Here is a 144,179-nt window from a genome sequence, read left to right as displayed (position 1 = left end):
GATGCAGTCCCTCATTACTTCTCCAGTATAGGTGCAGGCCCTCATTACTTCTCCAGTACAGGTGCAGGCCCTCATTACTTCTCCAGTACAGATACAGGCCCGCATTACTTTTCCAGTACAGATGCAGGCCCTCATTACTTCTCCAGTATAGGTGCAGGCCCTCATTACTTCTCCAGTACAGGTACAGGCCCTCATTACTTCTCCAGTACAGATGCAGGCCCTCATTACTTCTCCAGTACAGGTGCAGGCCCTCAATACTTCTCCAGTACAGATGCAGGCCCTCATTACTTCTCCAGTACAGATGCAGGCCCTCGTTACTTCTCCAGTACAGATACAGGCCCTCATTACTTCTCCAGTACACATAAGGCCCTCATTACTTCTCCAGTACAGATGCAGGCCCTCATCACTTCTCCAGTACAGGTGCAGGCCCTCATTACTTCTCCAGTACAGATGCAGGCCCTCATTACTTCTCCAGTACAGGTGCAGGCCCTCATTTCTTCTCCAGTACAGATGCAGGCCCTCATTACTTCTCCAGTACAGATACAGGCCCTCATTACTTCTCCAGTACACATAAGGCCCTCATCACTTCTCCTGTACAGATGCAGGCCCTCCTTACTTCTCCAGTACAGGTGCAGGCCCTCATTACTTCTCCAGTACACATAAGGCCCTCATCACTTCTCCTGTACAGGTGCAGGCCCTCCTTACTTCTCCAGTACAGATGCAGTCCCTCATTACTTCTCCTGTACATATCCAGCATATCCAGGCCCTCATTACTCCTCCAGTACAGATCCAGGCCCTCATTACTTCTCCAGTACAGATGCAGGCCCTCATTACTTCTCCAGTGCAGGTGCAGGCCCTCATTACTTCTCCAGTACAGATGCAGGCCCTCATTACTTCTCCAGTACAGATGCAGGCCCTCGTTACTTCTCCAGTACAGATACAGGCCCTCATTACTTCTCCAGTACAGATGCAGGCCCTCATCACTTCTCCAGTACAGGTGCAGGCCCTCATTACTTCTCCAGTACAGATGCAGGCCCTCATTACTTCTCCAGTACAGGTGCAGGCCCTCATTACTTCTCCAGTACAGATGCAGGCCCTCATTACTTCTCCAGTACAGATACAGGCCCTCATTACTTCTCCAGTACACATAAGGCCCTCATCACTTCTCCTGTACAGATGCAGGCCCTCCTTACTTCTCCAGTACAGGTGCAGGCCCTCATTACTTCTCCAGTACACATAAGGCCCTCATCACTTCTCCTGTACAGGTGCAGGCCCTCCTTACTTCTCCAGTACAGATGCAGTCCCTCATTACTTCTCCTGTACATATCCAGGCCCTCATTACTCCTCCAGTACAGATCCAGGCCCTCATTACTTCTCCAGTACAGATGCAGGCCCTCATTACTTCTCCAGTACACATAAGGCCCTCATCACGTCTGTACAGATGCAGGCCCTCATTACTTCTCCAGTACAGATGCAGTCCCTCATTACTTCTCCAGTACAGATGCAGGCCCTCATTACTTCTCCAGTACAGATGCAGGTCTCATTATTTCTCCAGTACAGATACAGACCCTCATTACTTCTCCAGTACAGATGCAGGCCCTCATTACTCCTCCAGTACAGATACAGACCCTCATAACTTCTCCAGTACAGATGCAGGCCCTCATTACTTCTCAGATACAGGCCCTCCTTACTTCTTCAGTACAGGTGCAGGCCCTCATTACTTCTCCAGTACAGATGCAGTCCCTCATTACTTCTCCAGTACAGATGCAGGCCCTCCTTACTTCTCCAGTACAGATGCAGTCCCTCATTACTTCTCCAGTACAGATGCAGGCCCTCATTACTTCTCAGATACAGGCCCTCCTTACTTCTCCAGTACAGGTGCAGGCCCTCATTACTTCTCCAGTACAGATGCAGTCCCTCATTACTTCTCCAGTACAGATGCAGGCCCTCCTTACTTCTCCAGTACAGATGCAGTCCCTCATTACTTCTCCAGTACAGATCCAGGCCCTCATTACTTCTCCAGTACAGATGCAGTCCCTCATTACTTCTCCAGTACAGATACAGGCCCTCATTACTTCTCCAGTACACATAAGGCCCTCATCACTTCTGTACAGATGCAGGCCCTCATTACTTCTCAGAAACAGGCCCTCCTTACTTCTCCAGTACAGGTGCAGGCCCTCATTACTTCTCCAGTACAGATGCAGGCCCTGCTTACTTCTCCAGTACAGATGCAGGCCCTCCTTACTTCTCCAGTACAGATGCAGGCCCTGCTTACTTCTCCAGTACAGATGCAGGCCCTCCTTACTTCTCAGATACAGGCCCTCATTACTTCTCCAGTACAGATGCAGTCCCTCATTACTTCTCCAGTACAGATCCAGGCCCTCATTACTTCTCCAGTACAGATACAGGCCCTCATTACTTCTCCAGTACACATAAGGCCCTCATCACTTCTGTACAGATGCAGGCCCTCATTACTTCTCCAGTACAGATACAGTCCCTCATTACTTCTCCTGTACATATCCAGGCCCCCATTACTCCTCCAGTACAGATCCAGGCCCTCATTACTTCTCCAGTACAGATGCAGGCCCTCATTACTTCTCCAGTACAGGTACAGGCCCTCATTACTTCTCCAGTACAGATGCAGGCCCTCCTTACTTCTCCAGTACAGATGCAGGCCCTGCTTACTTCTCCAGTACAGATGCAGTCCCTCATTACTTCTCCAGTACAGATCCAGGCCCTCATTACTTCTCAGATACAGGCCCTCCTTACTTCTCCAGTACAGATACAGGCCCGCATTACTTTTCCAGTACAGATGCAGGCCCTCATTACTTCTCAGATACAGGCCCTCCTTACTTCTCCAGTACAGATGCAGGCCCTCATTACTTTTCCAGTACAGATACAGACCCTCATTACTTATCCAGTGCAGATGCAGGCCCTCATTACTTCTCCAGTACAGATACAGACCCTCATTACTTATCCAGTACAGATACAGGCCCTCATTACTTCTCAGATACAGGCCCTCCTTACTTCTCCAGTACAGATACAGACCCTCATTACTTTTCCAGTACAGATACAGGCCCTCATTACATCTACAGTACAGATACAGGCCCTCCTTACTTCTCCAGTACATGTGCAGGCCCTCATTACTTATCCAGTACAGATACAGGCCCTCATTACTTCTACAGTACAGATACAGGCCCTCCTTACTCCTCCAGTACAGATCCAGGCCCTCATTACTTCTCCAGTACAGATACAGACCCTCATTACTTCTCCAGTACAGATACAGGCCCTCATTACTTCTACAGTACAGATACAGACCCTCATTACTTATCCAGTACAGGTGCAGGCCCTCATTACTTCTCCAGTACAGATGCAGGCCCTCATTACTTCTCCAGTACATGTGCAGGCCCTCATCACTTCTGTACAGATGCAGGCCCTCATTACTTCTCCAGTACAGATACAGTCCCTCATTACTTCTCCAGTACAGATGCAGGCCCTCATTACTTATCCAGTACAGATCCAGACTCTCATTACTTCTCAGATACAGGCCCTCATTACTTATCCAGTACAGATACAGACCCTCATTACTTCTCCAGTACAGATACAGGCCCTCATTACTTCTACAGTACAGATACAGACCCTCATTACTTATCCAGTACAGATACAGGCCCTCATTACTTCTCAGATACAGGCCCTCCTTACTTCTCCAGTACAGATACATGCCCTCATTACTTCTCCAGTACATGTGCAGGCCCTCATTACTTCTCCAGTACAAATACAGGCCCTCATTACTTCTCCAGTACAGATGCAGGCCCTCATTACTTCTCCAGTACAGATACAGACCCTCATTACTCCTCCAGTACAGATGCAGGCCCTCATTACTTCTCCAGTACAGAACAGACCCTCATTACTTCTCCAGTACAGATGCAGGCCCTCATTACTTCTCCAGTACAGATACAGACCCTCGTTACTTCTCCAGTACAGATGCAGGCCCTCATTACTTCTCCAGTACAGATGCAGTCCCTCATTACTTCTCCTGTACATATCCAGGCCCTCATTACTCCTCCAGTACAGATCCAGGCCCTCATTACTTCTCCAGTACAGATGCAGGCCCTCCTTACTTCTCCAGTACAGATGCAGGCCCTGTTTACTTCTCCAGTACAGATGCAGGCCCTCCTTACTTCTCCAGTACAGATGCAGGCCCTTCTTACTTCTCCAGTACAGATGCAGGCCCTCCTTACTTCTCCAGTACAGATGCAGGCCCTCCTTACTTCTCCAGTACAGGTGCAGGCCCTCATTACTTCTCCAGTACAGATACAGGCCCGCATTACTTTTCCAGTACAGATGCAGGCCCTCATTACTTCTCCTGTACATATCCATGCCCTCATTATTTCTCCAGTACAGGTGCAGGCCCTCATTACTTCTCCAGTATAGGTGCAGGCCCTCATTACTTCTCCAGTACAGGTGCAGGCCCTCATTACTTCTCCAGTACAGATACAGGCCCGCATTACTTTTCCAGTACATATCCAGGCCCTCATTATTTCTCCAGTACAGGTGCAGGCCCTCATTACTTCTCCAGTACAGATGCAGGCCCTCATTACTTCTCCAGTATAGGTGCAGGCCCTCATTACTTCTCCAGTACAGGTGCAGGCCCTCATTACTTCTCCAGTACAGATACAGGCCCTCATTACTTCTCCAGTACAGGTACAGGCCCTCATTACTTCTCCAGTACAGGTGCAGGCCCTCATTACTTCTCCAGTACAGATGCAGTCCCTCATTACTTCTCCAGTATAGGTGCAGGCCCTCATTACTTCTCCAGTACAGGTGCAGGCCCTCATTACTTCTCCAGTACAGATACAGGCCCGCATTTCTTTTCCAGTACAGATGCAGGCCCTCATTACTTCTCCAGTATAGGTGCAGGCCCTCATTACTTCTCCAGTACAGGTACAGGCCCTCATTACTTCTCCAGTACAGATACATGCCCTCATTACTTCTCCAGTACAGGTGCAGGCCCTCATTACTTCTCCAGTACAGATGCAGGCCCTCATTACTTCTCCAGTACAGATGCAGGCCCTCGTTACTTCTCCAGTACAGACACACGCCCTCATTACTTCTCCAGTACACATAAGGCCCTCATTACGTCTCCAGTACAGATGCAGGCCCTCATCACTTCTCCAGTACAGGTGCAGGCCCTCATTACTTCTCCAGTACAGATGCAGGCCCTCATTACTTCTCCAGTACAGGTGCAGGCCCTCATTACTTCTCCAGTATAGATGCAGGCCCTCATTACTTCTCCAGTACAGATACAGGCCCTCATTACTTCTCCAGTACACATAAGGCCCTCATCACTTCTCCTGTACAGATGCAGGCCCTCCTTACTTCTCCAGTACAGGTGCAGGCCCTCATTACTTCTCCAGTACACATAAGGCCCTCATCACTTCTCCTGTACAGGTGCAGGCCCTCCTTACTTCTCCAGTACAGATGCAGTCCCTCATTACTTCTCCTGTACATATCCAGGCCCTCATTACTCCTCCAGTACAGATCCAGGCCCTCATTACTTCTCCAGTACAGATGCAGGCCATCATTACTTCTCCAGTACACATAAGGCCCTCAGCACTTCTGTACAGATGCAGGCCCTCATTACTTCTCCAGTACAGATACAGTCCCTCATTACTTCTCCAGTACAGATGCAGGCCCTCATTACTTCTCCAGTACAGATGCAGGCCCTCATTATTTCTCCAGTACAGATACAGACCCTCATTACTTCTCCAGTACAGATGCAGGCCCTCATTACTCCTCCAGTACAGATACAGACCCTCATTACTTCTCCAGTACAGATGCAGGCCCTCATTACTTCTCAGATACAGGCCCTCCTTACTTCTCCAGTACAGGTGCAGGCCCTCATTACTTCTCCAGTACAGATGCAGTCCCTCATTACTTCTCCAGTACAGATGCAGGCCCTCCTTACTTCTCCAGTACAGATGCAGTCCCTCATTACTTCTCCAGTACAGATGCAGGCCCTCATTACTTCTCAGATACAGGCCCTCCTTACTTCTCCAGTACAGGTGCAGGCCCTCATTACTTCTCCAGTACAGATGCAGTCCCTCATTACTTCTCCAGTACAGATGCAGGCCCTCCTTACTTCTCCAGTACAGATGCAGTCCCTCCTTACTTCTCCAGTACAGGTGCAGGCCCTCATTACTTCTCCAGTACAGATGCAGTCCCTCATTACTTCTCCAGTACAGATGCAGGCCCTCCTTACTTCTCCAGTACAGATGCAGTCCCTCATTACTTCTCCAGTACAGATCCAGGCCCTCATTACTTCTCCAGTACAGATGCAGTCCCTCATTACTTCTCCAGTACAGATACAGGCCCTCATTACTTCTCCAGTACACATACGGCCCTCATCACTTCTGTACAGATGCAGGCCCTCATTACTTCTCAGATACAGGCCCTCCTTACTTCTACAGTACAGGTGCAGTCCCTCATTACTTCTCCAGTACAGATACAGGCCCTCATTACTTCTCCAGTACACATACGGCCCTCATCACTTCTGTACAGATACAGGCCCTCATTACTTCTCAGATACAGGCCCTCCTTACTTCTCCAGTACAGATACAGACCCTCATTACTTCTCCAGTACAGATACAGGCCCTCATTACTTCTCCAGTACAGATCCAGGCCCTCATTACTTCTCCAGTACAGATGCAGTCCCTCATTACTTCTCCAGTACAGATCCAGGCCCTCATTACTTCTCCAGTACAGATGCAGTCCCTCATTACTTCTCCAGTACAGATCCAGGCCCTCATTACTTCTCCAGTACAGATGCAGGCCCTCATTACTTCTCCAGTACACATAAGGCCCTCATCACTTCTGTACAGATGCAGGCCCTGCTTACTCCTCCAGTACAGATCCAGGCCCTCATTACTTCTCCAGTACAGATGCAGTCGCTCATTACTTCTCCAGTACATGTGCAGGCCCTCATTACTTCTCCAGTACAGGTACAGGCCCTCATTACTTCTCCAGTATAGGTGCAGGCCCTCATTACTTATCCAGTACAGATACAGGCCCTCATTACTTCTCCAGTACAGATGCAGTCCCTCATTACTTCTCCAGTACAGATCCAGGCCCTCATTACTTCTCCAGTACAGATGCAGGCCCTCATTACTTCTCCAGTACACATAAGGCCCTCATCACTTCTGTACAGATGCAGGCCCTGCTTACTTCTCCAGTACAGATACAGTCCTTCATTACTCCTCCAGTACAGATCCAGGCCCTCATTATTTCTCCAGTACAGATACAGACCCTCATTACTTCTCCAGTACAGATGCAGGCCCTCATTACTCCTCCAGTACAGATACAGACCCTCATTACTTCTCCAGTACAGATGCAGGCCCTCATTACTTCTCAGATACAGGCCCTCCTTACTTCTCCAGTACAGGTGCAGGCCCTCATTACTTCTCCAGTACAGATGCAGTCCCTCATTACTTCTCCAGTACAGATGCAGGCCCTCCTTACTTCTCCAGTACAGATGCAGTCCCTCATTACTTCTCCAGTACAGATGCAGGCCCTCATTACTTCTCAGATACAGGCCCTCCTTACTTCTCCAGTACAGGTGCAGGCCCTCATTACTTCTCCAGTACAGATGCAGTCCCTCATTACTTCTCCAGTACAGATGCAGGCCCTCCTTACTTCTCCAGTACAGATGCAGTCCCTCCTTACTTCTCCAGTACAGGTGCAGGCCCTCATTACTTCTCCAGTACAGATGCAGTCCCTCATTACTTCTCCAGTACAGATGCAGGCCCTCCTTACTTCTCCAGTACAGATGCAGTCCCTCATTACTTCTCCAGTACAGATCCAGGCCCTCATTACTTCTCCAGTACAGATGCAGTCCCTCATTACTTCTCCAGTACAGATACAGGCCCTCATTACTTCTCCAGTACACATACGGCCCTCATCACTTCTGTACAGATGCAGGCCCTCATTACTTCTCAGATACAGGCCCTCCTTACTTCTACAGTACAGGTGCAGTCCCTCATTACTTCTCCAGTACAGATACAGGCCCTCATTACTTCTCCAGTACACATACGGCCCTCATCACTTCTGTACAGATACAGGCCCTCATTACTTCTCAGATACAGGCCCTCCTTACTTCTCCAGTACAGATACAGACCCTCATTACTTCTCCAGTACAGATACAGGCCCTCATTACTTCTCCAGTACAGATCCAGGCCCTCATTACTTCTCCAGTACAGATGCAGTCCCTCATTACTTCTCCAGTACAGATCCAGGCCCTCATTACTTCTCCAGTACAGATGCAGTCCCTCATTACTTCTCCAGTACAGATCCAGGCCCTCATTACTTCTCCAGTACAGATGCAGGCCCTCATTACTTCTCCAGTACACATAAGGCCCTCATCACTTCTGTACAGATGCAGGCCCTGCTTACTCCTCCAGTACAGATCCAGGCCCTCATTACTTCTCCAGTACAGATGCAGTCGCTCATTACTTCTCCAGTACATGTGCAGGCCCTCATTACTTCTCCAGTACAGGTACAGGCCCTCATTACTTCTCCAGTATAGGTGCAGGCCCTCATTACTTATCCAGTACAGATACAGGCCCTCATTACTTCTCCAGTACAGATGCAGTCCCTCATTACTTCTCCAGTACAGATCCAGACCCTCATTACTTCTCCAGTACAGATGCAGGCCCTCATTACTTCTCCAGTACACATAAGGCCCTCATCACTTCTGTACAGATGCAGGCCCTGCTTACTTCTCCAGTACAGATACAGTCCTTCATTACTCCTCCAGTACAGATCCAGGCCCTCATTACTTCTCCAGTACAGATGCAGTCCCTCATTACTTATCCAGTACAGGTGCAGGCCCTCATTACTTCGCCAGTATAGGTGCAGGCCCTCATTACTTCTCCAGTATAGGTGCAGGCCCTCATTACTTCTCAGATACAGGCCCTCATTACTTCTCCTGTACAGATACAGGCCCTCATTACTTCTCCAGTACAGGTGCAGGCCCTCATTACTTCTCCAGTACAGATACAGTCCCTCATTACTTCTCCAGTACAGGTGCAGGCCCTCATTACTTCTCCAGTACAGATGCAGGCCCTCATTACTTATCCAGTACAGATACAGGCCCTCATTACTTCTCCAGTACAGATGCAGGCCCTCATTACTTCTCCAGTACAGATGCAGGCCCTCGTTACTTCTCCAGTACAGATACACGCCCTCATTACTTCTCCAGTACACATAAGGCCCTAATTACTTCTCCAGTACAGATGCAGGCCCTCATCACTTCTCCAGTACAGGTGCAGGCCCTCATTACTTCTCCAGTACAGATGCAGGCCCTCATTACTTCTCCAGTACAGGTGCAGGCCCTCATTACTTCTCCAGTATAGATGCAGGCCCTCATTACTTCTCCAGTACAGATACAGGCCCTCATTACTTCTCCAGTACACATAAGGCCCTCATCACTTCTCCTGTACAGATGCAGGCCCTCCTTACTTCTCCAGTACAGGTGCAGGCCCTCATTACTTCTCCAGTACACATAAGGCCCTCATCACTTCTCCTGTACAGGTGCAGGCCCTCCTTACTTCTCCAGTACAGATGCAGTCCCTCATTACTTCTCCTGTACATATCCAGGCCCTCATTACTCCTCCAGTACAGATCCAGGCCCTCATTACTTCTCCAGTACAGATGCAGGCCCTCATTACTTCTCCAGTACACATAAGGCCCTCAGCACTTCTGTGCAGATGCAGGCCCTCATTACTCCTCCAGTACAGATACAGTCCCTCATTACTTCTTCAGTACAGATGCAGGCCCTCATTACTTCTCCAGTACAGATGCAGGCCCTCATTATTTCTCCAGTACAGATACAGACCCTCATTACTTCTCCAGTACAGATGCAGGCCCTCATTACTCCTCCAGTACAGATACAGACCCTCATTACTTCTCCAGTACAGATGCAGGCCCTCATTACTTCTCAGATACAGGCCCTCCTTACTTCTCCAGTACAGGTGCAGGCCCTCATTACTTCTCCAGTACAGATGCAGTCCCTCATTACTTCTCCAGTACAGATGCAGGCCCTCCTTACTTCTCCAGTACAGATGCAGTCCCTCATTACTTCTCCAGTACAGATGCAGGCCCTCATTACTTCTCAGATACAGGCCCTCCTTACTTCTCCAGTACAGGTGCAGGCCCTCATTACTTCTCCAGTACAGATGCAGTCCCTCATTACTTCTCCAGTACAGATGCAGGCCCTCCTTACTTCTCCAGTACAGATGCAGTCCCTCCTTACTTCTCCAGTACAGGTGCAGGCCCTCATTACTTCTCCAGTACAGATGCAGTCCCTCATTACTTCTCCAGTACAGATGCAGGCCCTCCTTACTTCTCCAGTACAGATGCAGTCCCTCATTACTTCTCCAGTACAGATCCAGGCCCTCATTACTTCTCCAGTACAGATGCAGTCCCTCATTACTTCTCCAGTACAGATACAGGCCCTCATTACTTCTCCAGTACACATACGGCCCTCATCACTTCTGTACAGATGCAGGCCCTCATTACTTCTCAGATACAGGCCCTCCTTACTTCTACAGTACAGGTGCAGTCCCTCATTACTTCTCCAGTACAGATACAGGCCCTCATTACTTCTCCAGTACACATACGGCCCTCATCACTTCTGTACAGATACAGGCCCTCATTACTTCTCAGATACAGGCCCTCCTTACTTCTCCAGTACAGATACAGACCCTCATTACTTCTCCAGTACAGATACAGGCCCTCATTACTTCTCCAGTACAGATCCAGGCCCTCATTACTTCTCCAGTACAGATGCAGTCCCTCATTACTTCTCCAGTACAGATCCAGGCCCTCATTACTTCTCCAGTACAGATGCAGTCCCTCATTACTTCTCCAGTACAGATCCAGGCCCTCATTACTTCTCCAGTACAGATGCAGGCCCTCATTACTTCTCCAGTACACATAAGGCCCTCATCACTTCTGTACAGATGCAGGCCCTGCTTACTCCTCCAGTACAGATCCAGGCCCTCATTACTTCTCCAGTACAGATGCAGTCGCTCATTACTTCTCCAGTACATGTGCAGGCCCTCATTACTTCTCCAGTACAGGTACAGGCCCTCATTACTTCTCCAGTATAGGTGCAGGCCCTCATTACTTATCCAGTACAGATACAGGCCCTCATTACTTCTCCAGTACAGATGCAGTCCCTCATTACTTCTCCAGTACAGATCCAGGCCCTCATTACTTCTCCAGTACAGATGCAGGCCCTCATTACTTCTCCAGTACACATAAGGCCCTCATCACTTCTGTACAGATGCAGGCCCTGCTTACTTCTCCAGTACAGATACAGTCCTTCATTACTCCTCCAGTACAGATCCAGGCCCTCATTACTTCTCCAGTACAGATGCAGTCCCTCATTACTTATCCAGTACAGGTGCAGGCCCTCATTACTTCTCCAGTATAGGTGCAGGCCCTCATTACTTCTCCAGTATAGGTGCAGGCCCTCATTACTTCTCAGATACAGGCCCTCATTACTTCTCCTGTACAGATACAGGCCCTCATTACTTCTCCAGTACAGGTGCAGGCCCTCATTACTTCTCCAGTACAGATACAGTCCCTCATTACTTCTCCAGTACAGGTGCAGGCCCTCATTACTTCTCCAGTACAGATGCAGGCCCTCGTTACTTATCCAGTACAGATACAGGCCCTCATTACTTCTCCAGTACAGATGCAGGCCCTCATTACTTCTCAGATACAGGCCCTCATTACTTCTCCTGTACAGATACAGGCCCTCATTACTTCTCCAGTACAGATGCAGGCCCTCATTACTTCTCAGATACAGGCCCTCATTACTTCTCCTGTACAGATACAGGCCCTCATTACTTCTCCAGTACAGGTACAGGCCCTCATTACTTCTCCAGTACAGGTGCAGGCCCTCATTACTTCTCCAGTACAGATGCAGTCCCTCATTACTTCTCCAGTATAGGTGCAGGCCCTCATTACTTCTCCAGTACAGATGCAGGCCCTCATTACTTCTCCAGTACAGGTGCGGGCCCTCATTACTTTTCCAGTATAGGTGCAGGCCCTCATTACTTCTCCAGTACATATACAGGCCCTCATTACTTCTCCAGTACAGGTGCAGGCCCTCATTACTTCTCCAGTACAGATGCAGGCCCTCATTACTTCTCCAGTACAGGTGCAGGCCCTCATTACTTCTCCAGTACAGGTGCAGGCCCTCATCACCTCTCCAGTACAGATACAGGCCCTCATTACTTCTCAGATACAGGCCCTCATTACTTCTCCTGTACAGATACAGGCCCTCATTACTTCTCCAGTACAGATGCAGGCCCTCATTACTTCTCCAGTACAGGTGCAGGCCCTCATCACTTCTCCAGTACAGATCCAGGCCCTCATTACTTCTCCAGTACAGATGCAGGCCCTCATTACTTCTCCAGTACACATAAGGCCCTCATCACTTCTGTACAGACGCAGGCCCTGCTTACTTCTCCAGTACAGATACAGTCCCTCATTACTCCTCCAGTACAGATCCAGGCCCTCATTACTTCTCCAGTACAGATGCAGTCCCTCATTACTTCTCCAGTACAGGCGCAGGCCCTCATTACTTCTCCAGTATAGGTGCAGGCCCTCATTACTTCTCCAGTATAGGTGCAGGCCCTCATTACTTATCCAGTACAGGTGCAGGCCCTCATTACTTCTCCAGTATAGGTGCAGGCCCTCATTACTTCTCCAGTATAGGTGCAGGCCCTCATTACTTATCCAGTACAGATACAGGCCCTCATTACTTCTCAGATACAGGCCCTCATTACTTCTCCTGTACAGATACAGGCCCTCATTACTTCTCCAGTACAGGTGCAGGCCCTCATTACTTCTCCAGTACAGATACAGTCCCTCATTACTTCTCCAGTACAGATGCAGGCCCTCATTACTTATCCAGTACAGATACAGGCCCTCATTACTTCTCCTGTACAGATACAGGCCCTCATTACTTCTCCAGTACAGATGCAGGCCCTCATTACTTCTCAGATACAGGCCCTCATTACTTCTCCTGTACAGATACAGGCCCTCATTACTTCTCCAGTACAGGTGCAGGCCCTCATTACTTCTCCAGTACAGGTGCAGGCCCTCATTACTTCTCCAGTACAGATGCAGGCCCTCATTACTTATCCAGTACAGATACAGGCCCTCATTACTTCTCCAGTACAGATGCAGGCCCTCATTACTTCTCAGATACAGGCCCTCATTACTTCTCCTGTACAGATACAGGCCCTCATTACTTCTCCAGTACAGGTGCAGGCCCTCATTACTTCTCCAGTACAGATACAGTCCCTCATTACTTCTCCAGTACAGATGCAGGCCCTCATTACTTATCCAGTACAGATACAGGCCCTCATTACTTCTCCAGTACAGATGCAGGCCCTCATTACTTCTCAGATACAGGCCCTCATTACTTCTCCTGTACAGATACAGGCCCTCATTACTTCTCCAGTACAGATGCAGGCCCTCAATACTTCTCAGATACAGGCCCTCATTACTTCTCCTGTACAGATACAGGCCCTCATTACTTCTCCAGTACAGGTACAGGCCCTCATTACTTCTCCAGTACAGGTGCAGGCCCTCATTACTTCTCCAGTACAGATGCAGGCCCTCATTACTTCTCCAGTACAGGTGCAGGCCCTCATTACTTCTCCAGTACAGGTGCAGGCCCTCATCACTTCTCCAGTACAGATACAGGCCCTCATTACTTCTCAGATACAGGCCCTCATTACTTCTCCTGTACAGATACAGGCCCTCATTACTTCTCCAGTACAGGTGCAGGCCCTCATTACTTCTCCAGTACAGGTGCAGGCCCTCATCACTTCTCCAGTACAGATACAGGCCCTCATTACTTCTCCTGTACAGATACAGGCCCTCATTACTTCTCCAGTACAGGTGCAGGCCCTCATCACTTCTCCAGTACAGATACAGGCCCTCATTACTTCTCCAGTACAGGTGCAGGCCCTCATCACTTCTCCAGTACAGATACAGGCCCTCATCACTTCTCCTGTACAGATACAGGCCCTCATTACTTCTCCAGTACAGGTGCAGGCCCTCATCACTTCTCCAGTACAGATACAGGCCCTCATTACTTCTCCAGTACAGGTGCAGGCCCTCATTACTTCTCCTGTACAGATACAGGCCCTCATTACTTCTCCAGTACAGGTGCAGGCCCTCATCACTTCTCCAGTACAGATACAGGCCCTCATTACTTCTCCAGTACAGGTGCAGGCCCTCATCACTTCTCCAGTACAGATACAGGCCCTCATTACTTCTCCTGTACAGATACAGGGCCTCATTTCTTCTCCAGTATAGGTACAGGCCCTCATTAATTCTCCAGTACAGATGCAGGCCCTCATTACTTCTCCTGTACAGATACAGGCCCTCATTACTTCTCCTTGCGGGGTCAGCAGGAGGCTGGTTTATGCCGAAGATCGAAGTGAGGGGGACTCTCACAAAGGGAAGTGAGGTCATTAGAACTTTGAATTAAGCTAAATGAATGAATCAATCCATCAATCAACCAATCAATCGGGGGTTTAAAGCGAGCAACGCACCTATGAGTATCTCAAGGCCCTGGGGGTTTAAGTGCAGCTCCGGATCAGCCAAAGAGCCAGGTCTTGAGGCTCTTCCTGAAGGTGTGTAGTGTAGGGGAACCTCTGTTGCTGACTGGGAGCTCTTTCTAGGCTTTAGCTCCGTCCTGGATACAATTTGGGGGGATCCATCAAACAGGGGCTGAGAAAAAGGGAGTCCCAAAACACAAAATCCCCAGGCATTTTCTATTCCCTTCTTTAGACAAGGCTACATCTAAATCTGCTGAAAGGAATTACACCAAATCTGTCAGGAAGCTAGATCTTGGTTCGCAGAATGTACTTTTTTGTGATTTGGTGTAAATCTGTTCCGTAGTATTTGAGGGTCAACAAAATATAGATATTTGAATGGTTGGGCTCGCGAGAGTCTCAGTGACTCTCACGGGAGTGCCAATTTAAAAATAGAGTGTTCTGATTGGCCCAAGGAGCTGTATTTTCCTTGGACCATCTCTCTCACATGGGAGTCAGACTCCTGTGGGAGTGAGTGCTCTGATTGGCTGCTGGCAACATGAGAACAATTTTTGCTGGCAGCTTTTGCAGGACATGTTGACTTAGCCCCCTGTCCGGAAGTTGTAAAAAGATAAAGATAAATGGGGGCATGGTAGGGATACCCTGACCCCCTAGGCCTCCTTGGGTCCAAAAAAGAAAACAAACTGGCAAAAAATAATGCAATCCCATAAAACTTGTGGGATCGCAAAACAACCCAAAATGGTGGCCGGGCTGCATCTATTTACATTATGCCCTGGGAAGCCCACCCCGGGGGCTGTGTTCATAAAGGGAAGGGGGCTGTGCCATCTCCCTCTCTAAGCTTCTTAAGGCCCCAGGATGCCTGCCCCCAGGGCCAACATGTTATAAAATAGGGATGGGGGCCACGTGCCCCCCTCCCAGAGCCTCAAAAGGCCCGAGGGAAACCACCCCCAATCCTGAAACTTTATTAAATGGGCAGAGTGGGCATGCAGCCTCGAGAAGCCCTGGGGAGAGTACCCTTGGGGCCAAAACTTTATAAAATGGGGAGGAGGGAAGCAAGACAGCCGACCAAAGAGACATGCGCACTTTAAGGTTTCCAGCCCATTGCTCCTCTCTGCTGCTTCCCGTCAGCAGTGGGCCGCCCCCGTCCTGAGACTCGGCTCGGGACAGTTGTTTGCATAGTCATTGAAAAATGAAATACTAATAATGTTTATTACCATTTTATGTTTCACGGAGTGATTTTAACTGGTGGGGTGCGGCTCCTCCGCCTTAGCTGAGGAGCCGCCCCTATAGTGTTCACCGAAGAGATTCAGCACACCACCTTAGAGCAGTAATCTCTTTTCAGCTGCTCTGTGTTTATATTTCCTGGTCTTTCCTCTTCCCCGAGGGTGGCAGGGCAGCACCCATTTTGCCCATGAATACCAGTTGCCCCATCTGTATTCAGACTCTTATTTTGCAAAACACAATAATCTCCTGGGATTGCTTTTTGCCTCTCACTAATACAGTTGTGCCATGTGACGCGATATTCTTGCACATTGATATAAGTTCTTGTATGTTTCCATAGATGAAGTGAATAAGCGTAGGCTCCGCCACCCCTGGGCTCATATTCCCCTGTCGCAGCGAGTCCGCTCAATGCCACAACAAAAGCATCAGCGCCATCTGCGAAACCTGGCACCTTGAACCTGGATTACCCATCTCAACCACAAGATCATCTTTCTTTCCAAACCTGATCTCAAATGTAATGACTGCTTCCTAATAGTATCATATTCTCCACCCTCTCCTCTTTCCATTTGTGGAAGGCATTTCAATGTCTGTAACCCTTCATCTACCCAATGGGTCTTCAGCATTATCAATCTGCGCTTCGGCTGAATGTGATTCCCACCGGATCCTTGTAGATCCATTTAACGCCTAGTCCTCCACAGTTCAGATGCTATTATTGGTTCACCAGGAGACGGCAGGGCAGAGAGCTGTGCAAGGTGAGCTTGTAACAAGATGGCGGTCAAACTGAAGTTTTATACTGTTTCATAGATAAAGCGGTGATTAAGTACAATCACAATAAACCCATTAATGCGTACTCTGTTTCGTACTGCACACCTGTACGCTTTTTGTTACCACAATGTGCTTGCATTAGCAGTGCAATTGTCATGACTTTTCTAACCACATTGTGCGATATTCAAACGTCTCAATTCCATGAAGGATGTTATGTCACAAAGACGTTCAAAGAATCAGCTTTGTTCCACTTATGGTGAAAGATCCAGACGAGAAATGTCTGTTATACCATCACACGTGTGAGAACATTAGAATGTTGGGGGCTCCATTGAAGAAGTGATGTCTGGAATTGGGTTGTATTGCAACATTTACATAGTGTTTACTATCACTATGTACAGCCCTGAAGCATTTGCCTACACGGGTAGCGCTGTGTAAGGTCTGTGGATGGAAGTGTGTTGTCTTTGTTTTGAACCCCTGTGAAAAGTGTTTCTGTGTTGCCCGTGTTGACCACCGAGGTGTGGTTATCGTGATATGGGACTCAGCGTTCATCAATATGATGGATGAAGAAGTGGGATAAATGTGTGCACAGTTTATGGTTTTCGTGGCTGGCAGCTTTGAGAAGGTCTTATGATGCATTCATGGTACTTTCTATGTTCATAGTGCACTTAGCTGGTTACTGCACTGGTTTGCCCATTCTGAGGTATTTTGTGTCAAGTTTATGGTCCTAAGCAGGCGTAGACTAAAGGGAGAAAGGGAGAGGCCTGCTAGGATGTATTTTGTGAATATCATCCTGTATCTGGTAGGAAATGTGGGAAGTCAGGAGGCGGTCGCTTGTAGCTAGTTGGGACCCGCAGTGGTGGACTACATTTAAGTTCTTCGTTGGCCAGCTGCATGTGGCAGATCTCACATTTCATGCCTGTTCAGTGGGTGACGGGTAGGGTGACCAACTGGCATTGGTGCAAATTCAGGACGGTGAGTGTAAAAATTCAGGACAAAGGGTCAAAATTCAGGACACAAATTCAGGACAGGAGGTCAAAATTCAGGACAAAACATCAGGACAATTGGATAAGTTTTACAGACACGTCAGAGGTCGCGCAATAGTATATAAGTAAGCCTAGCCATATCCAAACATATTCAACCATTTGCAAACCTATCCATCATGTATCCTTTCATCTATCCTTTCGCTCATCCATCCCTTCATCCAACCTTTATCCGTCCATCCACCCTTTCACCCTAGCCATCTGTACACTCATGCATCCACTCTTCTACCCATCCATCCATTCACTCATCCATCCCTCCATCCACCCTTTCACTCATCCATCCATTCACTCATCCATCCAGCCATTTACCCTTTCACCCATCCAGCCATCCTTTCACTTACTCATCCATCCAATCAGTCACTCATCCTCCCTCCCATCCACCCTTTCAGTCATCCATCTATCCTCCCTTTCTCTCTCCATCGACCCTTTCACTTAGCCATCCTTCCTTCCATCCATCCACCCACCCATCCATCTACTCATCCACTCATGAGTCCATCCATTGACCCTATCACTCATCCATCCTTTCTCTCATCCATTTATCCTTTCACTCCTTCACTCATCTATTCATCCTTTAGTCCATCTACCATCCCTTTCACTCACTCATCCATCCTTACATCCACCCTTTCACTCATCCATCCATCCATTCACCCTTGCACTTATCAATTCATCAATCCATCCATCTTTTCACTCATCCATCCACCCATCCACTCACTCATCCACCTTTTTACTCATCCATCCTTTCCCTCATCCATCCACCCTTTTACCCACCCAGCTATCCTTCCACCCACCATACATCCAGCTATTTACCCTTTCATCCCTCCATCCTTCCACCACTCACTCATCAATCCACCCATCCCACGCAGGGGGAGGGACAGGAGCCATCACTGGGGGGGGGAGGGGGGGGGGCAGGAGGGGTACCAGGATCCACCAGGGTGGGCACAGGGGTGGGCATGAGGTATTCTAGTATCATCTTGGTCTCTTCCAGGGTGGGGTAGGGCTCCTCACCCCCTCCTGAACAAGACAATGAGAAGTCAATCTTTCTTTCCAAAATGTTACTTTTGCCAGCCCCCACTGTGATGTACAGTACAAAGGTGATAATCCTAGAGAACTGATTTAACTGATTGTCCTCCTTACTTTGTTAATCAGTGTGGGTGCGATTGTGCCATTTCTTTATTTTATTACATTAAACACTTCATGTTCGAAGAATCGTGGTATGTTTACAATTTAGTGACAGTAATTAAGCTCTGTCCTGTGAAGAGAACCACGTGCTGCCTCGGTGTAATCCAGACCAGTTGTACGATGTTTGGGGCCCTGGGCAGAAAGGGAATGTCTCACACAAATTGCAGAGCCATGACACATTCAGGGCTGTTTGCATCTGAATAGATGCCCCCTGCTCCTGAAGCTGCAGCCCCCCCCCCCCCTCTCAGTCACCTTCGAGCACCTCTTAACAGCTCATCAAGGGCTGGAGGTGTGAGGGGTGGGGGCTGCAGCTTCAAGAGCAGGGGCATCTATTCAGATGCAAACAGCCCTGAATGCGTCATGTCACGTCATGAAGGGAGGAGAGTGGAAGCTGTGCCTGCTTTAGGGATGTGCGACCGTGCCCGGTTAAAATTACGGACAAATGGCGTCCGTTAAAGAATCTTTCACGGACAACGGACAGACGGCCGAAATTACGGACTGTCCGTGAAATTTACGGACGGTTGGTCACCCTAGTGACGGGTGGTGTAATGCCATGGCCTGGTACAGTACTGAGTCATTGACTTGACCCACAGCAGTTCTGTCTTATGTGAGTGTAAGAGCGTCAAGCACTGCAGCCTGTATGAACTACAAGTGACTGCCCAACCGCTGAGTGGTATACATCTTCGGCTCCTACATTCCAGTGTTTGTCTTCCTGTTGTTGCCCTTTAAATTAGAACTTATGACCATGATTGGGTGGAATATTTTAATGTATTTATTATATTGGCCCTTTTTCAGCCCATTCCAGGTGTTAAAGTCTCTGCTGCCTTTCGCTCAGGCATATAACTCGGGGAGAGGGCCCTCTGCGACAGGTATAGCATGAGGCAGCGGGCTATACTGCAACAATACGCATTTTGTAAACTTCCACATATACAACCCTTTGCACATTGAGACTGTCCTTCAGGAAATTGAGGGGCACTGTTCTATCAAAAAAGATTTCAGGACTCAGGTTCTGAGGTAAATCCTGCTGGAATACTCATGGCAGCTGCACAAAGAAAAGCAGACCTTCCCACCTACGTCTCAAGTCTCTGGTGCTCTGCCCGCTCTATAGGAACCTTTATATGAAGAAGGAAGGTACCTGTGCAGCACCTGCCCTGCGCTTCTGGAGGGGCGGTGGATCTGCTGCGGAGTTGTAGTATTTTGTACTCTAGCATAAGTTACTTCAGATCACCTGACCTGTGAGCCCTCTCTGACCTGGACAAAGCTATGCACAGTCTCCTGGTAGTCATGCACCTGCTACACCATGCAGCTTGTGAGTGTCCATATGGATGTATATCTTTATCCCTGATGAACATTTGCTATGCTCCTTCTGTTTCATCTTTGAAAGTTCACAAATTTCTTGGTTTCATTTCTTTCCTTGTGCAAAGTTTTTCTGCGCAATGTGACATAATTTTTACAGTATTGTGAGATATATGAGTTTCTCTGTAAAAAACACCCTTGCAAGATGGGGAATGTTTTCTCTGCATGTTTACCCTTTGTAAAATAATTGTTGCAAAAGTAATGATTTTCATGTAAATGTGAGATAATTTAAAGCTTTGCAACTTTGTCAAGGGAGAACGTTTTCCCTCGGACTTTGTGGGCGTTGAGAGAAAGTCTATCTATCTTCACCCAGCCCTGTGTACCAGGCAATGAATGGAAAGGAATCCACAGGTAAACAGATCAGCACAGAGTGGCCGTGGAACCCTGTGCTGGTCCACCTTGAGTGCTTTTAGCATCCTGCGCCTACTGCTGCTGTCACAATGTTGAGTCTGTACACGTGATCGGACCCATCTCACGCAGCAAGGATGGACCACGTACACACGATGAGAGTAATCTTGGCTTCATGAATCTCTTCATCACCAGATACTTTCCCTGGCTTCCTGTTCCCTCCTCACAGCACCCTGATGGTTCGCTGGTGGAGTGACTCAACGTTCCACCCAATATATCACTAACATTACAATCACAGGATCACATCCTGCGAGCTCTGACTTAGCTGCTGATCATCAACACGCCCGATTGCATACATGTTGGCTTACACAGAGGTGACCCCAGTGACAATGCTGGTCCAACAGCAATTTCAGGGGCACCCAACCGCCCCATTGTTAGCCTCATCGAGGGACCTCAACTGAGGTCCTCATATTTCATCACACAGTAGGGAGGGGGAAAGCAGAAGAGGGTAAAAATTTGCCAATCAACAACCACCTCTGGTGGATTATGGGCCACCACCCATTACTCCCTCTAAAGCAGACCCTGAGATTCTTCTTGTGTAACTTGGAAATCTGCGTGTTAATCGTAGCCTCAGTTCGTGACCAAATAGGACCTGGGTGTTAATCCCAGCTTCAGCACGTGACCAAATAGAACACTAGTATGTTTTTCAAATAGTGCTTTGTAACACAATTCTACTGCTTCTAAGCGCTGTGCATAACAGAGGTTAGCTGTGCCCAATTTAATATAAGCATGTAAAGATAAAATTCACATCCTGCTGACTAGTGCTTACAAACAGTAGTGTGCCGGCTTCCTCATTGGCTGATTGTGCATAAAAAAAAAATGTTTACATGATGCTGAGGGTGGCACCATGGTACAAAAGTGAAACAGTGGGGCCTTGCTGTACTCATGTTAAGACAAAGTGGCCATTTCTATACGATGGCAATCATCCAAACGAAGCTGTATAAATAATTTTTTTTGCAGAAATGATGTGTTACATGTGGGAAAATCACAAAATATTCCACCTGCACATCTGTTGCAACTAGTTTCATTTGACTCCAGGATGCCCACACAGCCAACTGGTGCTAGTTCTGCAGATCTGGCTTTGCATGAAGTCCTGGGTGGGTTTGCAAGGTAACTGCCCCTTTACCCCCTTTTGCTTGGGTTTGGCGCTATGTGGTGCAACGTGACTTGACGTTGCAGGTCCTGTCATCTTTTCAACACAAAATACATTTTTTGTGGGCAAATAGATTCACTTCTGTGAATCGTGTTGCACTAGTTTGCATCATGCGAGTGGCTGTGCAAACGCATAATAAATCTGAGCTTAGTGAGTAGGGCCGAGCTACCTGATAACGCACAGGTGGCAGGGGCGCGTTGTGGCTACAACGCCCCTAGAGGCGCTATCTCTGCACTTCCTGCCTTCCTCTGCCATGCCAGGCATCTGTTTTTCGCTTTCCCCATCCCTTTTTCTCATGTCTTTGAAGGGTCTTGAAGGCCACACTTGCATAACTTGTTTGTGTTTATGTGCTGTGTGTTTATTGTGTTATCTGTGTTTATAATGAATGTGTTGCAGATTATTACTCAGCCTACCTGTTGTACCAGTTTTTGAAACTGGAACTGTCTTGTTTCTTGAACCGTGGGTTCTGGGAGGGGCCAGTCCTCTGGGTATGGGTAACCTCCCAGTCTTTGCCTCCAGGCTCTGCCACTGGATTGCCATAGGGGTAAAAAGGGGAGATGGCAGTCAAAATTAGGATTTTTAAGAAGCATGGTTTTTAGAGAGAAGGGTCAGTGGTCAGCAATAAACCTTTCAACCATCATTTCAAGGTGGAAGGAATCCACAGTCTAACGATGTGCGGCGCTTCTATGCCAGATAGCGCCAAGTCCTCCGTTAATGGCCTCAAGCACTGCCTGGCCTCACCCAGACCTGGATGTGAAGTTCAACCCAACCAAGACAGAATTGCTGTTATTTGCCAAGAACAAGAAGCACAAATACCTACAACCCTGGCTCTACCATTTGAACCTTGATGGCCTCGAGCTGCAACTTTCATTGACTGCCAAGTCATTTGGATTCGCCCTGAACATGAATCTCACCCTCAAGAATTTTTTTTCCCAGCTCACTGGTAAAACCGTTTCTTCCTGAAAGCAAATTCAGAACTGCTGCCCAAGCCCTTGTACTCTTGCATCAGGATGGTGGTATGACCTACTCTCTGGCAACCCAGACTCCACACTGGCACCTCATAAGGGCATGCAACACACGGTAACATGTCTCACCCAGGGCTTGAAGACATCTGACCGTGTCACCCCCATGGTGATAGAACTCCATCGGCTTCCTTGCCGGCCCGCAGCATCTTCAAAACCAGCTGCAACATTTACAAAGCCATCAGAACCAGCACCCCCTTATCTTGCTGACAACCTCACCACCTCAGCCCACCTGCAGCCTGGACACCATCAGACTGCAGACCAAGAAGTGTAAAAAAGAAAAATCAAGGCAGCAGGGCTTTTCCGTCTATGCACCCAGGAGCGGGAACAACACCCCTGTATCCATCAGGACCACCACACCGTTGCTCCAGTTTAGGAAAGAGTTGAAGTCTCACCTCTAGAACACCACATCAGAATGAATGAACCATCCACAATCAGCTACCAATCTTAATACTTGTTGACTGATGAGTGCTCCGCTGCCTTTTTGGTAAGGCTTAGGCGGTACAAACACCATATACATTCACTGGAAATGTACTACTTCGCAAGCGTTGTGGATGTCCAAATAATTCTGTAGTCCAACTCGTTCCGTCCATTTCGTTGCCTCTTTTTGTCAATCTTTTAATATTTTGCCAAGTGGTTCTTTAATATGTATCTCCCACCGTTGACGTCTAGATTTAACAGTACCTTGTAAAGGTTTCCTTGTACCTAGGACCAGAAAGAGGATGCAATGTGAGATTCAACATCAATGCCAGACACACTCTCACGGAAGCGGAGCAGAACAGGATGAGCTGTGTGAACCAGCCTTCATAGGCGCAACAGAGGCAACAGAGGAATTGCTAACTTTTCCCACAAAAGATGTAGCGTGAGCAGCAATGTGAGAAGTAGTGCGAGCTTCCCTCAAACAAAGACCAGGTGAGTGTGAACAGCAGTGTGGGTGTAGCGTTTTCCTACTCAGGGGTCAGAACCCTGACCCAACCTCGTGCCATTTCTAGGGTTGTTTCCCGTTTTAGAGTGCAGAAGGGCTTCGGGAACTACAACTACCAGAAGGCCAATGGGCGAGCCAGAGAGAGGAACGGGCGGTCTTGTTATAAGCACCTCCTCCACAATGGGAAGTTGCTTGACAATCTTCAGCCCGAGTTGGAATGGCGGATGGTGTGTCCCCGCCGGATCCTAGCGAGAAGACAACAGCTGTGGTTCCCGTGTAAAGCCCGTTCCTTCTCATTTCTTCCAGTGAATTTACAGCCCTCCGGAGTGTGCTTGGTTGTTACCAGGTTTTCGGAGGAGTGCGGGACCGCCTCCTTCGTTCGAACAAACTTGTTAGTTCTATGCTAGTGAGCCGCGGTAACTTGAAACGCGCTGTGCGCGCTTACTCGTTACGCGACTCTTTAGGCAGGAATTGTTGTGTTCTGCGTCTGCTATACAAAAGACGCTTTACCTTCGGAATCCTAAGCCGCAGTTTTCAGTTGTGTTTTGGAATACGTGATATATTTCATTTGCCTCTCGAAAATGATTGCTGAGTACAAGAGACACGGCAGGGGCGGCCTTAGGCATGTGCAAGCTGTGTACCTGCACAGGGCCACCAAACCCCAGGGGCCACCATGCCAATATATATCCTTAATATAATAATCCTCTGAGGATGGATACATATTTGCGTGGTGGCCCCTGGCAGAGATTTGGTCGCCTCTGGCTCTGTTCCACTTCCAAACACCCTGACCCCCCCCCCTCTTTACTGGCCTCCGCGCTCCGCCCCGCCCGGACCCCCTCTTCCGGGTCCCCCTACCTACACTCCCTGCCCAGGGCCGCCATGAGCCTTGAGCCGCCCTTGGACACGGAGATCTCTGATAATTAGCTGCCTGAATTATCCTCACGCTAGGCAGCTCTCCTTCTAGCCGTGACATTGCTTCATGTTATATTGGATATTTTGAGTTGTTTTTCCTGAAGTGACGCTGTTCCTGCCATTCTGGTACCGCTCATGGTGTTGTGAGGTTAACGACACAAGTTGCTAGACACTGTTGTCTTTAGAGGAGCCTTGGTACTCTTTTCTCGTATTATTTCCTTTCAGTTACTACTGCATTGTTACATTCTGGTCACCTTGCTCTACATTTATGCCTACTACTCTGGGGAGAATTCTCTATACCCTGGAAAGTCATGGCATACATACTTATACTTTGGTTTCTAGCTGTATGTATTTCTGGTGAGTTCATAGGGATAATGTTATATGTTTGGTGACATCATCCATGAGTATACTTCAGTCCTGCTGTCTTGTCTTCCTGTCCTGCAGTGTGATACAAACCCTCCTGTTGCCGTGCAGCTTCTCAGACCAGACCTTGAAGGGACTACAGACAATACAGCTAGTTTATTATTTTATCCACTTCCCTTTTTCCCTTGGGCACAATACCCTGCAGAAGGATTGCCTTCCTCTGTAGAAGGTTGTGTTGGGGGGAATATCATCTGCCTTGTCTCTGCTGGCCACAAGAGAAAGGTTATTGGTGTTTATTTATTCTTGCGCTGCTGACAGTGGGCTTCCCTCAAAGAACAGGTGAGTGTGAGCATCAGTGTGAGATTCCCTCAAAGAACAGGTGAGTGTGAGCAGCAGTGTGAACTTCCCTCAGACAAAGAGCATGTGAGTCTGTGAGTGTGAGCATCAGTGTGAACTTCCCTCAAACAAAGAACAGGTGAGTGTGAGCAGCAGCGTGAACTTCCCTCAGACAAAGAGCATGTGAGTCTGTGAGTGTGAGCATCAGTGTGAACTTCCCTCAAACAAAGAACAGGTGAGTGTGAGCATCAGCGTGAACTTCCCTCAGACAAAGAGCATGTGAGTCTGTGAGTGTGAGCATCAGTGTGAGATTCCCTCAAACAAACAACAGGTGAGTGTGAGCATCAGTGTGAACTTCCCTCAAACAAAGAACAGGTAAGTGTGAGCAGCAGCGTGAACTTCCCTCAGACAAAGAGCATGTGAGTCTGTGAGTGTGAGCATCAGTGTGAACTTCCCTCAAACAAAGAACAGGTGAGTGTGAGCATCAGTGTGGGCTTCCCTCAAACAAAGAACAGGTGAGTGTGAGCAGCAGCATGAACTTCCCTTAAACAAAGAACAGGTGAGTGTGAGCATCAGTGTGAGCTTCCCTCAAAGAAAAGGTGAGTGTGGAATATCAGTGTGAACTTCCCTCAGACAAAGAGCATGTGAGTCTGTGAGTGTGAGCATCAGTGTGGGCTTCCCTCAAACAAAGAACAGGTGAGTGTGAGCAGCAGCATGAACTTCCCTCAAACAAAGAACAGGTGAGTGTGAGCATCAGTGTGAGCTTCCCTCAAAGAACAGGTGAGTGTGGAATATCAGTGTGAGATTCCCTCAAAAAAAGAACATGTGAGTGTGAGCAGCAGTGTGAGCTTTCCTCAAACAAAGAACAGGTGAGTGTGAGCATCAGCGTGAGTTTCCCTCAAACAGAGAACAGGTGAGTGTGAGCATCAGTGTGACTTTCCCTCAAACAGAGAACAGGTGAGTGTGAGCATCAGTGTGAGTTTCCCTCAAACAGAGAACAGGTGAGTGTGAGCAGCAGTATGGGCTTCCCTCAAAGAACAGGTGAGTGTGAGCAGCAGCATGAACTTCCCTCAAACAAAGAACAGGTTAGCGTGAGCAGCAGTGTGAGCTTCCCTCAAAGAACAGGTGAGTGTGAGCATCAGTGTGAGATTCCCTCAAACAAAGAAAATGTGAGTGTGAGCATCAGTGTGAGCTTCCCTCAAAGAAAGACCAGGTGAGTGTGAGCATCAGTGTGAGCTTCCCTCAAACAAAGAACAAGTGAGTGTGAGCAGCAGTGTGAGCTTTCCTCAAACAAAGAACAGGTGAATGTGAGCAGCAGTGTGAGCTTTCCTCAAACAAAGAACTGGTGAGTGTGAGCATCAGTGTGAGTTTCCCTCAAACAGAGAACAGGTGAGTGTGAGCAGCAGTGTGAGCTTTCCTCAAACAAAGAACAGGTGAATGTGAGCAGCAGTGTGAGCTTTCCTCAAACAAAGAACTGGTGAGTGTGAGCATCAGTGTGAGTTTCCCTCAAACAGAGAACAGGTGAGTGTGAGCAGCAGTGTGGGCTTCCCTCAAAGAACAGGTGAGTGTGAGCATCAGAGTGAGATTCCCTCAAAGAACAGGTGAGTGTGAGCAGCAGCATGTACTTCCCTCAAACAAAGAGCAGCTGAGTGTGAGCATCAGTGTGAGTTTCCCTCAAAGAACAGGTGAGTGTAGAAGCAGCGTGAACTTCCCCAGACAAAGAATAGGTGATTTGGAGCTTCCCTCAAACAAAGAACAGGTTCAGCAAAAACATCAGCAGAACAGGACTGTGCTAGTAACAGACCAGTATGGTGTGGCAGAAACAACAGCACGTCACCCACACAACTCACAACAAACAGATTAACCACAGCGCTGGACTCAAAAGGCACAGCACGGGCACAAGCAGTGCAAACTTTCCTCGTACAATGTAGGCGCTGTGGGGTCAAGTCACAAAAGCATTTACGCTTGTGGAAAGTAGTAATTCTGGAGAACTCTTTTACACACTTTTACATACTCTGTGAATTGGCATCGAAATGTACAACTCCCTTTTAGTAAAAGTGCAAAGAGGGCAAAGTCTTTTCTATTTGCATATATAGATCTATACCCTGAATATTCCGATTTTAGATGTTTTGAGGCCAATTCACAAAAGCGTGTAAGAGTTCATGAAGGAGCACTGCAGCATTACTACTTTTCATACTCCACAATGCCTTTGTGAATAGGGCCGTGTGTTCAGCAGCAATGCAAGCTCCCCACGCAGAACAGGCACAAGGCTGGGCGCAGGTGCACACGCCTCCCTCTCACAATACTGAGCTGCATTCACGGAAGCCTCACCCCCCTAACATTAAATAGTTATGGTCCATTCAGAAAATGACCCAACCTACTTTCAAAAAACGTGTGCAGGAAACTGCTGGGCAAGAGTCCCTCTCAAAACATACTAACGGGAAGCAACCAAGCAAGAGTCCCTCACAAAACATACTAAAGGGAAGCAACCGAGCAAGAGTCCCTCACAAAACATACTAAAGGGAAGCAACCGAGCAAGAGTCCCTCTCAAAACATACTAACGGGAAGCAACCGAGCAAGAGTCCCTCACAAAACATACTAAAGGGAAGCAACTAAGCATGGGCAAATTTTGCGAATCTCGCATTCGCGAATTTTGCGGATTTGCGAACTCGCAATCCGCAAAATCCGCGAATTCTCGCGAATTTGCGGATTTTTTTTTGTGTTTGCGCGGGTTTCTGACAGTTTGCGAGGGTTTTGTACACTTTCGCAAATTGCGAACTTACCTGTCGGGTCGCAAGTTTCGCGAACTTGTTGTTTCTACATGTCCAGCCTGTTTGGGACACTCTTCTTCATCACTGCCACTCTCTGTCACCACTGCCAATCTCTGACTACTCATGCCACCCTCTGGCACACCCATGCCACCCTCTGTTTCATCACAGCACCCTCTGGTTGTCCAGTCAGTGTACATTATTGTGGCAAAGCAAGCACACCTTCCCTGCCTCAAGTGACCTGGATTAATTTGGGGCTGATTAATGTGTCACAGAATATTTTTTTAGCTGGCACCTGCTTCCTTAGTGCTTCCTGATTAGTGATCTTTTGCACTTGCTAAGTGCTTTCATTGTTGCAAAATTAGTTACAACACCTGCCCTGCCCCAACTGACAATAATGAATTAGGGGCTGATTAATGGATTTGAACTTCCAGCCTGGCTCCTGCTTGTCTCCCTTAGCTGTAATTCAGGACCTTTGTGGCATATGTGTAACTATTCTGAGGTTCAGAGCAGGGTCACATAATAGTTGCAACTGGCAACTGATCTCTGGAGGGGCCCCTCAGGAAGCACTACAGGAAATGGCTACTAATGATGAGCCTGAACTTTTGAACCTGGTAAGTAGTTTCAGTTTTGCTAAGATCGTATTTCTGCAATTTTGCACTTATTCGCGGGGCGCGAAGTTGTACTGGGAAGCCGCGAACTCACGCGAACAGTGCGAGCAGTGCGAGCAAAATCCGCTGCTCGCGGATTTGCGGATTTTGCGGGAGATTCGCGAATCTCGCGGATTGCGAATTTACCGAAAATCCGCAAAATCCGCGAGCGAAACGGATTTTCCGCCCATGCTTAGAAGCAACCGAGCAAGAGTCCCTCACAAAACACACTAACGGGAAGCAACAGAGCAAGAGTCCCTCTCAAAACATACTAACGGGAAGCAACAGAGCAAGAGTCCCTCACAAAACATACTAACGGGAAGCAACAGAGCAAGAGTCCCTCACAAAACATACTAACGGGAAGCAACCAAGCAAGAGTCCCTCACAAAACATACTAAAGGGAAGCAGCGGGGCAAGAGTCCCTCTCAAAACATACTAACGGGAAGCAACAGAGCAAGAGTCCCTCACAAAACAAACTAACGGGAAGCAACAGAGCAAGAGTCCCTCTCAAAACATACTAACGGGAAGCAACCAAGCAAGAGTCCCTCACAAAACATACTAACGGGAAGCAGCAGAGCAACAGACCCTCTCAAAACATACTAACGGGAAGCAACCGAGCAAGAGTCCCTCACAAAACATACTAACGGGAAGCAACAGAGCAAGAGTCCCTCACACAACATGCTAATGGGAAGCAGCAGAGCAAGAGACCCTCTCAAAACATACTAACGGGAAGCAACCGAGCAAGAGTCCCTCACAAAACATACTAACGGGAAGCAACAGAGCAAGAGTCCCTCACACAACATACTAATGGGAAGCAGCAGAGCAAGAGACCCTCTCAAAACATACTAACCGGAAGCAGCAGGACAGGAGTCCCTCACAAAACATACTAACGGGAGCGCCGAGCAAGAGTCCCTCACAAAACATACTAACGGGAAACAGCGGGGCAAGAGTCCCTCTCAAAACATACTAAAGGGAAGCAACAGAGCAAGAGTACCTCACAAAAAAAACTAACGGGAAGCAACAGAGCAAAAGTCCCTCTCAAAACATACTAACGGGATGCAACAGAGCAAGAGTCCCTCTCAAAACATACTAACCGGAAGCAGCAGCGCAAGAGTCCTCACAAAACATACTAACGGGAAGCAACAGAGCAAGAGTCCCTCACAATACATATACTAGTGGGAAGTAGCAGGGAAAAAGTCCCTCACAAAACATACTAAAGGGAAGCGGCAGAGCAAGAGTCCCTCCATAAACACACGCTAGCAGGAGGCAGCAGGGCAAGAGTCCCTCACGAAACATACTAACGGGAAGCAGCAGGGCAAGAGTCCCATACAAAACACATGCTAGCAGAATGCAGCAGGGCAAGAGTCCCTCACAAAACACATACTAGTGGGAAGCAGCAGGGCAAGAGTCCCTCACAAAACATACTAAAGGGAAGCAGTAGAGCAAGAGTCCCTTACAAAACACATGCTAGCAGGAGGCAGCATGGCAAGAGTAAGCCTGGGCGTAGTTCGCGAAGTAGCGCTACACGTAGCTACGCGAAGTGCACTTCGCGAACTACGCGTAGCTCTACGTGAACTGCGTAATGCACTGATTGCGATGATTGCACAGTGCCAGATGCTTGTCCGCACTGTGCAATCATTGAAAACGGCATCTTGCACAGTGCGGGCTGTCTTTTACTGCTGCTCGAGTAGGTTTTTACTCAAGCAGCAGCTTTCTCAACGCAGAATGGTAGTTTATCATCGCCAGCGGTTGCGAGCATACGCGACCACTCGCAATGAGAAACCTGACCCCCCCCCGCGTTGAGAATCTCGCCAGGAGGTTTATTTCCACGCTCGCGATCGGCAACTTGATGTTGCTGATCGCGAACGAGGAAAAAGTCTCGCCGGGATGTCATTTTGCTGGCTCGCGGTCGCCAACTTGACGTTGAGGACCGCGAACAAGCAAAAAATGACCGCTGCACTATGCTACGCATGTTTGCACTGTTCTACGTGCAGTTCGTTTAGAGCGAAGTAGCGCAAACTTCGCAAACTATGCGAGCGTAGCGTAGTGCTTTGCTCAGGGTTAGGCAAGAGTCCCTCACGAAACATACTAACGGGAAGCAGCAGGGCAAGAATCCCTCACAAAACGCATGCTAGCAGGAGGCAGCAGGGCAAAACACTTGCTAACTGGAAGTAGCAGGGCAAGAGCCACTCACAAAACATATACTAGTGGGAAGTAGCAGGGCAAGAGCCACTCACAAAACACATACTAGCTGGAAGTAGCAGGGCAAGAGTCCCTCACAAAACACATACTAGTGGGAAGTAGCAGGGCAAGAGTCCCTCACAAAATATACTAAACAGAAGCAGCAGTGCAAGAGTCCCTCCCAAAACACATTCTAGTGGGAAGTAGCAGGGCAAGAGTCGCTCACAAAACAAATGGTAACTGGAAGCAGCAGGGCAAGAGTCCCTCACAAAGCTCATACTAGCGGGAAGTAGTAGGGCAAGAACCCCACACAAAACACATGCTAACCAGAAGCAGCAGGGCAAGAGTCCCTCACAAAACACATACTAACGGGATGCAGCAGGGCAGGAGTCCCTCACAAAGTGCATACTAGCGGGAAGTAGTAGGGCAAGAACCCCACACAAAACACATGCTAACCAGAAGCAGCAGGGCAAGAATTCCTCACAAAACACATACTAGCGGGAAGTAGCAGGGAGTGTCCCTCACAAAACACATTCTAACCGGAAGCAGCAGGACAGCAGTCCCTCACAAAATACGTACTAGCGGGAAGCAGCAGGGCAAGAGTCATCCACAAAACACATACTAGCTGGAAGTAGCAGGACAATAGTCCCTCATGAAACATACTAATGGGAAGCAGTAGGGTAATAGTCCCTTACAAAACATACTAACACGAAGCAACAAAGCAAGAGTCCCTCACAAAATACCTAAGAGTGGGAAGTAGCAGGGCAAGCACCCCTCACATAATATACTAAATCGAAGTAGCAGGGCAAGAGTCCCTCACAAAACACATACTACTGGGAAGTAGCAGGGCAAGAGTCCCTCACATAACACTTGCTAACTGGAAGCAGCAGGGCAAGAGTCCCTCACAAAGCACATACTAGCGGGAAGAAACAGGGCAAGAGTCCCTCACAAACTGTACTAATGGGAAGAAACAGAGCAAGAGTCCCTCACAAAACACATGCTAACAGGAAGCAGCAGGGCAAGAGCTCCTCACAAAACACATACTAGTGGGAAGTAGCAGGGCAAGAGTACCTCACAAAAGACATGCTAACCGGAAGCAGCAGGGCAAGAGTCCCTCACAAAATACATGCTAACCATAAGCAGCAGGGCAAGAGTCCCTCACACAACATATATTAATAGGAAGCAGTAGGGCAATAGTCCCTCACAAAATATACAAATGGGAAGCAACAAAGCAAGAGTTCCTTACAAAACATATGCTAGTGGGAAGTAGCAGGATAAGAGTCCCTCACAAAATATACTAAACGGAAGCAGCAGGGCAAGAGTCCCTCACAAAATATACTAAACGGAAGCAGCAGTGCAAGACTCCCTCACAAAATATACTAATGGGAGGAAAAAGAGCAAGAGTCCCTCAGAAACCATACTAACGGGAAGCAACAGACCAAGAGTCCCTCACAAAACATATTAATGGGAAGCAGCTGGAAAGAGTCCCTCACAAAACATACTAATGAGAAGTAGCAGGGTAAGAGTCCCTCACAAAACATACTAATGGGAAGCAACAGAGCACAAATATATACTAATAGGAACCAGCAGGGCAAGAGTCCCTCACAAAACACATACTAGTGGGAAGTAGCAGGTCAAGAGCCCCTCACAAAATATACTTAACAGAAGCAGCAGTGCAAGAGTCCCTCACAACAAATACTAAAGGGAAACAGCAGAGCAAGATTCCCTCACAAAACACATGCTAGTGGGAAGTAGCAGGGAAAGAGCCCCTGACAAAACACATGCTAGTGGGAAGCAGCAAGGCAAGAGTCCCTCACAAAACACATACTAGTGGGAAGCAGCAGGGCAAGAGTCCCTCAAAACACATACTAAAGGGAAACAACAGAGCAAGATTCCCTCACAAAACACATGCTAGTGGGAAGTAGCAGGGCAAGAGCCCCTCACAAAACACATGCTAGTGGGAAGCAGCATGGCAAGAGTCCCTCACAACACATACTAAAGGGAAACAGCAGAGCAAGATTCCCTCACAAAACACATGCTAGCAGGAGGCAGCAGGGCAAGAGTCCCTCACAATACACATGCTAGTGGGAAGCAGCAAGGCAAGAGTCCCTCACAAAACACATACAAGTGGTAAGTAGCAGGGCAGGAGTCCATCAGTTTATAACTTTATTCGAATGTTTAAAAAACATCATAAAAGTATACAATTTAAAACATTACATATACATAGTGCACAGGATACAGAAACAGAGATAACCTTGTCACATGTTGTGGGGATTGCTGCACATAAATTTACGGGAAAACCATGCTAAGTCTAGCTCTGATAGATTTCAGAATAAAAGTGGCAGTATAAAAACATATATCTGGGCTTGAAAGTGAAAAGAGAAGCCTCAAAGCGCTGTCAGTAGTATACATGGAATATTTAAGGAACATAGGCTTGAGGAAACAGATGCGTTGCGCTTTATACAAAGGACAGAGTAATAAAAAGTGCATTGTGCTTTGTTTAGAAGAGCCGTCACATGGACATGGGGTAACTGGGTGGGATTTCATAATCGGGAAAGCAACCAAGTTATGTACTATACCTAATCTTAGCCTTGAAAGAACAAACTGGTGGGACTGTCTGTGGATAACATTAAGGTACATAGGAATACCCCTGCTATCATCATTCAAGGACAGGTGGAAAATATGTGTGGAATATTCTCTAGTAGCATAATTTCGCACATCCGATTTCGCCCTAAGATAGACATTTTTTAGTTCCTGTTTGGCTAGAGTGTTCAGACTGGTAGGGTCATTACCTAGGTCCATGTCAAACAGGTCTTTAACAGTCGAAACTACATATTTTAACCATGGAATACTTAAAGCTTTATCCAAGAGTAAACAGTCTTTGATGATATCTTTGGTGAATGCTGTTTCCGTCTTGGTAAAAATGGATTTCCATACCAAAAGTGGCCTTAATCCGGTGAGGTCGGACAGGTAATCCAGATCTAGTTCCGAATGAGTTAGAACAGTAGATGCCGAGGTGGGGAGACAAAGCAGCCGTTTAATGAACTTGTTTTCTTCAATTTGCAGGGCCTTGGCATTGCAATGTCCCCATACCCCTGAGCCATACAATGCTATCGAAGTACATCTGTGCTTGTATATAGTCAGCATATCAACAATACGGCGGCTTCCTACTTTGGAGGCAAAGCGGAAGACGCCTAAGGATGCTTTCCCCATTCTGGCTTTGACATTTGTTTCCTCAGGGGCCCATGATCCTCTGTCGTTAAATGTAACTCCCAAATAGCAAAAATTAGTGACAGTTGCGATATGGTTTTCCTTAAAAGAAAAAGGTTTAAAAAGTTTCAGCTTTTTCCCACACACCATGACAAACGTTTTAGAGTTATTAATTTTGAGTTTCCTATTCAATATAAAATCATAGAACCCATCCATCAATTTTTGTAGGCCTATAGGGGTCCTGGATAGAAGAACTGTGTCATCGGCATAAAGTAATACCGGTATAGGGGTGCCTCCTACTCGGGGGGCATCAGCATGGATTTGCTTTAACTCTTGTTCCACCGAGTTAATGAAGAGTGAAAAAAGCAACGGGGCTAATACACAGCCCTGTCGGATGCCAGATCTTACTCTAATTTTCCGTGTGCACTCACCCTCAGGACCATAACGAATTTGGGCGGATAGGTTAGAATAAAGTGTGGCTAAGAAATAGATGATATCGGGGGGGGGCTCCCATACCCAGCAGAGTTGTCCATAACAAGGCATGGTCGACCAAATCAAATGCGCTTGAAAGATCTGCAAAGCACAAAAATAATGATCCTGGCTTGGCCTTGGTATACTTCCCTATTAAAAGGTTCAAGTTAATGCATTGTTCGATCGTACCAAGGCCCTTTCTAAAGCCATATTGGGATGGGGCAAGGATGTTATTATCTAGGGCCCAATCTTCCAAGCGTGCTAACAGGACCCTACTCAGGATTTTTAGTGAGGAATCCAAAAGGGAGATAGGGCGGTAGTTCTTAGCCTCTCCTCTATCCCCCTTTTTATAGATTGGGATAATAATGGATTCACCCCACGTAGAAGGGGTCCTGTTATCCATAGCAGCGTTAAAGGCTATGGTCAATAATGGGCTCCAGAGGGCTGGATCATATTTATATAGGTCGATTGGTACCCCGTCTGGGCCTGGGGCTTTTCCCCCTTTGCTATTCCTTATTGCCAAATCCACCTCATGGGTCGTTATTCTCGGGGATTCAGCTGGGGTAGTGCAGATGGTGTTAACATTAGCTAAGGACTCTCCAGTTGGATCGAAGATCCCTGAGAAGTGGGCCACCCATCCATCTTCACTAACTTGGGCAGTGAGAACAGGGAATTCCTCTTTTTGCAGGAATGGGCTATTGATGGTACTCCAAAATAGTTTACTGTCCCGGAGGGCTGCAGCTTTGCTCAGATCTTCCCAGGCTATTTCTCTAAGTTCTTGTTTCCTGATTTTGAGCTCATTTTTGTAATTGGCCCTCAGGGATTTAACCGCATCCCTGTCTCTCGGGGTAGTTGAAAGGGCGAGTTTGAGGGATTTTAGTGCCCTTGTACATGCTTGGTTGAACCAACCCTGTGTGGCCTGTCCGGTTTTAGCCTTCTTTGAGGTGAGTGTTTGCTTAATTATGATACCCAGCTTCTCAAAGTTATTTACAGATTGTTCTGGGGGGGCTTCCGTATCAAGGCAGCTAAGTATCATGTTTAGGCCAGCTTTCACCACCCTGCGATGTAGATTCTCTGCTTTTTCCCCACTCCACTTTATGCGAGTCCCGTTAGGTCTACATGGGGTAATGTCATCGACAACCCTACCAGAGAATACATCCCTATGGAGCTCACAATATAAGACCATGGTAAGTGCATTGTGGTCACTCAGGTCGTGATCTGAGATCTGGGGGACCGAACAATGAGGAGCTACCTGGTTGGAAATGATCAGGAAATCAATAATGGAAGTGGTGTTTCTCCCCGTGAAGGTGGGCGCCAGATTACCCTCATTGTCAGGGGCATGTTGGTGGATTGATATATCAATTTTTAACATCAGATTGTTAAGGGAAGTGCCATATGGAGAGTGTAAAAAGTGGAGTAAATTTTCCCCATTTTCCCCATCGTAACCACAAGTAGTTGAGTATGAGAGAGGGCAAGTTCTGATATTAAAATCTCCTCCCCAAACAATATCATAGGATACAGTTGTTTTGCAAAGAATGGAATCCAGAGCCGATTCGAGTTCGTCTACTACAGTGGTGCTGGAGGGGTCAAAGGTGTTATTATAATGGTTAATCAACAATAGATTTCGGTCCCTGCCTACCGATATTTCCAAAATTTGCGAATGGGACCCCACAATATGGCTTTTCCTTACACGTAAAGGTAGGTGTACAGAAAGTAAGATCAACAATCCCCCTTTGGCCCTCCCCATTGCAGATTCCACCGCATTACAGTTATAAGAAACATAACCATCAAAGGCAATATCTTCCACTGACCACGTTTCCTGCAGACATAAGATATCATAAACCGCAATGTGTTCCCTCCACCCCAGTGCTGGAACCTTTTGCCGCCACCCAGCAATGTTCCAGCTCATCAATGAGTAACCCTTAACCCTTTGGTCCATTACTGTATTAATGTGGATAGTTGAGACAGAGGGTGTAGTACGGGTCGTATCTAGGGGGATCAGGTCCGGTACTGTGGGGGTAGCTGGGGCAGGGGTAATGAGAGTGGTTTCAGAACATTGTATGGTAGGGGTTGTAATGGGTGAAATCTGGGCCAGATTAGTGGGGATAGCTTCGGTAGGGGTGGATAAATGGACCATGGATGGGGCATCAGGTTTAGCCGGAATGTTGATCGGCTTCAGAGAGCGAGAGACGGGGTGTAGTCAGTCTACTCCCTCTAGGCCATCTAGGCAACCAAAGCGGTTATAATCCATAAAGGGGTGGAATTGGGGTGCGTATTGAGGTTGTCTTGGTGGTCTAGCATCATATGCTCGTTGTCTGCCCCTCCGTTCCACAACGGACCAATCCCCTCTTCTATGCTGGTAGCGAATGTTGGTTGGTGGGAAAAAATAGGAAACGGGAAGGGTCTGGATCGTTGAATCAAATGATCTGTTGAAACCTGCACATATATGGGATACTGTGCGAGGGTCTCTAAAACTAACAGTTAAGCAGTCCCCATTGATGTTTTTAGGGGTCTTGCCTATCCAGGGAACCCTCCTTACCATAATAATTTCATTGTGCAGGTGGCCCGGGAGCGGTCTATTCCAGTTGAGCCATTTTATTACTTTGTTCTTCAAGGAGCTAAAGGTTTCTGATTCCCCTGTTTCTAGTGGTGGTACTCCGGCTAAGATGACAGTAAACCGGTTAGCCTCCGGTGGTAAATCGGGCCGTCTAGGTCTAGGGGTATTGAGTGCCTCACTTGGTGCTCCCCGAGTCCCCCCGGCCGTATGGTCTGATGGGTTAATTTGGCTTGGTTGTTGACTCGCCACATTGTCAGTTGTTAAATTATTGGGCTGAAATTGGATAAGGGGTGGTATACAGGTATTAGGTGGGGGGATATTAGGTTGATTCAAAACCGGATTGGGGGGAGCGGGAATCGCAGGGGTTATGGTAGTCGTGGGGATTTGTTGGTTCTGAAGGTTACCAAGGGTGGCTAAAATGGAGGCAGATGTTTTCTCTACATTTGATATTCTGGAGCAAAGCCTATCCAGTTTAGCCTCTAATGGGGATATGATTGATTTAAGTAGTGCCACGGCCCATTCCATGGATATTTCTCTATTCGGAAGTTGAGCATCACGGGGGGTAAAAGTGGTCTGGGGTGGTGGTACCTCCCGTACCTTAGCAGTTTTTGCAGCCCTTCCCGATTTAACTTCTTTTTTGTTGTACACTCTTTTCCGTTTCCTCACTGCACCCTCTCTTTCCCCACGGCTCTTAGACTCAGTAATACTCACATCAGGGTGGGATAAAATGGAAACATTATTGCTTACAGATACACAGTTAGGGTCAGCAACAATGTCGGTTGATATAACCGGGGTGGCTAAGTGGCTAGGGTCTTCTGTGGGCGGGGATATTGTATCCGCAATAGCAGACTGGTCGCTATCTCTAATGGGCGTTTTGGCGTTAGCAAGGGGTCCTATGGAAGATCGTTTAAGAGAAATGAGTTCAGTGGATAAACGCTTTTCCAATATGACTATCTCCTTGTCTATAATGTTATTAGCCCTTATAAGGAATTTCTCCATACCTCCGGCAGTTGACAGGCTGCCAGTTAGGGAGGATTTAATCCTATTGTCTCTGCCGGCCATGGTCCTTAGGGATAGAGACGCACACAGGTTAGAGGGGTGGCCCGGTCCGGTCACTCCGGGTCACGAACGGCCACAAACGGTCCCGCCCTTGTCCCGGGCTTCTCCCGCGCGCTCCCGCGCAGCGGGTATGTCCACTCCTCTTTATAGATGGCCTTAGGTTACTAAGGGGGCGGGGCCGGCAGGGAGAGGAGCCCAGCTGGAAACGGGCGCGCGGGGGACTCCTGGTCCGTGGAGTCCACCCGCTGTTTCCTCGCAGCCCTGCCGGTCACCAGCTGATTCCCCTTACAAGCAAACAACAGCCGCTGACACCGCGAAGCGGGACCCGCGCAGCGGGTCCGGCGAGCAGCAGCGGTTCAGCGGGCTGATTCAGGCGAGGTCCGTGGTGGTGAGTGGCGTGGTGTAGCTCCAAACAGTGAATCCGCCGAGGGAAGGTCAGAGAGCCTCTAAATGCTGGAATGGATGGAGGCGGGGCCGGCAGGGAGAGGAGCCCAGCTGGAAACGGGCGCGCGGGGACTCCTGGTCCGTGGAGTCCACCCGCTGTTTCCTCGCAGCCCTGCCGGTCACCAGCTGATTCCCCTTACAAGCAAACAACAGCCGCTGACACCGCGAAGCGGGACCCGCGCAGCGGGTCCGGCGAGCAGCAGCGGTTCAGCAGGCTGATTCAGGCGAGGTCCGTGGTGGTGAGTGGCGTGGTGTAGCTCCAAACAGGGAGTCCATCACAAAACACATGCCAACCGGAAGTAGCAGGGCAAGAGCCTCTCACAAAACACATACTAGTAGGAAGTAGCATGGTAAGAGTCCCTCATAAAACACATGCTAACAGGAAGCAGCAGGGCAAGAGTAACTCACAAAACACATGCTAACAGGAAGCAGCAGGGCAAGAGTACCTCACAAAACACATACTAGTGGGAAGTAGCAGGGCAAGAGTCCCTCACAAAACACATGCTAGCAGCAAGCAGCAGGGCAAGAGTCCCTCACAAAACACATTCTAGTGGGAAGTAGCAGAGCAAGAGTCGCTCACAAAACAAATGGTAACTGGAAGCAGCAGGGCAAGAGTCCCTCACAAAGCTCATACTAGCGGGAAGTAGCAGGGCAAGAGTCCCTCACAAAACACATGCTAACAGGAAGCAGCAGGGCAATAGTCCTTCACAGAACACATACCAGTGGTAAGTAGCAAGGCAAGAACCCCACACAAAACACATGCTAACCAGAAGCAGCAGGGCAAGAGTCCCTCACAAAACACATACTAACTGGATGCAGCAGGGCAGGAGTCCCTCCCAAAGTGCATACTAGCGGGAAGTAGCAGGGCAAGAATTCCTCACAAAACACATACTAGCGGGAAGTAGCAGGGAGTGTCCCTCACAAAACACATTCTAACCGGAAGCAGCAGGGCAGCAGTCCCTCACAAAATACGTACTAGCGGGAAGCAGCAGGGCAAAAGTCCCCCACAAAACACATACTAGCTGGAAGTAGCAGGACAAGAGTCCCTCACGAAACATACTAATGGGAAGCAGTAGGGTAATAGTCCCTTACAAAACATACTAACAGGAAGCAACAAAGCAAGAGTCCCTCACAAAACACCTACGAGTGGGAAGTAGCAGGGCAAGTACCCCTCACATAATATACTAAATCGAAGTAGCAGGGCAAGAGTCCCTCACAAAACACATACTACTGAGAAGTAGCAGGGCAAGAGTCCCTCACATAACACTTGCTAACAGGAAGCAGCAGGGCAAGAGCTCCTCACAAAACACATACTAGTGGGAAGTAGCAGGGCAAGAGTACCTCACAAAAGACATGCTAACCGGAAGCAGCAGGGCAAGAGTCCCTCACAAAACACATGCTAACCGTAGGCAGCAGGGCACGAGTACCTCACAAAACACATGCTAACAGGAAGCAGCAGGGCAAGAGTCACTCACAAAACACATACTAGTGGGAAGTAGCAGGGCAAGAGTACCTCACAAAAGACATGCTAACCGGAAGCAGCAGGGCAAGAGTCCCTCACAAAACACATACTAACCGGATGCAGCAGGGCAGGAGTCCCTCACAAAGTGCATACTAGCGGGAAGTAGCAGGGCAAGAATTCCTCACAAAACACATACCAGCGGGAAGTAGCACGGAGTGTCCCTCACAAAACACATTCTAACCGGAAGCAGCAGGGCAGCAGTCCCTCACAAAACACGTACTAGCGGGAAGCAGCAGGGCAATAGTCCCCCACAAAACACATACTAGCTGGAAGTAGCAGGACAAGAGTCCCTCACGAAACATACTAATGGGAAGCAGTAGGGTAATAGTCCCTCACAAAACATACTAACAGGAAGCAACAAAGCTAGAGTCCCTCACAAAACACCTACGAGTGGGAAGTAGCAGGGCAAGAACCCCTCACATAATATACTAAATCGAAGTAGCAGGGCAAGATTCCCTCACAAAACACATACTACTGGGAAGTAGCAGGGCAAGAGTCCCTCACATAACACTTGCTAACTGGAAGCAGCAGGGCAAGAGTCCCCCACAAAACACATACTAGCTGGAAGTAGCAGGACAAGAGTCCCTCACAAAACATACTAACAGGAAGCAAGAAAGCAAGAGTCCCTCACAAAACACCTACGAGTGGGAAGTAGCAGGGCAAGAACCCCTCACATAATATACTAAATCGAAGTAGCAGGGCAAGAGTCCCTCACAAAACACATACTACTGGGAAGTAGCAGGGCAAGAGTCCCTCACATAACACTTGCTACCTGGAAGCAGCAGGGCAAGAGTCCCTCACAAAGCACATACTAGTGGGAAGAAACAGGGCAAGAGTCCCTCACAAACTGTACTAATGGGAAGCAACAGAGCAAGAGTCCCTCCCAAAACACATGCTAACAGGAAGCAGCAGGGCAAGAGCTCCTCACAAAACACGTACTAGCGGGAAGTAGCAGGGCAAGAGTACCTCACAAAAGACATGCTAACCGGAAGCAGCAGGGCAAGAGTACCTCACAAAAGACATGCTAACCGGAAGCAGCAGGGCAAGAGTCCCTGACAAAACACATGCTAACCGTAAGCAGCAGGGCAAGAGTACCTCACAAAACACATGCTAACAGGAAGCAGCAGGGCAAGAGTACCTCACAAAACACATACTAGTGGTAGGTAGCAGGGCAAGAGTCCCTGACAAAACACATGCTAACCGTAAGCAGCAGGGCAAGAGTACCTCACAAAACACATGCTAACAGGAAGCAGCAGGGCAAGAGTCACCCACAAAACACATACTAGCGGAAAGTAGCAGGGCAAGAGTCCCTCACAAAACACATGCAAACAAGAAGCAGCAGGGCAAGAGCTCCTCACAAAACACATACTAGCGGGAAGTAGCAGGGCAAGAGTCCCTCACAAAACACATGCTAACAGGAAACAGCAGGGCAAGAGTCCCTCACAAAGCACATGCTAACCGGAAGCAGGAGGGCAAGAGTCCCTCACAAAACACATACTAGTAGTAAGTAGCAGGGCAAGAGTCCACCACAAAACACATACTAGTGGGAAGTAGCAGGGCAAGAGTCCCTCGCAAAACACTTGCTAACTGGAAGTAGCAGGGCAAGAGTCCCTCACAAAACACTTGCTAACTGGAAGTAGCAGGGCAAGAGCTCCTCACAAAACACATACTAGTGGTAAGTAGCAGGGCAAGAGTCCCTCACAGAACACATACTAGTGGTAAGTAGCAGGGCAACAGTCCACCATAAAACACATACTATTGGGAAGTAGCAGGACAAGAGTCCCTCACAAAACACATACTAGTGGGAAGTAGTAGGGCAAGAGTACCTCACAAAACTCATACTAGTGGTAAGTAGCAGGGCAAGAGTCCCTCACAAAACACATGCTAACCGGAAGCAGCAGGGCAAGAGTCTCTCACAAAACACATACTAGTGGTAAGTAGCAGGGCAAGAGTCCCTCACAAAACATACTAAAGGGAAGCAGCAGGGCAAGAGTCCCTCACAAAACACATACTAACAGGAAGGAGCAGGGCAAGAGTCCCTCACAAAACACATACTAACAGGAAGCAGCAGGGCAAGAGTCCCTCACAAAACATACTAAAGGGAAGCAGCAGGGCAAGAGTCCCTCACAAAACACATACTAACAGGAAGGAGCAGGGCAAGAGTCCCTCACAAAACACATACTAACAGGAAGCAGCAGGGCAAGAGTCCCTCACAGAACACATACTAACAGGAAGCAGCAGGGCAAGAGCCCATCACAAAACTCATACTAACAGGAAATAACAGGGCAAGAGTCCCTCACAAAACACATACTAGTGGGAAGTAGCAGGGCAAGATCCCCTCACAAAACACATGCTAACAGGAAGCAGCAGGGCAAGAGTCCCTCACAAAACACATACTAGTGGGAAGTAGCAGGGCAAGAGCTCCTCACAAAACACATGCTAACCGGAAGCAGCAGGGCAAGAGTCCCTCACAAAACACATACTAGTGGTAGGTAGCAGGGCAAGAGTCCCTCACAAAACACATGCTACCCAGAAGCAGCAGGGCAAGAGTCCCTCACAAATGACATACTGGTGGTAAGTAGCAGGGCATGAGCTCCTCACAAAACACATACTAGTGGGAAGTAGCAGGGCAAGAGTCCCTTACAAAACTGATACCAGGGGTAAGTAGCAGGGCAAGAGTCCCTCACAAAACACATGCTAGCCGGAAGCAGCAGGGCAAGAGCCCCTCACATAACACATGCTAACCGGAAGCAGCAGGGCAAGTGTCCCTCAGAAAAGACATACTAGTGGTAGGTAGCAGGGCAAGAGTCCCTCACAAAACACATGCTAACAGGAAGCAGCGGGGCAAGAGCTCCTCACAAAACACATGCTAACCGGAAGCAGCAGGAAAAGAGTCCCTCACAAAACACATACTAGTGGAAGGTAGCAGGGCAAGAGTCCCACACAAAACACATGCTACCCAGAAGCAGCAGGGCAAGAGTCCATCACAAAAGACATACTAGTGGTAAGTAGCAGGGCAAGAGTCCCTCATAAAGCACATGCTAACCGGAAGCAGGAGGGCAAGAGTCCCTCACAAAACACATACTAGTGGTAGGTAGCAGGGCAAGAGTCCCTCACAAAACACATGCTACCCAGAAGCAGCAGGGCAAGAGCCCCTCACAAAAGACATACTAGTGGGAAGTAGCAGGGCATGAGCTCCTCACAAAACACATACTAGTGGTAAGTAGCAGGGCAAGAGTCCCTCACAAAGCACATGCTAACCGGAAGCAGGAGGGCAAGAGTCCCTCACAAAACACATATTAGTGGTAGGTAGCAGGGCAAGAGTCCCTCACAAAACACATGCTACCAAGAAGCAGCAGGGCAAGAGTCCCTCACAAAACACATGCTAGCCGGAAGCAGCAGGGCAAGAGCTCCTCACAAAAGACATACTAGTGGGAAGTAGTAGGGCAAGAGTACCTCACAAAACTCATACTAGTGGTAAGTAGCAGGGCAAGAGTCCCTCACAAAACACATGCTAGCCGGAAGCAGCAGGGCAAGAGCCCCTCACAAAACACATACTAGTGGTAAGTAGCAGGGCAAGAGTCCCTCACAAAGCACATGCTAACCGGAAGCAGGAGGGCAAGAGTCCCTCACAAAACACATATTAGTGGTAGGTAGCAGGGCAAGAGTCCCTCACAAAACACATGCTACCCAGAAGCAGCAGGGCAAGAGCCCCTCACAAAAGACATACTAGTGGGAAGTAGCAGGGCATGAGCTCCTCACAAAACACATACTAGTGGTAAGTAGCAGGGTAAGAGTCCCTCACAAAGCACATGCTAACCGGAAGCAGGAGGGCAAGAGTCCCTCACAAAACACATACTAGTGGTAGGTAGCAGGGCAAGAGTCCCTCACAAAACACATACTAGTGGTAGGTAGCAGGGCAAGAGTCCCTCACAAAACACATGCTAGCCGGAAGCAGCAGGGCAAGAGCTCCTCACAAAAGACATACTAGTGGGAAGTAGTAGGGCAAGAGTACCTCACAAAACTCATACTAGTGGTAAGTAGCAGGGCAAGAGTCCCTCACAAAACACATGCTAGCCGGAAGCAGCAGGGCAAGAGCCCCTCACAAAACACATACTAGTGGTAGGTAGCAGGGCAAGAGTCCCTCACAAAGCACATGCTAGCCGGAAGCAGCAGGGCAAGAGTCCCTCACAAAACACATACTAGTGGTAGGTAGCAGGGCAAGAGTCCCTCACAAAACACATGCTAGCCGGAAGCAGCAGGGCAAGAGCTCCTCACAAAAGACATACTAGTGGGAAGTAGTAGGGCAAGAGTACCTCACAAAACTCATACTAGTGGTAAGTAGCAGGGCAAGAGTCCCTCACAAAACACATGCTAGCCGGAAGCAGCAGGGCAAGAGCCCCTCACAAAACACATACTAGTGGTAAGTAGCAGGGCAAGAGTCCCTCACAAAACACATGCTAGCCGGAAGCAGCAGGGCAAGAGCCCCTCACAAAACACATACTAGTGGTAAGTAGCAGGGCAAGAGTCCCTCACAAAGCACATGCTAACCGGAAGCAGCAGGGCAAGAGCCCCTCACAAAACACATACTAGTGGTAAGTAGCAGGGCAAGAGTCCCTCACAAAGCACATGCTAACCGGAAGCAGCAGGGCAAGAGTCCCTCACAAAAGACATACTAGTGGTAGGTAGCAGGGCAAGAGTCCCTCACACTACAGGGTTCGAAAAATCCTTTAATTTTAACCTAAAAAGTGTACTCGACCTAACTGAAATCCACTTGAACTCAGTGTCCGGAACCAGAGTGAACGTGACAAGTTAGCAAGATTTAAAGGCGTTTTTATTGCTCATTCACTTCATGAGTGATAAAGATGCCTTTAAATCTTGCTATCTTCTTGTCACATTTCCTCTGCTTTCAGAGACAGAGGCCAAAAGTCAGTCTTCCTACTCACCAGAAAAGGTGAGTAAGACCCAAGAATAGCTTGCTCTAATTGAATATGGCTCGCAAGTGGATTTTTCGAGCCCTGCACTAATTGAAAGAAATTCACACATTTATCGGGAAGATGGACACGAGTTCCTCACAAAAACACATGCACATACACACGCACATGCATACACACATACACACGCACATACGCACGCACATACATACACACACACATACACACGCACATACACACGCACATACATACACACATATACTTCTACTTGTCTGTGGGTGTGCAAACCATTCTATGAGGAAGCATCAGCAGTTCATCCAGTCTCACCGTCTAAACACCCAAACTGAACACCCACAATTCATTGAGGTCGAGGCGTCTACTTATTAAAGGATCACACCGTGTCACACCGGTGACAACTGATGTTTAACAAGCGAAACCAGTCCCTGCTCTGTGAGGGAAACCTGAGAGCCGCTTGCAAAGTCACTCTGGACTACAAGAAACATTGCAACTACATACCAGTGGCTGCCTGCGCGCTGTATGAGTAACATAACATAACACAACACAACACAACATATAAACTCGACTCCCGGACACGATTTTTCCCTGAATCTGCACGTATTTCGTGTTCTTATTTTGTTTTTTGTTCATTTGGGACCCCTTGTGGGGTCTCGCTTGGGGATGTTGTGCTTTCATACCTTGTTCCTTCCTTGATGATTTTGGTTTTTATCCTACCTGCCTCCCTGAATGCGTAAAGTGCTCTGATACTCGCAAGGGTCATGCTAGCGCTTTATGAATAAAAAATGAATGAATTAACCTAGCAAACGTAACGTAACAACGTAACATAATGTTATAACATAACCTAATATAATGTTATAACATAACATTACATGCCATGACATGACATAGTGCCTCGGCAGTGACCAGTGGAGGAGGGGTGCATGGGTGGATGGATGGGTAGATGGATGGATGAAGTGAAGAATGAGGTGCAGAAAGGACACAAGATAGGCGAGAGGTGTAAAGTGCCGAGAAAACGTAGGAGGGGAAGAAGAAGCACTGGAATAATGTGAGGAAAGAATTGGTAGGCAGGGAAGGGATATGAACAGGCAGAGAAAGACAGAAGGAAGCAAGGAGAAAATGGAGCGGAATGAAGGAAAAATAGGGGAGATATTGAAAAAAGGGAAAGATGCAGTAGAGAAGGAAAGAGGGCGAGAAATACAGAAAGAAGTCTGTTTGGGATAGAAAGAGGAAGAGATTGCGATAGGAGGATTGATAGATAACCTCAGGACATCATGCCTTTGCGGTTCCTGTCAAACAACTAAAAAAAGTGATTTGTAAAACGAAATGACAGGACTGTGACTGTTATGCACTGGCGACATAAAGTCTTCAAATCTTAAAATCATCTCACACTCTTCAACTCTAAAGATGTAGGCAGCAGGCTGCTGCTTTTTATGTAACACTACAGCCCACACAAGTGTTCAAGTCTTGCCTTTGAGAAAGCTGTGGATTAACCCAATTATAAGTTCAAGGGGCCTCATTTATGAGAAATGACGCATCGCTGCGTGAAAGCAGTGATGCGTCACTTCTCAGTGAGCACTCCTTGCGACATTCCTGATGCGTCATATTTAATGTATGACGCATTATGTCGCAAGGAGTTACAGATACTTCAGTATTTCTGACGTATCTGTAAGCGCAAAAGTGACGCATTGCTGGAGTGTGTCACAGAAGTGATGCAACTCCAGCAATGTGTTGTTTCACATGGGACAAGCCCCATGTGAAAGGGCCTGCGTCAGTCTTACGCCTGATGTGAGGCAGGCGCAAGATTTTGAAGCAACGGCGTCCTAGAAGTGACTCAGTGAAATCGCATAGATTTCATGGCGTCACTTCTACGAGGCTTTTTGCGGGGGAACGCCCCCCTCTGCATACATTATACCTGACGTAGGTATAATGTAGCGCAGGGGTTTACAAAGTGACGCATCTGCTTAGATGCGTCACTTTGTAAATAGTGCGCAACAGCAGGCATGTTTTACGCCGCCGATGCGTCACAAAAAGTGATGTATCGGAAGCGCAAAACTGACCCAAGGCCTCATAAATGACGCTCACGGTTCCCTCGCTGAGCCTGCAGAGAAGTGCCCACTGCCCCCTTGAAAGGCCCCATCTGGAAATGCCTTCCCTGCTGCAGCTGGTGAAGTGACTCAGTGGTGAAGAGATGTGTTAGTGAGATGCAGTCTGCCACAGGGCTCAAAGGTCACCCACGTCTGACATATCATTGACTTCCTCTTCCTGCCAGCTCGGTTAAAAGTCACACACTTGTTTCCTCTGATTTGGCTCACATGTCATGTGAAATGACTTCCTGTGATGTAGTAGGAGGCTGAACCCCAATAATTCAGTGAACCCCAATATTTTGTACTCCCCAAAATGTACCTCTGCCATTTTGGCTCCAGCACGGTTGATCTAGCGATTAGAGTCACCTCCCTCCACGCCATCAGGCCCCACAAATTAGCAGAGTAAATCAAAAAGCGACTGGGCCCACTCAGTAACTAATTTGTAGATCGATAAAAAGGTAAAAAGTTTTATTACAAAATCTCAAGTAGGCAATACTGGAAAATGCAGTAAATGCCATGAAGGAGTACATAGTCAGAAATCATGTAAATCCTTAAAAGCAGTAAAGACTCTCTAAAATCTAAAAGTCAAACTCATAAAAAGTACTGACAGTATTTTAAGAGAATAGAAAAATCCCTAAATCATTGGGCAGAGTTCTTGGAAGAAAATGAAAAGTCTCCTCCCTCGCCCCCCAAACCAGGGTTTTTATACACATTTTATGCATGGACAATGAGGAAAAACTGCAGATTCCGCATAGCATGGCTAGGAATAGAACATTTTGGACAAAGTGACCATGAAATGCTTTATAACAACCAATTTCTAAAGTAGTCAGGAATCTTTGAGGCAGCTGAGAATTTTTACGAAAATGTCACCACAAGATAATATAGAAACGCTCTGAATATTAACATGAAAAATTCATAATAAGTTAAACATTCGAAAATATGCCTTTATTTAATGAGCAAACATAAAAAATGTTGTTTATTTTCCGCAGAGAGCTTTCATTTCTATTGTTCTGCACGTCATAGACCACACTAGTCTCTTATTCTACTTTATCCCTTTAAGTAAATGAATGGTTTTAATAAAATAGTGATTTAACGTTATAAACGAACTCTAGGGTTTGACTTTTTGTGAAATGTGCTGCGTCCTGAAAAATATATTCCTTCTTTCCTCGCACCATATGACATCACTGTATTTAGATTGTATTCTTTGCACATATACATCATGGACAATCATATAAATAAAAAGAAAATGCTTGCTACAGCTTACATTTTGTGATCTAACCAGGATATACCAGAAATAAAATGTTTCATTTCATAGAGTAGGTCATTGTTATACGAAGCGCCTTGAGACCCTTCCGGGTGAGTGCGTGCTATACAAGTGTCACGATTGATTGATTGAAGGAACACCAGAGAGCTGACAGAGTAGGCTTGCAAAAGGTTCTCATGAAAACCTTCAAAGGATGTACCTTTTTGAAATACCTTGTAGCCATCTCTAACTTACTTCATGCTGACATGAACGTTTACCGTGGGAATCGAGGACGAAGATGACGGACCATCGAAAGATCTCCCACCATTGGACGCCGATGACACATTCATCTGTTTTTGCAGCATGCTTAGCTGCTTTCTAGATAGCACGTGTTCCTTGCTAGAGACTCTCAATTCTCATCTCGAGGCATTCAATGCATCCCTTTCCTGCCATGCCCCTTAGCACTTTGCTGTGCGCGCCCGCATTGCCATAGGCTACTGCTTACGGTGATTTCTTTGTTTTCCTTACGCTTTGTGAGGAGACTTTCTGGTTTTATGCTGATCAAAGCTACAGCTGTGATTCCGTCCTCTCACCTCTAAAAACGGTTGCTACTGCAATTGTCTGGAGAACTCGACTGAGTCTCCAGAACTTCCCTTTATGGGAAGTTCGATCTTGTCCTTGGTTATCTGACTTTGCTCCAAAATCTACTTGCTCTTTTCCAGAAGGAACGTTTTATCGGTTCTTGTTAGGATAGGATAGGTCCTCTAGTTTAGAATAGGGACTATACTCTGAATGAAACACTGTTTTTATTTCTCTACGCTTGTTCTAAGCAGTCTAATTTCATAATATTTCTGTAATTGATTTACCACTTATTTGAATAAAAAGAACAAAAAGAGCAACTGATCTACTAAAAAGGGAAAATAAAATGTAAAACTTCACCAAACCTCTTGTTATTAATGTAATTATTAATGTCTGTGCTGTGTAAAGCTCTATTCTAAAAGGGTGCAAAAATTCATTGACCTAAAAAAGTGCAGAATTCCAGGTTTTCTAAGTAAATTAAGGTGACATCATTTGTAGAAAATTTGCATAAGATGTCCACGCGCAGAGCTTCCATTTTGTTTCCGCAGCAGTCAGGAGATGTAAAATACAATACACAACATTCTGAAACAAAGACTATGATAGAGCGCCATGTTATTCTGAAATTTGTATGGGTGCATCATAATAACTGATAGTCAGCACCCGCATATTTAGAGGACTGTAATAACATGTAACCATTATGAATGTAGTACTAAAACCGCATATATGAAGGTGATTAGAAATGTACCATGTTGTTTACGTACACCAAAGTATAGTTCATCGGAAATGTGCTTTGAATGATGCAGTATGTATTAGTTACGTATAAAGTGATGCCTTAGGATTAAACGTGCACCGCAGTAAAGTTTGCACGTGTAGATTTGCTTATTTGTGTAGTGAAATGTAGTGCTTTAGATGACTATGAAAAATAATGCTCATAAGTTAATTTTATAATTGCATGTTTAAGTGTGTAAAGGTCTGATCGCATATACATTCATGAGAAGGCCCATTTGTGATTTCTTAGGTTAGCTGAATGCTGCAGGCCCAAAATGTATTTTCAAAGAAGAGAATTTTTTTAGGGATTAAGGCAAAGCGTTTGCACCACTATTTAAGTACTGTGGCTAGGTCCAAAGTGAAGGTGCTAGAACCAGGAATGTAATCCCTATACAAACCTAACAAGGAAAGTAAGGAAACCTTACTTCCTTGGCACACTAGACTTTGGAAAATGGACAGCACCCTTCAGAGTTAAATACACAATTTAAGATATAGAATATTTCAGCTTTAGTTAAAGCACATGCAACATTGTCATAACTGTTTTCCCAACAAATACATAGACAAGAGACTCTGTGTCTTCAGTTTTCTGTCCTTTATTCAGTTTTTCATTTTCTTTAAAAATCGCTGATAGCCAAATAGCCAACGCGTTTCGTCCGTGACCGGACTTCTTCAGGGCTGAATAGGGCGTATGACTTTCAGATTCATAAATGATGAATAATTAAATGTCCAATATTAGAATAGAGTTAATTAAGTAGTCCTTTTTCATTAAGGAATATAGCTGATTCAAAAGAGAAGTCATGAATAGATGTAACAACGGTTTATTCAGGCCAAGGTAAGCCCAGAGAATACTGCATCGACGAGCGTAGTGGAAAGGTCTTCTGTTCCTTTCAACCAGTAGACCTTTCCACTACGCTCGTCGATGCGGTGTGCAGCCACCTGGACACTGCGCCTTCATCAGCACAACCACTGGACAAACAGAGAATCCCCCACTCACCCGGTCTGCGGTGGAACTCCTCCTCTGGTGCCATCATCCTGAACGGCGGCTGGCTGCAGCGCGCTTCTGGGGCACTCCAGCTCCACTGTAGTTCTGCCAGCACGACACGGGGCTCTTTCATCAGTCATGGGAGCCCGCACTGCTATCTGCCGCTCTCCACCTGGGCCCCCTCCTGGGACCCGGAACCTGAGCTCCCACACTTCCTCTCTGGGGCCAGGGATCCCTCTTCACCATGGGAGCCCCGGAAGGGGACATGGGACAGGCGCTGCCTGCACTGGCTGTTTCTCTCCTCGGTGGCACTCTACTTCTTCGCCCGGTCCCCCTTCCTGGGACTGGGACTCCACGTGGAGCCTGCGAGACTCCGGGCAGCTTCTCCAGCGGGTGGGACTTCCCCTCCCTGCCCCGCCGGACGACTTTGACGCCCCGCACACAGGCACGCATCTGACGCCTGGCTTCCGGTTCGAACCAGGCTGCAGCGGTGACTTCTATTCATTATCCCTATTTTATCTCAGAGCTCACCTTGCCGCTAACCCACTCCGTTCTTTCTCTGAAGTCACTCCCTTCCTTCACCGTCTCTTTCTTACATTCTGCCCCCTTACCGATTCCGCTCTTTCTCACCCTTCGAAGACAGCCCCCCTTTTTATGCCTATTTCTTAGCCTAGCTTGGTTTCTCTTCTCTCGACCTCCCCCACCTCCGTCAGATTCCCATACACACTCGCTAAAATGCACCGAATCGGTTCTCAGCATATTCACCTGTCCCCTGAGATGCTCACTCCCCGCATCTCTCACTGGGACCAGTGCAAACTTAGCATCAGCATCACCCTATTTTCTAAAGAAGCATTGGCAATGCAACAGGTCTGACATTTACGTGAGTTTTAGCTATTGGCATTGTAAATGACAATTACTTTTATTTATGGTTTGGTTTTTAAAATGTAAATAAAAGGCATTATCATTTTCAATACCAATAGCTTAAACTCTTGTAAATGCGAAACCTATTGCATTGCAAATGCTTGTCTTAGTCAATTGTTGACAGTAGAATTTGTGTGCGTGCAAGGTCGATTTGCTCACAGGCTTTCTGTTGCAGGTACAAGGACACATGTCTTGTTAGGCAGAATCACGTTTTTGTTTAAGGAGTTAGGATGGTAGGGAAGGTGCCACGGGAGTACATCAGAATGTCGATATGATACTTTAAGTGGTGAAGGTGCCTGGAACTCAAGGACAACCCAACGGTTTTTGGATGAAGTTAGAGTTTCGATGGAAAATTACAGAAGAAGACCTGTCCGAAGGGATGTGCGAAGGACTTGCCCTACTGTTTTCGGATTTTATATTAGGGACAGTGCCTTGAGGGAGGAGAGGCAGAATAGGATTGGCAGAGAATAGGAGATGAGGAATAGAGGGGAACAAGAAGGAGCATCTTAGAACGAGCTCTGTAGCTTTGGCTACTTATTTATACAAAGTGAGTGTACTTCTTAGGAAGTCTTCACTGCTGAGACCTTTTCCTCTTGCCTGGGAACGAGGCTAAGTAATGATGTCACTTTAGTGTAGGGATAGATTAATAACCTTTCTTTCTTTCATTGGACTAATGCAGTCAACGCTTCATGTAGAGACTGTAATAGTTTGCCTGATGCTTTTAGAAATCACTTTAATCATTATTTTGAGTCAGATAAGACTCCAGCGTAGGATTAAGTTTGTATTAGTGTCCGTTTATTTTATTAACCTCTTTCTGAGGTGCTTTTATACTCAGTTCTTTTTGGCTTTGTAATAAAATTTCACAAACCAAAACTTTACTTTAGTTGTCAGTAGCTCCTTGAATTAAATTGATTTGGTTATTGATAAAATTGTGATTGGAAAAGTGTGTCTTACCTTTACACCTCTTAGCAGACAAAAAGATCAGGTGGATGGAGGATTCTTAGGGTTGGTAAGATAAAGACAAACTTTGTGGTACGAATCTGGCAGTAGCAACTAATACACTAGTGTGCTAGCAGCTGGCATCATAACTTCCAGCGGAAGTATCCATCAGAAAGATACATCAAGAAGACACTGGAAAGCTTCATTCACAATTCAAGATGTCAATAGAAAATAACCAATTGCATCTCAGGGCCTGATTCACAGATCTATGAGAATGCTTACTGCTGAGACTCCGCCCCTGGTGCCGAGACTCCTTCACGACTGCTGGGCCTCCGCCGCGAGTGCAGGGACTCTCGCACAAGTGTGGAGGCCCTTTGTGAATGAGCCCTCAGTGTCCTGTAAGCCACGAAAACTGGGGGGGGGGGGGAGAAGGCTCACAGAGGGACCCTGATTGGGAGGGGGAATGAGCAGGAGCAGAATGAGCTAAACACTAGAAGCGACATCGATTTTAATAACATGGTAGCTTCATGTAAATGTGGCATAACCAAACTATGTTAATGTTAACATTTCCCAACATTATAATCAAATTGTTTTATAAGCAACATCATTAATTCATTGGTAGCACATATATTATTCATAAAAATCAATAGTATAACTAATTATTTGTCAGGCAAAATAGCACATTTGAAACAAGCTTCAAGAATGTCACCATTTGGATACGCATCATTTGATGTCATTACTGATGATGTCATAGTTGTGTTCATTGATGGTTTTCAAAGCTGATAAATCCTACATCTTTTTTCGTAGCAGAAAAGCACACATTGCACCAGCAGTTCTTGGGACTAAATGAACTCCCTACCTTGCAGATGGAACATAGTGCAACAGTGGGGTGCCGACACTCTTAGTCAGGGAAGCCACTGGCTGAAGTGGGCAGACCCTGTGCTCCATGCTGTCTGTTCAGGTGGGTGGAAACAAAATGGGATTGACAGTACAGCAGACCAGTGGATGAAAACCAAGATTGTCTGATGCCTGGTTAGCAAGCTTGTTCCTCTTTCATTGTATAAAAATAGCTGCTGAGCCCCATCTAAATTACAGAAATGTACTATTTCAAAATTATTACTAAATGAACTGTACTAAAGCAGCCAATCACACAGAGTCCTAAAAAAAGGCTGAAAAATATGTAAAAGCCCTTAAGGATGGGAGAGCAATGGAGTACTGAGTTGGGAGAAGCAACGGGATAGGCAGGGGGTTAAAATAAAAGTAAAGCCAGGTGGAAGGAAGAGGGTAAACGCAGCACATAAGGGAACAAGAAACACAAAGTGCTCAGCATGCAGGGAAAGAAACAGATGAGAGAGAGCAGTACACAAAGAGAGAGCATGGAGGTCGATTCATAAAAATGCCTGGGGTAGGGGAAGTGACATCACATGCCATGTGACCCCCACCTGATATCACAGGAAGTGACATCACACACACGTTGATCTGGTTACATCAAAGGAAGTGACATCACCTGCTCTTTAACCCACCTGAAGACGCTACAGGAAGTGACATTGCAAAGAATTTGACCTGATGACATCAGAGGAAGTGACATCACATGACCTTTTGACCCCATGAAATCAAAGGAAGCTACATTGCATGAGCTTTGGCTGGTGCTGGTACAGGAAGAGATGCATCTAACTTGTGGTTAACTACATCACACACAAGGGCAGGAAAATCTCTACGGATACAAAAGCTATTTTAAAGATTTTACTGCTAAAATGTCAACCATACACAATAAAAAGAGTTAGGGCATTACATGGTACATTGCACATAACAGTGAGGAAACACAGAGCCTCTCACATACATGCATGGGATTTTTTAACAGCCATTTTGTTAATAAACAGTATACAAGAGAAGTTTTATTGCACTTGCCGACACCTCAAAAAGGCCTGTAGGAACACCAAATCCACAGTAGCCCACAACAACTTCAGAGTCACCACCAACGCCCACCACCAACTCATCAGAAAACCGAGGAAAAAAGCGATTGCAGTTAGAATCTCCACCCACGCACACAACAGCAAAGAAGTCTTCAACATCATCAAGGAGTTTGCCCAACCCACCAGCGAGTCCACCGACTTCCCTCCCTCAGCAGACCTCTGCGACAAACTCAGCACCTTTTTCCACCACAAAATCAAGAGCATCAACGACACCTTCGACAAAGACAACTAACACACAGAACCCTCACCAACCACCCCGACACCCTGAAGCCCGCCATCAACACCTGGACAGCCCTTACCACCGAAGACACACTGAAAACGATGAAGTTAATCCACTCAGGGGCCCCCACAGACCCCTGCCCTCACCACATTTTCAACAGAGCCGCCAACACCATCGCATCCATGCTCTGCCACACTTTTAACCGCTCCCTGGCAACTGCCTCGTGCCCTGACGACTAGAAACATGCTGAGATCAACCCCTCCTGAAGAAATCCTCGACGGACCCCACCGACCTCAAAAACTGCAGACCCATCTCCCTGCTCCCGTTCCCAGCGAAAGTCATCAAGAAAGCCATCAACAGCCAACTCAACATATTCATCGAAGAGCATAACATCCTTGACTCCTCCCAATCCGGCTTCAGCAAAAACCACAGTACAAAAACCGCCTCCTCGCTGCAACAGATGACATCCGTACCTTACTGGACAAAGGAGAAACAGCAGCCCTCATCCTCCTCGACCTCTCAGTAGTGTTCTACACAGTCTCTCACCACACCCTAATACGCAGACTCCACGGTGCAGGGATTCAAGACAAGGTCCGTGGCTGGAGCCGCTCCTTCCTTTCCGGCAGAACGCAATGGGGCAGACTCCCCCCTTTCCTCTCGGACCCTACAACTACCACCGGCGGAGTCCCCCAGGGGTCCTCCCTCAGCCCTACGCTCTTCAATGCCTACATGGCTGTGCTCGACCCCATCGTCAGAACCTACGGACTCAACATTGTGTCATACGCAGACGACACCCAACTCATCCCCTCCCTATCCAACGAACCCAACACCGCCAGACACAACTTTCGAGAAAGCATGGAAGCCGTCACCAATGGATGAAAAACAGCTGCCTACAACTAAACACCAACAAAACGGAAGTACTCATCATGGGCCCAAACCCCGACGCCTGGAACGACAACTGGTGGCCCCCCACCCTCGGAAGCCTGCCCTGCCCCACGGACCACGCACGCAACCTGGGAATCATCCTGGACTCAGAGCTCAAAATGGACCGCCAGATCAACTCTGTCTCATCTTCCTGCTTCTACACCCTCTGCCTCCTATGTAATACCTTCAAATGGATCCCCCTCGAACACAGAAAGACTAACACTCACGCCCTGGTCACCAGCAGGCTCAACTATGGCAACGCACTCTATGTCGGAATAAACTAAAACCTCACCGCAAGCTACAGAACATCCAGAACGCTGCTGCAAGACTGGTCCTAAACCTGCCAAGACACTGCCACATCTCCCAGCACCTGTGCACCCTACACTGGCTACCCATTGAAGCTAGAGTCACCTTCAAGATGGTAATCCATGCTCACAAGGCCCTCCACAACACCGGACCAGTGAACCTGAACAGCCGACTCAAATTCCACCCACCCCAAAAGACCCTACGATCAGCACAGCTCTCCTACTCTGTGGTCCCCCGCACCAGAAAGACCAGATCGGGAGGCCGCTCCTTCTCCTTTTGCGTGGCCAGAGCCTGGAACGACCTTCGGCTCCACCTCAGACAGACAACATCACTCCCAATCTTCGCGAGAAATTTCAAAATATGGCTCTCCGACAGACCCCCTCCTTGATGGACTGGAACCTGCGACCTTCCAATCCCCCAGCACCTTGAGTCCCTTACGGGCGAGTAGTCGTGCTTAACAAACACCTGATTGATTGATTGATTGATTGCATATATTATCTTCTGTATGTACACATTGTATAATATTGTATATACAATCATGCCCACTGCCAATAGTTAATATAGTATTTGTCTACTTTTTTGGTGTCCATGGGTGTCATTTCCTTATTTTGGGCACAACACGCGTGAAATCAATGGAGATACAAAGTAGTGTTGATTCTGAGCAGGGCCAAGTACTTTTTTTCAGGGCAGACACAAGTCAGTCCTTCAGTGGGATTGCTTATGTTTTGAAATGGAGGAAGAGCCAAGGGGTGATGGCTCCCTTGTATTCAGCTATGCTCTGGCTTTCAAACTGTGTTTATAAGAAAGCAATAACAAGTTACTGATATCAGCAAAAAAAAAATATATATGTTCATGGCCTACCCCTCACACTGACCCAACATTTCATGCCGGGCTCCTGTTGGTGGGAAGCAGGCCCGAGCCTGTTTTTCCCTTTGCATTTACACTAGAAGTCGTGTTAATCCCAATATAATGTCCGTGCCAACATGCAAAGATAACTTTCTTTAGTGCTCGGTGGGATTCTGTCTGTCCCTTCCCTAATTCGGGTACACCTGCCAAAATTAGTACGTAGGGAGTTGAAGCTGGGGGGAGATTTATACCTGGTGGGCAATAAATGTGATCACGTATTGGTTGCGTTTCTTCCAACACCGGACCTTGCTTACTTTGGGTTCCCCTGTTCGTTTAGACACTAATGGATATGTGTTCATTGTATTTGCTTGGTTTGAGGAAGACTTTGTTACACTTTTTTCACTATGCTTCCTAGCCTGTTGTGCACATTCTGGGGTTGCATTTATGTTTGGTGGAAGCGCTCTTTCATTCGAAATAAGACCACGTTTATCTACTGAGCGGCCATTGGTGGCCCGCTCACTTGTCCTATTATCAAACGTGGTATTGACCTTAACTATCTCTTTTGATTTTAGCCCTTCGTTCAAAAGTGCATTCAGCCCTTCCAGCCTTTCTAATATAGGTCTAAGCTCTTCATTCACAATGGCTCGCGTTTGGATCTGCAAATTTAACACCAACGCTGACACCCGCACAGGCTGATCCGTGGTACGACATGTAGAGTCCACTGCTATGCAACCCACCAATGGCTGATCTACATCTACAACGGGGCGCTGTGGTTTTTTTCTTTTAACTGGTGGCTTCGCTTTAGGTCTTGCTTTAGCTTTGGTGTTTCTATCTGGCTGGATTTGGGGGCTACAATTAGGAGATTCCATACTCATTGTATCTATATTTACCAGCGGATCATTAGATAACTCTATTGGTAGGGCTTCTGTTTCGCATCAGGGGCTCAAAGTTAGTGATTCAGATACTAGGTTTGGAGTAATCGATAAGCGCCTCTCAGTCCCTTCGATTTCTGAGGCCAATGCTCCAAGTGCTTTCTCCAACATCCTATCTATGGATGTGGGTTTAGCGCTCGGTTTGGGCGAAGCTGGGATTTGTTTCTTACTCACGCAGGCCCTTTTACCCATCTTTGACCCTTTTGAATAACAGAAAATAGAGTGGACTAAACACACCAATATAATGTAGAAAGAGGAGCTACACACAAAAGTTCCACGTGTCCTTAAGGGGCCCTTATAGCTGACAAAGCAACAGGTCATAGGGGCTTTCAATCAAAATAATAGATTCACAGGAAACAGTACCTTTTTGTCCGAAAACCCTCTGTGCAGATGTCATGGGGGTGGCCCAGCCCGGCCTCTTCAGGTCCCTGACGGCCACAGTCGGCCCGCCCTTTGCCCAGGCTTAGCCCGGCGCCCGCCCGCGCGCGTCCCGCGCTGCGTGGTGCGGTTGCCGGTTTAGTAGCGCCTCCGGAAGCAGGCTGGCGCGTCAGGAGTGCGCCGCCGATGTCAAGGGGGCTGCTGGGAGTTGTGGTCGTGGTTCCGCAATGGCCGTTCCCCTCACGGCGTGCGGAAGTTGGTCCTGAGTGAAGACTTGCCGTTGCCCTCACGGCGGGACACCAGGAGAGTGCTGGCCGTTCCCCTCACGCATCCGTGGTGAGTGGAAAAACAATTAGTGCAAAGATAACATTTGCTACATTTGCTCCATCATTAACCTATGATATTCAGCAGCCCTGCCTAATGGGTTCAAGGCATTGCCTGCCCGTTTTACTGCCTGTCAGAGGCCGACTCGCTGTGCTTGCGAGCTAAAGGTGAAACCCAAGTGGACATCCAGCAATCCCAGTGAATATCTGTAGTCTGTTATAATGCTGTTCTACTCTCAAAACTTTGCAGTAAACGGGCAGCAGACCAGCCTGTCAGTCTTATTTCTGTACCTTCTCTAGCCATATAGAGGCACTCTATACCAGGGCAAGACTGGGAACACTAACTGGCCCTGGCAATCTAGGGCAGATCTACAAGAAATGAACGCATAGATGCAGAAAGTAATTTTGCTACGCTGCGCTGCATTAGTTCCGAAGCACAGGGATGCAACATATTTACAACAACATGTCGCATCTCTGGGTTTCCCCCTGCACTGGCGCACAAACAGCTGCCACGTGCCAGCGCAGGCACCCACGCACCATGGTGTGAGGATGCCTGCGTCGTGGGGAGATTGTTTTGTGCAGGAAGGAGAACCTTTCTGCAAAAAACAATCGATTGAGGTGATTCCCTCTTCCAATGTGTGCTGTAGAATGCAGCAGGCATTAGAAGAGGAAACAAGCATTTACAATGCAACGGTCTCGCCTTTGCAAAAGTTAGAGCTATTGGCATTGTAAATGACAAACATTTTATTTATGTGTTGGTTTTGAAAACAGATAAATAAATGGCATTGTCATTTACAATGCCAATAGCTTCACTCACTGCCCTGCATGATCAACTGCAGAGCCAGTCCCTCATTGGAGATAGCATCCTTCACATACCACCCTGCAGGATAAACAGCAGAGCCAGCCCCTCCCCCTCCGACATAGCATCCTTCACACATCACCCTGCAGGATAAACAGCAGAGCCAGCCCCTCCTCCCCCTCGAGATGGCATCCTTCACACACTGCCCTGCAAGATGAACAGCAGATCCAACCCCTCCTCCCCTCAAGATAGCATCCTTCACACACCGCTCTGTGGAATGAACAGCAGAGTTGGCCCCTCCCAACCCCTGTGAGATAGATTGCATTCTTCACTCACTGCCCTGCATGATGAACTGCAGAGCCAGTCCCTCATCGGAGATAGCATCCTTCACACACCATCCTGCAGGATAAACAGCAGATCCAGCCACTGTATCGAGGAGCTCCAACCACCACACAGGTCAGGGGGGGTCACCAGGGCCAACGCATAGAAGACGGAAAAGCAGAACCCCCTGTTCTCCATTATCGTGGCTGTGCGAGGACTGCTCTCTGTCGAGGATCACAGAGGAGTGCGGGGCTAGCCGGGAAGAGGCGGCTAGCTAAACAAGCGCTCTGACACCTTCGGGTAAAGTGTGGGCTACATAAAAACGCATTAAATAAAAAAAAAATAAACAAGTCTCCAATTACAAAGGCAGACAAGCTGAGGCGGCAGCGGGGAATTTCTGGGTGAGGTAATGAGGTGGCTTGCATGCCCGAGGGCCAGCAGCAGCTTCAGACCACAGCTGAGCAGAGGGAGGGGGGGGAGAGCACGACGGAGGAGGGCAGAGGGAAGGGAGGGAGGGAGGCGAGTGGAGCCAAGCAGCTCCTGAAAGACACAGACAGCGGGAGGGGGGCAGGATACGACCACACGGGACTGGGAGACACGCAAAGACGTCAAACAAACAGGGAGACGACATGAGACGGGGCAGACGTACAAAGTGAAAAGAAAATTATAAACAAAATGCTGCTTACCTGGTCGCAAATACAAAGTACTTCCTGGCAACTTCAATCGCGGAGCCCACTCCTGCAAAAGACACTTCAAAAAAGACCAAAACATGCTGAGACAAAAAAAAAAATAACATCCGCCCACCGCCGGAATGACGTCACAAAGGGGTGGAGAGCGAAAAAAATCGCCGGAACGCCCACGAATCTGCTCCGGCAATGACGGACAGATCTCTCTTCCAATGGCTAGCCTCCATTTATGGAGCTAGCCAATGGAAGAGCAGGCGGGACAAAGCCCCCGTACTGTTCTAACATAAAATTTCGCCTGCGCGAACGCAGATGCGCAGCGGACGCCAGGCGAAACCTAAAAAAACTAGGAGGAATTATAACATTTCTCCTCGTTTCAGCTCGCTACGCCACCCCTAGGGTGGCGTAGCATTCTGACGCATTTCCAGATTTACAATTTCTCGTAAATCTGGAAATGCATCAGTGGACATGGGTGTTGCGTGGGAACACCCACAGCAACACCCATGTCACGCCCCTAACACGCAAAGTGTTGCTTGAACAGGGGTGATATTTACAAGCACAGGTTATGTCACGAAGGGTGACTTTACCTGTTCTTGTAAATATCACTTAGCAGGCTGCGCCACAATTTGATGCACCGGCGGCGTAAGGGGCTTGTAAATTTGCATCCTAGTCAGGCCAGCCCTGGAGGGGATTGGGAGGGGGGCAGGGTGTTGTGGTAAAATCGGCCCCCGGTAACAAAAATGGACCACCAGGGGTCCGAATCTGGCCCCCACCCTGCTGGCCAACCGGGGACATGCCGGTGCTCGCTATGGACAGTCCGGCCCTGCTAACTACCCGAACACCTGGGGGCTCTCTGCCCTAGACTTCGGGGGTCAACAGGGCCCTGCAGAAAAATACATCCTTGTTCTTTTCTCCTTTGGTACTTCTTTCTACCCTCTCAATGCAATGTCGCCAAATGTATGTAGTATAACCCATAAATAATGAGTATATATCTTCTTTAACCCGTTGCGTGCTTATGACTGAACCACGCCTTCATGCGGCACGGGTGGCATGTGCTCATGACGGCGTGGTTCCATCATGCGGCTGCCGCTCCGCCTTTTCTGGCATTAATTCCCCGCCTGTGCTGGCGAATGAATGAGCGGGCATGGCCACGACGGAACCACGCCGTCATGAGCACATGACGGCGTGGTTCCGTCATGAGCACCACAGCGCCGCGATCACCCCCTAACTCCTCACGCCGCGGCGAAATTTGCACCGTGGCGAAGGGGTTAATTTCAACCCCTCTGCAGCAGGACCACAGCAGCAGCTTCAGGTATAAGAATGCATAACGTTCCATGTCAACCCAGTTATACTTGGAAGCGAGACTTCTTGACTGCGACCTTATGCAGTCTACATAATAAATTCCTATCGCTATGGATCCTACAAGTGGCTTCTTACCTCAGCACACTGGGGAACTGCAAATTCTAAGTTGCATACGTGCAATTCAGAACATAAAATGGAAATAATACTCCAGGAACCCACACCCTGGGAAGGGCCAACATAGCAGAAATGGGTGCGTCAGCAGGGGGGGCGGGGCATGCGTTGCAGAGCCATAGGCAGTTCGACTCTGGCTTGGCAGTGCATGGGTGTTGTTTTGCAACCTCTGCCAACAAAGAAATTTACGAAAGTGAGATAGGAAAGCTGCTTAATTCTTGTATTATTCAGACACAGGTTGCAGTTTAATTTCGCCCGGGGACACCTGTTTCAAAGGTATGTGTATTGAGCAACTCTCAGTACAATACTTGTAAAATAGCTCCAATGGTTAATGCACTTGCTGCAGCAATTAATGTGTAACATCCGGTTGCAGGGTTGAATCGTCGTGAAATAGTTAAAAGGGTTGATGTGCCGGCTGCAGAACTTTGCTTGTAGCCTGCACATAGCAGGCATGCATCCTAGCAAGTTAGCTCAGTGGGCCAGTGCGGTTGCTGCAGAAATGTTTGTCCAGCTGCAGATGACAAGCTTCAGTCCTCGTAAAATAGCTTTGGGGGTTGTGCCCCGCTGCTAACAGTTACATGTGACCTGCAAGGCAAGGATTTGTTTTTTTCACATTCTAAATTCATTCGTTGCTTCTTTTATGATTTATAGACCTAGAACCACAGAGTTGGGTAGTAAACGACAGCTAATATCAAGTCTCAAAAGCAACTCCCTTTGTGTAGTTGGTTAAGGAAATGGTCTTTAGTAGAGTAATCAAGAAGGCTAAGACACCCACACATACAAATGCATGTACCTTATGTACAAACAGAGCAAACATAACCTTGCATGCACATAACTGTATAAAGTAAAGCTCTCCATATCTCGTATATCCTTTGTCAACTTGTCAAGAGACACGCGGTGTGTCCTCGGTGGCCGGCTGAGTCTGGAGACCAGGTGGGTCGCAGCCCCCAGCTCGGCTGCCTTTGACTTCTGAGACCCGTATCAAGTATATGTCATTAAATGAATGTGCTGATGGCCTTTGAAGTGAGTCGGTTAGAGCCAGGTGCTGGGAGGGGCAGCACAATGCCCCACGGTCGCCACATACCCCTGCCAGCTTCACGTGTGCCCACATGGCACAGCACGCATTCACCTGCACTGGGTAGATTTTTAATGGCTGTAATGGAGGCTGGATTTTAAATAATGTTTATTTTAGGTTGCAATATGATATGCATGAATTTGGTTTGAACCACTATGGTCGACATTAAGCATATGTATTACTTCTAAAAGCGCATGGAATGTGCGTGGGCGCTGTGTTTGTGTCTCGGCGGCGTCGGAGCGCTATGCTCTGCACACAGTCGCAGGGCCCGGGTTAGACTCTGGTTTGAGCAGGAGAACCGCTGCCGGAACCCGGAGCTCCCTTGAATAGCAGCATCTCTTGTTCTGACCCGTGTCCCTTCTGGTTCCTTCCTGATAGCATCTTCAGCGTCAACAGAGGGCGCCCTGCCAAGAACCCGGCCGCAGACTGTTGAGGAAACACGAAGCTGTCAACAAGGAAGGGCGCGAGAGGCCGCACTTCCTCGTCAGCACCGGGAGCTGCCCTTTAAATTAAAGGGGGGTCGGGGGAGGGGGGTCTACAGAGAGAGAAAAAGCCAAAAGTGAGACAGGAGTGCGCCACGAAGAGCAGGCATTATTTATTTATTTATTTATTTATGCATTTTTATATAGCGCGGACTTTACCCGAGGGCGTCAGAGCGCTTCACATTAGGAACAGAAATGAAACATAATGAGAAACATTACAAAAGAGCAGATTACAAAAGCATACGTTGCGTTACATAAGGTAATAATGACAATCGTGAGCAAACAAAATACTTGAGGTAATAAAAATTGTGAGCAACCAAAAATACATGAGGTAGTAAAGGTAATAGTGACAATTGTGAGCAAACAAAATACTTGAGGTAGTAAAAATTGTGAACAACAAAAAAATACATGAGGTAGTCAAAAGTGCACAAGAGGAAAAGTGACAAGTGTGCAGTTAAAAGAGAAAACCGAGTATAATTTGAGGTATAATACTGCAATAAGTGCTAGGCACAAGAACAGGCGTTACGTAGGCAAGGTGGCACTTGTGCAAGTATCAAAGGTAAAAACATGTGAGAGGTAGCAACCGTGTGTTATAAGGGCAAAGTGTTATGTGCACGTTACAAAAGGGCACCGAACACAAGTACATGGAGAATACTGCAAAAAGGCAGACACTCCCACCACAGGAAAACACTGGGAAGGCACTCCCATGGTCATGGAAAGTAGAAAATATCAGTAGTGGGAAGTCTTCCTCCGAATAGCAAGAGGACGTGCATTACTTTTGGAGGTGTCTCTGGAGGAGGAGAACTTTGAGGTCCCTTTTGAAGGCCTGGGAGGAGGCGGTGGTCCGGAGCTCAGGCGGAAACGAGTTCCAGATTCTCACTGCGTTGCCTGAAAAGGATTGGGCCATTGTTCTTTCCTTCTTGAAAGTGGGAGGTTCAAGCAGTAGATTCTCGGCATTGCGTGAAGGTCTAGAGCCTCCAGAGAGTTTCAGTTTATTCACCAGGTAGCGGGGAGAGGAGGAGTGCAGGGCTTTGTGGGTGATACAAGCGGTCTTGTAGATAGCTCTAGCCTCAAAGGGAAGCCAGCGGAGGGTGGATAACAACAGTGTGATGTGATCGCTTCTTTTGGCCCCATAGATGAAACGAGCTGCTGAATGGAAGACAGACTTAAGTGGGGACAGGTGAGATTTGGGGAGGCCAGTAAGAAGAGAATTGCAGTAGTCTAGTCTGGAGAGGACCAGCGATTGCACCAGGGTTATAAGGGGAGCTGAGTGGGTAAAGGAGGGGGCAGCAAATGAGTGGGGGAGGGGAGGAGGGGAGGAGGGAGGGGGCTGCCAGAGATAGAGGGGTGACAGAGAGAGAAAGAGAGAGAGAGAGAGAGAGAAGGGAGAAAGGGAGGAAGAGAGAGAGAGGAGGGCCAAAGGGAGGGAGAGAGAGAGGGAGAGAGAGAGAGATGAAGGAAAAAGGGAGGGAGAGAGAGGGAGAGAGAGAGAAAGAGAGGAGGGAGAAAGGGAGGGAGAGAGAGAGAGAGAGAGAGAGTGGAAGAGACAGCGAGAGAGAGAGAGAGAGACAGGAAGGAGAAAGGGAGGGAGAGAGAGAGAAAGAGAGGAGGGAGAAAGGGAGAGAGAGAGAGGGGAAGAAAGAGCGAGCGAGAGAGAGAGAGAGAGAGAGAGAGAGAGAGAGAGAGAGGGGAAACACTGGAGAGAGAAACAGTGAAAGAGGAAGGTGTCAACAAAGAAATAGTGAGTAAGGCGAAGAGGGAGAAGATACCAGAAATAAATTGAGTCAGGAAAATAGAGAGGTGAAAAGAGAGAGTGAAATGGGGACAGGAAAATATAGAACTGGCGAAAGAGGAGTAGAAAGAGACGGGGAAAGTGAGCAACTATCTGTGGATGTGTGAGAGGGAGAGAAGATAACGGAAAAATAAATGGCGAGGAGAGGAGACGATTTTATTTATTTTTATTTGAAAAGTTTTATATAGCGCTGGTTAGATCCGGAGGTATCAGAGCGCTTTACATGAGGACGAACATTGTTTCAGAGCATGGTTACCTGTTACATAGTTACAAGTTACACAGTTTCACAGCATAGTTACAAGTTGCTGGAGCCAATGGTTGATTCCACAGTAAAAGACACTGATTTTTCATACCCCACCCCAGAACTAATGCTCTCCCTCAGCCATGAGCTTCTGAGGCCAGGCCCTGCCTCGAGGGTAGTTGGTCACGCAATATGCTGGACATATAATTTGGGCTGGGCATGTCCTACGCGGTGTGTGGCCAATGCATGTTCTGCTTTAGGTCTCTTCTCTCTACAGTGAGGTGTCAGTCATGAAATGGATGATTATCAAATAGCCCAGGGGCATATTACCAAGGCAGGCAAAATTTAATTATCGCCGCTTTTGCGGCCGTTTTCGGCCGCAAAACAGCGATAATTTCATCTCCCTATTAGCAAGATGTCGCTAACATCAGTTAGCGACAGCTTTTAGGTGATAGCGAGCGGTTTGGGGCCCGCTTTGCATGTCAGCGATATTTATTGCTAATGACATGCAAAGTGGGCGTACCCAACCTTTTAGCGACTGAAAGCAGTCGCTAACATCGATACCGCCTATTATCAATGCAGGCGTAGCGATGGAAATATTCGTGCTACGCGTGAATATCTCCAAAACCTAACGCCTGCTCAGACCATGACTTCACCTGTATATCCAATGGGAGATGGATATTCAGGCTAAGACCATATTGGCGTTAATGCCTGAATATCGCTGGATTCCCAGCGATATTCACACATTTCGCCGCTATCGCCGGATATTTGATCGCATTGGAGATAAACGTTGCTAATAGCACTTATCTCTGCGATAAAATCCGGCGATGCGCGGCGATAAAAAAAAACGTCGCTAAGCTTATTTAGCGATAAATATCGCTAGTTGTTGATAATATGCCCCGTGGGTCCTCAGAACCTGTCACTAATCAATCACAGAACTAGTGAAAAGACTACTTTTAGAGCAGTGACTGCAGATTGAGTGCTGTGCAAAGACTTTAGATGCTGAGCAAGAATCTGGAGGTTTGGGACACGTACGTCCATTCGGTGTGCAATGATTATGTTGATGGCTCGGACAAACCAGAGTCTGGAAATCACCTGGACCGCAGAGTACTGGTTTTTAGGTCTTGGGACCTATAAGCTGCGCAAAGCGCAGCTTCCGGTCCGGAGAATTAATGTTTTTTAGTAGGGCTTCAGAACTTGCCTCCCTACTCTGTCTCTCCACCATTGTCTGGCTTCCTAAATGGAGGCCAGCCATTGGAGGAGAGAGCCGTCCCTCCAAAGAAGCCCCGTCTTTTTCGGATTTGGGGGCGTAAGTTTTGCTGTTCTTTAGACAGTGACGTCGTCCGTCACTCAGCACAGCAAAACACGCCCCCAAATCTGAAAAATGCCGTAAGCTTTGTGGCCGCCATTGTTGCCCAGCCGGCGCCGAGTAAGGTGATGCTGCCGCTTTCCACCCACACTAGAGCCGCTTCCTCTGCTCTGACGCGGACACGGGCAGTCAGGTAAGTTTTCTTTTTTTAAAATGTATTTTTTAACCCCCCCCCCCGCGCCAGTCCCATCCCCCCGCAAGTCCCGTCCCCCCGCGTGTCCCGTCCCCCTGCGCGAGCCTTGTCCCCCCTCCGAGTTGTAAGAAAAGTTCGCCCATTTAAGGCTTGTTCCCCTCGTCGCTCTGGTCTGTGCCCACCATCCCTAATATGTGTCCGGCATCTCTGTTCTGTGCCCCCCCCGCGGCGCTGGACGTCTCCGCAGTGGAGGGGTCGTGCAGCTCCACCGGCCTGCCGTGGCCCCCACTGCACGGGGCCCCAGGGCGTCACACCTGCCCAGGGCTGAGAGCGCGTGGACGGAGCCCAGAGCATCGCATCACTGCAGGGCTGGGACGAGTGCACTATTCTCAGGTGGTCACCACTGCACACGCGACCAAGGGGCTGCATTATTCCGACGTGATTGCTTGAACAAGGGAGCCGGGCAGTGGTGCCTGTCGCAGGTGGACACTCGTGCACCAGAGCCGCGGTGCTGCGCAGCTCTGGAGTAGGCAGCGCAGCACGGATTCACTGGTGAAATGCCCTTATGGTGAAACTAGTGTACGAGAGTCGGGGTGCTGCGCCGATCTACAGTGGACACTCGTGCACCGGTGCCAGGGTACTAAAATGCTCCGTGGTGGGCATTAGTGGGCGGAGCCACGTGCACTACTACTTTTGGGTGGACGCTAAAGCCACGAGTGAGGGGGCTGCACTGCTCTGGAGTTGACATTTGTGCACCGGGGTGCCGTACTGTTCTAGGGTGGATACTTGTGCACAGGAGCTAGAGTGATGGTTCTTGTGTGGTAGGAATTAGTGCACTGCATTACCTAACTTCAGTGCTCCGGACCAGGGTGCCGGACTGGTCGGGGGTAGATACGTGTGCACGGGGACCAGGGGGCTGACTGCTGTGCGGTGGGCATTATTGCACGGAGTCCAGGGCGCCAAACTGCTGTGGACACTAGTGCAAGTGAGGCAGTGTCCTGTACCACTTCGGGACGAGCACCGGTGAGAGGGGCCAGGGGGTTGCTCCGCTCTGTGGGAGCACTAGTGCACGGGAACCTAGGAGCTGCACCATCCTGGTGGAACACTCGTGAACAGAAGACGGAGGTGTCAGTCTTCCATCGGCTCTGCAAGGATGAAGGTCCAGGGAGTGTGTCTAACCCTCCTCGCCCTTCCTCTCATCGTTAAGGCGTCTGGAGGAGGTGTGTCCATAGGGGACATGTTGGGGTGTCTCAGTCTTTGCAGGGTGCATTCTCCCCCCTCCATCCCTTCAGGAACTCTTGCGCGTTGCAGGAGTTCGGTAGAGAGGGCAGGAAGGAATCTATCTGCATACACCCACACATTGTAAATCACAAAGCTAGTTCTGAAGTAGAATTTGGCCTTATGGCCAGAGCTGCTGACTTTGGACTTGGACAACGAGGTTCCATTCCTGGCTTTAGCTCAACAACCTGTGATTCTGGGCAAATTACTTAATCTCCCTGCGCTTTAAAACAGAGAGTAATATAATCTGGGGTTCATGCAAAGCGCTGTAAGGACCCTGGACTAAATTTGCGCTATAAAAAAATCAATAGATCCGATGTTTGGGCTTTGGTACCCCTGACATTGCTCGTCTACCCGTAGTCTAAAGCCAGTAGAAGTAACAGGAAGTATACTGGGCTGTTGCAACACTGTTTCCAAACTGTTCCTGGTTTAATGCCCCTATGTAAAGGCCGTCAGGATAGCTGAGTTTAATATTTACTGATGAAACATGCAGTGATCTCCAAGTCATTGAATTCGAATCTTGGCAAGGCTGGCTCTGACTTTCACCCTTCTGAGGTCGGTAAATTAGGTATCATTAAAGTGGGCGATAGTCACATCTATTGTTTACAGTATTTAAAAACGGAAGGAGTGTGGTATGAAGCGTTATATTAAGCTTAATGTATTCTGCCATGCAATTCTATTCAATATTTTTATTAATAATGATAATGGCCAAAAAAGTATATATTTGAAGGTTCAGTTTTTCAGCTGATGTGTACACAGCATCCTGCTCAGACGGTGCTGTTGTGTGCTACATGGTATTGACACTCTTCACACGGTCACATCGGGTGATGAGAAATTTTTGCACGATAAACAGCCATGTGATTTGGAACACCTTACATGTAGCTTTCCAGGTCATGGGTGGTAGCTCTGCACTGTTGTAACTCAGTGCGGTGTTTTCAGCTTTGATGGGAGGCAGCATCGGGTACTTTTGGTGGTTCTGTTGGGGTTGTTAACTGTAGTTCCTGAGCTGCTTTGACAAAGTCAACTCTCAAAAGCCACGGCCAACCTTAATGGCTCATGCCCAAACCCTAAAGGATCACACTTTCAATACATTACAAGTTTGCCAGGCCTTTGTAGGCCAGTGCACCTTCCTGTCTCTCTCCCACTCTGTCTCACACACTCTCTCTCACTCTCTCTCTCACACTCTCTCTCACACACACACACTCTCACACACACACACTCTCTCACACACACACACACACACACTCACTCACACACACACTCTCTCTCACACACACACTCTCTCACACACACACACAAACACACACTCTCTCACAAACACACTCTCTCTCACAAACACACACTCTCTCTCACAAACACACTCTCTCTCTCACAAACACACACTCTCTCTCACAAACACACTCTCTCTCTCACAAACACACTCTCTCTCTCACAAACACACACTCTCTCTCACAAACACACACTCTCTCTCACAAACACACACTCTCTCTCTCACACACACACTCTCTCACACACACACTCTCTCTCACACACACTCTCTCACAAACACTCTCTCTCACACACACTCTCTCTCACACACACTCTCTCACTCACACTCTCTCTCACACTCTCTCTCACACTCTCTCACTCTCACACACACTCTCTCTCACACACACACTTTCTCTCACTCACACACACACACACTCTACTACTCAACATTACTCACTCATAATTAGTCACTCTATACTACTCACTCTTTACTACTGAAACTAAAAATACACTTTGTATATGTAAGGGTGTGGCTGTGCATGTAAATATGTGTGGCTCTAGGACTATTTACTACTCACTCTCTCACTATTTAATACTCACTCTTTCAGTTTGTACTACTCGCTCTCTAATACTCGCTTTCCTAATAACTCTCTCCTACTCACTATCAACTACTCACTCTACTACTTACTCTGTGTGTGGGTGCTAATGCAATAGGTCTCGCATATGCAAGCTATTGGCAATATAAATGATAATGCCATTTATTTATGATTTAAAAAAAAAAGAAATGTCATGAGCAATGCCAATAGCTCTACCTTTAATAATGCCGAGACCATTACATTGTAAATGCTTGTTCACATATTACATGCTGGTTTCAGAGCTACACCGAAGGAGCGAGGGTAGGGTGTGCGAAGAGTACGAGAATGTTCACGGAGACTTCAGCGCTCACTGATGAAGCAGATCAGCAGTTAGTCTGGTGGTCATGTTTGCCACTGTGGAGTCAGCAGTAACAAGCTCACCTTTGAGGAAGTCTGCTAGGAATGACCTACATTGGTGTTTTATGCGGCTCGAGGAGAACAGGGTACGGAGAATGGCCACAGTACACCCATGCCCTGCTAAACAAGGAACCGCTGCATCTTATGGAAGTTGTTTGAAGGTGATGGAAGACGGTCATGGAGAGCTGAAGAGCAAGGAGATGAGTGTCATACACCTGAGATAAAATAGAAAGTAGGAGGGGTGTGTACTTCTGCGGTGTACTGCTTCTTTAAAAGACTTTTTATAAAAGTTGAAATTGTTTATGTAATAAAAATGAATTTTCTAAAAAATAAAATAAAAAAAAAGAAAGTAGGGAGAGCGAGAGAGAGGAGGGGAAGAGGAGTAAAGAAAGATAATAAAAGAGAGAGACAAAGACAGAGGAGACCCAAGGGAGAGAGGAAGAAAAATATAAGGAAATGAATTAGGCATGGGCGGAAAATCCGTTCCGCTCGCAGATTTTGCGGATTTTCGGGAAATCCGCAATCCGCGAGATTTGCGAATCTCCCGCAAAATCCGCAAATCCGCGAGCAGCGGATTTTGCTCGCACTGCTCGCACTGTTCGCGTGAGTTCGCGTGAGTTCGCGCCCCGCGAATAAGTGCAAAATTGCTGAAATACGATCTTAGCAAAACTGAAAGTAACTACTTACCAGGTTCAAAAGTTCAGGCTCATCATTAGTAGCCATTTCCTGTAGTGCTTCCTGAGGGGCCCCTCCAGAGTTCAGTTGCCAGTTGAAACTATTATGTGACCCTGCTCTGAACCTCAGAATAGTTACACATATGCCACAAAGGTCCTGAATTACAGCTAAGGGAGACAAGCAGGAGCCAGGCTGGAAGTTAAAATCCATTAATCAGCCCCTAATTCATTATTGTCAGTTGGGGCAGGGCAGGTGTTGTAACTAATTTTGCAACAATGAAAGCACTTAGCAAGTGCAAAAGATCACTAATCAGGGCGCACTAAGGAAGCAGGTGCCAGCTAAAAAAATATTCTGTGACACATTAATCAGCCCCAAATTAATTCAGGTCACTTGAGGCAGGGAAGGTGTGCTTTGCTTTGCTGAAAATAATGTACACTGGACAACCAGAGGGTGTGGTGATGAAACAGAGGGTGGCATGGGTGGGCCAGAGGGTGGCATGAGTAGTCAGAGAGTGGCAGTGGTGACAGAGAGTGGCAGTGATGAAGAAGAGTGTCCCAAACAGGCTGGACACGTAGAAACAACAAGTTCGCGAAACTTGCGACCCGACAGGTAAGTTCGCAATTTGCGAAAGTGTACAAAACCCTCGCGAACTGGCAGAAACACGGGCGAACACAAAAAAAAAATCCGCAAATTCGCGGGAATTCGCGGATTTTGCGGATTGCGAATCCGCAAATCCGCAAAATTCGCGAACGCGAGATCCGCAAAATTCGCTCATGCTTAAAATGAATGGGAGACAGCTAGAGAGAAAGAAAGTGGAAGGCAGAGGGACGAAGAGGGACGAAGAGAACAAGAGATAAGTAGCAAGAAATCTAGGGGCATATCATCAAGACAGGCGATACAATTGTCGCTGTTTTAGTGGCAGAAAACTGCCACTAAAACAGCGATAATGGGCTTGATAATATGCTCTATGGAATTCCAATTGAAGCCCATGTTAGATGTCCTTCACATTTAACATGGGCTTCAATTGGAATTCCATAGAGCATATTATCAAGCCCATTATCGCCGCTTTAGTGGCAGTTTTCTGCCACTAAAACAGCGATAATTGTATTGCCTGTCTTGATAATATGCCCCCTAAAGACTAGTGGAGAAAAAGATCGAATGGGAAAAGGTGAAACGAGAGAATGAGAAAGAGAGAATGACACCGAGACAGACAAAGCTAGAGTGAGAGACGTGAGGCAGAATGAGTAAAAAAGTGTCAGAGAGAGTGGGGATAGAGGGACAGAGAGAATGCGGCTGTCCGCGGCCCCCTCAGGGGGCCAATCCAGCAGGGTGGCCCTTTAATGCCATTGCGGCACCGCCCACCGCCGCTCTAGTTGTTGTAGGGCTTCTTGCAGGAGCCCAGCAGCCAGGCCGCCACTGTGGCGTCCTTCCGGTGCGCCAAGTGGGGGAAGGCATATATATCTCCCCGCCCCTCCTGTTGGCCTCTGTTTGCCAGCCTCGCCGTCTCCCACCCCACCTCTTACCCGTCGGAGAGGCTGTCGGGCAGGTTATGTTGAATGTTTTAATGTTTCCTTTTGTGTTGCAGGCGGAGTTACAGGACGATCTGGAAGCAGACGGGTACAGTAAGGGTACCTCTGCAGCAGACCGGTACAGTAAGGATACCTCTGCGTGGCACAGTTGGGGTGCCAGAGCCAAAGACCAGGAGCCTCAGGGTAGGTTCCTGGAAAACCGCGACAGCGCCCCGTTAGTCCTTCGGGTGGTTGGGGGCCTGGCCAACCGGGGGTTTGCCCTGCTACGCTACGCCCTGAAAAGGGCATGAGTAGAAGAGACCAACGTGTCACGTGATCCCTAAGAGGATCAGCAAGGTAGCATGGACGAGGTGTCCCACAGTGCTGGCTCACCAGGCGGGCGAGGGCACCATAGGTTGGCACAGCTGCTCGCCCTTGGATCACCCGTAAGATAACCCACATATTGCATACTCTTGTATGGAATAAACCTGCAGCAATACTTTCCCAGAACAAAGTTGTCTTGTGTATTTATTCATTCTTGCATGCTTTGACTAGGGGTGGTGGGAGAAGTTGCCGGTAATGGCAATAAGAAAGAGTGACAGAGTCAGAGAGAGGGTGACAGCAAGAGGGGGCTAGAGTGAGAGATGAGTGTGTCAAAATGAGGAAATCAAAGTGTCAGAGAGAGACGCACATGGAGGGACAGAGAGAAAGAAAGAGTGAAAGAGTCAGATTGGGTGACAGACAGTGGAATAGAGGGGGGAAGATATAAAGTCCAAGTGTGAGGGGGAGCAAGAGGCAGAAAAACTGAGACATATTAAGCAGGTATGAATGAGACACAGCAAGAGGAGAGGTTCTGAGCCAGGCAGCGGGTTCCCTTTCTTGTCTCTATTGCTGGATTATATTTCCAGGGTTGTTACTCCTGTCATGGTCTAGTGTCCTGGCAGCCTCCTCGGCCTGTCCTCCTTGACCTGTCCTGCTCATGTCCTGCTGCCGTCACCGGGGACAGTTTCAAGTACCTGGCTGCCTCTGGCGACTAACGTACCCTCACAAAATGTACACAGCAAGAATAAAACATGTTTGTCATCCCAGATTTTAGTTACAATTGCGGGGCATTTTTTTAAAGGCTTATCACCGCTTTAGCTGCACTTCTCCTGCTGCTAACACGGCGATCTCTAGGTATTGCCTAAATTACTATCGCCATCGTAAACAATTTAGCAGGAGTTTTCTACACCGTTCCCTGAAACAATCGCTGGTTACCGAGGCGTTGATAATACGTCGCTAACAAGCCGATAAATATCAGGGAAAGAAGGCGATAAAAATTGCCGCTAACCAAGGTTGGCGATAGTTATCACCATTTCTTGGTAATATCCCCATTGTTTTTTACAACCACCTACAGATGATGAAAGCCACTGGAGACAGCACAAACATGTGCCTAAGGTGCATAGATACATCCTTGACTCACTCAGAGAAGTGCTGAGAAGCCTAGAATGGTGAAAAAGGCACTATTTATTTAGTTCAAGATTTTATGTAGCGCTCTGTACTTTTTGTAGGTAGCTTCAGAGCGCTAGGTAAGGTACAGAATGGGGGCCTGAGAGTCCAAATGTTGAGAGGATGATCTTGGGCCTATTTACTTCTGTCCCTTTCACCAGGGTGTGGGATTTAGGCCCTGATTCAAATCTTGGCAGATGGGTTACTCCATCACAACAGGATACAAGGATGAGGGAAACGTAAATTTCCCTCGTCGTTGTATGTTGAACCCCTCTCACACCACCCTGATGTTCTTACCTGCACGGGCCATGCCTGGGGATACTTTGTCTGTGGAATTGTAAATTCTATAGGGTATAATGGGAATTATATTTCGTCTGATAGGATATCCGTCACTGTTTTGACAGAGTAACCCATCCGCCAAGATCTAAATCAGTACATTAGTTACACACTCTGTTCTAGGTCTTTTCTGAAAAATGTATGGGGGCCGATTCACAGAACTAACTTAAGACAAAATCCTAAACTTACTACTTTTGGTATTCACAGAAGTTAGGATTTTGTCTTAAGTTTGTCTTAAGACAAACTTAAGACAGACTTAAGACAGATTTAAGACAGACTTAAGACAAACTTAAGACAGACTTAAGACAAACTTAAGACAAAATACTAACAAGTCTGTCTTAACTCTGTCTTAAGTTTGTCTTAAGTCTGTCTTAAGTCTGTCTTAAGTTTGTCTTAAGTTTGTCTTAAATCTGTCTTAAATCTGTCTTAAGTTTGTCTTAAGTTTGTCTTAAGTCTGTCTTAAGTCTGTCTTAAGTCTGTTTTAAGACAAATTTAAGACAAAATCCTAACTTCTGTGAATACCAAAAGTAGTAAGTTTAATATTTTGTCTTAAGTTAGTTCTGTGAATCGGGCCCATGGTTTGGTTCAGCACCAAAGTGTGGATTAAGAGAGTTCCATAATCTGGTATCTGGATTTCCAGAGCTCTGCCTTCTGCACTGTTGGGCACAAGGTTTACCGCTGATGATCCCAGGTTTCGGGTATTGCTATGGTAGGTGGCCTGCACTTACCCTTTCACACTCAGCTGGGCAATACTCCAAGCTTCCACGCTTATCCAATGACGGAAAGCCTGATAGTGTGCTCAGAACATTGGCTGTCTGTGGAGTGCAAATTACGCATGGCACCGGAGTGTAATTCAGAAAACGACACTACCCATAAAGCCACAGAACTCTTACGAGGCTTCAAAATGCTAGCAGGTATTATTTATGCTATTGAGAATAAGATTCATCATGGCCTAGACCAGTGCTTCCCAAACGTTTCAGAACTATAACCACATTTTTAGAATGGCAAACTTTTGCGACCCACCTGGACATGAGACAGGTGTTTGTTTTTTATGTAACTATTGCATCGTGTGGCAGCGCACTGTCGTTTACAGACAGCACATTTTCCACTGAAATGGCCACTAATAGTGCACAGACCTAGGGTTTTACTGACAAAACTAAATAGCGCACAAATGATAATGTGTGCAAATCAGGTTTCAGTGAATATTTATCATTTGTGCTGCACCAACTCGTGTCTTGATTTGTTTTAATCCTATTGAAATCTTCACGTCCACCACACTTCAGAATTACAAAAAAAGTTTAATTTTTGCTTTCCTAACTGCTGAATGTGTACAGATCTTTTACAGGTGTTTTATGTTTTGTTGTGTTACAAAAACTGACATCCTACAGCCTTTCCTTTCACACAAGTATAGTGAGTAATGTGGCAGATTGTTACATAATTCACTTTTCTTTTCTTTCTCTGACTGCAAAGTGATAGGAGTTTGCAAACACCAATCCCCATGTTAAAAAAACATAACAGCACTTTGTCATAAGACATAGTCTGACATTTGACCTGACCCAAAGTTTGGGAAGAGCTGGTCTAGACCCTTTCTGCTAGGTAATGAAGCTACTCTGTTGCTGACACCAGGACATTGTTACCAGCCCTAGTGAAAATCTCGGAAACTGTTTTCGTTTTGTAAGTGTGCTGTAAGTCAGTGCTGAATACAGAGATACAGCTTCCATTTCAGGGCATCGTCATTCCTCAATCCTCATCCTTACACTCATCCATACTTCTCACTCATCATCCCTACTCCTCCTCCCTGATTCTCGTTCCTACTTGTCATCCAACATCCCTACTTCTTTTCCATCATCCCTACTTCCCTTCCTTACTTGTCATCCAGCACCCCTACTTCTCATCCATCATGCCCGCTTCTCACCACTACTTCTCAGCCATCATCCCTACTTATTGTCCATCATCCCTACTTCTCTTCCTTACTTGTCACCCAACATCCCTACTTCTCGTCCATCATGCTCGCTTCTCATCCCTACTTCTCATCCATCATCCCTACTTCGTGCCCATCATCCCTACTTCTCATCCATCACCCCTACTTCTCATCCCTCATCCCTGCCTCTCTTCCATCATACATACTTCTCATCCCCACTCCTCATCCATCACCCCTACCTCTCATCCCTCATCCCTGCTTCTCATCCCTGCTTCTCATCCATCATACATACTTATTATCCCCACTCCTCATCCATCACCCCTAGTTCTCATCCATCACCCCTACTTCTCATCCCCACTTCCAATCCATCACTCCTACTTATCATCCCTATTTCTCATCTATCACCCTACTTCTCATCACCACTTCTTATCTATCACCCTACTTCTCATCCCCACTCCCAATCCATCACGCCTACTTCTCATCCCTACTTCTCTTCCATCATCCTTACTTCTCATCCATTATTCCTACTTTTCATCCCAACTCCTCATCCATCATCCCTACTTATTCCTCATCCCTCAGTTATACTAACTCACTTTCAATGTTGTGAAACACCCTTCATACTGATTGGTTAGTAACAGCCAATCAGAGTTAAGAGAGGGGGCTACATTCTATTGAGCTAAACACTGAAAAAACAGCCTTCTCTTTGCACGTGGTGGTTGAGGACAGAGGAGAGGAAATGCAACTGGTGTTTGCTTCAAATTAATCCACGCTGTACACTTTTTAATTTAATTTCAGTGTTTTCTGTTTATACAGGCCTCTGTGGAAAGCTGAGACATGTGGGTAGTGGTGGCTATTAGCAGGGAAAAGTGGCGGGGCAGCGTGGGGGACAATAATAAAAAAATAAAAGTAAACACATCTGCAGCCTAGGTGCTTTTCTGCTCCTGATGCACAGGTTCCAAGACTCCCCTGCCCCAATCCAGACGCTGCTCTCATGTGGTAATACCCATTATGAGAGAGGCAATGGGATCGGGCGGAGCAGGCTGGTTTTACGCTCCCACAGGGATTGGGAGCCTGTGCCTGCTGCTCTTCAAGCAACAGCCTGGAGATATTAAAGTGCGCATGTCAGTTTGGCCGTCCTAAGACAGTGGGCCCAACCGACATGCGCACTTGCAGGGCCCAGCACTCATCCTCCATGCTTGCTGCTGTCAGAGGATGGCCCCGCCCCCAAGACTCGCGTACGTCAGGAAAAATAAAATGAGAATAAAATTGCTTTATTATCACTTTATTTTGCATGTTTTCATCTGTTGGCTCCAGCAGTGGGACGACACTCTGCCGCCACAATGGAGGAGCTGAAGCTTCATTTGGGCAAGAGATTGAGCCTCCGGCCTGGGCCATAAATCAACACTTGGAGAGAGCTATTCAGGTCATAGGAAACCTCTTCTGGTTCCAATTTTATACGTAACAACTCTGTCCAGGTCTTGCTCTTCCTGGTTTCCTACACACCTTAAGCTAAGCCCCTGAAATCTGCAAACTGCACAGAAAGAAAACAAGCATTTGCAATGCAATAGTTTTCGCAATTACGAAACTCTCTTAGATGCAAGACCTATTGCATTGCAAATGCTTGTTTGTCAAAGCGCCCATGTGGCGCTTTCACTTTAATGTCAGGCAAGCTCCTTTCCTTAGATAGGCCGCATCTAAAATAATTGGCGTGGCCGACATTAAAGTGAAAGTGCAGCATGGGGCACTTTTAGGAAAAAAGCATCTGTTTGTCAAGTTGACAAACAACTATTTCTTTTTGTCAAGTTGAGAAACACCTTTTTTTTGGTAAAGCGCCCCATGCAACACTTTTACTCTAATGTCAGCTACGCCTATTCCTTTAAACCCGGCTTGTGTAATGAAAGGTAAGTGATGATATTAAAGTGAAAGTGCCACATGGGGTGCTTAAAAAAATTTAAAAAGCACACAAGGAAGAAAGAAAGGAGCGCAGCCGCTCTATTCAAAGAGGACCGCGCTGGAAAACTAAATAAAGAAAGGCACGCGCCCATTACAGGAAAGCACGCCAAGTCTGGAGTAGGACAAAATAATGAAAGAAAATAGTTCTCACAGACATAATAAACATACCGTGCAACCACACAAGTAAGAGGTCCAGTCCTTATGAGAGGTTACAAATGCAGACAAGGCGTTACTAAGGAGGGACTAACAAGCCTATTAATGAATCAGAAGCAACCATTTAGAAAGGACAGAAACAGGAGCCAATTGAAAAGATAGGCGGAGAGTGGGCGGAGCTCACACTCCATACCTGAGTCAGCATGTCTCGCAGAGCAGCGCATGCGCTGCCAGGCTTGACCTAAAAACGCAGCTCTCATAGCTAAAAGCAGCCTCAGACTAAAGCATTTTCTTTGTTGCAAATAAAGCTGAAACCAGAAACGTTTTTTGATGAACTGTATTACCCTGTCTCCAAGAATTGATTTTAAACATTTTCTTTGTTACAATATTAAACTGTAACCAGACAAGGTTTCTGATGACCTGTGTACCCCTGTCTCCAAAGTTGATTTATGCCCCAAATCAGGACCCTTGTGGTAGAGGCCTGTGCAGAAAGAAAAGCACTAAAATAAAATGAAATGTTGTAGAGCCTTGGATTCACTGGAAGCAAACTGCACAGTGTGCAACGAGAGCGCTGCTTTTTTCAGTGGCTAGACCAACAGAATGCAGCCCTTTCGCTTAACTCTTATTGGCTGTTGCCAACCAATCAGATTGAAGGTGTGTTTCACAACATTGAAAGTGTGTTGGAATGTCTGAGGGAAGAGAAGGAGGGATGGCATATGGCTGATCGATGAGAAGTAGGGATGAGAAGTAGGGGTGATGGATGATTCATGAGAAGTAGGGATAACACATAGGGAAGATGAATGATGGATCAGAAGTAGGGATGAGAAGTATGGATGATGGATGAGAAGTAAGGCAGATTGATGAGAAGAAGGGATGGCGGATGAGAAGTAGGGATGATGAATGGTGAGTATTGATGATGCAAGAGAAGTAAGGAAGATCGACGAGAAGTAGGGATGATGGATGAAAAGTATGGATTATGGAAAAGAAGTTGGGAAGATGAATGAAAAGTAGGGATGAGAAGTAGGGGTGATGGATTTGTAGGCATGAGAAGTAAGGAAGGCCACCAAGGGCACCTACCAATGGCGCCCTCTGCTCTGAAGAGTCCACTCACTCTTCAGAACAGTCCACCAGGCGGAGATCATTAGAGCTTCATATCGTCACGATGCTGCAGATTCAGACACAGTCGAGCAGCTTCATTCTGGAGCCTCTGAGGGCTGTCGATGGACTTCTTCCGGAGCACGGCATAAATGATATTACAATAGATTAGACAGGGCACCGCATGGGCTCTAGTTATCTCTAGCTGGTGCTCGGTTCTGAAGAGTGAGTGGACTCTCAGAGCAGAGAGAGCCACTGGTCGGTGCCCTGGATGACCACATTAACCTGGGAAAAGAGGGAGCCTTGAGGATTGGCAATAACTCCAGGGACCTAAGTATGAAAGCAGCGGATAGGGCACTCCTAGACTGGTGATCCGCTCAAACTGCAGCGAGATGGACTCGACCTCTCACCATCAGGATTTCTGTCTTAACTCTGCTCAAGCAAAGGAAACACCATCCATTTCAACCAAACAAATACTTAGTCTTGGCAGGCAGAAACACTGACATAATATGTCAGGCTGTTTTCTAGATGAAAATAGATTTGAGTATCAACCGCACACATTTAGATGCGCGGCTGGTAGAGCTCTCGGAGTCGTGCCATCAGGCACACGTAGATGATAGTTGTGGAGCTGAAGACTCTGTTGACCCAAATTCAGGCTCAGGCTTGTTGGCTATGGTTAGAGAGAAAGACCCTGATCCATTCCCAGCAGAACCAGTGCCTTCACCCCAGTCATTGAAGCCGTTCAGCCATATGTCATACAGATGTTTACGGGCTGTGTTCTCTTGTGTCTCCAAGGACCGTGACAGTGTCCTGTGTGTGCGGTTTTGGTGCCATTTCTTGTTGTGATCCCCTGACTGGTGGTCTTGAAGGATGAGCTCACGTTCAATGTGTTCTTGTTGTCGTCTCGTAACCTCCCTTTCCGCGATCTTGTTGGGTAGACTAGGTTAGACCTTGGCCGGTAGTTGGATCCAAGCGTTCAGTCTCATGGATAGTTCCTTTATTCGGGGCATGATGCTGGCATGTTTCAAAGGGCATGGCTTTGAACAGGGTGGTATCATATGTCTTAAAGTACACTGAGGGCCCCTAATTAAGACCCAGTGAGGAGCCTAAAGCCAGGGGCCCCCAGACAGTGCCCCCTGCTGGAGGGGGCGGCCTGGATCTTTGGGGGCCTGTGGGGGTCTAATGTTATGGTACTCCATGCATGCCATTTGACTGCGCTCTGCTGGTTTGCTGGGTGCTTTCCTGGATGACGTGTTCTTTGATCATTGGTTGAGAGGCAGTGAAGGGGAATAGACCCAGAGTGGGGTGACCGAGGGATTGCTTGTCATAGGGCAGGTGTCAGGGGACATTTAGTGTAGAAGTGAAACAGATCTATCCATACAACGGCTTGAAGGATGCTTTTAGGGACTTCCTGAGCTAAAGAAAGTCATCTTCTGAGCAGAATATGTCGCTTTAAAAGGAGGAGCCCTGTAAACGAAGAGGCCTTCCGCCACATTTCATATAGAATGTCCTTAACATGGAGGCTTCATTTTGATTGGTTAAACATAAGCTTCTGATGGAAGAGTAAGGAGTACATTACTAGGAGAGGAGTTGGGCGAGCGGCGGTGTAGCATTTATGTATGACACTAGCGCTCCGAAACTCTTTCTTTCTAGGACTGGGAGCTAGCAAAGGGACTCCCCTGGCGTGTAACATGGCCAATATGTTTGTAAATGTAAATGTAAACGTACAGGAATTTATATAGCGCAAATCACTGACCGGTTTCTAAGTGCTTGCTTAGGGAACCCGTCCTGGTATTCCCCTGTGAGAAAACCCCGGCAGGGTATCCGCAAGGTGAAAGCCAGGCATCCTGCCGCGAGGGGCCGTTGTGGAGATTAAGCAAGCTATTGCCCAGAGTCGCAGAGTGTGAACCCGTGAATCGAGTAGGCACCAGAGCGAGAATTGTCGAGTCCATGGACATTTTAGGACTCAAGACCCCGCCGAGCTGGGAATTGAACCTTGGTCATGGGCTGACCTCTGCTTCCAGGTCTGCCTCCTCTAACCAGTGAGCCACACTTCTCCACGTTTCATGCCAAAGAGGAGGTGAGGAATCCAGCTGTGGACTCTGTGGTTGGACTTCATTTTGGAGGCCAGCAGAGAGCCAATGCCAGTACTCAATGTATTGTATTGCATTATAATTGCATTTATATAGTACTTACTACCCCTGATGAGGTGTCAAAGCGCTTTTTTGGTGAGTAGCATAATAAAGGATTAGTGTTGAATTAGTATAGTGAAATATGAAAGTAATTTGAGTGGTGGATATTAGTCAGTTACTTGGATTGAGAAGGATAGTGGAGGGATAGAAGGGGGAAAATGTTTGCATATATATAGCGCTTTTTGTGGTGCTTCGATGCTGTAAGGACGAGGGTGGTTTCTGAGAGCTCCTGTGATGTAGATGGGAGAAGGGTCATTTAGAACCCACATTTAGGGTACGACTGACAGATCGCTGTCAACCATCACCCTCAGATTACAGGCTCATCTTGGAGGAGTCACAGAGGCCTTCACTGATGTACAAAAATGCTATAAATACAACATGTGTTTAAAATAATTCTGGTTTGCCCAGGTGGGTGTGATAATAATACAGGTGTGTAATGCTAAAGGCAACGTGTCATACTGAAAATGTTTACTTTCCTCCTTCTGGTCAGGGATTTGATGATTCACCTCTGGAAGAGCCAGTTCTGGTCTCACATGCCAAAACTTGTCTTAGAAGTGAAGTTGCCTCAGGAGAAAAACCGGTCTGAAAGCAACATGTGATCTGGAGAAAAGCTTGATTCACTCCAGTATTTACCAAAGATCACCTTCCGGATACCAAGAGAGGTCACTTATTGTGTCAGTCTGTGAACTTATATCTTTTATCAATAAAAATGTATAAAAAAAAAAGATAAATAAAAAAAAAAAAAAAAAAAAAAGGGAAAGACAACGACTCCAGTTTGTACAGAGTCATTTTGTTACCGAATAATATTAAGAATTTACTGCCATAAATGATTTTATCAAAGCTGGTTTACTTGAGGTAATAGGCAGGGCCGCTTAAATTATGTGGAAATGAAGGTTCACGGTATGCACACAATGACGAATCGTGGCAAAGTAAAGGCATGTCATGCGACAAGGACAGCTATATGATTTTTCATTACGTGTGCTTAGATCTGAATTACGCAGAATATTCTGTGGCATTATAATCAGGGTATTTTGATCACTCAACACCCGTACATAACAAGCATTTACAATGCAATAGTCTCGGCATTCTTAAAGTCAGAGCTATTGGCATTGGGTCATGGCATTATTTTTATTTATGTTTTTGTTTTTAAAACATAAATAAATGGCATTGTCATTTACAATGCCAATAGCAGGGCAGGAGAGCAAGCACAACGAACGAGGGGGCAGGACAGCAAGCACAAGCAACGAGGGGGGCAGGACAGCAAGCACAAGCAACGAGGGGGCAGGACAGCAAGCACGAGCAATGAGGGGGCAGGAGAGCAAGCACAAGCAACGAGGGGGCAGGACAGCAAGCACAAGCAACGAGGGGGCAGGACAGCAAGCACGAGCAACGAGGGGGCAGGAGAGCAAGCACGAGCAACGAGGGGGCAGGACAGCAAGCAAAAGCAATGAGGGGGCAGGAGAGCAAGCACAAGCAACAAGGGGGCAGGACAGCAAGCACAAGCAAAGAGGGGGCAGGACAGCAAGTACAAGCAACGAGGGGGGCAGGAGAGCAAGCACAAGCAACGAGGGGGCAGGACAGCAAGCACGAGCAACGAGGGGGCAGGAGAGCAAGGACAAGCAACGAGGGGGCAGGACAGCAAGCACAAGCAACGAGGGGGGGCAGGAGAGCAAGCACAAGCAACGAGGGGGCAGGAGAGCAAGCACAAGCAACGAGGGGGCAGGACAGCAAGCACAAGCAACGAGGGGGCAGGACAGCAAGCACGAGCAACGGGGGGCAGGAGAGCAAGCACAAGCAACGAGGGGGCAGGACAGCAAGCACAAGCAACAAGCGGGGGGCAGGAGAGCAAGCACAAGCAACGAGGGGGCAGGACAGCAAGCACAAGCAATGTGGGGGCAGGACAGCAAGCACAAGCAACAAGCGGGGGCAGGAGAGCAAGCACAAGCAACAAGGGGGCAGGACAGCAAGCACAAGCAATGAGGGGGCAGGACAGCAAGCACAAGCAACGAGGGGGCAGGAGAGCAAGCACAAGCAACGAGGGGGCAGGACAGCAAGCACAAGTAATGAGGGGGCAGGAGAGCAAGCACAAGCAACGAGGGGGCAGGACAGCAAGCACAAGCAACGAGGGGGCAGGACAGCAAGTACAAGCAACGAGGGGGGCAGGAGAGCAAGCACAAGCAACGAGGGGGCAGGACAGCAAGCATGAACAACGAGGGGGCAGGAGAGCAAGCACAAGCAACGAGGGGGCAGGACAGCAAGAACAAGCAACGAGGGGGGGCAGGAGAGCACAAGCAACGAGGGGGCAGGAGAGCAAGCACAAGCAACGAGGGGGCAGGACAGCAAGCACAAGCAACAAGCGGGGGGCAGGAGAGCAAGCACAAGCAACGAGGGGGCAGGACAGCAAGCACAAGCAACGAGAAGGCAGGACAGCAAGCACAAGCAACGAGGGGTGGCAGGACAGCAAGCACAAGCAACGAGGGGGGGCAGGAGAGCAAGAACAAGCAACGGTTGGGGCAGGAGAGCAAGCAGAAGCAACGAGGGGGGCAGGAGAGCAAGCACAAGCAACGAGGGGGGGCAGGAGAGCAAGCACGAGCAACGAGGGGGCAGGACAGCAAGCACGAGCAATGAGGGAGCAGGACAGCAAGCACAAGCAACGAGGGGGCAGGAGAGCAAGCACGAGGTGGCAGGACAGCAAGCACAAGCAACGAGGGGGGCAGGACAGCAAGCTGGTTGAACTCCGCCGCTGCCATTCAAAGTAGCGGGCCCTGGTCCCTGGACGACATCGAGGTGGACTCGTTGGATTAGACGACGACGACTACTGCTGCAGAAGCATCAGTTCTCCAGATCTAACTTAGACACTTGGGTGTCACCAGTGGTGTCTGGGTGAGGCGCCCCCCTCCCAGCTGAGCACAATCTGCCATCATCCTTGGCAGGGACATCACTCACTGACCCACGCACACCGGACACAAGCAGACTCAGTGGACTTTGCCGGTCGCCTCCTGACTGTGAAAGAACTGTGCCGTAGAGAGAGAGCTACGAGAAGCCGCCTGAGTCGGGAAAACAGGACGGCATCGATCGGGTAAGCAGGTGAGGCTGGGAGTATGTAAAAAAAACAGCCAAAGGAGGCGAAAGTATACAACCGCCCCACAGTGACACACCGGACCCGTTTGAAAGGTACCGCTTGGCAAAGGGGTGCTATCGGCGGTAAAATTGGCTCTCAGGCTCGGCAGGACATTTCTTCCTTCGCCTCTGCCTGACTCTAATATGGCGGCTGCGTTTACTAAAATGGCGGCGATCGCCGATACTCCAGTTTTTGTGCGCCAGGACTGACTGCTTCTTCCAGGTTGGAGGGCCCACCGCTTAAGGCAATTGACATCCTGCTGTCTCCATACTCTTGAGAACTGATGCATATTGCTGATTTCCTGAAACCCTCTTGCGCAATTCAGCTTTGATGTGTCCCTTCGTGTACACCACCCCTGCTGGGAAATCCAATGCTGCAAACTCATCTAGGCTGAAGCATCCCATGATGGCGACTATGACAGCCACGGGGAGAAAAGCTGAAACCTAGCTACTTTTCTATGATGCCCAGTGGAGCTACCTCGCCAGCTATGGGGGAAATTGACTTTGGGCTCCCTCATTTGACTATCACATACCCAGCCGGACTTCGGGCTAACGCTCCCGCGTCTCTCCTGACCTTATCTTCCCCCTCTATCCTTCCCCCAACACTCCCCCTCCCCGCTCCTACTCTTTCCAGCTTCTGTCCTCTGCCCTCACATGCCATTGCCCTTTGTCCCCACCCTGTTTTTCTGTGAACCTGTTCTCTCGCCACTTGAGACCGAACTATTTTGGCTGATGCCTTATGGAGCTACCTGGTTTAGTTATAGTGGAGATGTGCCGTTGATTCCCTCCTTGGTCGTCACCTACCCAGTCGGTCTTTAGATAGACTTCCTTTCGTCTCTATGGCTGTCTCTTCCCTTATCCTCACTTTCTCTTCTCCCCGACCCCCCACTTCTTTCTCTCTCGTTTCTCTACTCCCCTAATGTATTGCTGACTGTTTGATATAATGTTTACTTGTTGATCTTTTCTGGTATATTGTTGAACCACATTGTTGCACTTCCTTTCGTCTCTCCTGTCATCTCCTCCCTCATCCTCCCTCTATTAATGTCTCTCCTTCCCTCCTCTCTCAATGTATTGAGACTGAACTATTTTGTCTGATGCCCGATGGAGTTACTTGGTTTAGCTATAGGGGAGATGGGCCGTAGATTCCCTCCTCGGTCGTCACCTACCCAGTCGGTCTTTAGACAGACTTCCTTTCGTCTCTACGGTTGTCTCGTCCCTTATCCTCACTTTCCCTCCTCCCATAGCCCTCACTACTTTCTCTCTCCTTTCTCTCCTCCCCTAATGTATTGCTGATTGTTTGATATAATGTTTACTTGTTGATCTTTTTCTGGTATATTGTTGAACCACATTGTTGCACCTCCTTTTGTCTCTTTTGTCGTCTCCTCCCGCATCCTCCCTCTATTTATGTCTCTCCTTCCCTCCTCTCTCAATGTATTGAGACTGAACTATTTTCTCTGATGCCCGATGGAGCTACTTGGTTTAGCTATATGGGAGATGGGCCGTGGATTCCCTCCTTGGTCGTCACCTACCCAGTCGGTCTTCAGACAAACTTCTCTTTGTCTCTCTTTATTGTCTCTTCTCTTATCCTCCCTTTCCCACCTCCCCTGCCCCCTCCACTACTTTTCTATCTCCTTTATCTCCTCTCCTAATTGTATTGCCTATTTTTATTTTTTTTGGATGTATTGTGTAATTGTTGAACTGTCTCTGTTACATTGTTGATTCTCCTGTACAGCGACCTTCGGTTCTAGCCAGCGCTATATAAAACTCTTTAAATAAATAAAAAAAATAAAAATAAACGAGGGGCAGGACAGCAAGCACGAGCAACGAGGGGGCAGGACAGCAAGCACAAGCAACGAGGGGGGGGGCAGGACAGCAAGCACAAGCAACGAGGGGGTAGGACAGCAAGCACGAGCAATGAGGGGGCAGGACAGAAAGCACAAGCAACAAAGGGGGGCAGGAGAGCAAGCACAAGCAACAAGGGGGCAGGACAACAAGCACAAACAATGAGGGGGCAGGACAGCAAGCACAAGCAACGAGGGGGCAGGACAGCAAGCACAAGCAACGAGGGGCAGGACAGCAAGCACGAGGTGGCAGGACAGCAAGCACAAGCAACAAGGGGGGCAGGAGAGCAAGCACAAGCAACCAGAGGGGGCAGGAGGTCAAGCACAAGCAACGAGGGGGCAGGACAGCAAGCACAATCTACGAGGGGGCAGGAGAGCAAGCACAAGCAACGAGGGGGGCAGGAGAGCAAGCACAAGCAATGAGGGGGGCAGGAGACCAAGCACAAGCAACGAGGGGGGGCAGGAGTGCAAGCACGACAACGAGGGGGGCAGGAGAGCAAACACAATCAACGAGGGGCAGGACAGCAGGCACAAGCAATGAGGGGGGCAGGAGAGCAAGCACAAGCAATGAGGGGGCAGGAGAGCAAGCACAAGCAACGCACAAGTAACCAGGGGGCAGGACAGCAAGCATGAGCAACGAGGGGGCAGGACAGCAAGCACGAGCAACGAGGGGGGGCAGGACAGCAAGCACAAGCAACGAAGGGGGCAGGAGAGTAAGCACGAGCAACGAGGGGGGTGGCAGGACAGCAAGCACAAACAACAAGGGGGCAGGACAGCAAGCACGAGCAACGAGGGGGAGGTCAACAAGCACTCACCGGAGGACTCGGCAGCTTCTCGACTTCTTGCGGCGGCAGTCGGTCAGAAATGGCGTCAGAAAAGCGCCAACATTTTCGCATTCGGGGGCGTGGTTTTTGCTGTTGAGTGACGGATGACGTCACAGAGTTAAAAACTGCAAAAAACACGCCCCGAATCCGAAAAAGACGGGGCTTGAACGGAGTGATGCCCCTCTCCTCCAATGGCTGACCTCCGTATAGGAAGCCAGCCAATGGAGAAGAGGGGCGGGTTCAAGCCCCCATACTGGTAAACTTAAAATCTCGGCTGCGCGACACTGCTCACAATGTACGCCAGGCCGAGACCTAAAAAGGGTTCCTAATTTTTTTTTTTTTTTTTTTTTTAAATATATTTTTATTGCAGGAATTAGTACAACAATACAGTAACGACCAGCATCATATTATAGCCAACTCTTTCAAGATATAGCCCACCGACCCCCTTCCATAGTATTGCTATACCGCCAAGCGGCCCGTGTTCTAGGGGTTAGACGGTGAATGTAGCTGGGGTCAGTAGGGTGCTGGAGCTGGTCCGGATAACACACTGTCCGTCATCTGCTTTTCTAAACAAACCCCAACCCCCAAAAAAGAACCCCCCCCCCCCAACTACCAAACATTATGAAACTCCCTCCCCCCCCCACCAACAGCGCCAGGGAGTTTATCACTGTAGGATCCACTGTTTGACCCACGGGGAAGGTAATAGTGCTGTTAATGCTGGTGTTTAACGGGACTCAGGTCTAGGTGCTTCTTCGTTTTCGGAGTCGCTGGGGGTACAATAATCCCTGAGGGCCTGCACCAGCGTTTCCCATTCTAACGCGGCCTCCTGCGCCTTCTCATTGCTTTGCCTCCAAGCCAACTGATAACGCAGCGTGCTCTCACCCGCCGCCCATTTCAAAAGTTCACCGTGCCATCTGCTGCCCGTAGGACCAGCACGTGCCTTCCAATTCCTGGTCACCTCTCGCTTAGCCAGTAGGAGCCCCAGGTCTATAAATTTACTGGTGATTTTATTCCGGGGGGTATGGGGGAACCAGTGCAGTAGCCCTACCGCCGCATCGAACGATAAGTGCCTCCCCGTCACCTCTTCTAAAGTCGCCGTCACCTCCTGCCAGTAGGCCGTCAATCCGGGACAGGCCCATAGCATGTGTAGGAGGTCCGCCTCCTGAGCCGGGCACCTAGGGCATTCCGCCGAGGCTGTGGCAAAGTAACGCTTGATCTTAACCGGGGTCAGGTACGCCCTATGGAGAACATAGTAGTGGACCAGTTGGAAACGGGCACAACGCGTTCCCTTCCATGCTCGCCTCACCAGCTGGGACCAGGTCGTCTCCGGGATCTCCCTACCGATGTCCTCTTCCCAGCGGGACTTCAGTGTGGTGAGAGGGACCAACCCCTCGGTAATCAGCCTGCCGTAAAGGCAGGTGACCGCCTTCACTGTTCCTGCCGACATCATTACATACTGGCACACCTGAGACAACTGAGGTTCCTCTAGTCCGTTTCGCCAATACGCCTGGATCACTCGCACAATGGCCGAGTGCAGCAGAAAGTCGCCCCGGGGGATCCCAAAGCGGTCAATGAGATCCTGAAAGGACAGGAGCACTCCGTCCTCATACAGGTCTCCGACGAGCTGTAAACCCGACTCCTCCCAGTCCGCCAGTCGCGACCAGTCTCCTCCGTGGGGGAGGGCCGTCAGCATCCCCAATGGTATTTCAGGTGCATATGGGGTCCGCAGGTGACCTCTGTTATGAGCCCGATTCCAACAGAGTCGGATAGTCCGCTCCTCCATCGATAGGTCCCGAAGGACTAAACGCTGTCGCAACGCGATAAAGGAGAGGACGTGCCTGGCTATACCCGTCCCCCTACCGTCTTCCGGGCCTCTGAACTCCCTGGCTATCTCCTGAGTGTATGTCTGGAACTGCGCCGCCAGATAGTACTTCTCAAAGTCCGGCACGGCGAGCCCCCCTTCGTCCTTCGGCCTCATCAGGGTATTGAGGGCCACCCGCCGCCGGCCCGTGCCCCAAAGGAACCCGATCACCATAGAACGCAAGCGGCGAAACGTAGCCGGTGGTACCCAGATCGGCAAAGTCCGAAAGTAATACAATAGTCGGGGGAGCGCCACCATTTTGAGCAGGGCAATGCGTCCTGCCACAGAGAGCGGCAGCGTGGCCCAAAAATCCATGCTGCCTCGGAGTGCTCGCATGCAACGGGCAATGTTTCCGTCTAGGAGGTCGGGCTGGTCGTGGTACACAAATACCCCAAGGTATTTAAAGCAGTCGGGTTCCCATCTGATCTCTCTACTTAGCGCCGGATTGGGGACACCCCTACGCATCGGGAAGAGGCAGGTCTTAGACCAGTTCACTCGTAGGCCTGAGACTTCCCCAAACTCCGTTAGCGCTAATTCCGCTCCCCGTAATGCGTCGATCGGATCTTCCAGGAAGAGCAACAGGTCGTCCGCATAGAGCGAAACGTAATGCGGGCCCGCCGCTGTCCATAAGCCCGTATAGTGGGCTCCCGAGCGAAGATGCATCGCTAGTGGCTCCACCGCTAGTGCAAAAAGAAGCGGGGATAAGGAGCACCCTTGCCGCGTGCCACGCTCCACCGGATAACGCGATGAAATCAAAGGGCCCAATCTAACCCTGGCGGAAGCAGAAGCGTAAAGAACTGCTGTCCATTTAACAAATCCCTCCCCAAGGCCGAACCTCCGCAACACCACTTCCAAATAGTCCCACTCCAGGCTATCAAACGCCTTCTCCAGGTCCACCGACAAAACTACCGGGGACGGGGCATCCACAAACGGTTCCCCAAGCAAGCGAAACAACCGTCGGATGTTCATGGTCGTATTTCGCCGTGGGATGAAACCGGCTTGGTCCTCGTGTACTAGGGAACCCATGTGCCCCAACAGCCTCGAGGCCAAGATGCTGCTCAATATCTTGTAGTCCACCGTCAACATTGAAAGGGGACGGTAGGACCCCGGGTCAGACGAGTCACGGCCCGGCTTGAGGAGAGGAACCACCAACGCCTCACACATCGAGCCGGGGAGGCGACCCAGCCTCTTCGCCTCTCTGTAGACCACCAGTAAACGAGGGGCCAGAAGGTCAGCATAAGCTGCATAGAACTCCACCGGCAGGCCATCCAGGCCCGGGGTCTTGTTCCTCGCCATCCGTTTGATGGCCCCGCGGATCTCCCCCAAGCCTATGTCAGATCCCAGGGCGTCCGCCACTTCTTGTTCCACTGTACGGAGCTCCAGCGGGCGAAGATAGTCAACAAGCTGGTCCGGGTCGCACGCGGAGCGACTGCGATATAAACATTCGTAATAATGCCGGAAGCAAGTAAGAATCTCCGGTTGGGTGCACACCTCGGTCCCATCCGCCCCACGCATCCTAGTCGTCGTTTGGGACTGGCGCGTAGGGTTGGCCAACCACGCCAGTAATGCGCTCGATCTGTCGCCCTCCGCTATAGATCGGACCGTGTAGGCCTTGTAATCGAAACAGCGGAGCCGCTCGACCTCCACCGCCACCCTCTCCCTCGCCTCTACCGTTCGTGTTTGCAATTCCGGGTGTCCGGGTCGGCTAATTTCGAGCTCGCGAAGCGTTCGGTCCGCTGCGTCTAAATCAGCCAGGATAACACGCCGCATGCCCACCCTCTTAGAGATACAGTACCCCCTCACCACCACCTTGAAAGCGTCCCATTCGAACGCCCTAGTACTCGCGGAACCGCCGTTGGATGCAAAGTAATCCGTGATTTTCTCCCCTAGGTCTGCCTTGAAGACACTGTCCTCGAGGATCTCGGGGCGCATCTTCCAGGTGGGTACCGCTGGCGTCCCAGGGAACCAGCGAATGTCCAGCAGGAGGGGGTTATGGTCCGAAATGGTCCGCGATAAATACTCCGATCGGACCGCTGCCGAGACTAATTCGGACGAACCAAGAAAGCCATCGAGTCTGACATGCAGCTCGTGAAGGCTCGAAAAGTACGAATAATCTCTAGACGCGGGGTGATGCGCCCTCCAGATGTCCGTCAAACCCCAGCGGGTCTGCCAATCTTGACGGCCCTTAGCCACCCGCCGGACCGGGGAGTCGGGGAGCGGGGGATGCGAGCGGTCCATGTCTACATCTACCACGGAGTTAAAGTCTCCCCCCAGCAGGAGGGGACCTGTGAAAAGGTGGGCCAACGAGCCCGATAACCCGGAAAGGAAGGCAGTCTGATCCATATTAGGGGCATACACACAACAAACATTCAAGTCCCTCCCTCCTAGCGTGCCTGATATGGCCACGAAGCGCCCCTCTGGGTCCAACACTGTCCTCGTGACTTGAAAGGGGACTCCTGCCCTGATCCATATTAGCGCCCCCCTGGCATAAGCAGAGTACGCCGTGGAGAAGACCTGCCCTCGCCACCTACGCTGAAGCGCCGCCCCTTCCGCCTTGTTCAGATGCGTTTCCTGCAGCAGCGCCATTTGCACTCCCCTACGCACTAAATAAGCGTGGACCTTGTGACGCCTAGACATAGTGTGAAGCCCCCTCACGTTCCAAGTAACACATTTCAAGTTAGCAACATCAGCCATTGTCCCAAAGTGTTCTTGCACAGTCCCCCCGTCCGGGTCCCCACAAAGAAAAAACATCATTCCTCCCAGCGCTGTCGGCGGCCATTTTCCCCAACCAGAACCAAACCCCCCAAAACCCAACAAAACCCCCACCCAACCACCCCAGAACAGGACCCAAGCTGCACCATCTAGATCCCATCCAAACTTCTACGGAAAACAACCCCAAAACCCCACTAGCCCTACGGTCGCCACCGTAGGAAGGCCTTATGGGCCAGGTGCGGGCTGAGCGGAGGCAGTGGGCCCTCGTCGCCCAGGCTACTAGGACTATCACAAGCCCCCCCGTATCAAAATCTGTCGGGGCAAGAGTAGAAGCCTCCCGACCCTCCCTCTCCCCTTGTCAGCAATAAAGAACGGCAACCGCCACCCCCCTGCCGGGCCCCCACCCAAAACAAGGCAATCGATCCCATTACCCCTGTCCGTCCAGAAGGTCCTCCACCGACTTCGGTGTGATCACCGGTGTGTGGGTACTGTCTGCCACTGAGTCTTCCGAGTCCGATGGTGCCCCCCGAGCACCCGGGTTTTCTTCCTCCTCTTCGATGTCTTCGCCCTTTGCTCCCGACAGTTCCGACAGAACTTCCAACACTCCCCTCCGCTCAGATGATGTCTCCGCTGTCGAGGGTCCTCCCGTGCGGCCGCGGCGGGTCCTGTCCCTTTTTGATCGCCTCCTTTGTTCCGGCTCCTCCGCCTGATGGGTCGAGGCGTTATAACCATCCTTCCCTGTTCGGTACAGTTCGAGCCAGTCACAGGCCTCCTCCGGGGTGTCGAAGAACTGGGTTTTGTCGTCAACAATGACTCGGAGCCTCGCGGGAAATAGGAGTGAATATTGGATGCTTCACTCCTGAGTTCACGCTTAACCGCCAGGAAGGAGAACCGCTTGCGCTGCGTCTCGTAGGTATAGTCAGGGAAGATATTCACCTGGCTGTTTGCAACCTGGAACGGGCCATTGTGTCTGGCGGCATTTAGGATCAGGTCTCTGTCCCGGAAATGTAGCAACCGCGCCACCACCGGCCTCGGAGCTCGTCCCTGTTGCGGGGGTCGCGCTGGAACTCTGTGGGCCCGTTCTAGAGTGTAAAAGGAGGACAGGCCCTCCGGGACCACCGTGTCTCGAAGCCAGGTCTCCAGGTAGCGCACCATATCGCCTTCCTCAACCTTTTCCGGCAGGCCCACTACCCGAATGTTATTCCTCCTGTTTCGGCCTTCCGCATCCTCCGCCCTCCGTTCGAGGGTCTCGATTCGGGACATGGCATCTTTTATCGTCGCGGCCAGGGTTCTCTGCGCCGGTTCCATAGTTCTCACCGTGCTCTCCACCTCCTTGACCCGGTCCGAGAGCTTACCATGGTCTGCCCTAAGGAGGCCCAGGCCAGTCGCCACCTGGGCAATGTCCTGTTGTAGGGCCGACCGAGTTGCCTCTATGGCTTCCAGTACACGGTCGAATTGTTGCTGGAGTAGTGCGCCACCAGGTCTTTTAGGATCTCCATGTTCTTCCTTGTCCTGGGCCTCAGAGTCCGAGGTGGCCTGGCTGGATCCCTTGGCTCCTCTAGGTTTCCCCATGCTGCCAGGGGCTCTCCGCAAAGGTCCCGGAGTAGTCGCCTCCGTGTGCAGGTGACCAGCACGTTTTTCCCGGGATTCCGCTCTCCAGTCCGGAATGGGCGAACTCCTTCTCCAGAGCCTGTGGAGACTCCGCCGCTTCGGCTCACGCCACCGCCACGGCGTCCGAGGGCACCGATAAGGGGGCGGAGATACCCGTCTCCGAGTCGGGCAGGCCCGCTCACCTACTATAGCTCTGGGGCACGGGCCACCAACTCCCCCGGTTTCCCTGTGGCGCCCGAGCGTCGCGCCATCCATGTAGTTGGGGCGGCCAGGAACTCGCAGCCAGTTGCGGAGTCGCGGTGTCGACCACTACCTAGAGCTGAGTGCACCCGTGCCCGGCGCCCTCTAGCGCGTGGGCACCCGCCCGGACGTCCAATCGAGTATGGTCCGGCTGTAGAGGGTCCGAACCAGCCAATGTCCAATGTTTAAAACAACTGAGGCTGGTGAAGCTGGGTGCCGGGCGACACCCGCGAGACCTCCTCGACTCCGTAGGTCCGATCAAGGGGACAAAGGGGTCCGGGCGCCATATTGGGTCGCACTCCGCCACTCCGCAAACTTCGGCATTTCTTCAAAGCCACCTCCGTCCAAACTCCACCAGGGCCCTCGGGAGGGTGTCGTCGCCTCGCTCAACCGAATGCGGGGTCTGGGGTGCCCCTCAGCCTCCGATATTCAGGATAAATCCGGGCTCAGTCCCGGAGCCGAGCTCTCAGGCGACCATCGCCATCGGCGCCCAAGCCACGCCCCCTAAAAAGGGTTCCTAATGCTGTAGAAAACATAAAACACTTTTAGCACATCCTTTTAATTTTTTTTAAACTAACAATTAACTGTTTTTATCTGGCATGGAAAAACATTTGTGTTGTTTAATTGACAATTTATTTTGCTTACCCTTGTTTATAATATTTCGCGCTTAACAGATGCAGAGTTGTTGAGCTGCCGCCAATGACTTTTCCTTGTTGTTTTAAAAATGCCAATAAAGTTGATTATCAAAAAAGAACAGATGCAGAGTTCCGAGCTGCGCTCAAATGCTTCTTGTAGTGAAAGTGCTCATATTTTATTGTGCTTTCCCCAGTTCATTTGTAAAACTTGTCTTCACTTTACGTCAAAATCTGTCTAAAATGATCGGCCTGTGAAAGCAGATGTTTCCAGCCTCGCAGAAATGTATTAAATGTACCTTACATAGGGGCATTTTATCAAGGAACGGCGTTAAAATTATCGCCGCCTTAGCGGCAGGAAACTGCCGCTAAAGCGGCGATAAGGGGCTTGATAATATGCCCTTGCGAATTCCCATAGAAGCCCATGTTCACACCCTAACCTGGGCTTCTATTGGAATCACAAGGGCATATCATCAAGCCCATTATCACTGTTTTAGCAGCCGTTTCCTGTTTTTTAACACCGTTCCTTGATAATATGCCGCATAGTTCTTAAGCAAACATCTCAGCAGAAATCCAATGAAGATTCAAGACATCAGATCTTAAAAAGAGTTGGCAAATGTCTGATCCTTTCACACACGAGGGCTCTTGAAATATTACTGCTCCAGGGCGGTGTCTGTGGTGAAGGCGCTTGAGCGGTGAAGCCAAACTCCTTCTTGAGAATGAAGCACCTCTTCTTTCAACTTTGCATTTAAATACATATCTGTTTGGTTTCCAGCTACAGCTTTCCCGTCCATCTGTTGAGGGTGTGAACAATGTTTGGGCAAAGTTCTCTCCTCGTTACTGTCTCAGTACTGTCTCAATACTGTCTCAATACTGTCTCAATACTGCTCCCTGCTTAGTCCTGCTCCAGTGCTGAGACGCCTCTTTGCCGAGGCAGCCATGCGCTTTACAAGTATTTTAATCTAATCTAATCTAGTACTGAGAGGAGAGACAGTAACATTTTCAAAGTATAAACCGGTGGACGTGCGCCCCTTTTGTATCTGTTTGTGCCAGAATACATTGAAGGTCACCTGCAGATGCTGGAGGACTCGGTACACATCCTGAATTGTAAAGGTTATCTCTATAAACCCATCTGCTTGAGGGAGTTATCTAGTTTGAGAGTGACGAGTATCTAGTTACGAAAAAAAATACATTTATTACTTTCCTGAGTTTCTCTTCTCATGTTAAATATGTTTTATAAACCATTGGTGACGCTTTATCAATGAATTAGTCGCGATAGACAATTCAAGAAAGAACATGTGTATTTTATTCCTGGCTTTGCACAAGACAGCTTTCTAGTTGACATATTTTTTCAGCTGCCACAGCAAAACTGTGGATGTCATCCTTATAAGGGGAACACAAGCTGCATACATTATAGCCACTAAAAATTCTCAGTGCTGTTTCCAGAAATTTTCAAAAAGACAATCTACAAACAAATGAAACCACCAACTCGGTTTAACCCCTTAAAACTTGACGCTAGGCTTTTTCAAGGCAACTTTTGTATTTGTGCAGTTAGGAGCTGTTGCCGCTCTGCAGTGCCTTTAACTGGACAGACTTGTCTGACTTTGATAAGTAAGTCAGATTTCACATACGTTGTTCATTTGCCTTCAACCGCATGCTTTTCCACTTTGCAAAACTGCATATTTATTTATTTGAAGTTTTATATAGCGCGAACATAACCTTTTAGGGAATCAGAGATCTTTATAAGGAAAGGTATGTTACATACATGAAGGCATGGGCAAAAAACAGGGATGCGGGATAGGGAAAAGTCAATAGTAGGAGAAAGCTGTGGCTATATACAAGGGTCAATACAGTTCCAAAATCATCGATGACTTGAGTACAATAGGGCACAAGGAGGAGATATATATAATAAATGGTACAGATCCAAGTACAGATAGCATGGGCAAAATACAGGGATGGGGGTTGGGGAAATGAAAAAAGTAGGGAAAAGCTGTGGATATATACGAATCTCTGACAGAATATCGACGGACAGAATATCGACCTACAGCAACATCGACGCTGGAATATCGAAGGCAAGTATATCGACACCCCATCTACAACATGGTAAGTACAAAAATATTGAAACTAAAATATCGATGTTAAAAATATCGTAAATAAAAATATCATTTTTTTCTGTAAAAAAACCCCAAAATAAAGTAAATAATACTTATATATAAATTAAACATATTTAAACATATTTAATGTTTAAAATTAATAAATGATACATATTTAATATTAAAACTTTAATTAAAATTAAACATACAATATATAATATATACTTATTTTAATAATATTTATTAATTATTTTATTAATTATAAATTATTAACAACTAATATAAATTACAAATACATCTACACACAAAATAATAACATAAATAAAAAGAATTAATTATATTTAATCAATTAAAAAAATTAAATATACTTTCAATATTTTAAAAGTTAATTAAATACAACATTATCTAAAATAATACAAAAAATATTAAATACATAAATAAATAAAAATACTACTTAAAGTCCCAAAAAAACTACATTAATGAAAACATTGGATAGCGTAGAATGTAAAATTACTATTCCCACTCCAGAAACTTAAACAGTAGGGAAAGCATTAAATAGCATAGGGGTAAAAATTAATATTCCCACTCCAGAGAGTGCAACAGTAGGGAAAGCGTTGGATAGCGTAGGGATAAAAATTACTATTCCCAATCCAGAGAGTGCAACAGTAGAAAAAGCGTTGGATAGCGGGTGGGTAAAAATTACTATTCCAAGTCCAGTGAGTGCAACAGTAGGGAAAGCGTTGGATAGCGTAAGGGTAAAAATTACTATTTCAACTCCAGAGGGTGCAACAGTAGGGAAAGCATTGGATAGTGTAGGGGGAAAAATTACTATTCCCACTCCCGAGAGTGCAGCAGTAGGGAAAACGTTGGATAGCGGGTGGGTAACAATTACTATTCCCACTCCAGTTAGTGCAACAGTAGGTAAAGCATTTGATAGCGTAAGGGTAAAAATTACTATTCCAACTCCAGAGGGTGAAAGAGTAAAAAAGCATTGGATAACGTAAGGGTAAAAATTACTTTTCCAACTCCAGAGGGTGTAACAGTAGGGAAAGCGTTGGATAGCGTAAGGGTAAAAATAACTATTCCAGCTCCAAAGGGTGCAACAGTAGGGAAAGCATTTGATAGCGTAGGGCTAAAAATTACTATTCCAACTCCAGAGGGTGTAACAGTAGGGAAATCGTTGGATAGCGTAGGGGTAAAAATTACTATCTAACTTCAGAGGGTGCAACAGTAGTGAAAGCGTTGGATAGCATAGGGGTAAAAATTACTATTCCCACTCCAGAGAGTGCAACAGTAGGGAAAGCGTTGGATAGTGGGTGGGTAAAAATTACTTTTCCCACTCCAGTGAGTGCAACAGTAGGGAAAACGTTGGATAGAGTAAGGGTAAAATCACTATTCCAACTCCAGAGGGTGCAACAGTAGGGAAAGCGTTGGATAGCGTAGGGGGAAAAACTACTATTCCCACTCCAGAGAGTGCAACAGTAGGGAAAATGTTGGATAGCGGGTGGGTAAAATTTACTATTCCAACTCCAAAGGGTGCAACAGTAGGGAAAGTGTTGGATAGCGTAGGGATAAAAATTACTATTCCAACTCCAGAGGGTGTAACACTAGAGAAAGCATTGGGTAGTGTAGGGGTAAAAATTACTATTCCAACTCCAGAGGGTGCAACAGTAGGGAAAGCATTGGATAGCGTAGGGGTAAAAATTACTATTCCCACTCCAGAGAGTGCAAGAGTAGGGAAAACGTTGAATAGCGGGTGGGTAAAAATTACTATTCCCCTCCAGTGAGTGCAACAGTAGGGAAAGCGTTGGATAGCGTAAGGGTAAAAATTACTATTCCAACTCCAGAGGGTGCAACAGTAGGGAAAGCATGGATAGCACAGGGGTAAAAATTAGTATTCCAACTCCAGAGGGTGCAACAGTAGGGAAAGTGTTTGATAGCGTAGAATTTACATTTCTCATACTTATAAATACTTTTTATATTTAATATATTGTATATTTACATTTTTAAATAAATCTACATCATTTACAATCAATAATTATTAAAAGCAATTACATTTGAATAATTAATTTACAATAAATTAACAACAAATACCAATACATATTAATTATTAAATATTCCTCACCAAATAATAAAGTTTACAAAATAAAATATTTTTCATTAAAAAAACATATTATTTAAAATTAATTCACAATTAAAAATTATTAAACAATATACCAAATAATACTTTTTTTTTATAAAACATTGATTACCAATTAATTACAATGATTTCCCAATTACAAACATGAATTACCAATTAAAAAAATGTGTTAACAATTAAAAACATGAATTATCAATTAAATAAATAAATTATCAATTAAAATATGTAATTGTCAATTAATAATTAATTAAAAATAAATTAACTATCCATAACAAAAATAATTATAAATCATTAATTAATTACAATTCAATTACTTCCCACCCAATTACCCTATAAACCCACAACCCGCTACAGAAATAGAAACAAAAAATAATTAAAATTAATTTATAATTCCTAAAAATTAATAATTATTTAGTATATTTAAATTACTTCCCACCCTATTCCCCTATAAACCCACAACCCGCTCCGGTACTAAAACATAACATTTACTTAAAAATAACATTAATTACCAATTAAATAAACAATTTATCAATTAAAATAATTAATTGCCAATTAATAATTAAATAAAAATAAAATAATTATCCATAACAAAAAAAATTATATCATTAATTATTTACAATTAAATTACTTCCCACCCAATTCCCCAATAAACCCACAACCCGCTACAGAAATAAAAAGATAAATTAATTAAAATTAATTTATTATTCCTAAAAATTAATAATTAATTTAGTATATTTAAATTACTTCCCACCCTATTCCCCTATACACCCACAACCCGCTCCGGTACTAAAGCATAACATTTACTTAAAAATAACATTATTAATATATAAAAATAATACACATATAATTAAAAAAAAATACTTAACAAAAACATATTACACATACATAATTAAAAACATAAAAATAATACAAATATTGATATTAGTAACATCGAAATTAGTTACATCGATATATATGCTTTCGATATTACTAACTTCGATATTACTTACATCAATATAAATAAATTCGATATTTTTTACCTTAGGGTCGATTATCTGTCCAACGATATTCTTGACATTGAAATTCTGTATCTTCGATATTTCCAACACGATATTTGTGTAGGTCGACAATTAGGAATCGATATTTAGACTGTGTACCAGATATATACAAGTGTAAATACAGTTCCAAGATCAGCGGGTGATTTGAAAACAATAGGACAAAAAAGATATGTACAAAAACTGGGACAGGGAGCATTGGAAGGAGTCGAAGTTGATACAAATAGTAGGTCATACGAATGTGCACCAAGGGAGCGTTATTGGAGGAATTTGCTCATTAAGAAGGTTTTAGCTTCTTTTTTGAAGAGCGCCAGAGAAGGTATTCTTCTGATGGAGGAACGAAGCAATTTCCAGATTCTTGGTGCAGCTCTGGAGAATGCTTGATTGTATGTTTTTGCCTTGCGTAATCTGGGTGGTTGGAGCTCACGGTCTCTGGCGGATCTATAGTTTCCGTATCTCCCAGATAACACAAGTTTCTGGGCGAGATATGCTGGGGAGTTTGTGTACAAGGCTTTGTGAGTGATGCAGGCCAGCTTGAGATTAATTTTGCCTTCAAGGGTAAGCCAGTTCAGGGCCTTCAGGTGTGGAGAGATATGGTCAAATTTTTTTGAACCGGATAAGAGTCTGGCTGCTGCATTGAGGCAAGCTTTTAGGGGGGCAGTCAAAGTCTTAAGAAGGCCAGATAGTGTGGAGCAGCCATATTCGATTCTGGAGATAACTAACGCCTGCACAGCGGTTTTTAGATCGGCAGTTCCAAGGAAGGGTTTTAGTTTTCTCAAGTGGCTCAGATGGAATCTGGCAGTTTTGGCCATTGCATTGATGTGTTCAATAATATTCAGGTTGCAGTCCAAAATAATCCCAAGAGATTTGGCGGATTCCACAATGGTAGGGGTGCAGTTTAGTGCTGTGATGGAGTTAGTCCATTCAAGGATGTCAGCAGATTGTTTTTGGGGGGAGATGAGAAGAAACTCAATTTTTGAGCATTCCGTTTGAGCTGGTTGTTGGCAAGCCAATCGACAGTCAATTTCAGGGCATCATTTAAATGGGTGATCTCCTCAAGAGAGGAGATTTTAATGTAGATCTGGGTATCGTCAGCATACATGTGGAAGGAGATGTTGGCCGAGTGGAGAATTTCAGCTAAAGGTTCGAGGTAGAGATTGAAGAGGGTAGGGGACAGAATGGAGCCTTGCGGGACACTGATGAGTTCGTGGGAGGGAGCAGATAGATTGTTGTTGACAAGAAATCTCTGTGTGTGTTTATGGAGGAAGGAACCAAACCATTTAATGATGGTACCTCCTAAGCCTATCCTGTGTTCGAGGCGTTCAAGGAATTTCTCGGGGTTGACTGTGTCGAATGCCGAAGAGAGATCCAGAAGAAACAGAAGACATGTTTTGCCTTGGTCAAGGGCTAGGAGAGCATTGTCAATGATGTGAAGAATAGTAGTTTCAGTGCTGTGCCCAGGCCTGAACCCAGATTGGAATTCGTCGAGTAGATTGAAATTGGCGCTGTGTTGGCTTAGTTGTAGCTGCACACATTTCTCCAGTACTTTCGCGAGAAGAGGGATATTTGAGATGGGTCTTGTTGAAACTAACTGATTCACATGATGATTTTGTTACTACCTGAGCATGCGGCTAATACTTTGAAATCTGTCTGCTATTTCATATCTATGGTAATTGTAATGGATTTTAATCAGTTCTTAGCTTGATAAACTTTTAAAATATGAATGCTTATTTTTAAATGTTGAATGATCCTTCTTGTGCTTTTATGTTTTAATACTTGAATTGAATAAAGCAAATATTGATTGATTGATTGAGATGGGTCTCAAGTTATCTGGAATTTCGAGATTCAGAGAGTTTTTTTTTAGGATGGGGATGACTTGCCCGGTTTTCAGTGAGTCAGGTATGGTCCCTTGTAGAAGGGAAGCATTGATAATGGTAGTCCAGATGGGAGCGATGAGTGAGGTGGTCGCTGCCAAGCAGTTGGCAGGGAGGGGGTCGTTAAAGTGGGTATTCGGTTTTAAGAAGGATAGAATTTTTGAGATGGAATGATAATCATAAAGTTTGAATTTGGACCAGTGAGCCTTGTTTTGGGTGTTGCTTGGTGGGGACGAGAGGATAGAACGATCCCAGACGGAGAAGGAGGGGAGTTCGAGGAGGCCTTGAGTTGATTTTGGATCCGAAGAAGGAGGAGAACTCATTGCAGGTGATTGGGGATTTAGTGGTTTCTTTTGATGATTTTGTCAATTTGTTTGATTGAAGTTTAACTATTTCAAAAAGTTTGCGTGGCATTTTCCAGCTCTGAATTGAAGAACTCTTTTTTGGACAAAAGGATTTTCTTGTTGTACGTACTTCTGGCCTGACGGAGGAGTTTAAGGTGGCAGGTTGAGGGGTTCTGTCTCCAGTTCCTTTCTTTCAGACGGAAAGCTCTCCTTTCGTCATTGAGGGGTCCGCTGAACCAAGGGTTTTTGTCTTTGATTTGGCACCTTTTGAACTTAAGTGGGGCCTGATCGTTCAAAATGTTAGTCATAGTCGAGTTGTAATGATCTGTGAGGTCGTTGACCATAGATAGATTCAGAGGGGGGGAGAAGCTCATTCTCTCAGCGGGCAGTCAGTTTCTCGAGGTCCAGGCTCTTAGAGTCTCTGAGCCAGCGTTTTGGTTCCACCGGTTGCCCAAGTTTTTTCAGACGGTGGTCAGGTATAGTGAAGGTGATGATGTGGTGGTCTGACCAATTACAAGGCTCTATTGAGTTCAGCTTGACCGCCGAAGCCTTAGTGATAATCCAGTCCAAAGTAGCGCCTTTTGTGTGGGTAGGCAAGGTGCAGGCCAGGGTGAGTGAATAATCGGGAAGGAAAACTTTGACAGGGTTGACCTTGGAGTTATTGGGGTAATTCCAGTGCACATTAAAGTCACAGAGGAAAATGTCATTGGAATGAGGTGAGACCTTAGCTGTGATGATTTCCATGAGGAGGTCCGAGAAAGTGTCGTTCCTGCCTGGGGGGTGGTAGAAGATGTGCAGTTTGCATAGCTGAGCAGTGGTACTGCTAATGGAGAGGGCAAGATATTCGCAGGAATCCGTAGGCTCAGCGTGGAGTTCTGTAATGAGGAGGTACGAGCGGTAGATTAATTGGATTGGATACATTGCATAAATTGGATTATTCTCATTTAGAAACCACAGTAAAGTTGTTCATTACTGTAGCACTTCATGATTTCAGTTTCAGCACCCTCATGTCGATTCTTCCACCAGAAGGCCCTGTCGTAAGCATGTCTGCTAGACCTTGGGAGATGTTGTATCTAAACTCCCCGAAGGGAAGCGGGCGGCGGGTCTGTCCTGGGACCCCAACGTCCATAAAGAATTGAGGTGCTTCGAGGGTCCTCAGAGGGATTACTTGCTGTGCCTGGAGCCCAAGGCATAAACAAGGCCTTAACTTACCCTAAGAAAACCTTTTTGGGTCCAGTAGAGACCAACAGTGGGTTACTAATATGAAAAGGGCACTCAATGCCACCTCCACCCCCGACATCGCCACAGCCATCCCCAACGGATACAAGATCCAGAGGAATGACCGCCCGACTGCCCAGGAGGAGGACTTGCCATCGCACACAAGAACTCCCTCCGACTCTCCACCTCCACCACGAGCGACCCCGCCTCCACCCCAGAACACCTTCACTTCCAGGTCCAGACCAGCCCTAGAACCACACTCCGTGGCACCCTCACCTAAAGACCCTCCGGAACTCACACTTCGTTAGCCACGACAATCGCTGACCTCATTGCACCCCATGCCATTGCCTCCATGGAATACATACTCATCGGAGACCTGAACTTTCACCTCGACAACCCCAGTGACCCCAACTCCGCCACCCTCCTGGAAAACCTCGCTAACATCAGACTGAAACAGCTTGTCACCACGCCTACACACAAGTCAGGACACCCCCTCGACCACCTCTTCGCTGATGGGAACAACATCTGCTTGAGCCACACCATGCAACCCCCATGGATGGACCACCACTACGTACACTTCCTCGTCAACAAACCCACGCCACCCAAACCTGCACCCCACGCTCCACGAAGAAACTGGAGCAAAGTAACTGAGGAGCAGCTCAACTCCACCCTTAACCACAATGCCCCCACCACATAAACCAACGCCAACCTCGCAGGCAAAGAACTCCACAGATGGATCTCCAACTGCGCAGACAAGCTCACACCTCTACGTAACCCCGACAGACAGCACTCCAGGAAGGCCAACTGGTTCACCACCGACCTCCAAGAATCCAGACGCACCTGCCTGCAGAAATATTGAGAAGAACTGGAGAAACAGTAAGACGTCGGAATATTGCACCACCTACAAGAACGCCATGACGGAATACCACCAGCACATCAGATCCAAGAAAAGGACCTTCATCCAGAGCAAGATCCTTGCCAACTCCAGCAACTCCGAGAAACTCTTCGGCGTCATCCAGGAATTCACCACGCCCCCAGCAAAACCACGGACATCACCCCATCCCAGGACCTCTGCAACAAGCTTGGCTCCTACTTCCATCTGAAAATCAAGGGCCTCTAGGACAACTTCAACGACCAGAAACCAGACCCCGAAATCACTTTCTACTCCAGCAACCCCAGCCAGCCCACCATCTCAGCATGGACCCCAGTCACAACCGAAGGCACCATTTCGACAATGAAAGGCATCCACTTAGGAGCCCCCACAGATCCTTGCCTCCGCACATCTTCCACAGAGCCGCCACCGCTCCGGAACCACGATGCACCATCAACACCACCTTTGGAAACGGTATCTTTCCCGATGACAGGAAGTGCACAGAAGTCAGACTCCTGCTCAAGAAGCCCTCAGCAGATCCCACAGACCTCAAGAACTACCAACCCATCTCCCTCCTCACCCTTCGCAGCCATAGTCACCGAGAAGACCATCAACGACCAACTAACACAAATAATCGAAGAAAGCTCCACCCGACCCCTCCCAATCCAGATTCCGCTGCAACCACAGCACCAAGACCGCTCCACTCGCCACCACAGATGAAATCCGCACCCTCCTTGACCAAGGACATACCATGGCCTTGATCCTTCTTGACCTCTCTGCAGTGTTCCACACATCTCCCACAACACACTCACCGCCAGACTCCACAACGCTGGCATACAGGGAAACGCCCTCGACTTGATCCACTCCTTCTTCACCAGCAGAACCCAAAGAATCAGACTGCCACCCTTCCTCTCCGAACCCACGGAAATCAACTGCGGAGTACCCCAAGGATCCTCACTCAGCCCCACACTCTTCAACATCTACATGGCCCCCCTCCCTCGTCAGACAGCATGGACTCAGCAATCTATCCTATGCCGACAACACCCAGCTCATCCTCTCCCTCACCAAGGATCCCTTCACCACCAGACTCAACTTCCAGGAAGGAATGAAGGACGTCACATCCTGGATGAGTAACAGCTGCCTGAAGCTCAACTCTCAGAAGACAGAGGTCCTTGTCCTCGGACCCTCCCCCTTGCACATGGGACAACACCTGGTGGCCCACTGCCCTTGGCAGCCCCCTCCACCCCCCACGAACAACGCCAGAAACCTAGGCATCATACTCGACTCCTCCCTCTCCATGACCCGACAGGTCAATGCTGTCACCTCCTTCTGCTTCAACAGCCTCCGCAACCCTTGAAAGACCTTCAAATGGATCCTCCATGAATCAAGGAGGACCGTCACCCACACACTCATAACCAGCAGACTGGACTACGGAAACGCCCTCTACATCGGGATCAACAAGTCTCTACTCCGCAATCTCCAGACCATACAGAACACCGCTGCCAGACTCGTCCTTGGCGTCCCTCGACATGAACACATCACACAACACCTGCGGAACCTCCACTGGCTCCCTATTGAGAAGAGAGTAACTTTTAAGATACTCACCAATGCCTACAAATGCCTCCACAACACCGGACTCCAATACCTCAACAAGAGAATCTCCTTCCACGTACCCAAGTGAAACCTCCGATCCACCGACCTCACCCTCCCTGAAACCCCGCGCATCCGCAGAGCCAGAACAGGTGGAAGAGCTTTCTCCTACATTGCGGCCAAGAGCTGGAAAGAGCTCCTGATGGATATCAGCCCCCTCCCTGAACATCTTCAGGAAGACACTCGAGCCCAGCCAAAACACCCTAGTGGACTTGCTTACCGTCATGGTTTGAACATTTTTGGGATCACGTTAGTTTTAGAGCTATGACACGGTCTTCAAAAAGTCTGCTCTAAACTCTTGGATAAGGGAGGATGTGGAGGCAGGACCTCATCGGATGGAGAAGTGTGGATGGTGTAGAACTAGCCTGGTGTACTCTTAGGTCCTCATCCGGAGTTGCACCGCACTGGGGGCTCGTTAAACCCATGTGTGATTTTACCTTTCCCATGCGGAAAATCCACCCCAGTGCTGTTCAATTCTGTGGAATGAGGAATTACCGAGTTGGACTGATTTTTCTGTTCATAAAACTACACAGAATTCCCCAAATACATGGGGTTTAATGCCTACATTTACCAGTTGGTTAATGTATATATGGGCCTATAGGTGGGGGGTGTTGGATAAGGGATAGGAGTAGGAGGGGGTAGGTGATGAAAGGAGAATGTGTTTTCTGATAGGGGCTGCATTGCATGCTGTCTGGTTCTTCCACACCTGGAAAAATAAAGTGTGGGAAACTCACAAACCTGTTATCAATCAGAGTGAAATACCATGAGGTCATTCTGCTCTGCCTGACTTGTAATGTGGCCCGTAGATGGGTGGCACCGGCCAGGGGCATAAAGCAGTGTTTACGGCAGCTCGTCAGAGTGAAGTCCTAATAAATGCCCTCCACCCCACCAGAGAGTCTTTAACACTCCTTAGACTCACAGGGAGTCTTCTTTCAGTCATGGAGAACATAAACAGAAGTTAGTGAAGGTTCCTGAATGCAAATGAAATGCAAGCGAGATGTGATCAAAGCCAGGGCCAGAATGGGAATCTGAAGCAGCCGCATCCACCTGCCAGGAATGTTCAAACCAGACCGACTTCTTTCTCTTTCCATGGCTCCTTGCTCCCCTCCCCTCACTCTCCCTATCTCTCTTCGCTCTCTCTCTGTCTCCCCCCCTTTCTTCCACTTTCCTCTCTCTTTCTCTCTCCCTTCCTATATCCTCTCTTTCTCACCCCTCTCTCTCTCTCTGTATGCAGCAGTTTCACCAGCAGGTGGGAAATCAACCCCTGGGGTTCCATAGCGAGGCTCTGGTCACTTGAGGACAGGGCCCTCGAATGCATAGATCAGACATTTTACTTCTAGGAGTGGCGTTAGCCAAGGCATGTTAATTTTACTGATATATATGTGATTGGCTGTCAGACGGCCTTCTTCATCCTTTGGTCTGTTGCTTTGTCATTCACATTTTTTTTCAACCCACACCAGCATGGGGTCAGCCCCCTTCAGCCATTGGTTAACCTCACTGTGAGTGACAGCATTCTTACCTTTCACAAGAACACATCCACTCACAAAGCAATTCCCTTCAGTGCCAACAACGTGTGCTTTTTAAGTATAAGATTTTTTTTTATACATGGCCTAAATCCCCAACAATAACTTTTATAAAAACCATATCAAAACAAAGAAAAAAAACAACATTGTTAGCCAAATGCCTGCCAGCCAATGCCAGGCCCGCTGACTTTGCCAATGCTTGTTGTGTTATGCAGCAGTGCCCATTGCTTGTGTAAATTCGAGCCCTCGGACTGCAGAATGAATTTGTGCCACTAGAGGTCAGTGTCCTCATCTCTATAGATCAGAAATCATTATTTTGTGTTATGGAGTCGCAGTGCCACTGATATGTGAGAATTCCAGCCGTCTGAATGCAGGAAGAGGCTCTGCACACTAGAGGGCAGTGTCCGCGCATTAATAATTAGCCGACAAGCTCCAATGCACCTCCTTCAACATATCCCGGGTGTACAGTATAAATTCCTTGAATAGTGCAGTATGTTTTGCCCAAAATACAGAATGTAGAGGGTTATCTGAAAAAGAAGGTGAATAATTTGCTTTGGATCTGTGCGCCTCAGAAACAAGTGAGTAGCAGAGTAAGAAGCATCTCTGGGAGGTGAGCAGAGAAAACTGGGGTTCGAACCACCCAACCCCTGGAGATCTACAAGGAATGCACAACTGACCGGAAGTCTGAGGAGAGAGCGCGGGAGTGATGCCTCCTCAGAAGGTGCAGATAGAAAGATCAAAGGGAGACATACACCAGTTTGCTAACCTAGAACAGCGGAACACTCATATTTTGAACATTTCTAGTCTTTAGAACTAACTAGCATGTTTGATGACGTCACATGAAGTGATGTCACAGATGCTTCGACATGCATGACAAGACAGACACAGACAGCCGTGAAATAATAAAAAAATATCCAAATGAATCATAAAACGATAGAAAAACACAAAAGAGCGGTCGACCTCGGAGCTGGGGAACCGGGTTCGAGTCTCGGCAGGGACGCTCAACATACAGTGATTCTCGGCAAATCACTAACCCCAGATTCATCGTGGTCATGTTTTACGAGTCCTTAATAGCGAATTTTAAGGATTCGCTATTAAAGACTCGCAAAACGGGATGCATGTAGGAATCCCAATATTTATTGCGATTTCTACTGCTTCCTTATTTGCGATTCGCTAATTGCGAATCGCAAATAAGGAATGTCTTTAAAGGCCCATAGGAATGAATGGGGAGTCATTCCTTATTTGCGATTCGCAATTAGCGAATCGCAAATAAGGAAGCAATTTCAAGGGTGCCAGGGTGCCCAAAGGACACCCTGTAGCACCCCTGAAATGGTAATGTACACTAGTGTTGCGCACACACATGTCCAAAGGACATGTGTGTGTGTAACATACAACTTAGAAAAATGCACTAAAGTGCATTTTTCTAAGTTTTCGCTATTTACCACGTAGTTAGACTTTGCTGTAAATAGCGGCCCCAGATTGCGAATTTGCAATTTTTAAATGGTTCATGAATTGCATTTAAGGAATCTCCCTTAAATGCAATTAATCGCAATTTAGCGATTTCTAGAATTGCGATTTTTGCATTTGGGATGATGAATCCCAAATGCAAAAATAGCGCTCGCAAAGGGCCAGATTCTCGGAATCTGGCCCTTTGCGAGCCGATTTCGGCTTGATGAATCTACCTGTTAATCTCCCCGTGCCTACTAAAAATAAATCTGTCCGCCTGTAACGTAACTGGTGCTCAGGTATCGCTCTGATACCTTCTGGTCGAGTTCGCTCTATATAAAACTCTTTAGAGAAAACCAATACACTCCTGATTTACAAAAGCAGTTTCCTGATGTCAAACCCCTGAATATCCGGGCTCCTCTGGCAGGTCAGTAAAGAACTGCACTGCAGAAGGCCCCCCAGAGTGCTGCAGACGGCCCCCCAGAGTGCTGCAGGCTGACCACGCAGTGCAGGTGCAGCCAAGCTAGTGCAGCTCCACTGGACTCTCTGCGCGGCTACCTAATGGCATATTTACAAGGAAATGGCGGAGCGGGGCGCTGGGGAAAACTATGTAGCGCCACACTCTGCCATTTTCAAAATGAAGTGATGCGCTGTATTTATAACAATACGGCGCGCCCCTGTGCTTTCCCTCGCGCTGGCGCTAAAAATAGCTGCCTAGAAGTAGAAAATCGTCATTCTTTAATGATTGTGTATGTGCAGGAAGTAACACATACACCATGGGTACTCCCTCTCCCTCCCTTTCCCTCCATCTCTCTCCCTATGTCTCCCTCTCCCTCTATCTCCCTCCCTCCCTTTCCCTCCCTCCCTCCCTCTCCCTCTGTCTCCCTTTCCCACCCTCCGTCACTCTCCCTCCATTTCCCTCCCTCTCCCTCCCTTTCCCTCCCTCCCTCTCCCTCTGTCTCCCTTTCCCTCCCTCACTCTCCCTTTCTCTGTCTCTGTCTCCCTTTCCCTCCCTCACTCTCCCTGTCTCCCTTTCCCTCCCTCACTCTCCTTCTGTCTCCCTTTCCCTCCCTCACTCCCCCACTGTCTCCATTTTATTACCTCTGTCTCCCTTCCCCTCCTCCCTCTGTCTCTGTCTCCCTTTCCATCCCTGACTCTCCCTCTCTCTGTCTCTGTCTCCCTTTCCCTCCCTCACTCTCCCTCTGTCTCCCTTTCCCTCCCTCCCTCTCCCTCTGTCTCCCTTTCCCTCCCTCTCTCTCCCTCTGTCTCCCTTTCCCTCCCTCACGCTCCCATACTCTGTCTCTGTCTCAATTTCCCTCCCTCACTCTGTCTGTCTCCTTTCCCTCCTTCACTCTCCCTCACTCTGTCTATGTCTCCCTTTTCCTCCATCACTCTGTCTCTGTCTCCCTTTCCCTCCCTCACTCTCCCTCTGTCTCCCTTTCCCTCCCTCACTCTGCCTCCCTTTCCCTCCCTCCCCCTCCCTCACTCTCCCTCTGCCCCCTTTCCCTCCCTCACTCTACCTCCCTTCACTCTGTCTCACTTTCCCCCTCCCTCTCCATTTCTCTCCCTCCCTCCCTTTCCCTCCCTCCCTTTCCCTCCCCCACTCTTCCTCCCTCTCCCCCTGTCTCCCTTTCCCTCCCTCACTCTCACTCTGTCTCCCTTTCCCTCCCTCACTCTGCCTCCCTTTCCCTCCCTACCTCTGCCTACATTTCCCTTCCTCACTCTCCCTCTGTCTCACTTTCCCTCCCTCCCTCTCCCTTTGTCTCCCTCTGTCTCCCTCCCTTTACCTCCCTCCCTCTCTGTCATCTCACCCTGTCTGTGTGTGCCCGGGCTGGGACAGCTTCCGGGCACACACACACACACACAGCCACACCCGAGCACTTCACACCTCTTTAAAAGACCATTCGCATGTTAATGAGGCTGTGTTGTATTTCACCTTTTAGCGCAGCAGCTCCACTCTGACTATGGCTGCCCCCCACGGAGCAGCAGAGTCTCCGAGTCACACTGTTAAATGTCTGCAAGGTCCGCGGGTCGCCAGGAAAGGCTTGCCAGGCCGCTGGCGGCCCGCGGGCCGTACTATGAGTACCCGTGACATAAACAATCATTAATGGTGTTTTGCTCTTTCTATGTATTCTGCAGAATGCAGCATACATAGAATAAACACAAGCATTGGCATAGCCAATAGGTCTCACCTTTGGGACCTTAGAAGTATTTAGCTATGCAGCACAATATCCTTGGTGCAACATCGACTGTTGCATGGCTAAAGACTTATAAGGTCCCAAAGGCGAGACCTATTGGTTATGCCAATGATTGTTTATAATGGATTGCCATGATAAGGATTAACAATAATTACTATATTAATATGCCTGGAAAATATACAGATTGTAAAAACAGCCATCATATATTTCAAAAGTAACTGAGTTTTTTTAACCTTTCTTTCACTATTGTCACAAACTCTGTGTCTGCACTTAACACCATGACACCATGACACCTTGACACCTTAACATCATGACACCTTGACACCTTGACACCTTGACACCTTAACACCTTGACACCTTAACACCTTGACACCTTGACACCTTAACATCATGACACCTTAACACCTTGACACCTTGACACCTTGACACCTTGACACCTTGACACCTTAACACCTTGACACCTTGACACCCTGACCCCATATGCTATATTCTACAATGAGAATGCACAGCATGAACATTCTGCTGAATTATAATTTCATTTACCAGACAGCTGTAATGGTGTGAACTTTATTTAATGCAATATTCTGCACATAATGTAGCACAATGCAGATAATAAAATGAGCCGCAAGCAAGTGGCCAGGTAGGACTGTCTGGAGAGCTGCACAAAGCTCCTAAAAAAGAGGGAAGCCATGAAAGGCGACCTACAAAAGCAAAAAAGGAATACTAAAAGACTGGCCCCCAGCCGAAACACTGAATGGTATTAGTTTTCTGGTGCATGATCACATGGGATCAGGAAAATGCTGTTACACTATGGACAATAGAGCCAATACTAGACGTAGGCCTATGCAGTATGCTGTCATTGGGAGAAGCAGATGTGACTGACACTCCACAGACAGAAGATGGCGGACCCAAAGACTCTCTAGATATTTATATGAATATTTTATGTTTTTAATTACCAAAGACTGCTAGACAACTGTACTTTCCAAGTTCTTCTACTATGACGAGAACATGTTGCTCATTAAAAAAAGCGCTTGATTTAAATGTGCATTAGTTAAGATAACTAGGCTTTAGTTAACATGACTGCCAAAGTCAACCTCCAAACAATTCCTGTTACTAAATTTGTTCAAAGATAACATGGCATTCGGAGAACAGTAATGCAAATCAGTTAATTATCCGTAATGAGGGCAAATAGATAACACCAGCGCATTTCAACAGAGGCTGTGTGATTAGTCCAAGGTTTAAAAGTATGGTAACTAATGAAGATACGTGAAGAGGATCACAATCCGCAAGCAATACATGAAATCCACAGATTATTGATTATGACAGATCACTAGTTTGAAATGACCAACCTAAAAAAAAAAAAATTGATAATAGTCAACTCGGCCACTAATTTTGAAAAATATTGATTGCATATGATCAAGAAACAGTTTATCAATCACACTGACATCCAGTCAATTAGCCTACAATAGGTTGAAACAATAATTAGGACATTCAGTTCCCAACTAGATGAAGCAAATGATATTCACATTCCTTATATAAATATATACTCAAGAAGTAACCATAATTATGATACAAACTGATCAGATACTCTGTTTTTTTTTAAATGTGAACTTCAATTCCCTACATGCATAATAATAGACAGAAATGGGCAAGTATAAAAAGGTGACACTGAGAAACGACCTAATAGCCATGACCAATACATCAAGGTTGAAACACGCTGGCATTATACGTTTGGTTTCACACTATGGGTAACGAAAGGATTTACATCACTAGTCTACGAGTGATTATATATATATATATATATATATATATATATATATATATATATATATATATATATATATATATATATATATATATATATTCTCCACCAAAGCGATCCTCAGACTCTATGCGCTCAACTGTGGGTGCTCTGCAACGGGGCCGGATCAGGGCCCAAAAACAATTTTCTCTCCAAGAATGCGGCACTCAGCGTTTGTAAGATTTAAACAGCTTTACTTTATTTCTCCAGCTCGGACCAACGCGTTTCTGCCATCACAGGCTTTGTTCACGGTAAGTGAGCTTTTTTCTATGTCCACTATTTATCCCAGTTAGGCAGTAAGGGTGCATTATGGGACTAGTAGTCAATTACATTTCAAATTGAAAATGCAACGTGTAATCACAATATTTACAAGTCTCAATGTATATACACGCTCTGCCTTACGCGCACATCATGATTACAATCTCATATTTTCATCATATGTAGACAGTATCTATTGTATCGGGTATAGTACCCATTTTCAACATAACATTATTCTTTTCATAGGTGTATACTCGTTCTCCATTAGTTGACAATCTCCTGATACCTTTTATCATTTGTCATTTCTCGCGCTGCTTTACGCGTATGTAACAGTTCATATGGAGAGTAAGGTTTATAACAATTATTGACGATATATCAAACAGTAGTCTCTTGTATGGGTATACCCAGATACTGTCTACATATGATGATAATATGAGATTGTAATCATGATGTGCGCGTAAGGCAGAGCGTGTATATACATTGAGACTTGTAAATATTGTGATTACACGTTGCATTTTCAATTTGAAATGTAATTGACTACTAGTCCCATAATGCACCCTTACTGCCTAACTGGGATAAATAGTGGACATAGAAAAAAGCTCACTTACCGTGAACAAAGCCTGTGATGGCTGAAACGCGTTGGTCCGAGCTGGAGAAATAAAGTAAAGCTGTTTAAATCTTACAAACGCTGAGTGCCGCATTCTTGGAGAGAAAATTGTTTTTGGGCCCTGATCCGGCCCCGTTGCAGAGCACCCACAGTTGAGCGCATAGAGTCTGAGGATCGCTTTGGTGGAGAATTCAAGTGACTCTGGTGCGCCCGCCCTCACAGCGTGGAGAAAAACTCTGGAACTGCCACCGAAGGTCGAGCGTCTCTAAGACGGGGTCGGAGGACGCCGCCAAAGAGGGAGTCTCCCGGAGGTGAGCGGCAATGTCAGCCGTTGAGTAGAGAGCTGCGTCGAGCGATGTGTCCCTTGCAGGCCAACAAGTGAAGCCGAGCCGTAAACTGTACGGCGTCTTCGAAAGGACCTGCAGAGGGGAAAGACGTTTGTTTGAAAACAAGAATTGCTTTTTGCTGTAAACTCCTAATGCTCGGTTGTGAGAGAAACGTATATGCAACGGAGTAAACAAAATATACGCAACTAATCTATAATTTTAAAAAGAAAGAAACAAACACTGAAAATGGAAGCGCGAGTAGCTAAACGCGCAGACAAGGCAAACATAATATTCCAGAGTTCCTCAAAAGAAAGCAACGTGCCACGAACCTCTAACACGGCGAATACGACCCAAATAAGTACTGGGAAACCAATGTTCAACCAAATTGAAAAATTGTATAAAAAAGAAATCAATAAAAGTTGGGAAGTGATTGCACTTGAAAAATACATTGAAGTAAAGAGAATTCCCAGAGGACTCCGAATTTTCACAATGCCTACACACCCTGAAACAAAAAAAGAATTAATTATAGACTGGCTAGAAAATAATACTGAATGCTCAGTGAATATGATGCGGATCCTTATTAAACATGCCAAAATTGACATAGATGATATCACTATCAAGATAAATGAATTAGAAGAAAATATAAAACAACAAGTAAATAAGGATGAAGCAACCAAAATGAGGAAAGAAATGGACGACAGACTTGAGAAATATGAGACCGAAATAGAAGAACGCAAAGAGCGAAAATTCAAAAGAGATGAAAAAGTTTACTCGGTAGGAAGAATCTTAACATTCGCAAGAAGATTTGATCATCTAAAAAAGAACTTTCAACGTCAAAGCGTACCAAGTGCATCAGCCAGTATCAGTGGATCGGAAATAAGTGAAAACGAAGGATCTGACAGTGGAGCAAGCAACCAGGGTTTCGATTTTTTAGACGAGGTACTCCTGTGGAACATGGACAAATCCATGTCCAGAGGAGGAGGCCGCGGAAGAGGATCATACCAGCCCAGAGGAAGAGGAAAAAAACCCCGTTACGGGACCACAAGGAAAACCAGAAGAGCCAAAAGAAAAAAAGACATATCCTCTGAGAAATCGGAAATAGAAAACCTGATAATAAATCTATCGGAGCATATATTAACAGAAGAAGAAAGAACACTATTAAACAAAGGACTCTCATTTTGCCCCGAAAAACACTTCAATCCAACAGAAACAAGAATAGATTTATACAAATATATTCGCAAACTCAAACTTGCGAAATTTCATGCAAAACGCCCAAAACTAACGTTGAACACAGAGAATGGTGAATCATCAGATACTAATCCGAACTGGCAGATTGAAGAAATACCTGATCTCCAGAATATATTCGGACTCCTCTATGAACAAGAATCATCGGAAATCTCGGGAACACAGCTGTTGGAAGACTTAAACATCAGAACTGACCGGAGAGTCAAAAGTGGCTTAAAGAGAAAATCGAGATTTTGTCCAATTTTGTCACCTGGCAACAGGATCGATATGTTTTCAGAAGCCGTAGTAGAGGAAATAGAGAAACTTACGGCAAAAAGGAAAATCTCACTCAAAGAGAAAGACAAGCCATCAAAACACTAAATGATGATATCAATCTTACAATAAAGCCGGCGGACAAAGGGGGAAACATCGTCCTGATGTCGTAATTTGACAATGGCCGAGTTAGCGCTTAGCTGGGCTACACGTTTTCCCGCTTAACTTGGCTATACTTGGAAACGCCATCTTGTGTGTTACGGCGGCCATCTTAGATCATGAGCGGCCTCGTGGCCAGCGTGCCCTTTAGTCCATTGTCCGTGCCACTGACCACTCGAGTCTGCCCAGCAACAGGCTATTTTTAGTAACGGTCAAGCCTGTACATGCGCAGTCCCAACTGACCAGTCACCCCTCAGGAATGTGCCGCCAAACTGACCAGCGGGGTTGTAACCCCTCCAATGAGCTGGCTGTGTTCCAAAAATGACCATATATGTACATAACGCTCTGTAACTCTGTACCGCCTATCTTTTTATTACCTGCAAATTGTATAAAAGAACGGGTCACACCGATGTTCGGTGTGATACTTCTTGCATTACCGAAGGGTACTGTAGGAATGTACCACCACCCCATGGGGTCCTAATAAACTTGTTCTTTGAATTTTTCAGTTTCCGTGCCAACAGTTCTTTGAATGTAAGTGGGTTATCTTCGGAGCATGTAGGCCTTGGGAACCCGATACTACAAATTGGCGACCACGAAGGGACTCATCGGCGACACGGATGCCCGAAGGAGAGGTCGTGACGAAGGTTTGGAAACTCGCCATGGACGCGTACGCTGCCACCGAGTGACCCGAGTCTTGGCACCCGCGGTGTTTCTTCCTTTCCTTCTGATCTGACCTTCCAGGTGGCGCCGGTCTCCGACTGAGTTCTTGATCGTCTGCGTTGCTGGATAAAGTGCTGTTTGGCTGATTTGATTAAAAGACCTTGGCAGTTGGAATCTGGACCTTTGAGACTTTGGGTAAGATTTGTGATCGGTAAGGTAGTCTGCGGACGCTTACTGAAGTTCTATGATTTGTGATCGGTAAGGTAGCCCTCGGACGCTTGCTGAAGTTCTATGACCTATGACTTTGATTTGAGTTAGCTAACATTTGTGAATTTGTGAACTTTGAATCTATATGTGTAGTGCACTTCACATAGGCAGGCATGCAGAGATGTTTCTCTAATTTTGTTTTTTTTCTCTGAGCGGCACGTTTGTGTGAAGTACTGTAAGTGCCATTTTATACGGTATCACGCTTTCGTGATACTTTTTGAACATGCCTGTTTTAGGCACACTCCGAGGGATGTGCTGTCTTGGAAATGGTACCACAATTAGGTTAGCGGAATCACAGCCGGCTCCCCCAGAAGGAACACCAAACCGTGAAATGTACATTAAATTCGGCCTTCCCCCTATAATGTACAGTTAACTATGGCATAAATATACTAAATCAGATCCTGAATTGCAATGGCCACTACATGGGTCGTTCGATTTGCGTAAGGTTCAGTTTGTGGAGCAATGTTTGCTTCAACGACGGTCTAGACAAAATATGTTTGATTGTGTGCGAATGTGGGAGAAAGCGGTGCGTGAGCGAATGAAACGTGAGGTTGCCTTGGCGGATAAAGAGCAGCGCAAGGCTGCTCGTGATAAGGCTTTACAGCTTGAGGAAAAGGAGGCTCAGGAAAAGAGAGAGAGAGAGGAACGGGAACGTAAATTACAAACGACTGGTCAATTCCCTATTCGTCGACCGCTTTATCCTGTCCTTAATAATGAAATTGATGATTTTTCGTTACTAGATCGATCACCGCCTCCGTACGTTCCACCCACGGCTCCGACTGCGGACTCGGAGGATGACGACCAGGATAAGTCGGGGAAAGGGAGCAAGTCGAGTGTCAGGTTATCTGCGGAAAGTGCCGCGGATTTGCGTGGTCTTGCTAGGAAACTCAATTTGGATCATGTAACTGTAGCAACGATTTTAGCCGAAAGAAACATGTGGTCAGATAGAGAATTAATGTGTTTCATACATACTTTAGCACAAGAAGTTGTTGCTCGTTTCCGTAAATATTCGGATACTTTAGAACCCAAAGCTGTGTCAGTTTATTGTGAGAATTTGGATAAAGGTTTATTTGCTCTTTCAGATACTGACGACCTTTTCAAACGACTACTTCATCTGCGGGATGAGGCGACCAGGCTGCGGGATGAAAAGAAAAATGCTACAGGGTCCGTGTCGGGGTCGGCGGAGGAAGTCAAAGAGTGTCCTCTTCGGGGTTCAGATAAGAGTATCAATATGCATGTTATGCCTATGCGTGAAGCTGCGCCTTTGTATGTTCCTCCAAAGGGAGAGGGTACAGATGACGATAAAATGTCGAAGGATGCGAAGGGGTATTTTATATATAATTGGGTATATACGCCTTGGAATAGAGCAGATGTTATGGCATTAAAGAACTCCCTGCCTGATCTTCGTAAAAATCCAGCTGCGTTCTATGAAGGGGTTGAGGGGGCCATTTCCTCTTGTGTTATGACCCTTGTTGATATAGATCTCTTCTTTGGGTTAATTCTCCCCCCTGATATGTGGAAGTTGATTTGTAAAACTAATGACCAAACGACTTTTGGGGCTGTTTGGAAGGACTTAGAGCAGGCTGATTTACAAAGGGAGCCTGCATGTAAATCGTGTGCTTTGATTCTAGATCTCCCGGCGGCTATCTTGACTAAATCAAAAATACTGGTGCCTCCTAAAAAGATTGATTGGACTATGTTAGCTTCGTGCAAACAAAAGTTAGATGAAACCGTTTCGGATTTCTTTACACGCTTCGAAGAAGCGTTTCACGATTATAGTGGTCAATCGTTAACAGACGATACGGGTAGGCATCTGTTTGTTGATAAGTACGTGGCTAATTTCCTGCCGGAGATTGCAAAGCGATTGAAAGCGAGCGAGAGTTCCTGGACCACGGCGACCCCTGCGTCTTTGTTAACTAAGGCTCAGTATTATGAGCGGCAGGAGTTGGAGGCTAAAGAAAGTGTTGATAAAAAAGCGAAGGAATTGAAAATGAAGGTGATGTTGGCACAGGTTCGTGGAACACAAAATAGAGGGAATGATAGAGGTAGACGAGGTGGAGGCAATACGTCGTATGGTCGCACAGATATAGCGGAGGATCAATGTGCGTATTGTAAAGAGTTTGGGCATTGGGCTGAAGATTGTCCGGTACTTCGTGAACAACGTAGTCAGCGTGGTCGAGGAGGTGGTAGGTCGAGGGGCAGTTATACGGGGGCGAGAGGTGGTGGAGGTGATCGTGGAAGGGCTGAAGAGAGGGGCCGTGGCCAGGATGAACGAAATACTTTTGATAGACGGAATCAATATCAGATATCGGAGGGTGAGAATGTGGAGCATCAGGATTATGTGCATGCGTAGGACTGCGTAGGATGGGGTACGGAATCAATTGAAGTGCCGGTAGATCAGAAAGGTCCATATGTAACAGCGGGCATTTTGGGTTCTACTGATCAATTTCTAGTCGACACAGGAGCTACTCGTAGCGCTTTGTCAAAAAACTTGGTTCCGAGGGCTCCCCTGTCTGGCGAAATGATAACATGTGTAGGGTTTGATGGCACACCCTCCCCTAGCCCATTGTCAAAACCCCTTGCACTTTGTCTTGACAAATTCTTCAGTTTTGGTAAATTTTTGCTGTCGCCCCATACACCAGATAATATCCTGGGCATTGACTTGCTTAAATATTTTCGAGCAACGATACGGTGCGCTCCTGAGGGAGTGCGGGTTATCCTGAATGACAATTATCCTGAATCAGATAGGTTTTGCACTATATTAGACACTGCAGCTTTGGCCTCTCTCCCGCACACGTTATGGGCGACCTCAGACACGGATGTGGGAGAGATGCGTATTCCACCTATTCGAATTACTGTAAAGGAGGGAGCCTCTCTGCCACGTGTGCCACAGTATAAGATTTCCAGGGAAGGTGAAATTGCCCTGACACATATTGTCCAAGATTTGATAACTGCAGGAGTGGTGGAGGAGGTTCCTTATAATGTTTGTAACTGCCCTATTCTTCCGATCCTTAAGAGAGATACTGACGACAAAGTCTATCGTTTTATTATTGATCTGAGAGAAATTAACAAAATTGTCATTCCCCAATACCCGGTGGTGTCCGACATTACGACTTTGCTTACACTGGTGCCACCAACGGCAACGACCTTTAGTGTTATTGACTTGAAAAATGCGTTCTTTTCTATTCCTGTCCATCCTGATAGTAGATATTTGTTTGGCTTCAAGTTAAATAATAAATCGTATAGATTTTGTCGTGTTCCTCAAGGTTACACTGAGAGCCCTAGTATCTACAGCCAGGCCCTGAAAAGACAGCTTGATTCCTTTGAGTTACAGTCCGGGGTTGTCCTTATCCAATACGTGGATGACCTTCTGCTTGCTGCAGACTCTTATGCACAATGTGAGGAGAGTACGATTGCTTTGCTTTCTTTTCTGGCACAGAACAATCACAAGGTTTCTAAGAAAAAACTTCAATACTGTAGACCCAAGGTGACCTACCTCGGTCATCTTTTGTCTAAGGAGGGGCGTGCATTAACATCAGATCGAATTCAGGCGATTTTAGACACACCAGTCCCCCGCACGCAGAGAGATGTACGTGCCTTCATAGGGTTAACGTCCTTTTGTAGACAGTGGATCATGGGGTTTTCGCACATTATAAAACCTTTGTTAGCGTTACTGTCCAAAGCTACACCAATGCCCCTTGAATGGACAGATGAATGTCAAAATGCCTTTGAACAATTGAGACAAGCCCTCTGTTCTGCACCCGTGTTAGGTATACCAGATTATACAAAGATTTTCACGTTGTATGTTCACGAGAAAGATGGGTGCGCGTTATCAGTGTTAGTGCAAGCACACGGGGATAAGCAGAGGCCATGTGCGTATTTCTCGGCGGTTCTTGATCCTGTAGCACGAGGGTTGCCGGGGTGTTTTCGAGCAGTTGCAGCAACAGCGGTAGCTATACGATAGAGTGAGGGAATAGTGTTATCACACAAATTGTTGGTGTTAGTTCCCCATGCAGTAGATGCCCTGTTGAATCAAACAAAGACCCAATATCTCACGAGCGCACGTTTGACAGGATATGAGCTCACACTTCTGGCGCCACATATCACACTGAAAAGATGTGCTACCCTGAACCCTGCCACTTTATTGCCCTATCCGGTCGAGGAGGGTCAGGAAGAAAAACATCATGACTGTGTTTTCCTGACCGAGGAACAGACAAAGGGTCGTGTCGACTTACAGGATATGCCACTTCCAGATGTGGATGGGGAACTGTGGGTTGATGGATCGTGTTTGAGGCTGCCAGATGGTACGACTTCCGCAGCCTATGCGATCACGACACTTAAGACAGTGGTAGAAACAGCTAGAATACCACAGAAATCGGCTCAAGCAGCAGAGCTGATAGCCTTGACAAGAGCCTGCGAATTGAGTGCTGGCCTATGTGTGAACATATACACAGACAGTCGGTATGCCTTCGGAGTAGCCCATGACTTCGGACTACTCTGGAGAGAACGCGGGTTTCTGACTTCCCATGGAGTACACATTATGCACGGAGAACTAGTGCGTGATCTCCTAAACGCGTTGCTTTGCCCAAAGAAAGTAGCGATAATCAAGTGCAGTGCCCATAAAAAGATCACTGATAAAGTGGGTCAGGGAAATGATTTTGCGGATAGCATAGCGAGACAAACGGCTATGTCCCGAACTGACTCCCCCATGTACGTAACACAATCACAGGCTGAGCGATGGTATGATGCTAGAGCAGAGATACTAGATATTCAGAAATCAGCTACTGAATCAGAACTTGCGGCATGGGCAGTAGAAGGGGTGCTAGATGATGAAGGTTGTTGGAGAAGCAAGGACATGGAGAGATGGAAATTGCCTGCAGCTTACTTGCAAGCGATGGTCCAGATGACACATGGGTTGGCGCACGTGGGGGCTCTTGCAATCACTCGACTGTTAACACGAGTTTGGGAGCATCCTGAGATTGCCAATACTGCTAAGAGAGTAGTGCAGACCTGCCTGATATGTTTGCAGCACAATCCTGCAAAGGGGACCCATACTCCGAAAGGAGGGTTCGTTCCACCCTCTGCACCATTCGAGGTACTCCAAATGGATTATATCCAGCTTGAACGTTGCAACAACCTGAAGTATGTCTTAGTGGTGGTATGTGCTTTTAGCAAATGGGTTGAGGCTTTCCCCACGAAAGACAATACTGCTTTGACAACAGCTAAGGTGTTGCTTAAGGAGTACTTTTTTTTTTTTTTAACCTTTATTTGGAGATAAGCCAGGAAAAGAGAAGTGCATTCATGGAACATACAGTCGTAAATGGCTAGTACAATACAGCGAAGCAATCAATGAGTCCGGAAGACAGGGTAACATATTGATCAGTACAGGCAATAATGGATGAAGTTATACATCATTCAGAAATGGACGGCACAGGTTACACAATAAACGGATGAGATGTTACAGCATGGGCAGGCTCTGTTAATGCAAAATACAACAAAGGAAAGACAAGAAGAAGAAAACCAAGTGACGGGGAGAGTATTACCGTGCCAGCTGATACCAGCACCCTCCACGCATGATATACTCCAAATAGGCCCCCCCTGCTCGCCAACTGAAAGCAGACAGGCGTTGGATCTCCCCTGCCACCACATGAGTGACATAGAAGGAAGTACAGCCCCCTCAACCACGCAGGAAAAGGATACAGTCCACCCCCCACCCAATGCCTGAGGACCAGCAAATGCAGTATCATATCTCAGCCATTATGCAGGTGTTAACCAACCCCAACTCGGTCCTCATGTTCAGAATCAGAGTCCTGCACAGCTCTAGTGAGGAGGTATACCTGTAGTGGGCTCCAAAAGTCCTTGGGTCTACACCTCACGGGCATCAGTTCAGAGTAGACATTATATTGGTCCTGACAGTATATGAGATCACTCAGCCAATCCTTGAAGCGCAGTACCCTGCCACGACCCCAACAACAGGCCACCCTGCGCTTGGCCAACAGCAAGGCCACGTCAGCAAATCTACGGTGGGGGGCAGGCACATCCCTAGAATAACCCAGCAACATCACTAAGGGGTCAAACGCCACTCCATCCTCCGTCATAACCTGCAGGGCCGCATGGACTTGAGTCCAATATTCCAGAACCCCCGCACAACCCCAAGCCAAATGCAGAAAGTCGGCACCCTCTGCTCGGCACCTAGCGCATCTGTCATCCTCCGCTAAACGAAATCGAAGTTTCCTCGCCGGGGTGTAATAATACCTCTGGACAAATTTGTAATGTATGATTTTCAGGCGGCAACTAGAAGAAACATTGGCAGTAAGCCCACAACAGTACTTCCATTGCTCGTCAGTAATAGGGACGCCCAGCTCAACAACCCACTGCTCGCGCACCCGACTGGACGGGACAGAGCGCTGTCGGCGAATAGCTCCGTATAACTTCGAAACTAGGTGACGACCATCTGAAACCAGCAGCACGTGGAGAGGGAGGGTTACCTCCGGCTCCGAAGGAAAATCCGGTAGCAAGGCGCGCATGCCCTGCCTCAAACGAACATAATAAAACAGCTCCAAAGGGGAGCAGGCAGCAGTTCCAAAAAAATGAGCCTGGGTACGAAAGGCACCTTCATGAAACACGTCACCCCACGTAAGAACACCTAGCTGCCTACACAACCGTTGAAACCCCGTTTCCAGCAACAGAGACAAATCAGGATGATAGGATAGAGGTAGTGCCGGCGAATAGAGAAAGGAAATGCCCAACAACCGCGCCCCCCGTTTCCAGGCATCCACCGTGCAAGTCACCGTCGTTTGATGCATGTCTACATCTGACACATTGCCCAATACCATCCCCTCCAGTGGGAGCGGATGAGCAACCCAATGTTCAGCCGCAACCTGGGGCATAAACGGCGTGGGGCGCATCCAATGGTAAGCGTAATGCGTTTGAGCGCTAAGATAGTAAAGCTCAAATTCAGGGACGTCAAATTCTCCATCAGTGTAGGGCAGCGTAAGGGTAGCCCAGGCCACCCGCGGCTGTTTGCCCCCCCAAAACAATCGAATGAGCTCAGAACGAAGCCTGCGAAAAAAGTAAGCCCCAGGGTGATACGGAAGGTTTTGAAACAGGTACAGAAACCGGGGCAGGACAACCATCTTGATAAGGGACGCCCGACCGGCCATGGAAAGAGGCAAGGACATCCATCTAGTGACGTCATCTGCCAGTTTAGTAATCACTACACCATAATTAAGCCTGACCATTTCCTCTCTGTCCAATGACACTACAATGCCGAGGTACCGCAGCTCCGAATCGCACCACTCCAAAGGGTAATCAAGAGGAAATCTACTCACAGCCGCAGTGAGCGGGAAGAGTTGGGATTTCCGCCAGTTGATGTGGATACCGGAGACACCCCCGAAAGCGATCAACTCTCGCAAGAGCGCATTAAGGTTGTTCTGAGGATCCTTTACATAGAGCGTGACATCGTCCGCATACAAAGAGATCCCGACCTGACGCTGAAGACAATTGAAGGCGCTCTGCTGGTGTAACTGGCGAATCCTGCAGGCCAAAGGCTCAATAGCAATGGCAAACAGGAGGGGCGAGAGGGGACATCCCTGACGAGTCCCCCTAGTAAGAGGGAACGGGGGGATAGCACCCCATTCACCACCACCCTCGCCATTGTATCAGTATATAAGAGCTTGACCCATGAAATAAAGATCCGAGGAAATCCCATCCGGCATAGTACATCAATAAGGTAGCCCCATTCAACGGAGTCAAACGCCTTAGTGGCATCAAGGAAGATGGCGGCGACCGGGATATCAGGAGCAATAGTCGAAATAAGGGAAAACAAAGTACGAAGATTGTGGGAAGTAGCACGACCAGGCACAAACCCCGACTGATCGGGCAAAACAATAACAGGCATGAGCTCAGAAAGTCTCATCGCCAGGACCTTCGCGAGTATTTTGACATCGCAATTAAGCAATGAGAGGGGCCTATAGGAACCCACATCCAGGGGATCCTTACCCGGTTTGAGCAGCGATGTAATAGCGACCTCCCGCATGGAGCACGGCAGACCTCCCTCCTCCAGGGATTCCTCAAAAACCTCGCGGAGAACGGGGGCCATAATGTCCACATAACACTTATAGAATTCAGCAGGAAGGCCATCCAGACCAGTGGCCTTCCCATTATTCAGAGACATGATGGCATTCCTGACCTCCTCCACCTCTAGAGGTCTACCCAAGAACGCCCGATGATCGTCCGACAACCAACAGAGCGCCAACTCATCCAGGAATCCGCCATATCGTGTCTCCCCAGACTGCTGTGTCATGTACAGTTGGGTGTAATGGTCAATAAAAGTACGTCGAATCGCCGCAGTGTCTCGACAGCGAGTGCCATCTGGCAAAACCAATTCCAGCACGTCCGAGCCATGTCTTTGATGTCTAGTAAGTGCAGCAAGGACCTTACCGGGCCTCTCCCCCTCACAATACCTCCTCGCCGTCCAGTATTTCCCCCTATGTTTAGCTTCCCTGGCAGCTTCCTCCTCATACTCGGAGAGCTTGGTGCGGAATTGGCTCAACAGATCGGGATCAGAGTCAGCCTGCATCCTGCGTTCCAAGTTACGCAAATCTCCTTCCAAGCCCTTGAGAGTTCGAACAATCAATTTAAGCATTCCACAACTTTTGGAGATAGTGATTCCTCGGATCGTAACCTTGAATGCCTCCCATATAACCTCGACACTGTCAACAGAGCCCTTGTTTCTAGGGAAGAATGCCTCCACCTCCTCGCCAAGCTCCGCCTTGAACACAGGGTCAAGCAAGGCAGTTGGAAAAAGGCGCCAAGGTGGACGCGGCCTGTGCAGCCCGGGAACAGATAGCACAACCTTCACCGGGCAGTGATCCGAATACGTACGAGCAAGATGCACCGCCTCCCGCAGACCAGCCACCAGCCCCCTGGAGAGGAAGACATAGTCCAGCCTCGCCCATGAGCGCGCATGTGCAGTGTAATGAGTGCCCTCCCTAGTGGCAGGGTGAGAATACCTCCAGCTGTCGATTAGCCCAGCCTCCTCCACAACCCCACGCAAAACATCTCTAGCTCGCACATTGTGCTGAGGACATCCGTCCGACCTATCCACCTGAGCATGAAACGCAAAATTGAAATCCCCCCCCCACACAATGTGAGTGGCATCGACAGCAAGCATATGGCCCCACAGGGTAAGGAAGAAGGCCGGTGTATCAACATTGGGAGCATAGCAATTAACAAACAGCACAGTGATTTGCCCAAGCCGCCCCCACAGCAGTACATAGCGTCCCTCAGGGTCTCCCATAGATCCCAGTTCTTCAAAGGCGAGCGATCTTTTAACAAGGATAACAGCCCCGTGAGCATACGAGGAGTACGAAGCAAACATCCTGGCCGCAGCCCACCGCCCACCAAAGCTGGGGGAAGGTCCAGGTCGCAGATGCGTCTCCTGCAGGAGGGCCACATGAATAGCATGCCTATCCAAATACTGTATCACATTGCGACATTTCCTGGCATCATTAAGACCCCGTACATTCCAGGACAACTTGTCTATAGTGTCAGACGACATTAGCCATATTCAGGGCCCCATAGGACCCAGTGATAAAGGGCAGCGTGCCCGACTCCCAGCGCCAGCCAGCAGCAGGCCACCAACCCAGGACGCAATCGCCCCATCACATACACTCCACACACATCCCAGCCATCTCCAAACCAGCCAACCAGAACCCCAACAACCCCCCCCCCCAGCAGCACCATCCGTGCAACAGGCACCCAAGAAACACATCGCGCAGCAAACACAGCTCATCCAGCCCTCAGCTCGCACAAGCATCCCCCATGTAGCGCGCTCACTACCATGCGGCCACCGGAGATAGCGGCTACGACTCACAGGCTGAATGCGGACGAAGGCAAGGGTCCCAGGACCGATACCGTCCAAAATGACAAAGGACCAGCCGGAGCATCGGACACGGAGCCGTGCCTGCACACACAGACAGCAGTAGCAAACAGCGCAATGGCCTAAGAGATCAGGGCGAGCACGTGTCGCCCGCATCATCCCCACCCCCACCTCCCACCTGATGAAACCCCAACTATCAGGCCATGCAAACCCCCACCCCCCCCATTCCCCAACACACATCCAGTCAACCAACAAAGGACTAGAGTCCAAACCAAAGGTACTAGTGGGGTACACCCTCCGGGGAACCCTCTAGAGGTGCACAGCACCACTCCCACACACCACGCCAGTGTCCGAGCCAACGAGTCCCATACGGCCCCAGGCGCAGCGCGGGGGGGTGGGTGCCCAGAGCGCGAAAAAAAAAGGCGCCAACCAGTGGTCCCATACTGACCCCAAGAACCGTTACACAAACATACAGTAGCAAACAGTCACGGCAAGCCCCTCAACACAAAAGTAGGTGGCATCGAGGCCTCCGAACCAGTCAAGGGAGTTAGTGCACCAGACACACGCCAACGATGTCTCAAAAAAGCAAGATCACCCCAATCAGGCGACCTCCTCTTCAGCCGCCGAATGTTCGCCCTCAGGGTCCCGATCGCCTCCTCGGTCCGCAGCCGCTCGATCACGCTTGAGGCGCTTCACAAAGTCCTCAGCATGCTGTGGGTTAGTGAAAAAGTGTTGCTTAGCCTGATGCGTCACTCTTAGCTTGGCAGGGTAAAGCAAAGCATAGTCCACTTGTAGTTCTCGAAGTTTCTTTTTCACCCCTAGGAACTTACGACGTTGGTCCTGCACCATCGGCGTGAAATCAGGGTACATGGTGAAGGATACCCCTTCAAAGGAGAGGGCCCGATTAGTGCGGGCAGCCTGGAGGGCAGCGTCCAGATCGCGATAGTTTAGAAGACGTGCAATAATGGGGCACGGTGCAGCCCCAGAGGCCGGCCGAGGCCCCAGTGATTGGTGCGCTCTCTCGACGATGAACTGGGACGAGAAGGTATCTGCAGTTCTGCACCAACGGCACCCACCAGGAGTCTCTCCACATAAGTTTCCATCTTTCCCACATTCGTCGACTCCGGCACACCTACTATACGGACGTTATTGCGCCTGCTCCTCGCCTCCAACTCCTCATTCTTAGCGGCAATTACCCGCAATATATTATCCATCCTCGCCAACTGTGTGGTATGAGTGGCAGCAGTATCGTCGTGGTCCGAGATGCGCTGTTCCGCCGTCGTTAGGCGCTCCTCGTGCACATCTAGCTTCTGGACCACCGCATCCATGCGCGACGACAGTTTGTCCACTTTGTCCACTATCGTGGCAAACCCTTGCCTCATCTCTTGCATCATCTGCTGAAAGTCCGGGGTTTGTGGCTGCGGCACAGTATCAGCGACAGGTGGGGGGGGAGACCGCGAAGTCCCAGCTTCCTGTAGCAGTCGCGTTCCCCTTCTAGCCACCCCCGAGTCAAAGGATAATTTGGATTGCTTAGTGTCCGGCTTCCCCATGATAAAGCGCTATCAGCACGGCGGGGCACAAAAGTCAAGAAGGGCCAGACTGCAGGTCGGTCCAATCACTCGACCAATCACCAAAATCGGGGGCACGAGCAGGCATGGACGCCCCGTCACTCCCAGAGAAACAATGGCCGCCTCCACCCTCAGGCCAAAGGGTTCGCTTCCCAGGCGCTCAAATGACAATCTGCGGCGTCTCCGCAATCAATAGTTCCGGGACAGGCAGAGGTAGAAGCCTTAATCCAGTTCCATTCCAGGGGAGCACTCAGCAGCGTGCCCGGCCAGCCAACAGGTCCGGAGGAGAGAGGAAGAGCAGGGCCTCCACCCCACGTGCGAAGCCGCGGGCTAGCGTGGAATTTGACGCCGGGCTACGGAGCACCCGACATCCAGAGCGCAAGTCGGGAAAACTTGGAGCCCTCGTAACTTCGGCTAGCAACCTCCGAATGGAACAGGAGTTGGACCGTGGGTGGCCAGTCGGTATTCCAGCAGATCTATAGGGTCAGATCAGGGCGCAGTGATGGTCAGCAGGATCTATAGGCGGATAATAGCTCCGGGCAGCAGGAGCCTCACGACAGTGCGGCCATTCTGCAGTGCGCCCTCTAGCGCCCATGCTTAAGGAGTACTTCCCTCGATTTGGAGTTTGCAAATTTTTGTGGAGCGATAATGGGCCTCATTTTGTCGGGAAAATTGTGGAGTATGTGCTGAAGGGCTTGGGGATTCAGCAGAAGTTTCATGCTGTGTTCCACCCTCAGTCGGCAGGTCTTGTTGAGCGGTATAATGCCACGTTGAAACTAAAACTGGCTAAGATTGTGGCGTCTACGACATTGAAGTGGCCGGATGCCTTACCGCTAGCACTGCTCTCTCTCAGATCAGTGCCCCACTCTAAGCATGAGCGGATTTTGCGGATTGGCAATCCGCGAATTTGCGGATTTGCAAACTCGCAATCCGCAAAATCCGCGAATTCCCGCGAATTTGCGGATTTTTTTTTTTTTGTGTTCGCCCGTGTTTCTGCCAGTTCGCGAGGGTTTTTACAATTTCGCAATTTGCGAACTTACCTGTCGGGTCGCAAGTTTTGCGAACTTGTTGTTTCTACGTGTCCAACCTGTTTGGGACACTCTTCTTCATCACTGCCACTCTCTGTCACCACTGCCACTCTCTGACTACTCATGCCACCCTCTGGCCCACCCATGCCACCCTCTGTTTCATCACCACACCCTCTGGTTGTCCAGTGTACATTATTTTTGGCAAAGCAAAGCACACCTTCCCTGCCTCAAGTGACCTGAATTAATTTGGGGCTGATTAATGTGTCACAGAATATTTTTTTAGCTGGCACCTGCTTCCTTAGTGCGCCCTGATTAGTGATCTTTTGCACTTGCTAAGTGCTTTCATTGTTGCAAAATTAGTTACAACACCTGCCCTGCCCCAACTGACAATAATGAATTAGGGGCTGATTAATGGATTTTAACTTCCAGCCTGGCTCCTGCTTGTCTCCCTTAGCTGTAATTCAGGACCTTTGTGGCATATGTGTAACTATTCTGAGGTTCAGAGCAGGGTCACATAATAGTTGCAACTGGCAACTGAACTCTGGAGGGGCCCCTCAGGAAGCACTACAGGAAATGGCTACTAATGATGAGCCTGAACTTTTGAACCTGGTAAGTAGTTACTTTCAGTTTTGCTAAAATCGTATTTCTGCAATTTCGCACTTATTCGCGGGGCGCGAACTCACGCGAACAGTGCGAGCAGTGCGAGCAAAATCCGCTGCTCGCGGATTTGCGGATTTTTCAGGAAATTCGCAAATCTCGCGGATTGCGGATTTCCCAAAAATCCGCAAAATCCGCGAGCGGAACGGATTTTCCGCCCATGCCTACCCCCACTCGCGAACTGGCCTCACACCGTATGAGGTGGTGTTTGGAAGGCCTATGACTATTTGGGGAGTGCCTAAGCCGCGATTAATACATGATGTGCCTTGTATAATGATGAACGATTATTTGGCACGATTAACAAATGATTTGCTTTCTATTCATCAACAGATTCGAGAAGCGCTCCCTGACAACTCTACTGGAGAGGCCCACAATCTTCACCCTGGTGACTTTGTCATGATAAAGTCGTTTGAGAGGGCGAACAGCTTGGAACCGAGGTGGCGTGGCCCCGAGCAGGTCCTCCTGGCGACTCGAACAGCTGTACGAGTGACCAACAGAAAGCGGTGGGTGCACTCAACCCACTGCCGTCGTGTTTCTCCTGATCTGGTGAATCCTGCTGTGTTGACCGACTACAAGGAGATTCTGGAGAAAGAAAAGAGCCCAGCTGTGACATCGGCCGAAGTTGAGGGAGCCTTCCCGGACCACACTGTTTCTGGACGAGAGCGCTATAATCTGCGGCCACGATAAGAAGATTTTTTTTTGGGTTGGTTTTCGAGACTGGTTCGTTACCGCTCTGGGGTTTGTGAAACGGAAACCGGGAATCTCAAGGGGGGGGGATCAGTTCTGCCAAGAGTAGCGACACCCGTCTTGACCCCGGAGAAGAAAACAACGGCTACCTCGGAGCTCAGCACCGTATTTTTCTTTTTTAGGTATATACATATGTACATTTGAGACTTTGTGAACTTTTGAACCCTTTGAGACATTAAGAACTTTTTGAACTATGGCGTCTTCTGCATCACGAGATAAAAGAATACTTGGTGCCATCCTTTTCGTCTTGACAATTGTGGTAATAGCAGTAATAGCTTGGGTAGTTGAACTTGTGGTGCCTGCACATGAACATTTGCTGCCGACTACCCCGGCTCCATCTGAACATTTTCACTTTACCTTGCCTTACCATGAGGAACGGCACCGACAGACTTATTTGAACAATAGCTTTATTCAGATCCTGCATCATACGCACAACATGACAAATACGTCCAATTGTTGGGTGTGTGGGATGTTGCCTGGGCACCAGAAGAAAGGGGGCACTCCACTCATTCCACTCCCGTTCTCACATAATGGATCTTGCAATGCCTGGTACACTCTTCTCTTCACTTTGAGATGGCCAACAAAAGGGGGGGTGCTTTTCCGTTTGAATAAAATTTGCTACCATGACCGGGATGGGTATCCACGAGCTGAGGGTACTCGATTTGAATGGGAGGAGTACCGCCCCGATAATGCATCTGCCCCACGTGTTTACAGCAACCAGAGGAACATCAATGTATCCAGCTCACATGTTATTAATGTTATTGCCACTAAAGCTGATTTGTGCATATGTAATAAAGGTACAATTCTGGTGGGAAACAGTGAATGCAACATCACACTTACATTTGACAGCCCGAATGGCATATCGTTTGTAGCGTCTCGCAATACTTGTTTTATTTGTGGAACGAAGGGTTATCATCAGCTCCCGTTGGGATGGTTAGGTACTTGTTATGTATCCTTTGTATTGCCCCCTGTATTCATTGCCCCACCAATGTATCATAATGATTATGTCCTTTATCACGATTTCGTGTTGAATCGTGTTAAACGTACTGTCGTTTTTGATGAAATCGATCAGACTGATACTGCTTTACAACAATATGTGGACTTTAATTTGGGACTGTTTCCCTTTGTGGGGGCTGCTTTGAATAGTCGGAAAATACGACGATTGACCCGTGTTGTTGAGGCTGTAGCCAATGATACTGCTATTGCACTAGGAAATATTACTGAAGAACTCCAGATTTCTAGGATTGTTACGCTCCAGAACAGAATGGTTCTAGATGAGGTTCTAGCTGACCGTGGGGGGGCATGTAGAATCATCGGAAGCAGCTGCTGTGTATACGTGCCTGATAATTCACCATCTGTTTATGATGCTATTTCGAAATTGCACAAGATAGCTGCCGAAATACACCCGGACAATGGAACTTGGACTCTTTCGGGTGGTTCTGGTCAATGCTTACCACTTGGGGTTGGAAACTGCTAACGATTTTATGCATCATTGTGGGGATATTGTTTTCTGTATGTTTATGTATACAATGTGGCCCAGCTTTATGTTCCATGTGTTTATCGGCTTGCATACCATCAAGACGAGCTCTTGCTCACAACAAAATGATGCTTCACAAAGAAGTAGCTCAAATAATGCTAATTGATATTGAAGATGAACACCCTGATTATGTTCACTATGAGGTAGCTTCAGCTAAACGCTAAAAGGGTCGTCTGTCGTAATTTGACAATGGCCGAGTTAGCGCTTAGCTGGGCTACACGTTTTCCTGCTTAACTTGGCTATACTTGGAAACGCCATCTTGTGTGTTACGGCGGCCATCTTAGATCATGAGCGGCCTCGTGGCCAGCGTGCCCTTTAGTCCGTTGTCCGTGTCACTGACCACTCAAGTCTGCCCAGCAACAGGCTATTTTTAGTAACGGTCAAGCCTGTACATGCGCAGTCCCAACTGACCAGTCACCCCTCAGGAATGTGCCGCCAAACTGACCAGCGGGGTTGTAACCCCTCCAATGAGCTGGCTGTGTTCCAAAAATGACCATATATGTACATAACGCTCTGTAACTCTGTACCGCCTATTTTTTTATTACCTGCAAATTGTATAAAAGAACGGGTCACACCGATGTTCGGTGTGATACTTCTTGCATTACCGAAGGGTGCTGTAGGAATGTACCACCACCCCATGGGGTCCTAATAAACTTGTTCTTTGAATTTTTCAGTTTCCGTGCCAACAGTTCTTTGAATGTAAGTGGGTTATCTTTGGAGCATGTAGGCCTTGGGAACCCGATACTACACTGATGAATACCAAAGACTATATACGAGAAGCCAACAGACAACTGGATAACCGAGATAATTATTCCAAACTACAAACCAATCCGATAAATCAAATGACGCTGCAACTAAATGGACTACTACAAAAATGGCAACAAGAAGGATTACTAGATGAGGAAGAAAAGAAATTTCTAATGAATGAATACCCAGTAATCCCCACAATTTATTTTCTGCCGAAAATTCATAAAACCCTTGTGAATCCACCAGGCAGACCAATTGTGGCATCATGTCAAAGCCTCTACGAAAATATCTCTCAATACGTAGATCTGTTCCTAGCACCGATTGCTAAAAGCATGAGTTCTTATATCAAAGACACTGGGGACTTTTTACGAATATTAAATGATATTGCATGGAATGAGAACTACCTATTGATCACTATTGATGCAGTTTCGCTGTATACATCTATTAAACATGACATTGGCTTGGGGGCATGCAACTACTTCCTAAAGCAGCGGAATATCGGAGAACGTAGACACACTGAAATGTTGATGAAAATGATCGAGTTATGTTTAACGAACAATGTATTTCTATTTGACAGCCAACTGTACAAACAAGAATGTGGAACTGCAATGGGGATTTCATTTTCACCCAACTACGCTAATGTGACCATGGGGTGGTGGGAGAAATTGATTGCATGGGATCCCATAAATCAAACAGATCTAGACAAAATAATATTGTGGGTTCGTTACATCGACGATCTGTTTTTAATTTGGAATGGTACGAAAAATGACTTTGAGGCATACTTTAAAAAATTGTGTGACAATGACATCGGACTACAGTTCACTCACACCATCAGTGAAAAAGAAATTGACTTCCTTGATATTAAGGTATATGTAGAAAATGAACAATTACAAACTACATTTTTCAGGAAGCAAGCAGCAACCAACAGTATCCTCCATGGGACTAGCTTTCATCCACAACCCTTGCTAGCTAGTATCCCGTATGGCGAATTTATTCGCATGAAAAGAAACTGCTCCAAAGAACAAGATGCTGAAAATAAAATCATGGAAACCACAGTGAGACTGAGATCGAGAGGATACAGTGAAAGAATACTTGAGAAAAGCAAGAAAAAAGTTGAACTTAAAACGAGATCTATGATTATGTCTACAAAAAGAGTAAAAGATAAGTCTGATGAATCACCAAGATTTGTGACAACCTTTAGTAAGGAAAGTGGCATTATCAAGAGTAAAATTCAAAAATATTGGCATCTGATCTCTGGAGATCCTGATCTGAGAAAAATTGTAGGTGATGGACCAAAGATGAGTTACAAAAAACCGTCCTCACTGAAAGATCAATTGGTAAATAGCCATTTTAAATCAAAGAAACCTGGAAAGGCAAACAATTGGCTAACTGATCAACGCAATGGATTTCGAAAATGTAATGCATGTAAAGCGTGCAAAATTGGCCTGAACAAAAATACCTACGATGAACCAGATGGTAAAAAAACGCCAATCGAAGGACAAATAACCTGCTCATCCACACATGTGGTCTATGTGATACAGTGTAAATGTGGATCATGCTACATTCGGAGCACAACCTGTACTCTAAAAAAACGAATATTAGAGCACATCAGAGCGGTGAAAAATAAAGATTTGGCCTATGCTACAGCCAAACACATGATATCATGTCAGAAAGGAGATTGGAAAGCAATGTCGTATTTTGGCATACATTTGGTCAACCTGGGAGAACGAGGAGGTAACAGGCTACGAAAATTACGACAAATCGAATCCAAATTTATTATCAGACTGAAAACAAAGATGCCCAGAGGGATGAATTTCGATGAGGAACTTTATGTACATTTGGAATAAAAAATAAAAAATAATGACCTAACCTGTATGCAGACTGTGATCGGACATTGTACCATGGGGTACTATACCCATACAAGAGACTACTGTTTGATATATCGTCAATAATTGTTATAAACCTTACTCTCCATATGAACTGTTACATACGCGTAAAGCAGCGCGAGAAATGACAAATGATAAAAGGTATCAGGAGACTGTCAACTAATGGAGAACGAGTATACACCTATGAAAATAATAATGTTATGTTGAAAATGGGTACTATACCCGATACAATAGATACTGTCTACATATGATGAAAATATGAGATTGTAATCATGATGTGCGCGTAAGGCAGAGCGTGTATATACATTGAGACTTGTAAATATTGTGATTACACGTTGCATTTTCAATTTGAAATGTAATTGACTACTAGTCCCATAATGCACCCTTACTGCCTAACTGAGATAAATAGTGGACATAGAAAAAAGCTCACTTACCGTGAACAAAGCCTGTGATGGCTGAAACGCGTTGGTCCGAGCTGGAGAAATAAAGTAAAGCTGTTTAAATCTTACAAACGCTGAGTGCCGCATTCTTGGAGAAAAAAAAATATATATATATATATATATATATATATATATAGATTCCAACCGGAAAGTTCGTGCGACGCTTCCACACCGAACCCAGTGCGCAGACACAGATGAATAAATCCACAGCCAGACTTTCTTAGGATATTTCTTCGTCCTTTAATGCATATAAAGTGCAGAGGTGCAACACACTGCCAAAAAAAAATATATATATATATATACATATATATATATATATATATATATATATATATATGTCTATGGATTTATCCAGTGAGTTACTGTAAATTTGCAAAATTTGGGTATATTTATATACGTATTTTTATGCCACGAGAATTCAAAGTATTGATCGGTTTGTCATTGCATTCATGCAATTTAGATTTTAACATGTTTCCAGTGTTTTTATATTATTTATAAAACAAAATGGACATGTATTTGTATTCAGCCTCGACAACAAACAGTCTGTTTACCATGTCTAGTATGTCAACAGACTAAGCTGGAGGCGGGTTGTAGGCGGGGTGTATGGCATTATAAAAATAAGTACATTCTGCTACTCTCTGCATGTGAACAAGGGCCGTTTGGCCCGAAACGCGTCATTGCTGGTTATATCATCTGACCCTTTTCTGCAGTAATGAATTGTTACCCTCAATTGTGGTCCGTCTCCTGCTTCGCCGATCTCGTGGGATTGGAGGCAGTTGTTAGAAGTTTTCTTGGAATGTAATTGCGGAAGTTCGGCTTGCTTCTGGTAAACGGAACCCCTCTCCTGAAGCTGGCGCCTGTTTTCAAACCAAAACTTTGCTCGTTCCTGAAACGGAATTTCGCAGGTGCCCCCTATTGCAGCCTTTGATTTGAAGAAAGTGAATTGCGAAGAGTAAGCGGCGGCGGGGTCGGAGGACCCAGCTTCGTTGAAGAATTGCATACGCGGTGAGTCTAAGGCAGCGCATATGTGGAGAGGTTCTTCAAGGGGTTTGATCGGCACTCTGAAATAAAAGCCGCGTACAAATAACAAGCAACAAGCGGCGCTTAGGGTGCATTGCAGGAAAAGTATAAGGGTCTGTGGTGAGTACAGCATGTCTGCGGAGGCTTTCCTTGCGAGGGAAGTGGAGGCTGAGGAATTGTTTGTAAAGATACCAACATCGGGTACAACATTGAGTACGGCCCCTGTAAATGCGGAGGCAAGGGAAGATGCCGGAATTAAAACGCTCTAAGGACTTAGAAAAACAGAAGCGTTTGGAGATAACCAAATGGTGGGAACACTACTCATTGACAAAGTATGCGGATGCAGGTCGTGTACCTAGGGGTCTACGAATTATGTTAGCTCCAAGTTTCGATAAAGCTAACCCCCAAATGTTGAAAGAATGGGGACAAAGTAATTTAGCGGCATCAATGAACTTAGTCCACATTCTCATAAAATATGCCGCTTTGGATAGGGAAGAAATCCTGAAAAATATAATAAAATTAAATGATGACATCTCGAAAATCAAAGAAACTGAGGAAATAAAAAAATTGAAGGAAGCAATGGAAGAAAGGCTTAAAAACATCAAGATAAAATTAAAATCAGAAAGGTCAACAAATTTGCACGTGACCAAGCCGATTATGCCCAAGGCCGGATATTCACTTTTACCCGCAAGTATAGTGTGGCCAAACGACAACAATACAGTGGAAAGACCAATAAGCAGCATGTTCCACCTTGTGGCCGCAATGAAGCAGGCATCACGGACGACGATACAACAAGTGTTGAGACGACGTCCCTCACAAGCGAGTCAAGTCAGGATTCAGATAGGAGTGGACAAGTGGCCCCTATTTTAAATTTGGAGGAAGAACTTGATTTTTTAGTCGAGGAAAGACTAATGATATTCTCGTCCGAGACAAAGAAACTTGGCAATAAACGTAGAAATCCCCCCCAAAAAAAAAGGCGAGAAAGAAGGAAACGGATCAAACAAAAATGTACAGGCAAAAAAATCGAAACAGGGTTGGCGGAAGAAGAAACAGTAGGGGGCAGATCAATAATCAATTTATCAAATGTTGTTCTAACTAAGGCTGAGGAGCAACTATTATCTCTTGGGCTGAATTTTTGTCCAAAGCAGCCATTTAACTATGCTGCCAACCGAATTGACATTTTCTGTTTTATTAGAAAAATCAAACTCCAGAAATTCTTTGCGTTACAAAGACTGAAACGAATAATGACACCAACATCTTGGAGTTGCAAAGTTCAGCAGAAGAGGTGGTAAGTGTCACTGCTGCTGATGTTCCAACTTTCTTAACACATGGGGCCAGATGTATCCAGATTCCGTTTTTTGCGAATCCTAAATAGCGATTTTTTGGGAATCGCTATTTAGAATTCGCAAAATGGAATGTATGTACAAAATCGCTATTTTTTAGCGATTCCTTATTATTCTTTATTTGCGAATTCGCATTTTGCGAATTCGCAAATAAAGAATAATTTCCAATGCATTCCTATGGACCAGGAGGCCCATGGGAATGATAGTGCAATAATTCTCAAATTGCGAATTCGCAATTTGCTAATCCCAATTTGAGAATTATTTCAAGGGTGCAGGTGTGTCTCAAAGACACCCTGCTGCACACCTGAAATTTACATGTGTGTGCATGTGGCACACATACATGCCCTATGGGCATGTATGTGTGTCACATGCCACCCTCACAAATGCCAAATAGGGCATTTTTAAAAGAAATCGCAAATTACAACCAACTACAAGTTGGTGGTAATTTGCGATTCCATAACACAAAATCGCAATTTCAAAATGATTCATACATATCATTTATGGAATCGCAAAATTTGCGATTCCTTAAATGCTATGGCAAAATAAGGAATCACAAATTATTGCGATTCCTTAAATTGCGATTTTTTCATACATATGAAAAAATGCTAAAAGGCCGTTTGCAAGTCGCAAAAGCCTTGATACATCTGGCCTAATGACTTGCGCCAAGCTACCTGTTCGCAACCAATGGGTCCGGACACCGATGGCAGTACACAAACTAGACTAACTAAGATCAAATAACTATAAAAAGGAGCTGGGATCACTCCCTTTAAGAAAAAGTCCAAATTTATCCCTTTGATGGTCAAAGATGCCGTTAACACATTCCAAGATTGCATAGTGTCTGACATCAAGCAACTATTTACTCAAGCCTGTAACCACAAGAGAAACACATTCGACCACAAAGAAGCCAATTATCATGCGCTTATGAAGAAGTTGAGCAGTAATCCTGACATTGTGGTAAAGACCTCGGACAAGGGTGGAAACATAGTTATTTGGTCGAATACAGACTATGTAACCGAGGCCTATAGACAGTTACATGACACTTTATGCTATGAAAAATCCAGCAATAAAGAATACTTGAACGCTAAAATAACTTTGGAAAAACTTTTGCATAAATGGCAGAGAGAAGGGCTGATCTCTGGGGAAGAATTCAAATATATGTTCAAAGAATATCCAGTTCTCCCAGTATTCTACCTGATCCCTAAGGTCCACAAAGGTATGTTGCCTACGCCTGGAAGACCGATAATATCGGCTATTAACAGTGTTTGTGAAAATGTGGGACAGTATATCGATTATTTCTTGCAGGATATGATAAAGAGTCTTCCTAACTACGTCCGGGATACTAGTGACTTCCTGCAGAAAATCAATGAATTGGAATGGCAGGAAGACATGTTATTGATTACGCTGGACGTTGAGTCCCTATACACAAGCATCAGGCACACGGATGGGTTGAAGGCAACTAAGCACTTTTTGGACAAAAGATCTGCAGAACTTTACGAGCACAACAAAGTTATTTTAAGCTTGATGGAGTGGTGTCTGAACAATAATTATTTCATCTTTTGGAAAGGATGTGTGGAAACAGTTAAGAGGAGTGGCTATGGGATCCTGCTTCTCCTCCAGCTACGCATGCTTGCACGTGGGCTGGTGGGAGGAGCAGGTTCTGAACACCACTCATGCTGTATGGGTACGTGAAAAAATTGTCAGGTTTTTAAGATATATTGACGATGTCTTCATTTTATGGCAGGGTGATGAAGAGGAGGTCCTGCTCTTTATTGAGGAGATTAATAACAATTCTTTAAACCTCAAATTTACGTCGCATATTAGCAGAGAAGAGATTGAATTCCTTGATGTTAAGGTCTATGTTAATGCCAACAGACTAGAATCCACTCTTTTCAGAAAAACCACATCAGGGAACACTACTCTGCATGCTTCCAGCTTACACCCTAGGCATACCATCTATTCTGATAGGATTTTCAATCAAGCTTTGGCTAAAGCTAGACTGAGAACTAGGGAGAGTCTGCTACCAACAGAAACTATAGCTGCAGATACATTGGACCCCGGCTCTAATTCAGGTGAAGAGTCCAAGAGTTGTCCGAGATTTATCACTGCTTTTAGCAATGAAGAACATAAGATTAGAAATATCATTCAGAGAAATTGGCCAATTGTTCTTACTGATACTATACTAAATTCTGCCTTACCCAGTAAGCCTTTGGTCACATTTTGAAGAGCTAAGAGCATGGGCGCCACTCTTGATATTAGCGGTCTGGAGCTTAAGCAAAAGAATACATGGCTGCAGCCTAAGGCTGGTTTCCGAAAATGTTTCTACTGTAGGGCATGTAAATTTGGTGTGAGCAAAACACACTATCGCATACCATTTGACCCTAAAGAAATTCCTATCAAAGGCGATCATTCATGTAAGACAGACTTTGCAGTTTATGTCCTGACGTGCACCTGTGGATTAAACTACATCGGAAGTACGAAGGCACAGGTGCACGTCAGAATCTCCAACGCCTCAGAGCTATATTACATAACGATACCACATATCCGGTAGCACTGCACTTTGCATTAAAGCATAACAAAGATCTAAGTTGCCTGTCCTACTATGTAGTGGGATCAGTCCCCAAACCTCGGAGAGGAGGGAACAGGGAGTTGCTACTGAGGCAATTAATGACACGTTTTATTTTGGAGTTCGACAGTAAGTGGCCCAATGGCCTCAACACTACTGAGGACATCCATAACTTTTTGTGAAAATCTTTAATTAACATCTTTTTAGCATGTCTTGTATATGATAGCTAGCCTATGTTGACTACGAGTTTTGTGACGAACATCTGAGTTGAGCTTAGACAGAGTCTCCAAATAACTTGAAATATATCTGCCGGTGGTACATACACCCCACCAGATGAGTAGTCAGGTTCCCTGTTGCTCATTTGGATTGTTGGACCCCTTGGGCTTAGGATTCATTCATTGATTGTTTTTGATCCTAATAGATAGTCAGGTTCCCTGTTATCTATGTTATTATGAAATTCCTCTTACTATATAAGTGGTTTAACTATCAACTTCTTTAGATCTCTAGTTTCAAGTATTCACGTGACTTTTTGCACATTGTATATAACAATAATGAATTACTGTTTTTAAAATGTTTTAGATTTACCTTTTAAAAGAAGAATAAGGCTTAATCCAATTTTTTAGAGAGGTAATATTCTGATGCATTTTTTATATTCAGGGAATTATTTATTATATATTTCAGCACTTTTATAGATGTTTTTGCACTGTATTGAAAGCTTCTTTGCACATTATGCAGAGGTGTTTAGCCACTTTTTTGGTATATATTTATTAGCACTTTTTTTGCACTTTATAGCCTACATAAGTCCCAGCGGAAAATTATGATTGTTTCGAAGGTAAACAATTGACGTGGTATGTTATAATCATTGCTGTTGCACAAGTTGAGGCTTGCTCGGCATAATGGATTTATCCAGTGAGTTATTGTAAATTTGCAAAATTTGGGTATATTTACATATTTTTATGCCTCGAGAATTCAAAGTATTGATCGGTTTGTCATTGCATTCATGCAATTTAGATTTTGACATGTTTCCAGTGTTTTTACATTATTTATAAAACAAATGGACATGTATTTGTATTCAGCCTCAACAACAAACAGTCTATTTACCATGTCTAGTATGTCACATGACTAAGCTGGAGGCAGGTTGTAGGCGGGGTGTATGGCATTATAAAAATAAGTACATTCTGCTACTCTCTGCATGTGAACAAGGGCCATTGGGCCCGAAACGCGTCATTGCTGGTTTTATCATCTGACCCTTTTCTGCAGTAATGAATTGTTACCCTCAATTGTGGTCCGTCTCCTGCTTCGCCGATCTCGTGGGATTGGAGGCAGTTGTTAGAAGTTTTCTTGGAATGTAATTGCGGAAGTTCGGCTTGCTTCTGGTAAACGGAACCCCTCTCCTGAAGCTGGCGCCTGTTTTCAAACCAAAACTTTGCTCGTTCCTGAAATGGAATTTCGCAGGTGCCCCCTATTGCAGCCTTTACCCAACAAACGCCGAAGCACTGTCGTCCCGTGCAAGATGCACCATCCCGAAGGAATGAGAGGCTGAGGGAGAGGAACCTTCCTGCTCCGGTTTCCGGCACAGTGCGTCTTGATGAAAAGTGCCTGCTCCCATCACATCCAGATCCTACCAAGGATTCTAATTGACTCTCTGAAATCTGTACGCTTTGGAACCTACTATAGGTGTTGATGAAAGCTCGATGTGACTACACAACCCAGCATGCTGTATGAAGAAATCAAATACGTAGTTGAACCCATGAGGGGTTTATCAACCAATCAGCATGCAGTATAAAGAGAGCTCCAATGCGTACAGGAGAAATGCCTCTGATGAAGTGGTACGTTGGCCACAGCAACGCGTCAGGCAGTACAACGAACTTGGATGGCTGGGGCGGGCTGAACCGTGATGCCGAATGGCAGACACACTGTTGTGTGCATCTTGAGAAGCTTCGGCATTTGTTGGGTAAAAATATATATATATTTATATAATTATAATTATATATATATATATATATATATATATATATATATATATATATATATATATATATATATATATATATATATATATATATATATATATATATATATATATATATATATATATATATATATATATATATATATATATATATATATGATAAGGATTGCAGGTTGTGGTTGAAGTGCCCTGATGTGTGTGTGTGCGCGCGCGCGCACACATAGACACAGACACACAGAAACAGACACACACAGCTAAAATATATTAGTAGTTACAAATACAAGTGCTTAGGAGACTATTTTGTTAGGAGGAAAGCTATTGATTTATTTCCTTGATCATTGTCATGCCACAATTAAAAACCCTGTGAGTTTTCATTGAGAAAGTTGAATATAGAACTGTACATGGTGAAAAGCCAAACCACTGTACTAAGCACCCTCCACCTACATTAACGTAAACCTTTATGAATGTGTAGAGGGTAAGGTGCTTCAGACGACAACACAAGCCTTTGGCTTAGACCCAGTTCGTAACCCCATACCACATCTTCACAGGCCCCACTGGGGACTTGGTAGGACCATACAACAAATATACCTACGAGCGCAGGAGTTACCCTACCTGTGGCAGTCCGGTCAGAATGTCAGACCTACTGGGCGAGCATCCACGAGTCTAGCTCCAGCTAGGCGAGGGAGGGAGAGGAGCAGGGGTGACAGCAAAGGGAGAGAGAGTCACTGAATGAAAAGTGTCTTGAACAGAGAGTATGCAAGAGAGTAGTAAAGAGACTGGAAGAGGCAGTGAGAACTTCAGAGAGAAAGACAGACTTTGAGAGGAAAGTGAGAGAAAGAGAGACACTGTTAGAGATGGTTGTCGCTGAGAAAGACTGTTGCGAAGTGTAGGAGCAGAGAGAGAGAGATTATGATGGCAGCGTCTGGGAGAAGGGCTGACAGGGACTGGGAGTGACGGCCCCGTGACAGAGTGTGAACGGGATGCGGGTTGACAGGCGCCGCGCGTGCTCAGACCTGTGATGATATTCCTGTCATTTGCTGCTATGATGGTGCGGGGGAGGGAGTGCAGAGTCAGTGTGATGGCTGCAAAGCAGTCCATGCCAGGAGGGCCACGGGGGCACAGCAAAAAGAGAGCGCCAGCGGCTTATGGTTAGAGAGCGAAACAAAGAGAGTAATGGCAGAAAATAATGGGAGGCAGTGCGGTGCCTGCGCGTATGCGTGCGCGCGCAGTGTGCTCTGTTTCAAAGCACATACTCGTGCTTGTGGTGGCCCCCTGCGCACTCCCGCAAGGCGCATGCCGCCAAAAGCACGAGTATGTGCTTTGAAAAAGAGCTGCACAACGGCTAAAGGTCTCCTATGCAGCGCTTGTACGCTGTGTAGGCGAGGTCTAAAAAATGGAGAGTAATAAAGGCATATCTCCTCGTTGTGCTATTCTAATGCCTGCTATAGCATAATCTTTGGCAGTGTCAAAAAAGCAATGGGTGTTGCGGTGGAACACCCACTGCAGCCGCGGTCTGTGCAGGTAACAGCGGTGGGGCAATGTAAGGTGGATTTCAAGGGATGATGCTGAGGGAAAATTAACTAAATTATCCATTTTCCCTCTGCATCGTCCCTCGAAATCCCCCCATGCATGGCTCCACCGCCGTTAACTGCATGGACCGTGGTTGGCCCACAGCAACACCCATTGCACGCTCCTTTTACCCAGATATCTGTGGGAAAGGGTGCCATATTTACAAAGCAACATTACCAATTTATAAATATGATGCAGAACATTGCACCACTGGAAATTGATGTTCCAGTAGTGCAATCCCCCTGTAAATAGACCCCTATTTTCCTGCTAGCCTTGAGACCTTTGCTCTACACAGCCGTGGTCTCCACCACGTGAGTCGAGCACGTTACATGATGACATACTGCCACACACTACTTCTCTGATGAAGCATGTTCATGTTTACCTCTTAGTGACCTGCTCTGATTGGTTGTGCAAGCAGCTCTTGCTGCCTGCATTATGCTTTCCATCAGGGCCTGTTCTAGGATTTGCGAGGCCCTGGGCCAAAAGAGAATGTGCAAGGCCCCTCTAATTTAAATAAGTGACCCCTTGAAAGGAGGCCATTCAGTGACACTGCGGGAGGCCCATTGTCCAGCATTTTAGCGCTCCACAGTTTTAACTTTCAAACCAAAAGCAATTCTTACACCCTCAGCCCGATACGTGTGAGAATTGCTT

This window comes from Lissotriton vulgaris, chromosome 12, assembly GCF_964263255.1.
Source record: "Lissotriton vulgaris chromosome 12, aLisVul1.2, whole genome shotgun sequence".
Lineage (NCBI taxonomy): Eukaryota > Metazoa > Chordata > Amphibia > Caudata > Salamandridae > Lissotriton > Lissotriton vulgaris.
Note: the sequence above shows the minus strand (reverse complement) of the source record.